Source organism: Xenopus laevis, chromosome 8L (genome assembly GCF_017654675.1).
Source record: "Xenopus laevis strain J_2021 chromosome 8L, Xenopus_laevis_v10.1, whole genome shotgun sequence".
In the NCBI taxonomy this organism is placed as follows: domain Eukaryota; kingdom Metazoa; phylum Chordata; class Amphibia; order Anura; family Pipidae; genus Xenopus; species Xenopus laevis.
Window position 1 is genome coordinate 111728514 of NC_054385.1, and position 140028 is coordinate 111868541.

At 44.8% G+C, this 140028-nt stretch overlaps 4 protein-coding genes, 1 long non-coding RNA gene, 38 other non-coding genes and 6 pseudogenes across 43 annotated transcripts in view; 2 read left to right on the forward strand and 47 right to left on the reverse strand.

The window, feature by feature from the left end:
• Window positions 1-2818: 2818 nt before the first annotated feature.
• On the reverse strand, window positions 2819-3009 carry LOC121397475. The gene has a single exon (XR_005963699.1). It is a non-coding gene; the product is annotated as a U2 spliceosomal RNA (small nuclear RNA).
• A 629-nt stretch (window positions 3010-3638) lies between these two features.
• On the reverse strand, window positions 3639-3829 carry LOC121397380. Its single transcript, XR_005963634.1, has one exon. It is a non-coding gene; the product is annotated as a U2 spliceosomal RNA (small nuclear RNA).
• Window positions 3830-9476: 5647 nt separating this feature from the next.
• LOC121397397 lies at window positions 9477-9662 on the reverse strand. The gene has a single exon (XR_005963646.1). It is a non-coding gene; the product is annotated as a U2 spliceosomal RNA (small nuclear RNA).
• A 5616-nt stretch (window positions 9663-15278) lies between these two features.
• LOC121397383 lies at window positions 15279-15458 on the reverse strand (annotated as a pseudogene).
• Window positions 15459-15552: 94 nt separating this feature from the next.
• Window positions 15553-17075, reverse strand: LOC121397173 (zinc finger CCHC domain-containing protein 3-like). Its single transcript, XM_041573411.1, has one exon. The coding sequence runs from the start codon at window positions 16739-16741 to the stop codon at window positions 15560-15562; it is 1182 nt and encodes a 393-aa protein (XP_041429345.1). The 5' UTR covers window positions 16742-17075; the 3' UTR covers window positions 15553-15559.
• Window positions 17076-17465: 390 nt separating this feature from the next.
• On the reverse strand, window positions 17466-17651 carry LOC121397399. Its single transcript, XR_005963648.1, has one exon. It is a non-coding gene; the product is annotated as a U2 spliceosomal RNA (small nuclear RNA).
• A 5599-nt stretch (window positions 17652-23250) lies between these two features.
• Window positions 23251-23441, reverse strand: LOC121397477. The gene has a single exon (XR_005963700.1). It is a non-coding gene; the product is annotated as a U2 spliceosomal RNA (small nuclear RNA).
• A 641-nt stretch (window positions 23442-24082) lies between these two features.
• LOC121397394 lies at window positions 24083-24262 on the reverse strand (annotated as a pseudogene).
• On the reverse strand, window positions 24236-25554 carry LOC108699563 (zinc finger CCHC domain-containing protein 3-like). The gene has a single exon (XM_018231649.1). The coding sequence runs from the start codon at window positions 25430-25432 to the stop codon at window positions 24356-24358; it is 1077 nt and encodes a 358-aa protein (XP_018087138.1). The 5' UTR covers window positions 25433-25554; the 3' UTR covers window positions 24236-24355.
• Window positions 25555-26215: 661 nt separating this feature from the next.
• Window positions 26216-26406, reverse strand: LOC121397478. Its single transcript, XR_005963701.1, has one exon. It is a non-coding gene; the product is annotated as a U2 spliceosomal RNA (small nuclear RNA).
• Window positions 26407-27059: 653 nt separating this feature from the next.
• On the reverse strand, window positions 27060-27250 carry LOC121397479. The gene has a single exon (XR_005963702.1). It is a non-coding gene; the product is annotated as a U2 spliceosomal RNA (small nuclear RNA).
• Window positions 27251-27903: 653 nt separating this feature from the next.
• Window positions 27904-28094, reverse strand: LOC121397480. The gene has a single exon (XR_005963703.1). It is a non-coding gene; the product is annotated as a U2 spliceosomal RNA (small nuclear RNA).
• Window positions 28095-28741: 647 nt separating this feature from the next.
• On the reverse strand, window positions 28742-28927 carry LOC121397382. The gene has a single exon (XR_005963636.1). It is a non-coding gene; the product is annotated as a U2 spliceosomal RNA (small nuclear RNA).
• Window positions 28928-34718: 5791 nt separating this feature from the next.
• LOC121397481 lies at window positions 34719-34909 on the reverse strand. The gene has a single exon (XR_005963704.1). It is a non-coding gene; the product is annotated as a U2 spliceosomal RNA (small nuclear RNA).
• A 637-nt stretch (window positions 34910-35546) lies between these two features.
• On the reverse strand, window positions 35547-35737 carry LOC121397482. Its single transcript, XR_005963705.1, has one exon. It is a non-coding gene; the product is annotated as a U2 spliceosomal RNA (small nuclear RNA).
• A 633-nt stretch (window positions 35738-36370) lies between these two features.
• Window positions 36371-36561, reverse strand: LOC121397483. Its single transcript, XR_005963706.1, has one exon. It is a non-coding gene; the product is annotated as a U2 spliceosomal RNA (small nuclear RNA).
• A 637-nt stretch (window positions 36562-37198) lies between these two features.
• On the reverse strand, window positions 37199-37389 carry LOC121397484. Its single transcript, XR_005963707.1, has one exon. It is a non-coding gene; the product is annotated as a U2 spliceosomal RNA (small nuclear RNA).
• Window positions 37390-38018: 629 nt separating this feature from the next.
• Window positions 38019-38211, reverse strand: LOC121397396. Its single transcript, XR_005963645.1, has one exon. It is a non-coding gene; the product is annotated as a U2 spliceosomal RNA (small nuclear RNA).
• Window positions 38212-39555: 1344 nt separating this feature from the next.
• Window positions 39556-39746, reverse strand: LOC121397485. The gene has a single exon (XR_005963708.1). It is a non-coding gene; the product is annotated as a U2 spliceosomal RNA (small nuclear RNA).
• A 641-nt stretch (window positions 39747-40387) lies between these two features.
• Window positions 40388-40578, reverse strand: LOC121397486. Its single transcript, XR_005963709.1, has one exon. It is a non-coding gene; the product is annotated as a U2 spliceosomal RNA (small nuclear RNA).
• A 641-nt stretch (window positions 40579-41219) lies between these two features.
• On the reverse strand, window positions 41220-41432 carry LOC121397403 (annotated as a pseudogene).
• Window positions 41433-46988: 5556 nt separating this feature from the next.
• LOC121397487 lies at window positions 46989-47179 on the reverse strand. The gene has a single exon (XR_005963710.1). It is a non-coding gene; the product is annotated as a U2 spliceosomal RNA (small nuclear RNA).
• A 649-nt stretch (window positions 47180-47828) lies between these two features.
• LOC121397488 lies at window positions 47829-48019 on the reverse strand. The gene has a single exon (XR_005963711.1). It is a non-coding gene; the product is annotated as a U2 spliceosomal RNA (small nuclear RNA).
• A 637-nt stretch (window positions 48020-48656) lies between these two features.
• Window positions 48657-48847, reverse strand: LOC121397489. The gene has a single exon (XR_005963712.1). It is a non-coding gene; the product is annotated as a U2 spliceosomal RNA (small nuclear RNA).
• Window positions 48848-49480: 633 nt separating this feature from the next.
• LOC121397490 lies at window positions 49481-49671 on the reverse strand. The gene has a single exon (XR_005963713.1). It is a non-coding gene; the product is annotated as a U2 spliceosomal RNA (small nuclear RNA).
• A 633-nt stretch (window positions 49672-50304) lies between these two features.
• LOC121397491 lies at window positions 50305-50495 on the reverse strand. Its single transcript, XR_005963714.1, has one exon. It is a non-coding gene; the product is annotated as a U2 spliceosomal RNA (small nuclear RNA).
• Window positions 50496-51120: 625 nt separating this feature from the next.
• LOC121397393 lies at window positions 51121-51323 on the reverse strand (annotated as a pseudogene).
• A 5555-nt stretch (window positions 51324-56878) lies between these two features.
• LOC121397389 lies at window positions 56879-57049 on the reverse strand (annotated as a pseudogene).
• Window positions 57050-59494: 2445 nt separating this feature from the next.
• On the reverse strand, window positions 59495-59619 carry LOC121397439 (annotated as a pseudogene).
• A 629-nt stretch (window positions 59620-60248) lies between these two features.
• LOC121397492 lies at window positions 60249-60439 on the reverse strand. Its single transcript, XR_005963715.1, has one exon. It is a non-coding gene; the product is annotated as a U2 spliceosomal RNA (small nuclear RNA).
• A 629-nt stretch (window positions 60440-61068) lies between these two features.
• On the reverse strand, window positions 61069-61259 carry LOC121397493. The gene has a single exon (XR_005963716.1). It is a non-coding gene; the product is annotated as a U2 spliceosomal RNA (small nuclear RNA).
• A 629-nt stretch (window positions 61260-61888) lies between these two features.
• On the reverse strand, window positions 61889-62079 carry LOC121397494. The gene has a single exon (XR_005963717.1). It is a non-coding gene; the product is annotated as a U2 spliceosomal RNA (small nuclear RNA).
• Window positions 62080-62712: 633 nt separating this feature from the next.
• Window positions 62713-62903, reverse strand: LOC121397495. The gene has a single exon (XR_005963718.1). It is a non-coding gene; the product is annotated as a U2 spliceosomal RNA (small nuclear RNA).
• Window positions 62904-63532: 629 nt separating this feature from the next.
• On the reverse strand, window positions 63533-63723 carry LOC121397496. The gene has a single exon (XR_005963719.1). It is a non-coding gene; the product is annotated as a U2 spliceosomal RNA (small nuclear RNA).
• Window positions 63724-64352: 629 nt separating this feature from the next.
• On the reverse strand, window positions 64353-64543 carry LOC121397497. Its single transcript, XR_005963720.1, has one exon. It is a non-coding gene; the product is annotated as a U2 spliceosomal RNA (small nuclear RNA).
• A 629-nt stretch (window positions 64544-65172) lies between these two features.
• On the reverse strand, window positions 65173-65363 carry LOC121397498. The gene has a single exon (XR_005963721.1). It is a non-coding gene; the product is annotated as a U2 spliceosomal RNA (small nuclear RNA).
• A 629-nt stretch (window positions 65364-65992) lies between these two features.
• LOC121397499 lies at window positions 65993-66183 on the reverse strand. Its single transcript, XR_005963722.1, has one exon. It is a non-coding gene; the product is annotated as a U2 spliceosomal RNA (small nuclear RNA).
• Window positions 66184-66812: 629 nt separating this feature from the next.
• On the reverse strand, window positions 66813-67003 carry LOC121397500. The gene has a single exon (XR_005963723.1). It is a non-coding gene; the product is annotated as a U2 spliceosomal RNA (small nuclear RNA).
• Window positions 67004-67632: 629 nt separating this feature from the next.
• Window positions 67633-67823, reverse strand: LOC121397501. Its single transcript, XR_005963724.1, has one exon. It is a non-coding gene; the product is annotated as a U2 spliceosomal RNA (small nuclear RNA).
• A 629-nt stretch (window positions 67824-68452) lies between these two features.
• On the reverse strand, window positions 68453-68643 carry LOC121397373. Its single transcript, XR_005963626.1, has one exon. It is a non-coding gene; the product is annotated as a U2 spliceosomal RNA (small nuclear RNA).
• Window positions 68644-69272: 629 nt separating this feature from the next.
• Window positions 69273-69463, reverse strand: LOC121397374. The gene has a single exon (XR_005963627.1). It is a non-coding gene; the product is annotated as a U2 spliceosomal RNA (small nuclear RNA).
• Window positions 69464-70092: 629 nt separating this feature from the next.
• Window positions 70093-70283, reverse strand: LOC121397375. The gene has a single exon (XR_005963628.1). It is a non-coding gene; the product is annotated as a U2 spliceosomal RNA (small nuclear RNA).
• Window positions 70284-70912: 629 nt separating this feature from the next.
• LOC121397376 lies at window positions 70913-71103 on the reverse strand. Its single transcript, XR_005963629.1, has one exon. It is a non-coding gene; the product is annotated as a U2 spliceosomal RNA (small nuclear RNA).
• Window positions 71104-71732: 629 nt separating this feature from the next.
• Window positions 71733-71923, reverse strand: LOC121397377. The gene has a single exon (XR_005963630.1). It is a non-coding gene; the product is annotated as a U2 spliceosomal RNA (small nuclear RNA).
• Window positions 71924-72552: 629 nt separating this feature from the next.
• LOC121397378 lies at window positions 72553-72743 on the reverse strand. Its single transcript, XR_005963631.1, has one exon. It is a non-coding gene; the product is annotated as a U2 spliceosomal RNA (small nuclear RNA).
• A 629-nt stretch (window positions 72744-73372) lies between these two features.
• Window positions 73373-73563, reverse strand: LOC121397379. Its single transcript, XR_005963632.1, has one exon. It is a non-coding gene; the product is annotated as a U2 spliceosomal RNA (small nuclear RNA).
• Window positions 73564-85953: 12390 nt separating this feature from the next.
• Window positions 85954-90642, reverse strand: LOC108699287. The gene is made up of 2 exons (XR_001932758.2): window positions 90387-90642; window positions 85954-86374 (listed from the first exon to the last, which is right to left on the reverse strand). It is a non-coding gene; the product is annotated as an uncharacterized LOC108699287 (long non-coding RNA).
• A 72-nt stretch (window positions 90643-90714) lies between these two features.
• Window positions 90715-112821, forward strand: cyp2c8.1.L (cytochrome P450, family 2, subfamily C, polypeptide 8, gene 1 L homeolog). Its single transcript, XM_041573412.1, has 10 exons — window positions 90715-90914; window positions 95585-95747; window positions 98535-98684; window positions 105715-105875; window positions 105999-106175; window positions 107137-107278; window positions 107608-107795; window positions 107967-108108; window positions 109366-109605; window positions 112419-112821. The coding sequence occupies exons 1-9, from the start codon at window positions 90747-90749 to the stop codon at window positions 109563-109565; spliced, it is 1491 nt and encodes a 496-aa protein (XP_041429346.1). The 5' UTR covers window positions 90715-90746; the 3' UTR covers window positions 109566-109605; window positions 112419-112821.
• An 8504-nt stretch (window positions 112822-121325) lies between these two features.
• LOC108699286 (cytochrome P450 2C20) overlaps window positions 121326-140028 on the forward strand; it is a 21499-nt gene continuing 2796 nt past the window's right edge. Inside the window, exons 1-7 of the mRNA XM_018231281.2 lie at window positions 121326-121583; window positions 122233-122395; window positions 127800-127949; window positions 134181-134341; window positions 136241-136417; window positions 139541-139682; window positions 139781-139968. Coding sequence (XP_018086770.1) covers window positions 121419-121583; window positions 122233-122395; window positions 127800-127949; window positions 134181-134341; window positions 136241-136417; window positions 139541-139682; window positions 139781-139968 — 1146 coding nt within the window. The 5' untranslated portion in view covers window positions 121326-121418. The remainder of the gene's footprint in view (window positions 121584-122232; window positions 122396-127799; window positions 127950-134180; window positions 134342-136240; window positions 136418-139540; window positions 139683-139780; window positions 139969-140028) is intronic.

A 140028-nucleotide genomic window follows, 5' to 3' on the forward strand; every position in this document is an offset into this window, starting at 1 on the left:
GGGGACTCTTCGTATCTTAGAACTCAAAATATCAAAGGATCTGGAAATAAAACAAAAATCAATTTTCGAGAATAAATTTCCTCTATCACTGTAATAGGAAAAACGGTTTGCATATTCACCTTTGCACTTATATGCATCCTGTAAACAAAATAAAGAAACCATATCTTTCAAAAATTTACCAGAACTATCTATGTTCCCCTTACTTACATCTCCTATACCACATCTATCTTCTTTATTCAAAATACAATTGAAGTCACCAATCAGGATGATATTCCCTCTACCTCCCAAAAATAATTTTATTTTTTCAAACAATTCTAATCTTTCTTTCTTTCCTGTTGGTGCATAAACATTAATTAATTTATACAGTAACCCCATAAATTCAAAAATAACCAAAAGTACTCTGCCTTGTACAATATGAATAACTTTCTTAATGCAAAACTGAAAACCTTTAAACAGAATTCCCACCCCACCACCTCTTTCTTTACTTGTAGACCAAACAGCTGGGCCGTAGTTCCATCTTATTTCTTTTGGATCTTCTTCTATGTTACACTCCTGTAAGCAGAAAATGTTAAGACTTAAAAGTGCCAAAAACTTAAAAATGGCTGCTCTCCTTGCATCAGATTTCAAGCTCCTAACATTTAAAGATCCCAAGTTTAAGATCATAAAGAAAAGAAAAGAAAAAAAAACATTTCAATATCAAGTCTCTTTACTTTTCTTTGGCCCACCCCTGGCCCGTGCTCTAGGTGAGAGAACCTCTTTTGTTTCCTTCTTTACTCCTCTCATCTTTGCTTTTTTCTTTTTTTCATCTTTATTTTCCTCTTCTGTCAGATCACCTGTTGCTATGTTTAAAGTCTTAGTCAGCCTTCTGACATCTCCTGGGTCCAAGAAAGCAGACGATACTGCTGAAGAGTCCGAGTCTATAGCAATTGAAGAATCATCTCCTTCTCCTTCTGGACTTGAAAATTCCGTAATGTTTTCACTCCATTCTTTTGTTTTCCTCTTTAAAGAGGCTTTCTCAACATTCATTTCCTCAAGTGGATCTGCCTCTAATTCCACCTCGTCCCCTTCTCCCTGTAATAGCTCCGGCACCTCTTCCACTAGGAGCTCTTTTGCAGACACAAAACCCAAATCACTTTCCACAGGTACACATACCTCCATTTCTGGAACAATGTCTATGGTTTTTTTCAACGCCTCTGCATAATTACGGTTCTCTGGGATTGGTTTTAGTACCTTTGGACATCTCCTTGCCAAATGTGTATCCAAACCACACAAATGACATTTTCTTGCCAGCTCACAGTCCATAGTTCTATGTCCTGTTTTGAAACAGTTACGGCACACTTGTTCTTTTTCACAATCTGTTTTTGTATGTCCGAAACAATAACAATTTCGACAGAATGTCGGTTGGCCAGGATAAAAAAGGAAGCCCTTATTACTCCCTATTGAAAAGGACTGGGGAGGGTGAGAAAAACCTCCAACACCATCTGGATCCTTCTTGAGTTCCACCCAGTACCTTCTCTGACCATTGAAAGTCCCGAAAACATTTCTTCTCCTATCCACAGGAGAAACATGCTTACAGTATCGCCCCAAAAAGATTCTTATTTCTTCATCCTGGACGAAAGGGTTGAACATATGTACGACAACCGGAATTCGGTTCCTTTCCTCATTCACCAAAAACGTAAGATCCTTTAGTAGATCGTGAGATTCTTTTTCTTTAATTCGCATGAAGCATGTCCTGAGTTCGCTCATACTGATGAAGGTAATGTCGTAGAAGCCCTGTTGCATAAATACTTGCACACAAAACAGGCTCGATCTTTCCATCCCAAGCAGATCCTCAATAATATCTTTCTGTATCAGTCGCAGCGGGAACTGTTCCTTCTTTTCCATCGAAAAATACACCCTTAAGGTGTTTGGAGCACTTGGCGGGACTTGCATCCTCCTAGCTCATTCGCAGATCGCCTCCTCTCAGCGGATAGTGCCTGATCCCCAATAGCAGCATCCCACACAACCCTTTCGGGAAGAGGGGAAGGCAGAGAGCCAGGGTTCCTCTGGTATTTTACGGGAACTGCCTACCATCCAAAAGCAGCAAGGCTCCAACCCTCGGGAAGGAAACCAAGGCCAAATGAAGGGGCCCGTAAATGCCTAAGGCAAGACCATATATGATCGTGCCAAAAGGCCGAGAAGCGATAACCCGAAAGGCGCGCGCGCAGACGGGCCCAAAGCCAGGCTAGACATGCCTCCATGGGGAGAGGGAGGGCTGGGCCCTGCCGGCAGCACACCTCCGGCCCGAGCCCACACCACATCCAGGCAACACCACATCCAGTCGGCCCGGACCCGGGGGCTCCCAGCCCCAGGCCCTCTCTGGCTCAGGCCCTGTTTCGGACCTTCATCGGCCTCGCCGGCCTGAGGCCCGCACACTCCCAGCACCTTCCCGACTGCCCCGGCACACCCTATTTGCATAGCCCCGCCTCTTTGTGACGGCCACAACCAGCTCGTTCATGCAATCGGCTCGTTCCTGCAACAACTCACAGCTGAACACAGCCGCCGGGATCACAAGACAACAAGACAACAACTACCAAATGTGCCTGCCTGCCTGCCTGCCTGCCTGCCTGCCTGCCTGCCTGCCTGCCTGCCTGCCTGCCTGCCTCTCTTGTGCTTCTGCTGGCCTGCCATGCTGCATTGTGCACCACCGTCGGCTTCCTCCTTGCTCCACGGCTCTCTGTCTCCTGCACTGCTTGTCCTCCCAAACTTTGCTTGCTGGGCTTTTCATTTCCCCACAGCTCGTTTGCTGCTTCTTTTTCTGCTTTTTCAAACTGAGTAAGAGAAGTGCACCGGTCCTGGAGGTACTGCAATACCAGGTCGATGCGTGGAGTGGACAGAGCAAGCTCTTCTTCCATCTCCCTGTTCCAAAAATCCATTTAATATATGGTCCCCAGATAGGGGACGTATCAGATATTAAACTGATAAGAACAGATACTACACTTGATCTTAGCCAAAAGGCCGAGAAGCGATAACCCGAAAGGCGCGCGCGCAGACGGGCCCAAAGCCAGGCTAGACATGCCTCCATGGGGAGAGGGAGGGCTGGGCCCTGCCGGCAGCACACCTCCGGCCCGAGCCCACACCACATCCAGGCAACACCACATCCAGTCGGCCCGGACCCGGGGGCTCCCAGCCCCAGGCCCTCTCTGGCTCAGGCCCTGTTTCGGACCTTCATCGGCCTCGCCGGCCTGAGGCCCGCACACTCCCAGCACCTTCCCGACTGCCCCGGCACACCCTATTTGCATAGCCCCGCCTCTTTGTGACGGCCACAACCAGCTCGTTCATGCAATCGGCTCGTTCCTGCAACAACTCACAGCTGAACACAGCCGCCGGGATCACAAGACAACAAGACAACAACTACCAAATGTGCCTGCCTGCCTGCCTGCCTGCCTGCCTGCCTGCCTGCCTGCCTGCCTGCCTGCCTGCCTCTCTTGTGCTTCTGCTGGCCTGCCATGCTGCATTGTGCACCACCGTCGGCTTCCTCCTTGCTCCACGGCTCTCTGTCTCCTGCACTGCTTGTCCTCCCAAACTTTGCTTGCTGGGCTTTTCATTTCCCCACAGCTCGTTTGCTGCTTCTTTTTCTGCTTTTTCAAACTGAGTAAGAGAAGTGCACCGGTCCTGGAGGTACTGCAATACCAGGTCGATGCGTGGAGTGGACAGAGCAAGCTCTTCTTCCATCTCCCTGTTCCAAAAATCCATTTAATATATGGTCCCCAGATAGGGGACGTATCAGATATTAAACTGATAAGAACAGATTTTTTTCATTTTTTATTATAAAAATTCAAGAAACATTAAAACAATATTTAAAATTTACAATTGACATTCATGATTTATCATAAACAAAACAAAAACAATTTTTATTTTCTTATAGATGAAAAGAACCAAAATTTCCATTTTCGGTATTTCCAAATTCCTTCAGCATCAGCGCCATATCTTTTACGATCACATAAGACATGGAAAAAAATTCGGCTGCGAATCAAAGCCACACATCCGTCTTCATCAATTACACTGTTCCTAAAAACATACATATTTCGCACATCCCACAAAACTTCTTTTATACAGTTAACAAGAATCCACAAAACTCTAGCTTTTTCCCCAGTCAACCCACACAATCCAAACAACATCATGTTATACGTTAATAATTCTACTTCCGTCAGACCCTTTATCAAATTCCCCATTCTCCCCCATATTACTTTTGCATAATTACACTCCCAAAAAACATGTGTGATATTTTCAAAAGCGTTGCAAAGTTCACGTGGACATTTTTCACTGTTGACCAATCTCCTTCTTCTTTGGAATACCCTTGTAGGCAAGCACCCCTGTGCACACATCCATGCTAAATCCTTCTGCCTATTCACTAAATCTTTATTACATACATTCTTCCACACTTCTCTACTTTCCTCCACATTTAAACCTCCCACCACTTCAATTTCCTCCCTTTTTTGAAAAATTCCCGTAATTTTCTTACTTTCACTCCATTCATTAACAGTCATATTTTCCAAATTATTCCTTCTTATAAACCGTCCCACTCTTACATAGAACCATGGTGGATTGAAACACATGGGTTTTCTCAAATCAACCATACATAATCCATACCTTCTTAACACACTTCCACCCGCATATCTAGTCATACATCCAGCCAAAGTTTCTTTTCCACTTACTTTCACACATAAACTTACATATTTTATCATCAGAAATTGCTCCACATTCACCATTCCTTTTCCCCCATTCTTCCTCATCTTCATTACTTTTTCCCTCTTTAATTTCTCCATCTTTGAGTTCCATAAAAAACAAAATATTAAACGAATAATTTTCCTTAAACATTTGTCAGATGGTGGAAAAATAACACTGATATACAGTAAGATAGGCAATATAACTGATTTTATTACTAATATCCTACCCTCCATTGTTAAAGATCTTAAACCCCAAAAATCCATTTTTTGTTTAATCCTTTTACTCACACATTCCCAGCTCTCACTACCTCTTATGTCATCATTATACATCACTCCCAAAACTTCAATTCCTTTTTCACATACTGGCCACCCACACATTTCAATTTCCTTCCATTCCCCAAAGACCTTACACTTACTTTTCTCAACATTTAATTTAAAACCACTCGTCAAACAAAAACATTCAATCAATAATTTCACTCTCCTCAAACTTGCTTGCGACTTACATATCACTGTAATATCATCCATATAGCCCATAACTTTTAATTCCCTTCCACCACTTCCAGGTACCTCCACACCACGTACAACTTTATCTCTCATAATACTTCGTATTAATGGTTCAATCACACATATAAAAAGTATTGGCGACAGAGGACAACCTTGTCTTACTCCTGAATTCATCCATACCTTTTCAGTCAAAAAACCATTCACTTGTACTCTACTAAAAATGTTCTCATACAAACATTTTATCCATCTTAACATCCGTTCAGGTACTCCCATTTTCTGCAACACATTTAACATAAACTCACGCACCACTCTGTCGTATGCCTTTTCAAAATCAACTGTCATTATCGCTACCATCTGTTTTCGCTCTTTTACATCCCACACAACATCTCGCAAAACTAATAAACTCTCACTAATCTGTCTTCCCGGAACTGCACAAACTTGTTCTTCTCCAACCATTCTTATTACAACATTCCTCAATCTATTTGCAATTACTTTCGCCACAATCTTATAATCAACATTCAACAAAGAGATAGGCCTCCAATTTTTTAAATCTTTTCTATCTCCTTTTTTATACAATAAAACAATTATACTTTCTCTCATACTATTTGTCATTCTCCCATCCTCTAGCACTTTCACACACACTTCAAAAACATATTTTCCAAAAATTCCCCAAAACTCACAATAAAATTCAACTGGCAAGCCATCGCTTCCAGGTACTTTTCCTTTTTTCATACTTTTAACACAATCATCCACTTCATCTTTCATCAAATCCTCACATAAACCCTCTTTATCCTCAAACTGCAGACCTTCATTTATCACTTCAAGACACTCACTCTCTAGACTACAGTCTCTCTGTTTTTCCGCATACAGATCTTTATAAAACCTCCATACAGTATCTACCACTTTATCCTTTCCAGACACCTCACACCCCTCACAATCAAATACATCAGTCATTTCCACTCTTTTTCCATATACTTTCTTAAAAAAGAAACTGGTACATTTCTCATCCTTCTCTTTTATTGTCATTCTTGTTTGTGCAATTATCTTTTTTCCCTGTGTCTCTAAACACCTCTTAACCTGTTCTTTTGCTTCAGCAATTTCTTCCCCAACACTTTCTCCTATTTTCTTTAACTCCCCCAAATATTCCAATCTTTTTTGCCATCTGTCATACATTTCCCATTCACTCCTTACTTTCTCACAACTTTTTTTAATAAAGAATCTCTTTGATTCCCCTTTCACCCACTCCCACCATTCACATACATCCCCAAATTCCCCTCTCCTTCTCTCCCACTTTTTAAACCATACTTTGTACTCATCCTTCACACACTCCTCTTCCAATAAAGATACATTCATTTTCCACATTCCTCTACCATATTCTCTTTCACCACATATACTTACTTGACAACTTACACAACCATGATCTGAAAAAAGCAGCCTTCTGATGCTGAAGTTCAAAATATCAAAGGATCTAGAAAAAAAACACATATCAATCCTTGATGATACATTTCCACTGTCACTACAGTATGTAAAGCGATCATCCTTGTCACCTTTAATATCATAAGCATCCTGTAATCTAAATAAGGAAACTAAATCTTTTAACAATTTTCCAGACTTATCTATCTCCCCACCACTACTTCTATCTTCTCTCTTAAGGATGCAGTTGAAGTCACCTACTAAAATAAAATTTCCTTTTCCCCCAAAAAATAACAAAAGTTTTTCAAAGAGATCTATTCTCTCTTTTTTCTTTGTAGGTGCATACACATTTACTATTTTACACATACATCCCATATGCTCAAAAATAACTAAAAGAGCCCTTCCTGGCACAATATGAATAACTTTTTTAACAACAAAATCATTACTTTTAAACAAAATTCCCACCCCCCCATTTCTTTCTCCGCTTACAGACCAAATAGCCGACCCATACTTCCATTCGCCACTCCCTGGCTCCTCCGAAATGTTACATTCCTGTAAACACAGAATGTTAAGATTAAGCAGAGACAAAATCCTAAATATAGATGTTCTTCTACTAGCAGATTTTATACTTCTGACGTTCATGGAGCCAACCTTAAATGGCATTTAGAAAAAAAGAAAAAAGAAGTCAAAAACAAAAACAACATTTTCAGTTATTTTCCGCTCTTCTTGGGCCCACCTCTGGCCCGCGCCCTAGGTGCAGAAGGGGGGCCATCTCCACTCTTTTTCACTCCTTTCATTTCTCCTTCCCCCTTCTTAGTTTTTTTAGTCTTAGAGTCCTCTTTTGAGTCCCCTTTTACAATGTTCATTGTCTCAGTCAATCTTACCACTTGTTCTGGGTCCAAAAAAGCGGAAGAAAGAGCCGAAGAGTCAGAGTCTATGATCACAGAAGATTCTCCTCCCTCCTCCCCATCAGAGCTTGAAATTTCACTCGCCATTTCACTCCATTGTTGCGATGTTACGATGTTTTTTCTCTTTAAAGAGGCTTTTTCCACCTCCATCTCCGTAGGGGGAATTACCTCTTGTGCAGAATCATCTCCTTCTCCACTTAGCAGATCTGGCACATTCTCTGTCACTAGTTCCTCCAAAGGGCCAGCCTGCACCGATCCTTCAGAGGGTGGAAGAGGCGGAAATGGATCCTCTACTGCCTCCGGTCTTTTTCCATCTTTAACAACAGCCGTAAATAGCCGCCTTGAAGAATCTGCTGTAACCGATGGACACTGTTTTGCCAGATGTTCCACTGAGTTGCACAGGTGGCATTTTCTTGCCATTACACAGTCCATTGTCTTATGACCTGGCTTAAAACAATTACGGCAACATACATCTTTGTCACAGCTCTCTTTTTTATGTCCAAACTGGAAACAATTGCGGCAGAATGTTGGTTGATCTGGGTAAAACAAGTAGCCTTTATTTGTCCCAATTGAAAAAGTCTGTGGTGGATGCACATACCCACCAATACCCTCTGGATCTCTCCGGAACTCGACCCAGAATCTCCGCTGACCGTTAAAGGTGCCAAACACATTTCTCCGTCTTTCTCCCGGGGACACATAATTGCAATATCGTCCCAGGAAAACCCTGACCTCATCATCTCGCACAAAGGGGTTGTACATGTGGACTACAACAGGAGTCCGGTTCCTGGACTCGTTCACAACAAAAGTCAAGTCTTTTAAAGCAGGATGCTCAGCCTTCTCCTGACTGCGCATATAACAAGTCCGTAGTTCGCTTGCGTTGGTGAAAGATATGTCGTAAAATCCAAGCTGCTGGAACACTTGTACGCAGAAAATACTTTCACGCTTCATCCCCAACAATTCCTCGATAACTTCCTTCTGAATCAGCCGAAGAACATACGTTTCCTTCTTCTCCTTTGGAAAGTACAGCCGAACTGTATTAGGTGCTTCTGGAGGCACAACCATGTCACCACCGTCGGGGATCGCCTTCTCTCAAGGGATAATGCCTGACTCCTAATAGCAGCATACCTCTGAACCGCAGAAAAGAGGAAGGCAAAGAGCCAAGGTATCCATTGGTATTCTGCGGGAACTGCCTAATACCCTATAGCAGCAAGGTTCCAACCCGCAGGAAGGAACACAAGGCCAAGTAAAGGGGCCCGCAGATGCCTAAGGCAAAACCATATGAGATCTTGCCAAAAGGCCGAGAAGCGATAACCCGAAAGGCGCGCGCGCAGACGGGCCCAAAGCCAGGCTAGACATGCCTCCATGGGGAGAGGGAGGGCTGGGCCCTGCCGGCAGCACACCTCCGGCCCGAGCCCACACCACATCCAGGCAACACCACATCCAGTCGGCCCGGACCCGGGGGCTCCCAGCCCCAGGCCCTCTCTGGCTCAGGCCCTGTTTCGGACCTTCATCGGCCTCGCCGGCCTGAGGCCCGCACACTCCCAGCACCTTCCCGACTGCCCCGGCACACCCTATTTGCATAGCCCCGCCTCTTTGTGACGGCCACAACCAGCTCGTTCATGCAATCGGCTCGTTCCTGCAACAACTCACAGCTGAACACAGCCGCCGGGATCACAAGACAACAAGACAACAACTACCAAATGTGCCTGCCTGCCTGCCTGCCTGCCTGCCTGCCTGCCTGCCTGCCTGCCTGCCTGCCTGCCTGCCTCTCTTGTGCTTCTGCTGGCCTGCCATGCTGCATTGTGCACCACCGTCGGCTTCCTCCTTGCTCCACGGCTCTCTGTCTCCTGCACTGCTTGTCCTCCCAAACTTTGCTTGCTGGGCTTTTCATTTCCCCACAGCTCGTTTGCTGCTTCTTTTTCTGCTTTTTCAAACTGAGTAAGAGAAGTGCACCGGTCCTGGAGGTACTGCAATACCAGGTCGATGCGTGGAGTGGACAGAGCAAGCTCTTCTTCCATCTCCCTGTTCCAAAAATCCATTTAATATATGGTCCCCAGATAGGGGACGTATCAGATATTAAACTGATAAGAACAGATTTTTTTTCATTTTTTTATTACAAAATTACAATACATTTAATCAAAAACATATCAACTTTGACATTACTTTACATTACATCAACTTTGACATTACTTTACATTACAAAGGATTAAACCCAAAATCTCCATTTTTTAAACTTCCAAATACCCTCTGCATCTTCATTCCCCATCTTCCTCCTGTCACACAAAACATATAAAAATAACCTACTTCTTACCAAACCAACACACCCCTCTTCATCAACACATTTATCCCCAAAAACACACATGTTTCTTGTATCCCATAAAGCTTCTTTAACACAGTTGATAATAAGCCACAAAATTCTCACTTTTGCCTGATCTCCCCCAAATAAACCATATAGCATCATTTTATAGGACAATATTTCTATTCCTACTAACCCCCTTATCATATTATCCATTCTCTTCCATACATTCCTAGCATAGACACATTCCCAAAAAACATGAGGAATGTTCTCCGAACCCCCACAACCCTCCCTCGGGCATACTTCGCTATCTACCAACCTTCTCCTTCTCTGAAAAACTCTAGTTGGCAAACAACCATGAGCACTCATCCAACACACTCATCCAACACAAATCTTTCTGTCTGTTAACCAAACTATTATCATTCACTTTTTTCCATACTTCCTTACTTTCAGCAACAGATAAACCTCCTATACTTTCCATTTGTTCTCTACTTTCAAAAGAAAGTATCATCTTTTTCCCTTCTTTCCACACCTCCACAGGTATCTCTGTTAACTCATATTTCTTAACATACCTATCAATCCTCATATAGAACCACGGTGCCACAAAACACACTGGCTTCTTAATATCTAGTTGACATATATTATACCTCCGTAAAATATGTCCCGCTGCATATCTTATCATGCAACCCATTACATTCTCTTTCGTACTCATAACCACGCATACACTCACATATCTAATAGACAAAAATCTTTCTATATTGACCATTGCTTTACCTCCATTCCTCTTTGTCTTCACCACCTTTTCCCTAGATAACTTCTCCATCTTTGAGTTCCAAATGAACACAAAAATGAGCCGAATGATTTTCCCCAACACTCTATATTGTGGTGGAAAAACAGTAGCAATATACAATAGAATCGGCAAAAATACTGCCTTACTTACTAATATTCTCCCCTCAATCGTTAAAGATCTTAACGCCCAAAAATCAATCTTTTTCTTAATCCTTTCATTCACTTCACCCCAACTTTCATTCCCACACATATCTAAATCAAACACTACCCCAAGTATTTTAATACCCTCCTTACATACTGGCCATCCACATGACTCCAAATCACTCAAAATCCCAAAACACTTACACACACTTTTATCAACATTCAACTTAAAACCACTCACCATGCAAAAACATTCAATTAACAACTTCATTCTCCTCAAACTTGCCACAGACTTACAAACTAATGTGACATCATCCATGTAGCCAAACACTCTCACATCTTTACCTCCACTACCCGGTACTTCCACACCTCTTACTACTTTATCCCTTCTTATTTCACACAACAAAGGTTCTATTGCACATATGAACAGAATTGGAGACAACGGACACCCCTGTCTCACTCCGGATTTTATTTTAATCTTTGATGACAAAAAACCATTAACCTGAAACTTACTAACAATATCTCCATACAAACACTTAATCCATGACAACATACGCTCAGGCACTCCCATTTTCTTCAAAACTATAAACATAAAATCATGATTCACACGATCATAGGCCTTCTCAAAATCAACCGTTACCACCGCCACAGTCTGACTCCTTTCTTTCGCATACCATAAGATATCTCTCAAACACATCAAACACTCACTTATCTGACGCCCAGGCACTGCACATATCTGTTCCTCACCTACCATTCTCACAACAACATCTCTCAAACGGTTAGCTACAATCTTAGCTATGATTTTATAATCTGCATTTAATAAAGATATAGGCCTCCAGTTTTTCAACTCTCTTTTATCACCCTTTTTATATAACAACACAACCACACTTTCTTTCATACTTTCTGTCAAACACCCTCTTTCAAATACATTCTTACCTACCTCACACACAACATCACCCAAAAGATCCCAAAACTCACAGTAAAACTCTATTGGGAGCCCATCACTCCCAGGCACTTTCCCTTTCCTCATTCCCCTCACACATTCCTCAAACTCAGTTTTTGACAAATCTTCTTTTAACATATCTACATCTTCATCATTCAAGCGATTTTCAATTACGTTCAAACACTCTTCCTCCATACTTTCATTTCTTACCTTCACAGAAAACAAGTCCTCATAGTACTCACACACTGTTTGTAAAACATCCGCACCTGCAAATTTTTCACATCCATCTTTATCAAACACACTCCACATCTCCGCTTTCTTCCTAAAAGCTTTTTTAAAGAAAAAATTTGTACATTTCTCATCAAATTCCTTAACTTCTACTTTAGCCAAAGCAATAATTGATTTTCCTTTTTTCTCCAAACATTTTTTAATTTTTTCTCTCGCTTCATCCATGTCCACACTCACATCTTCACCAATCTTTTTTAACTCCTCCAAATATAGTAGCCTTTTTTGCCACCTATCATACTCCTCTCTTTTTTCCCTTGCTTTCTGACAGCTTTTTTTAACAAAAAATCTTTTAGTTTCTTTTTTAAACCAATCCCACCACTCACCAATATTCCCAAAATCCCCCTTTCTTGTTACCCATTTTTAAACCATATTTCAAACTCCCTTTTAATCTCCTCATCTTGTAATAGAGAGACATTAAGTTTCCACAAACCCCTCCCACTTTCCCTTTCACCATTTATCTCTATCTTACACTTCACACACCCATGATCAGAAAAAAGTGTTCTATCCACACAATAATCCAAAAGATTCAAAGAATTTGAAAAAAAACAAAAGTCAATCCTAGACTTACTATCCCCTTTATCGCTAAAGAAAGTAAAAGGCTCAGCTGGATCTCCTTTAGCCTTATACGCATCTTTTAAATTAAACATTGCAATGACATCTCGCAAAATTACACCAGATTTATCCACTTTCCTTTTACTACCCCTTTGGTTAAAACTATCTTTATCACTTATAACACAATTAAAATCCCCAGCCAAAATAACATTATCTTTCCCACCCAAAAACACTTTAAGTTTTTCAAAAATTAAAATTCTTTCTTTCCTGCTTGTTGGAGCATACACATTAAATAATTTCAAAACTTGATTATTATACTCCACCATAACAAAAAGTACTCTCCCCCGAACAATATGTATAACTTGTTTTACAACAAAATTCGGGCTGTTAAACAAAATACCTACCCCGCCATTTCTCTCATGGCTGGTAGACCAAATGGCCGGACCCCGATTCCATTTAACTTTATTGGGTTCCTCCTTTATAGCACATTCCTGCAAAAAAAATATATCTAAAGCAAAAGACATCAGGATATCAAAAATCACCGCCCTTCTACTTGCAGAAGAAATGCTACGCACATTTATAGAACCTACATTGATAGGCATTTAAGAAGTAATAAGAAGAAAACAAACACAAATTTTTAACTCTTTTTTGTACTTCCCCTAGCCCTTGCCCTAGGAAGAGGCTCTTTGTCGGCATTACTGCTGCTGCCGACTCCCCTCATCTGTCTAGAGCTTCTGTCACTCTCATCTTTTTTGGTTTTCTTTTTCTTTGTCTTATAGTCCACAACGTTCATGGTCTGTTGCAACTTTTCAACCTCCTCCTGATCCAAAAAGGCTGCTGACAAGGAGGAGTCTGAGTCTATACAGACAGAAGAATCATCATCCTTTTTCTCCTCAGAGCTGTGAAAGTCCTCCACTCTTTCACTCCAAGGAATAGAGCTTGCACTACTGTCCTCTGGTTTTCTCTTTAGGGATGCTTTCCCAACATCCATCTCCTCTTGGGTCTCTGGGACAGGTGCAGCATCATCCCCTTCTGCTCTCAACAAATCCGGAGCCTCTTCTTCCTCCGAGTCCTCGACCAGATCATTCGGTGCCGTTTCCTCTGCAACCGGAGCCAGCGTGTTTGCACCACCAGGCTCTGCAGGTTTCACCCCTTTCACAATATCCGAATAAATTGCCTTTCCCTGAGTTGCATGGACCTTTGGACAGTTTTTAGCGAGATGCTCATTCGACCCGCAGAGATGACATGCACGGGCCGCCTCACAATCAACAGTCCTGTGTCCAGGTTTAAAACAGTTCTTACAAACAGGTCCTTTCTCACAGTCTGTTTTAACATGACCAAAACAAAAACAGTTCCTACAGAAGGAAGGCTGGCCTGGGTAGTATAGATAACCCTTGTTGTTCCCAATGGAAAAGGTCTGGGGTGGATGTAAACGGCCACCAATTCCATTCGGGTCCTGCTTGAACTCGGCCCAAAAGCGCCTTTGCCCGTTAAAAGTCCCAAAGACATTCATTTTCCTTTCTCCTGGGGACACATAGGAACTGTAGCGTCCCAGGAAAGCTCTTATCTCCTCGTCTTTGACGAAAGGGTTGTACATGTGTACAACCACTGGCACACGATTCCTTGTCTCGTTGACAACAAAACGAAGATCTTTCAGATCCGGATGGTCAGCCATCTCCTGACTCCTTAAATAGCAGGTCCTCAGCTCACTCAAATCGACAAAGGAGATATCGTAGAAGCCTTGCTGTGGAAAGGCCTGAACACAGAAAATACTTTTCCGATCCATTCCAAGACGTCCCTCCACGATGTCGATCTGGATCTTGCGCAGAACATATTCATTCCTTCGATCTTTCGGAAAGAACAGGCGCACCGTGTTCGGCGCTTCTGGTGCTGACGAAATATCCATCTTTTCAAAGGTAAGATCGCCTTCAGGTATGCCTCGGATAGCCCACAGCCCAAAAGCAGCAACTGGGTGAAGTCGCAATGACGATCCCAGAAAGGCCAAGCTACGGGGTTCCTACTGCAAACCTTAAGACCCAACCAAGCATTACACTTGATCGAGCCAAAAGGCCGAGAAGCGATAACCCGAAAGGCGCGCGCGCAGACGGGCCCAAAGCCAGGCTAGACATGCCTCCATGGGGAGAGGGAGGGCTGGGCCCTGCCGGCAGCACACCTCCGGCCCGAGCCCACACCACATCCAGGCAACACCACATCCAGTCGGCCCGGACCCGGGGGCTCCCAGCCCCAGGCCCTCTCTGGCTCAGGCCCTGTTTCGGACCTTCATCGGCCTCGCCGGCCTGAGGCCCGCACACTCCCAGCACCTTCCCGACTGCCCCGGCACACCCTATTTGCATAGCCCCGCCTCTTTGTGACGGCCACAACCAGCTCGTTCATGCAATCGGCTCGTTCCTGCAACAACTCACAGCTGAACACAGCCGCCGGGATCACAAGACAACAAGACAACAACTACCAAATGTGCCTGCCTGCCTGCCTGCCTGCCTGCCTGCCTGCCTGCCTGCCTGCCTGCCTGCCTGCCTGCCTGCCTGCCTGCCTGCCTGCCTCTCTTGTGCTTCTGCTGGCCTGCCATGCTGCATTGTGCACCACCGTCGGCTTCCTCCTTGCTCCACGGCTCTCTGTCTCCTGCACTGCTTGTCCTCCCAAACTTTGCTTGCTGGGCTTTTCATTTCCCCACAGCTCGTTTGCTGCTTCTTTTTCTGCTTTTTCAAACTGAGTAAGAGAAGTGCACCGGTCCTGGAGGTACTGCAATACCAGGTCGATGCGTGGAGTGGACAGAGCAAGCTCTTCTTCCATCTCCCTGTTCCAAAAATCCATTTAATATATGGTCCCCAGATAGGGGACGTATCAGATATTAAACTGATAAGAACAGATATGGTTTTAATCAGTAATAAAGCTACACATAGGATAATACCCAGGATAACTTTACAACATCATTATAAAACCGATTTAAAAGAATAACAAAGACTTTATTACAACAACAAGCAATAGCAATAACATTTCACTTTAAAGACTTTATATATTCTAACACTCTTTCCCTGTAATCTTGATTTTCTTTAGCGGCTTGAATGCATTTCTCCACCTCGTCGATTTCATCGTCATCCGACCAGGTTTCAATGAAATCTCGGATCTCTTGGTCGGTTCGATCTTTCCAATATCTGTACAACTTCTCACCTCTTGTACGAGATTTTTGCTTTTTTGGCACTTCTACCAAACTCACTGGCTTTGTACTTACTGGATTTGCACTTCCAGATACAATCACCTCTTCTTTTTTCTTTCTCTTCACCGACATTTTTTCTTCTTTAACTGAAGACTTTACTTGACTCTTTTTCCGTTGGGAATCAGCAGAATCCTCAGAAGGCAGCTCTCCAAGGTCCTGAGAGAGCAGTTCCCTTCTTACTTCTTCTTTCTTCTCTGCCTCCCCAACTCTCTGAGGACAGTTGGCATACAAATGGCCTACTTTAAAACACAAATTGCATTTCCTTGGATTCTTACAATTCTTGGAATCATGTGATGATTCTCCGCAGTTTCGACACAATTTACAGTCCTCTTCTTTGTGGCCATACCTACGACATTTCTTGCAAAACCCAGGCATGCCATTAAAGAAAACATCAAGGCTCCAGTTTCCCAATTGAAATCTTGCAGGTGGAAGTGTATCCTTTTTAAACTTGGCTTTAAACCTGAATTTCGAAGTCCAGATTCCTAGACTGTTCAGGATTTTGCCAACAAAAACGAGCTTATCACAGAACTTACCCAGCACTATCTCTATTTCGCCTATCTTCACATTGGGAGAGTACGATTTGATGACCAACATCACTTCTTCCTGACCGAAATGGGGGAAGATCTTGTACCCTGCTAACCGGGTGTCTTCCTTGTTCTCCTGCAGAATCCTCAGGAAACTCGACAACACCCCTTCTCCGATGAAGGTGATGTCGTATATCCCCCTCCTGGGGTAATCCTGGATGGCCAGGATTTCTTCCTTCCTGACGTGGCCAAGGTCCCCAAGGAGGGTATTCACCACGTAGATCATCTTCTCCTCTCCCACCGACGGCTCCGTCACCACCCGAATAGAGTTCTTAACTCGGGCAAACGCTGGGACTCCTTCTTCTTCTTGCAGCTCCATAGTGTTAAGCTCATCAGAAGCTCGTGTTAAGCTCGTGTTATGCTCTTGCACTCCCAGCATCCCCCTTTGGCTTAGGGTTCCTGCTGGAGTATTGATCGCTTCTCATAAGATCTTCTCACGATCTTAGCCAAAAGGCCGAGAAGCGATAACCCGAAAGGCGCGCGCGCAGACGGGCCCAAAGCCAGGCTAGACATGCCTCCATGGGGAGAGGGAGGGCTGGGCCCTGCCGGCAGCACACCTCCGGCCCGAGCCCACACCACATCCAGGCAACACCACATCCAGTCGGCCCGGACCCGGGGGCTCCCAGCCCCAGGCCCTCTCTGGCTCAGGCCCTGTTTCGGACCTTCATCGGCCTCGCCGGCCTGAGGCCCGCACACTCCCAGCACCTTCCCGACTGCCCCGGCACACCCTATTTGCATAGCCCCGCCTCTTTGTGACGGCCACAACCAGCTCGTTCATGCAATCGGCTCGTTCCTGCAACAACTCACAGCTGAACACAGCCGCCGGGATCACAAGACAACAAGACAACAACTACCAAATGTGCCTGCCTGCCTGCCTGCCTGCCTGCCTGCCTGCCTGCCTGCCTGCCTGCCTGCCTGCCTGCCTGCCTCTCTTGTGCTTCTGCTGGCCTGCCATGCTGCATTGTGCACCACCGTCGGCTTCCTCCTTGCTCCACGGCTCTCTGTCTCCTGCACTGCTTGTCCTCCCAAACTTTGCTTGCTGGGCTTTTCATTTCCCCACAGCTCGTTTGCTGCTTCTTTTTCTGCTTTTTCAAACTGAGTAAGAGAAGTGCACCGGTCCTGGAGGTACTGCAATACCAGGTCGATGCGTGGAGTGGACAGAGCAAGCTCTTCTTCCATCTCCCTGTTCCAAAAATCCATTTAATATATGGTCCCCAGATAGGGGACGTATCAGATATTAAACTGATAAGAACAGATTTTTTTTTTTTTTTTTTTTATTGTAAAATAATCTTTATTGATCTTTCCACATTTATAGAATCACTCAAATACAAAAAAAGACCATTGTTTTTGTTTCCATTTCAAAGATTTTTCCTGGTTACATTTTACATCAATTATATAATATAAATACATTTCAGAAAAAACCATCAATATTGCATCATTCACAGTTATTTCATCTCTTTGAAAAAGAACAATATTTCGAGTTTTCCATAGAACATTTTTACAACAATTAATTATTTTCCAAACCATTAAAAAATTTTCTTCAATTACTCCAATCATTTCACCATATAATACAGTTTCATAATTCAAATATTTCAATCCTCCAAGTTTTTTTAATAAAATACCCACTTTTCTCCAAAAATTTTGAGCAAAAAAACAGTTCCACAAAAAATGCATTATGGTTTCATCCTCCCCACATCCTTTCCTTGGACATGTAGCTCTAGCTACCAACCCCCTTCTATGTTGAAAATATCTGGTTGGTAAACACTCATGAACACAATACCAGGAAATGTCTTTATGGGAATTAAACAACTCTTTATGGGAGACTCTTAACCAAATGCTACAAGTTTTCTCTTCTGAAAACCTCTCAATTGGAACTAAAGTGGCAGTGCTTTCAAACTTACGTTTTAGAAATAATTTATTTAATAAATTATCTAAAATCACATTTTTTAAATCATAACTTATAATAACTTTTTTTAAACTTTCATAAAATACTGGAGGATTAAAACAAACAGGATTTTTTAAAGAAATTTTATACCATTTATATCTAGCAAGAATAAATCCTGCATAATATCTGATGAAAAAAGACCAATAATTAACTTTTCCACAATTTTTTACACATAAAACCAAATATTTTATCCACAAAAAACTTTTAATCTCTATAAACCCTTTCCCTCCTTTACACTTAGGTTTATATAAAATCTCTCTTTTACATTTCTCCATTTTCGACCCCCAGAAAAAAACAAAACATATTCTAGTTACTCGTTTTATATTAACCTCTGATGGAGGAAAAACCATTGCTAAATACAAAATAATTGGAAATATCACTGCTTTTATCACTAAAATCTTCCCTTCCATCGTCAAGGATCTAAGGGACCACATCATAACTTTTTTATTTATTTTTTGCAAAACTAAATCCCAACTATGTTCTCCATCATTTCTTTCAGAAAAAAAGACACCTAAAATTTTCACATTTTCAGAAGGTTTGATTTCAATATCTTGTAAAGAATCCCATTCACCGATTAAAAGTATATTACTTTTATCAAAATTTATCTTAAAACCACTAAAAGAACAAAACCATTTAACACATCGTATAGCTCTTTTAATTCCTACAATATCCTCACATAAAATAGCCACGTCATCCATGTAGGCTAAAGTTTTAACCTGCTCTCCACCTCCTCCTGGTAAAGGAACCCCTCTCACCATTTTCTCTTTTCTAAGACTGCACAGTAAAGGTTCTAAGGCGCATATAAACAATATAGGGGAAAGTGGACAGCCCTGCTTCACTCCACTACATAAGGAGAATGGATCTGTCTTAAAGCCGTTAACAAGAACTTGGCTTGAACAATCTGTGTACAAAAGTCTAATAGAATCCACAAATAACTTGGGAAAACCCATTCTTTCTAATACTGTAAATAAATAATCATGTGCAACTCTATCGAAAGCCTTTTCGAAATCTAAAGAGAGTACCGCTAATTTCTGCTTTCTCCCTTTATTATAACAAATGGCATCTCTCAAAAGATTCAGATTTTCCCACACAGAACGCCCGGGTACTCCACAAACTTGACTAGAATGCACAACCAAATCAATTACTGATTTCATTCTATTTGCTAAAAGTTTTGAAAAAATTTTATAATCAGTATTTAAAAGAGTTATTGGTCTCCAATTCCCAATTTGCCTTTTATCTCCCTTCTTATGAATTAAAGCAACAATACCTTTTTTCCAAAGTGCAGGAATCCGCTTTTCCTTAAAACAGGTATTAAAAACTTTAAATAAATCATTTTTTAAGAGATCCCAAAAGCAAACATAAAATTCTATTGGGATTCCATCAATACCGGGTACTTTATTTTTCTTAAAACTCTTAATAACTTGTAAAATTTCATCTTCAGTAATATCCCTCTGTAAAGAAAAACCATCTTCTTCCCCCAAAAAACCAGATAAATTATCTAAAGAATCTAACATTAAGTTTTTATCTACTTTCTTTTTTTCAAAGAGAATTTTATAAAAAAGAAGAACTTTATCCAAAATTTTATCTTTTTCTTTTTCACCTTCCATCTCATCAATAAAGTCTTTTTCTTCTGCAATTTTTTTAAAAAAATAGCGTGTGCATTTTTCATCTTCTTCTAAATGCTTAATCCTACTTTTAAAAATTATTTCCTTACTTTTCTTTTCCAAAATGGTTTTAATTTCTTTCTTACATTCTACTATTTCAGCCTCTACATCTATACCCATTTCTTGAAATTTAAACAAAGTTTGCAATTGAGTATTATATCTTTTATGTTTTAATCTTTCTCTCTTTGCATTAAATTTACCCTTTTTAATAAAAAATGTCTTAATCTTCCCTTTAATTTCATCCCACCAGTTAACAATATCTCTCTCATAATTTTCTTGACATTGCCACCGTTTATAGGAAAAAATAAAATCACTTACATTTTCCTCCTCCAATAAAGAAGTATTTAACTTCCAAAAACCCTTCCCAACTCCACCTCCTCCAGAGTTTTCAATTTTAAACACAACAACTTTATGGTCAGATAAAACATTTTCTTTTAAAACACATTCCAAAGGTTTTAATACATTTGAGGCAAAAATAAAATCAATCCTCGAACCTGATCCTTGTCTACTCCAAGTTACTGAATCTTGAAGGGATTTATCCTTATGAAGGCTCTTAAAAACATCAACAAATTTTAAATCACTAAACATATTTTTTAAAAAATTTGCAGATTTATCATTTTGAACTGAAACACAAGAACCTAAACGATTTTCCCCACTGAAAACACAATTAAAATCTCCAGCAACTATAAAAGCATCTAGACCAGTTAAAAAAGGATTAATATTTTCAAACAAAATTAACCTTTCTTTTTTATGCGGAGAAGCATAAATATTTAGAAATTTCCATCTCTGACCTGAAATTTCGGCTGAAACCAAAAGGGCTCTACCAGGAAAAATCTCCTGGACTTCAAAAACTTTAACAGGGCCTTTAAAAAGAATTGCAACTCCTGCAGATTTATTTTCGTTACTTCCAGACCACACCGAGGGTCCCAGGGACCAATCCTTTTGATACTCAGAGTAGTCTTGTCTGTGCGGGATAGCACATTCTTGTAAAAAAAGAACAGTAACATTAAAAACTGCTAAAAAATTAAAAACTGTAATTCTTTTTAACTTACTCTGAATGCCCCTTACATTAAAAGAAAGCCCATTTAGAAAAGCCATTAAAAGGAAAAAGTAGAAAAATTATCAGATCTTAAAATAATTTACGTATTGGGATCACCCGACATACCCATTATATCTAGCAAGCTGTGGACTCCCTCAACTTCCAAAAAGGGATCAGAGGGTGAGACTGGGCTCATTGATTGGAAACTGTCAATTATATTTGAACCCCCCCACTCCAAAGGCTCAGACCTTGTCTCAGGACTCTCAAGATTTTTCATTACTGCCCCTGCATAATCAGCTTTCTTTTCTGCACGCCCCCTTTTACTATCTCCCTCGATAGCTGGAGCACCTCTCTTTTTCTTCTTTGATTTTTTTGACTTTTTTGGTTTCCTTTCAGAGGTAGAAATGTCCGATCCAGAGACCTCCGCCTCTGTCTCGGCCATCTCCCCCCCCGATGCACCACGAAAAGAGAGGTCCATCACCTCCTCAATAGCAGAGGAAGAAGCAATACAAGAAGCAGACACATCAACTTGAGAAGCAATACAAGAAGCAGACACATCAACTTGAGACTGAGTTTGAGGAACCTCCGAGACTACCTTCTCAGCTGCTTCCGCAGCTCCAGCCGTCTCTTCTTTGGTCCCTCCATCTGTACCTGAAGGTTTGTCTGTACGGGGAAGTCTCTTAGAACAGTTTCCATACCTATGCCCAGCCACCCCACATAAGTTGCATATTATTGTTTTTGGACACTCTTTTGTACTATGTTCAGTGGATCTACAATTTTTGCAAAACCCAACTTTATCACAGTCCTCTGCAGAATGTCCATTAAGTCCACAAGCTTTACAGTAAACAGGCATTCCGGAATAAAAAATATCTCCGTTGACTCTTCCAATCGTAAACCTGGCAGGTGGATATATTGGATTCCCATCAGAGTCTCTTTTAAAAGTCACCAAAAATTTCCTTTTAACAGTCCAGATACCAAATTCATTACTCACATTACGCAAGTATTTAACTTTATCAAAATAGCGAGTTAGATGAAAAGCAATGTCTTGTTGAGGAATAAATGGAGAGTACATTTTAACAACAATAAAAGTACCTTCTTCCGAAATATGCTCACAAATCTTTAAGCCATCCAATTTAGCATTATTTGTTTCCTCTCGAATCTTTGCCAGCAATCTGTTGTAAGCCACTTTTCCAACCATCGTAACATCGTAAACGCCTCGTCTGGGGTAATCCTGGATCGCCAAGATGTTCAGCGTCGTCATTCCGAAAAGTCCCAAAAGCAGATCCTTCACGATGTACTCCAAACCACGACCATTCCGTCTCTCCTCCTCGAACTCCAAACGAAACGTATCCCGAAGCCGCGCATTCGCCGGCACAAAGGGGTAGCTCTTAAAAGCCATGATGCATATCTCCCTCTCCTAAAAGGATAAAGGAAAAACACAAGGGATCACTACTCTGCGTAAGAGATTGGCCCCCTCCCCAATAGCAGCATGGAACTTAAGCCCTAAAAGGGCGATGTCCCAGGGCCGAGAAGGGGGGGTCTCTAACACTCCTTAAAACAAAACACTTGGTCTTGCCAAAAGGCCGAGAAGCGATAACCCGAAAGGCGCGCGCGCAGACGGGCCCAAAGCCAGGCTAGACATGCCTCCATGGGGAGAGGGAGGGCTGGGCCCTGCCGGCAGCACACCTCCGGCCCGAGCCCACACCACATCCAGGCAACACCACATCCAGTCGGCCCGGACCCGGGGGCTCCCAGCCCCAGGCCCTCTCTGGCTCAGGCCCTGTTTCGGACCTTCATCGGCCTCGCCGGCCTGAGGCCCGCACACTCCCAGCACCTTCCCGACTGCCCCGGCACACCCTATTTGCATAGCCCCGCCTCTTTGTGACGGCCACAACCAGCTCGTTCATGCAATCGGCTCGTTCCTGCAACAACTCACAGCTGAACACAGCCGCCGGGATCACAAGACAACAAGACAACAACTACCAAATGTGCCTGCCTGCCTGCCTGCCTGCCTGCCTGCCTGCCTGCCTGCCTGCCTGCCTGCCTGCCTGCCTGCCTGCCTGCCTCTCTTGTGCTTCTGCTGGCCTGCCATGCTGCATTGTGCACCACCGTCGGCTTCCTCCTTGCTCCACGGCTCTCTGTCTCCTGCACTGCTTGTCCTCCCAAACTTTGCTTGCTGGGCTTTTCATTTCCCCACAGCTCGTTTGCTGCTTCTTTTTCTGCTTTTTCAAACTGAGTAAGAGAAGTGCACCGGTCCTGGAGGTACTGCAATACCAGGTCGATGCGTGGAGTGGACAGAGCAAGCTCTTCTTCCATCTCCCTGTTCCAAAAATCCATTTAATATATGGTCCCCAGATAGGGGACGTATCAGATATTAAACTGATAAGAACAGATACTACACTTGATCTTAGCCAAAAGGCCGAGAAGCGATAACCCGAAAGGCGCGCGCGCAGACGGGCCCAAAGCCAGGCTAGACATGCCTCCATGGGGAGAGGGAGGGCTGGGCCCTGCCGGCAGCACACCTCCGGCCCGAGCCCACACCACATCCAGGCAACACCACATCCAGTCGGCCCGGACCCGGGGGCTCCCAGCCCCAGGCCCTCTCTGGCTCAGGCCCTGTTTCGGACCTTCATCGGCCTCGCCGGCCTGAGGCCCGCACACTCCCAGCACCTTCCCGACTGCCCCGGCACACCCTATTTGCATAGCCCCGCCTCTTTGTGACGGCCACAACCAGCTCGTTCATGCAATCGGCTCGTTCCTGCAACAACTCACAGCTGAACACAGCCGCCGGGATCACAAGACAACAAGACAACAACTACCAAATGTGCCTGCCTGCCTGCCTGCCTGCCTGCCTGCCTGCCTGCCTGCCTGCCTGCCTGCCTGCCTGCCTGCCTGCCTCTCTTGTGCTTCTGCTGGCCTGCCATGCTGCATTGTGCACCACCGTCGGCTTCCTCCTTGCTCCACGGCTCTCTGTCTCCTGCACTGCTTGTCCTCCCAAACTTTGCTTGCTGGGCTTTTCATTTCCCCACAGCTCGTTTGCTGCTTCTTTTTCTGCTTTTTCAAACTGAGTAAGAGAAGTGCACCGGTCCTGGAGGTACTGCAATACCAGGTCGATGCGTGGAGTGGACAGAGCAAGCTCTTCTTCCATCTCCCTGTTCCAAAAATCCATTTAATATATGGTCCCCAGATAGGGGACGTATCAGATATTAAACTGATAAGAACAGATATGGTTTCTATCAGTAATAAAGTTACTTGTAGGATAAACCCACGATAACTTTACAACATCACTAAAACCGTATGACATAAAAGAGCTTTATTTGTACAACATAACACAACATAACACATTCATTTTAATTTTCTAATAAAGTCCAAAACTCTTTCTCTATAGTCACCTGTAACTCGTCCTTCTTGGATGCACTTATGTACTTCCTCAAACTCTTCATCATCTGACCAGCCTGCTATATATTCCCGAATTTCTTCATCGGTTTTGTCCTTCCAATGTCTATACAAGTTTTCACCTCTTGTACGCGGTTTCTTTTTCGCTGGTGTTTCAGGAACACTCACCAAACTGTCAGTTTTCACCAAGGTCTCCTCTCTTACCTTAGTTTTCCTCTTCACAAGGACTTCACTTTTGGCAGTAGATTTTTCTTCTTCTACCACCTTAGACTGTGGGATCTCTTCAAACAAATCTTCAAACAAATTTTCTTTTTTCCCAGCTTTTTTCTCTATCTTTCCATTTCTTTGCAGACAGTTAGCATACAGATGACCACTTTGAAAGCATAAGTTACACTTTTTGGGTTCCTTGCAATCTTTCGAATCGTGGGACGTCTCCCCACAATTCCGACACACCTTACAAGCTTCTTCTTTGTGCCCATATAATCGGCATTTCTTGCAAAAGCCCGGCATGCCGTTAAAAAAGCAATCCAGACTCCAGGTTCCAAGGCGAAATCTTGCGGGCGGTAGCTTGTCCTTCTTGAACTTTGCTTTGAACCTGTACTTAGAAGTCCAGATTCCCAGCCCGTTCAGTACCTTTCCCACGAAAACAAGTTTTTCGCAAAACTTGCTCAACACTAGCTGCACTTCCTCCAGCTTGACATTAGGAGAGTATGACTTGACAATCAAGATCACCTCTTCCTGTTCGAAATGCGGGAAAATCCGGTACCCAGCTAGACGAGAATCTTCCTGGTTCTCCGAAAGGAGCTTCAGGAAGCTGGAGAACACTCCCTCACCTATAAAGGTGACATCGTAGACTCCTCTTCGGGGATAATCCTGAATGGCCAGTATCTCCTCTCTGCGTACATGGCCGATCTCTCCCAGGATCCTGTCCACGATATGGATCAGTCTCTCCTCGCCAACCGCTGCCTCCGTCACGACTCGAACCGAGTTCTTGACTCTTGCAAACGCCGGAACTCCTTCTTCCATGATGCTGCAATCGTGTTAAGCTCTCGTATCACAGCTCTTTCTACTCCCAGTATCCCCCCTTGGCTTTGGGGTTCCAACTGGAGCAATGATCGCTTCTCGAAATCAGACCTGATCTGAGCCAAAAGGCCGAGAAGCGATAACCCGAAAGGCGCGCGCGCAGACGGGCCCAAAGCCAGGCTAGACATGCCTCCATGGGGAGAGGGAGGGCTGGGCCCTGCCGGCAGCACAACTCCGGCCCAAGCCCACACCACATCCAGGCAACACCACATCCAGTCGGCCCGGACCCGGGGGCTCCCAGCCCCAGGCCCTCTCTGGCTCAGGCCCTGTTTCGGACCTTCATCGGCCTCGCCGGCCTGAGGCCCGCACACTCCCAGCACCTTCCCGACTGCCCCGGCAAACCCTATTTGCATAGCCCCGCCTCTTTGTGACGGCCACAACCAGCTCGTTCATGCAATCGGCTCGTTCCTGCAACAACTCACAGCTGAACACAGCCGGCGGGATCACAAGACAACAAGACAACAACTACCAAATGTGCCTGCCTGCCTGCCTGCCTGCCTGCCTGCCTGCCTGCCTGCCTGCCTGCCTGCCTGCCTGCCTGCCTGCCTGCCTTTCTTGTGCTTCTGCTGGCCTGCCATGCTGCATTGTGCACCACCGTCGGCTTCCTCCTTGCTCCACGGCTCTCTGTCTCCTGCACTGCTTGTCCTCCCAAACTTTGCTTGCTGGCCTTTTCATTTCCCCACAGCTCGTTTGCTGCTTCTTTTTCTGCTTTTTCAAACTGAGTAAGAGAAGTGCACCGGTCCTGGAGGTACTGCAATACCAGGTCGATGCGTGGAGTGGACAGAGCAAGCTCTTCTTCCATCTCCCTGTTCCAAAAATCCATTTAATATATGGTCCCCAGATAGGGGACGTATCAGATATTAAACTGATAAGAACAGATACTACACTTGATCTTAGCCAAAAGGCCGAGAAGCGATAACCCGAAAGGCGCGCGCGCAGACGGGCCCAAAGCCAGGCTAGACATGCCTCCATGGGGAGAGGGAGGGCTGGGCCCTGCCGGCAGCACAACTCCGGCCCAAGCCCACACCACATCCAGGCAACACCACATCCAGTCGGCCCGGACCCGGGGGCTCCCAGCCCCAGGCCCTCTCTGGCTCAGGCCCTGTTTCGGACCTTCATCGGCCTCGCCGGCCTGAGGCCCGCACACTCCCAGCACCTTCCCGACTGCCCCGGCAAACCCTATTTGCATAGCCCCGCCTCTTTGTGACGGCCACAACCAGCTCGTTCATGCAATCGGCTCGTTCCTGCAACAACTCACAGCTGAACACAGCCGGCGGGATCACAAGACAACAAGACAACAACTACCAAATGTGCCTGCCTGCCTGCCTGCCTGCCTGCCTGCCTGCCTGCCTGCCTGCCTGCCTGCCTGCCTGCCTGCCTGCCTGCCTGCCTGCCTTTCTTGTGCTTCTGCTGGCCTGCCATGCTGCATTGTGCACCACCGTCGGCTTCCTCCTTGCTCCACGGCTCTCTGTCTCCTGCACTGCTTGTCCTCCCAAACTTTGCTTGCTGGCCTTTTCATTTCCCCACAGCTCGTTTGCTGCTTCTTTTTCTGCTTTTTCAAACTGAGTAAGAGAAGTGCACCGGTCCTGGAGGTACTGCAATACCAGGTCGATGCGTGGAGTGGACAGAGCAAGCTCTTCTTCCATCTCCCTGTTCCAAAAATCCATTTAATATATGGTCCCCAGATAGGGGACGTATCAGATATTAAACTGATAAGAACAGATACTACACTTGATCTTAGCCAAAAGGCCGAGAAGCGATAACCCGAAAGGCGCGCGCGCAGACGGGCCCAAAGCCAGGCTAGACATGCCTCCATGGGGAGAGGGAGGGCTGGGCCCTGCCGGCAGCACAACTCCGGCCCAAGCCCACACCACATCCAGGCAACACCACATCCAGTCGGCCCGGACCCGGGGGCTCCCAGCCCCAGGCCCTCTCTGGCTCAGGCCCTGTTTCGGACCTTCATCGGCCTCGCCGGCCTGAGGCCCGCACACTCCCAGCACCTTCCCGACTGCCCCGGCAAACCCTATTTGCATAGCCCCGCCTCTTTGTGACGGCCACAACCAGCTCGTTCATGCAATCGGCTCGTTCCTGCAACAACTCACAGCTGAACACAGCCGGCGGGATCACAAGACAACAAGACAACAACTACCAAATGTGCCTGCCTGCCTGCCTGCCTGCCTGCCTGCCTGCCTGCCTGCCTGCCTGCCTGCCTGCCTGCCTGCCTGCCTGCCTGCCTGCCTTTCTTGTGCTTCTGCTGGCCTGCCATGCTGCATTGTGCACCACCGTCGGCTTCCTCCTTGCTCCACGGCTCTCTGTCTCCTGCACTGCTTGTCCTCCCAAACTTTGCTTGCTGGCCTTTTCATTTCCCCACAGCTCGTTTGCTGCTTCTTTTTCTGCTTTTTCAAACTGAGTAAGAGAAGTGCACCGGTCCTGGAGGTACTGCAATACCAGGTCGATGCGTGGAGTGGACAGAGCAAGCTCTTCTTCCATCTCCCTGTTCCAAAAATCCATTTAATATATGGTCCCCAGATAGGGGACGTATCAGATATTAAACTGATAAGAACAGATACTACACTTGATCTTAGCCAAAAGGCCGAGAAGCGATAACCCGAAAGGCGCGCGCGCAGACGGGCCCAAAGCCAGGCTAGACATGCCTCCATGGGAGAGGGAGGGCTGGGCCCTGCCGGCAGCACAACTCCGGCCCAAGCCCACACCACATCCAGGCAACACCACATCCAGTCGGCCCGGACCCGGGGGCTCCAGCCCCAGGCCCTCTCTGGCTCAGGCCCTGTTTCGGACCTTCATCGGCCTCGCCGGCCTGAGGCCCGCACACTCCCAGCACCTTCCCGACTGCCCCGGCAAACCCTATTTGCATAGCCCCGCCTCTTTGTGACGGCCACAACCAGCTCGTTCATGCAATCGGCTCGTTCCTGCAACAACTCACAGCTGAACACAGCCGGCGGGATCACAAGACAACAAGACAACAACTACCAAATGTGCCTGCCTGCCTGCCTGCCTGCCTGCCTGCCTGCCTGCCTGCCTGCCTGCCTGCCTGCCTGCCTGCCTGCCTGCCTGCCTTTCTTGTGCTTCTGCTGGCCTGCCATGCTGCATTGTGCACCACCGTCGGCTTCCTCCTTGCTCCACGGCTCTCTGTCTCCTGCACTGCTTGTCCTCCCAAACTTTGCTTGCTGGCCTTTTCATTTCCCCACAGCTCGTTTGCTGCTTCTTTTTCTGCTTTTTCAAACTGAGTAAGAGAAGTGCACCGGTCCTGGAGGTACTGCAATACCAGGTCGATGCGTGGAGTGGACAGAGCAAGCTCTTCTTCCATCTCCCTGTTCCAAAAATCCATTTAATATATGGTCCCCAGATAGGGGACGTATCAGATATTAAACTGATAAGAACAGATTTTTTTTTTTAATTCTTTTATTAAAAAATTATTCAAAATAAAAACAATTAAAATTAAACATTTCACACAAAAAAAACACATTTCCATGTTTTCAAACACATTTCCATATTACATGACAAAAACTTTGCCAAAATTACATTTTTTTTTATCACACACAAAAAAAAACTTTTATTTCAGAAAAAGGAAAAAAAAACTTTTATTTCAGAAAAAAGAAAAAACAATTAAATAGACCATGCTCTCCATTTTTTGACCTTCCAAATGCCTTCAGCTTCATTTCCCAGATGTTTTCTATCGCTTAAAACATATAAAAACAGTTTACTACGGATCATGGCTGCACAGTTCTCAACATCAATCATTTGATTCTTAAATACACATACATTCCTAGTATCCCATAAAGCTTCTTTCACACAACACATAATATACCATAATACATTTGCCATTTCTTTATTGCATACTCCCAAACCAAACATCATCATATTATAAGTCAAAAATTCAATCCCAGTTATTCCTTTAATCAGCTTTCCCATCCTCCTCCACACCCCTTTTGCATACTCACATTCCCATAACAAATGAACAATCGTTTCAACTTTATCACATCCTTCACGTGGGCATTGCTCACTATTAACTAATCTTCTTCTTCTTTGAAATACTCTTGTAGGTACACAACCTTGCACACACATCCACGCCAGATCCTTTTGCCTATTTATCACTTCTTTCTTACATACATTCTCCCATGCAGTTTTACTCTCCTTAACAGTTAAACCCCCAATTTCTATCATCTCTTCTCTCATACTTAAAATTTCATTTACTTTTTTCTTTTCCATCCATTCCTTATCAGTCACACTTTCCAGACAATTCCTTCGAATGCACCTTTCAATTCTAATATAAAACCACGGTGCATTGAAGCATACAGGTTTAGTCCTATCAATTACACCTAATCCATACTTTCGTAACACATTACCTGCAGCATATCTTATCATACATCCATTCAGATTCTCTCTTTTACTTATTTTAACACATAAGCTCACATACTTTAAAGACAAAAACCTTTCCACATTTACCATACCTTTACCACCATTCTCTTTCATCATATTCACCTTGTCTCTCTGCAATTTCTCCATTTTAGAATTCCAAAAAAAACAAAAGATTAATCGTATAATTTTTCTTAATTTTTTATCAGGCGCAGGAAAAATATTACTAATATAAAGCAACATTGGCATTATAACAGCTTTTATGATCAGTATTCTGCCCTCCATACTTAAGGTTCTTAATGACCAAAAGTCAAACTTTTTCCTCATTTTACCAAACACTTTCTCCCAACTTTCATTCCCCCTCATATCATCATCTAAAACTATACCCAGAACTTCAATTCCACCTTTACATACAGGCCATCCACATAATTCTATCTCTCTCCATTCTCCAAAATTTTTACATACACTCTTTTCAATATTCAACAAAAAACCACTTACCAAACAAAAACACTCAATCAACAATTTCACCCTTCTTAAACTTGCCTGTGTTTGACACACTATAGTAACATCATCCATATAGCCAACCACTTTCAAATTTCTTCCACTACTTCCAGGCACTTCAATTCCTTGTACTACTTTATCACTCGCAATCATTCTCAACAATGGTTCGATAACACACACAAACAGAACTGGTGACAGTGGACACCCCTGTCTCACACCAGATTTAATACATATCTCCTCAGTCAAACATCCATTCACTTGCACTTTACTTATCATCCCCTTATATAGACATTTCACCCATTCAATCAAACTATCAGGTACTCCCATTTTTTTCAGAACAATCAACATAAAATCATGCTCCACTCTATCATACGCCTTTTCAAAATCTACTGTCAATAATGCAACTGATTGTTTTCTTTCTGCAGCATACCATAATACATCACGCACACCTATCAAACTTTCAGCAACTTGTCTCCCAGGCACAGCACATACTTGTTCTTCTCCCACCATTTTTTCAACCACTCTTCTCAATCTGTTAGCAATCACTTTTGCTAAAACTTTATAATCTACATTCAACAAAGAAATTGGTCTCCAATTCTTAAGGTCTTTCTTTTCACCTTTTTTATATAACAATACAATCACTCCTTCTTTCATACTTTGCACCGTATTCCCTTTCATTAACACATATTGACATACTTCATACACATACTTTCCCAATCTCATCCCAAAATTCTAAATAAAATTCAACAGGCAACCCGTCACTCCCAGGCACTTTCCCTTTTTTCATTCCTTTTATACATTCATCCACCTCACCTCTCAGCAATTCCTTACTCAGCATGTCTTTGTCATCTTGCATCAAATTGTCATTCAGCACCTCTAACACATCCTCACAACATTTTTCTCTTTTTTTTTCGGCATATAAATCATTATAAAACTTCCATACTGTCTCAAGTACATTCTTCTCTCCACCAACTTCATTTCCTTCCTTACTAAAGACACTTTCCATCTCCGTCCGTTTTCCATACACTTTCTTAAAAAAGAAATTTGAACACTTCTCATCTTCCTCTTTCACTAACATCCTTGCCTGTGCAATTATTTTCATACCTTCCTTCTCCAAACCTTTTCTCACTTGTTCTCTTGCATCCACAATCTCTTCTCTCACATCTTCTCCTAGTTTTCTTAATTCATTCAAATATTCTAATCTTTTTTGCCACCTCTCATACTCGTCACGTTCCTTTGACACTCTTTCACATCCTTTTTTAATAAAAAACCTTTTAGTTTCCTTTTTAACCCATTCCCACCACTCCCCCACATTCTCAAAACGAAACTTCTTTCTCACCCACCTCTCAAACCATACCTTATACTCATTCTTCACATTCATATCATCCAATAACGAAACATTCAATTTCCATACCCCCTTACCATGTTCTTTCTCACCATTTATACTTACACAACATTTTAAGCAGCCATGATCCGAGAACGGCACTTTCTGCACTTTGGAACTTAAAATTTCAAAAGATCTAGAAACAAAACAAAAATCAATTCTGGAAACAACATTACCTTTGTCACTATAATAAGTAAAACGTTCGGTATGTTCCCCTTTACATTTATACACATCTTGAAAACGAAATAACGAAATTATATCTTTTAATAACTTTCCCGAACTATCCACATTACCCACACCACCCACACCACACCTGTCTTCTTGATGCATAACACAATTAAAGTCTCCTACCATTATAATATTTCCTCTGCCTCCCAAAAAAAACTTTATTTTCTCAAAGAGATCTATTCTCTCTTTTCTTTCGGTAGGTGCATAAACATTAATTAACTTATATAAAAAACCCAAAAATTCAAAAATCACCAGAAGAACTCTTCCTTGCACCACATGTATAATTTTTTTAATTTCAAAATGAAAACCCTTAAATAGGATAGCCACCCCACCACCTCTTTCCTTACTTGTAGACCAAGCTGATGGGCCATGATTCCATTTAACCTCCTTGGGTTCTTCTTCAATATTACATTCCTGTAAGCAAATAATGTTAAGATTCAACAATGCTAAAAACTTGAAAATTGCAGCCCTTCTAGCATCTGATTTTACACTCCTAACATTAAATGAACCCAAATTCAAAACCATAAAAAAAGAAAAAAATTAGGAATCATACAAGATTTAAGCAAAAAACAAAAAACCATATCAAGTCTCTGGTTTTTTCTTTGGACCCCCTCTTGCCCTCCTAGGTGGAGTATTCACTTTTTCTTTTTGAACCCCTCTCATCTCTTCAATGTCTTTTTTCGGTTTCTTTTTTGCAGCTTTAAAGTCCACTTTAGAATCACTCTTTATACTTAAAGTCTCTGATAATTTCTCCACTTCTCCTGGATCCAGGAAAGCAGATGACATTGCTGAAGAATCTGAGTCTATATTTACAGAAGAATCATCTTCTTCTTCTTCTTTCCCCTCCTGACTGGAAAACTCCTCAATACTTTCACTCCATTCTTTGGATTCAGTCTTTCTTTTCAATGAGGTCTTATCGACCAGCATTCCCTCAGAAAGCTCTTCCTCCTGGTGAGTATCCTCCCCCTCAGCACACAGTAGATCAGGTACCTCCTCCACTGGGTTTTCTTTTTGGGGAGCCTCCTCCACTATGCTCTCCAGGGGTGCAGACGCCCCTGGGTCAAGAAAAGTCTTTGCGGCCACCTCTGCATAGAGGCGGCCTGTAGTAGCAGTTGCAGCCAAAGGACACTGTCTTGCCAAATGTTCTGTAGACTCACATAGGTGACACTTGCGAGCCACCTTACAGTCCATAGTTTTGTGTCCTGTTTTAAAACAATTTCTGCAGCATAGTTCTTTTTGGCAGTCTGTTTTTGCATGTCCAAAACAGTGGCAATTCCGGCAAAAGGTTGGTTGGCCAGGATAAAACAAATAACCTTTATTATTTCCTATGGAGAAGGTCTGTGGAGGATGTGAGAAGCCTCCCACACCATCTGGATCTCTTTTGAACTCCACCCAAAACCTCCTCTGGCCATTAAATGTCCCAAACACGTTCTTTCTCCTTTCCACAGGAGAAACATGGCTGCAATACCGTCCCAAAAAAATCTTTACCTCCTCATCTCGAACAAAAGGGTTGAACATATGAACAACCACCGGCGTTCTGTTCCTCACTTGGTTCACCATAAATGACAAATCTTTCAGCAAGGGGTGAGACGCTTTCTCTTGGCTCCTCAGGTAACAGGTCCTTAAATCGCTCAGATTGGTGAAGGTTATGTCATAAAAGCCTTGTTGTTGAAAGACTTGGACACAAAAAATGCTTGACCTCTCCATTCCCAGTAAATCTTCTATGATGTCTTTCTGTATCATCCGCAAAACAAAATGCTCCTTCTTCTCTCTCGGAAAAAACACCCTCACGGTGTTAGGTGCTTCTGGCGGGACTTGCATCCTTTCAGTGTTGTCAGCGTTGTCGTCGATCGCCTTCTCTCAAAGGATGATGCCTGGCCCCCAATTGCAGCATACCTCCCAACCGGACTGGAGGGGAGGAAGGCAGAGGGCAGGGTTCCTTCGGTAGTTTGTGGGAACTGCCTTCAGTCCAATAGCAGCATGGTTCAGACCCGAAGGAAAGAACACAAGGCCGATCAGAAGGGGCCCACAAATGCCTAAGGCTAAACCACACGTGATCTAGCCAAAAGGCCGAGAAGCGATAACCCGAAAGGCGCGCGCGCAGACGGGCCCAAAGCCAGGCTAGACATGCCTCCATGGGGAGAGGGAGGGCTGGGCCCTGCCGGCAGCACAACTCCGGCCCAAGCCCACACCACATCCAGGCAACACCACATCCAGTCGGCCCGGACCCGGGGGCTCCCAGCCCCAGGCCCTCTCTGGCTCAGGCCCTGTTTCGGACCTTCATCGGCCTCGCCGGCCTGAGGCCCGCACACTCCCAGCACCTTCCCGACTGCCCCGGCAAACCCTATTTGCATAGCCCCGCCTCTTTGTGACGGCCACAACCAGCTCGTTCATGCAATCGGCTCGTTCCTGCAACAACTCACAGCTGAACACAGCCGGCGGGATCACAAGACAACAAGACAACAACTACCAAATGTGCCTGCCTGCCTGCCTGCCTGCCTGCCTGCCTGCCTGCCTGCCTGCCTGCCTGCCTGCCTGCCTGCCTGCCTGCCTGCCTGCCTGCCTTTCTTGTGCTTCTGCTGGCCTGCCATGCTGCATTGTGCACCACCGTCGGCTTCCTCCTTGCTCCACGGCTCTCTGTCTCCTGCACTGCTTGTCCTCCCAAACTTTGCTTGCTGGCCTTTTCATTTCCCCACAGCTCGTTTGCTGCTTCTTTTTCTGCTTTTTCAAACTGAGTAAGAGAAGTGCACCGGTCCTGGAGGTACTGCAATACCAGGTCGATGCGTGGAGTGGACAGAGCAAGCTCTTCTTCCATCTCCCTGTTCCAAAAATCCATTTAATATATGGTCCCCAGATAGGGGACGTATCAGATATTAAACTGATAAGAACAGATACTACACTTGATCTTAGCCAAAAGGCCGAGAAGCGATAACCCGAAAGGCGCGCGCGCAGACGGGCCCAAAGCCAGGCTAGACATGCCTCCATGGGGAGAGGGAGGGCTGGGCCCTGCCGGCAGCACAACTCCGGCCCAAGCCCACACCACATCCAGGCAACACCACATCCAGTCGGCCCGGACCCGGGGGCTCCCAGCCCCAGGCCCTCTCTGGCTCAGGCCCTGTTTCGGACCTTCATCGGCCTCGCCGGCCTGAGGCCCGCACACTCCCAGCACCTTCCCGACTGCCCCGGCAAACCCTATTTGCATAGCCCCGCCTCTTTGTGACGGCCACAACCAGCTCGTTCATGCAATCGGCTCGTTCCTGCAACAACTCACAGCTGAACACAGCCGGCGGGATCACAAGACAACAAGACAACAACTACCAAATGTGCCTGCCTGCCTGCCTGCCTGCCTGCCTGCCTGCCTGCCTGCCTGCCTGCCTGCCTGCCTGCCTGCCTTTCTTGTGCTTCTGCTGGCCTGCCATGCTGCATTGTGCACCACCGTCGGCTTCCTCCTTGCTCCACGGCTCTCTGTCTCCTGCACTGCTTGTCCTCCCAAACTTTGCTTGCTGGCCTTTTCATTTCCCCACAGCTCGTTTGCTGCTTCTTTTTCTGCTTTTTCAAACTGAGTAAGAGAAGTGCACCGGTCCTGGAGGTACTGCAATACCAGGTCGATGCGTGGAGTGGACAGAGCAAGCTCTTCTTCCATCTCCCTGTTCCAAAAATCCATTTAATATATGGTCCCCAGATAGGGGACGTATCAGATATTAAACTGATAAGAACAGATACTACACTTGATCTTAGCCAAAAGGCCGAGAAGCGATAACCCGAAAGGCGCGCGCGCAGACGGGCCCAAAGCCAGGCTAGACATGCCTCCATGGGGAGAGGGAGGGCTGGGCCCTGCCGGCAGCACAACTCCGGCCCAAGCCCACACCACATCCAGGCAACACCACATCCAGTCGGCCCGGACCCGGGGGCTCCCAGCCCCAGGCCCTCTCTGGCTCAGGCCCTGTTTCGGACCTTCATCGGCCTCGCCGGCCTGAGGCCCGCACACTCCCAGCACCTTCCCGACTGCCCCGGCAAACCCTATTTGCATAGCCCCGCCTCTTTGTGACGGCCACAACCAGCTCGTTCATGCAATCGGCTCGTTCCTGCAACAACTCACAGCTGAACACAGCCGGCGGGATCACAAGACAACAAGACAACAACTACCAAATGTGCCTGCCTGCCTGCCTGCCTGCCTGCCTGCCTGCCTGCCTGCCTGCCTGCCTGCCTGCCTGCCTTTCTTGTGCTTCTGCTGGCCTGCCATGCTGCATTGTGCACCACCGTCGGCTTCCTCCTTGCTCCACGGCTCTCTGTCTCCTGCACTGCTTGTCCTCCCAAACTTTGCTTGCTGGCCTTTTCATTTCCCCACAGCTCGTTTGCTGCTTCTTTTTCTGCTTTTTCAAACTGAGTAAGAGAAGTGCACCGGTCCTGGAGGTACTGCAATACCAGGTCGATGCGTGGAGTGGACAGAGCAAGCTCTTCTTCCATCTCCCTGTTCCAAAAATCCATTTAATATATGGTCCCCAGATAGGGGACGTATCAGATATTAAACTGATAAGAACAGATACTACACTTGATCTTAGCCAAAAGGCCGAGAAGCGATAACCCGAAAGGCGCGCGCGCAGACGGGCCCAAAGCCAGGCTAGACATGCCTCCATGGGGAGAGGGAGGGCTGGGCCCTGCCGGCAGCACAACTCCGGCCCAAGCCCACACCACATCCAGGCAACACCACATCCAGTCGGCCCGGACCCGGGGGCTCCCAGCCCCAGGCCCTCTCTGGCTCAGGCCCTGTTTCGGACCTTCATCGGCCTCGCCGGCCTGAGGCCCGCACACTCCCAGCACCTTCCCGACTGCCCCGGCAAACCCTATTTGCATAGCCCCGCCTCTTTGTGACGGCCACAACCAGCTCGTTCATGCAATCGGCTCGTTCCTGCAACAACTCACAGCTGAACACAGCCGGCGGGATCACAAGACAACAAGACAACAACTACCAAATGTGCCTGCCTGCCTGCCTGCCTGCCTGCCTGCCTGCCTGCCTGCCTGCCTGCCTGCCTGCCTGCCTGCCTTTCTTGTGCTTCTGCTGGCCTGCCATGCTGCATTGTGCACCACCGTCGGCTTCCTCCTTGCTCCACGGCTCTCTGTCTCCTGCACTGCTTGTCCTCCCAAACTTTGCTTGCTGGCCTTTTCATTTCCCCACAGCTCGTTTGCTGCTTCTTTTTCTGCTTTTTCAAACTGAGTAAGAGAAGTGCACCGGTCCTGGAGGTACTGCAATACCAGGTCGATGCGTGGAGTGGACAGAGCAAGCTCTTCTTCCATCTCCCTGTTCCAAAAATCCATTTAATATATGGTCCCCAGATAGGGGACGTATCAGATATTAAACTGATAAGAACAGATACTACACTTGATCTTAGCCAAAAGGCCGAGAAGCGATAACCCGAAAGGCGCGCGCGCAGACGGGCCCAAAGCCAGGCTAGACATGCCTCCATGGGGAGAGGGAGGGCTGGGCCCTGCCGGCAGCACAACTCCGGCCCAAGCCCACACCACATCCAGGCAACACCACATCCAGTCGGCCCGGACCCGGGGGCTCCCAGCCCCAGGCCCTCTCTGGCTCAGGCCCTGTTTCGGACCTTCATCGGCCTCGCCGGCCTGAGGCCCGCACACTCCCAGCACCTTCCCGACTGCCCCGGCAAACCCTATTTGCATAGCCCCGCCTCTTTGTGACGGCCACAACCAGCTCGTTCATGCAATCGGCTCGTTCCTGCAACAACTCACAGCTGAACACAGCCGGCGGGATCACAAGACAACAAGACAACAACTACCAAATGTGCCTGCCTGCCTGCCTGCCTGCCTGCCTGCCTGCCTGCCTGCCTGCCTGCCTGCCTGCCTTTCTTGTGCTTCTGCTGGCCTGCCATGCTGCATTGTGCACCACCGTCGGCTTCCTCCTTGCTCCACGGCTCTCTGTCTCCTGCACTGCTTGTCCTCCCAAACTTTGCTTGCTGGCCTTTTCATTTCCCCACAGCTCGTTTGCTGCTTCTTTTTCTGCTTTTTCAAACTGAGTAAGAGAAGTGCACCGGTCCTGGAGGTACTGCAATACCAGGTCGATGCGTGGAGTGGACAGAGCAAGCTCTTCTTCCATCTCCCTGTTCCAAAAATCCATTTAATATATGGTCCCCAGATAGGGGACGTATCAGATATTAAACTGATAAGAACAGATTTTTTTTATTGAAAGCCGGAGTACGTGCTTTCAAGAGCCCCTTTGTGCCCAGTGCTCAAGTGCAGAGTGCAAGGTGCTCCCCGGGAGTCCTACCCAAAGGCATGGGCTCCCATTACCCAAGTGTCCCAGGCCAGGCCCAAAGACAACAAGGATCGTTGGGCTCACCTTCGCCGAAGCTAGGGTGAGCCCCGTCTTCCCCAGCCCCTCCGGCCAAAAGGCACCGACGAGGGGCTTAGGGTCTTTAGACTCCCCTTCACCTTGCGGCTAGGGGGAGTCCCTTTACCCTGGGTTCCGCCGAAGCTTCCCCCAGGGCACCAATACCTGGCCTGGGGTCGAGTCCAAAAGGACTATTGACACCCAAAGCCCGTGTAAGAATACATGCAAACAAAAAAAAGGACACACAAACACGCAAAAAATAAGTGCAAGGTGCAATAAGTGCTTGTGCCATATGTGCCAATGAAGGCTCCGGCTGGCGGCCGGTTAGAAAAAATTTTTCTTGCCTAGCCAAAGGCCGGAGCAAAGAAAAGTGTAAAGCAAAATGAAAAGCGTGAAGTGAAGTGCTAAGTGCGTGACCCCAGTGGTGAGTCAGGCACCCCCCGTAGGGGGCACTACAACTCCGGCTTTCATAGTGCTATGGCCTCTTGGCCAGAGGATCAAGTTTTTTCCCCTTTCCATCAGATGGGTCTGACCCCCCCATCTGACAAATCAGGTACTTCACTTGATCTTAGCCAAAAGGCCGAGAAGCGATAACCCGAAAGGCGCGCGCGCGCAGACGGGCCCAAAGCCAGGCTAGACATGCCTCCATGGGGAGAGGGAGGGCTGGGCCCTGCCGGCAGCACAACTCCGGCCCAAGCCCACACCACATCCAGGCAACACCACATCCAGTCGGCCCGGACCCGGGGGCTCCCAGCCCCAGGCCCTCTCTGGCTCAGGCCCTGTTTCGGACCTTCATCGGCCTCGCCGGCCTGAGGCCCGCACACTCCCAGCACCTTCCCGACTGCCCCGGCAAACCCTATTTGCATAGCCCCGCCTCTTTGTGACGGCCACAACCAGCTCGTTCATGCAATCGGCTCGTTCCTGCAACAACTCACAGCTGAACACAGCCGGCGGGATCACAAGACAACAAGACAACAACTACCAAATGTGCCTGCCTGCCTGCCTGCCTGCCTGCCTGCCTGCCTGCCTGCCTGCCTGCCTGCCTGCCTGCCTTTCTTGTGCTTCTGCTGGCCTGCCATGCTGCATTGTGCACCACCGTCGGCTTCCTCCTTGCTCCACGGCTCTCTGTCTCCTGCACTGCTTGTCCTCCCAAACTTTGCTTGCTGGCCTTTTCATTTCCCCACAGCTCGTTTGCTGCTTCTTTTTCTGCTTTTTCAAACTGAGTAAGAGAAGTGCACCGGTCCTGGAGGTACTGCAATACCAGGTCGATGCGTGGAGTGGACAGAGCAAGCTCTTCTTCCATCTCCCTGTTCCAAAAATCCATTTAATATATGGTCCCCAGATAGGGGACGTATCAGATATTAAACTGATAAGAACAGATACTACACTTGATCTTAGCCAAAAGGCCGAGAAGCGATAACCCGAAAGGCGCGCGCGCAGACGGGCCCAAAGCCAGGCTAGACATGCCTCCATGGGGAGAGGGAGGGCTGGGCCCTGCCGGCAGCACAACTCCGGCCCAAGCCCACACCACATCCAGGCAACACCACATCCAGTCGGCCCGGACCCGGGGGCTCCCAGCCCCAGGCCCTCTCTGGCTCAGGCCCTGTTTCGGACCTTCATCGGCCTCGCCGGCCTGAGGCCCGCACACTCCCAGCACCTTCCCGACTGCCCCGGCAAACCCTATTTGCATAGCCCCGCCTCTTTGTGACGGCCACAACCAGCTCGTTCATGCAATCGGCTCGTTCCTGCAACAACTCACAGCTGAACACAGCCGGCGGGATCACAAGACAACAAGACAACAACTACCAAATGTGCCTGCCTGCCTGCCTGCCTGCCTGCCTGCCTGCCTGCCTGCCTGCCTGCCTGCCTGCCTGCCTGCCTGCCTTTCTTGTGCTTCTGCTGGCCTGCCATGCTGCATTGTGCACCACCGTCGGCTTCCTCCTTGCTCCACGGCTCTCTGTCTCCTGCACTGCTTGTCCTCCCAAACTTTGCTTGCTGGCCTTTTCATTTCCCCACAGCTCGTTTGCTGCTTCTTTTTCTGCTTTTTCAAACTGAGTAAGAGAAGTGCACCGGTCCTGGAGGTACTGCAATACCAGGTCGATGCGTGGAGTGGACAGAGCAAGCTCTTCTTCCATCTCCCTGTTCCAAAAATCCATTTAATATATGGTCCCCAGATAGGGGACGTATCAGATATTAAACTGATAAGAACAGATACTACACTTGATCTTAGCCAAAAGGCCGAGAAGCGATAACCCGAAAGGCGCGCGCGCAGACGGGCCCAAAGCCAGGCTAGACATGCCTCCATGGGGAGAGGGAGGGCTGGGCCCTGCCGGCAGCACAACTCCGGCCCAAGCCCACACCACATCCAGGCAACACCACATCCAGTCGGCCCGGACCCGGGGGCTCCCAGCCCCAGGCCCTCTCTGGCTCAGGCCCTGTTTCGGACCTTCATCGGCCTCGCCGGCCTGAGGCCCGCACACTCCCAGCACCTTCCCGACTGCCCCGGCAAACCCTATTTGCATAGCCCCGCCTCTTTGTGACGGCCACAACCAGCTCGTTCATGCAATCGGCTCGTTCCTGCAACAACTCACAGCTGAACACAGCCGGCGGGATCACAAGACAACAAGACAACAACTACCAAATGTGCCTGCCTGCCTGCCTGCCTGCCTGCCTGCCTGCCTGCCTGCCTGCCTGCCTGCCTGCCTGCCTGCCTGCCTTTCTTGTGCTTCTGCTGGCCTGCCATGCTGCATTGTGCACCACCGTCGGCTTCCTCCTTGCTCCACGGCTCTCTGTCTCCTGCACTGCTTGTCCTCCCAAACTTTGCTTGCTGGCCTTTTCATTTCCCCACAGCTCGTTTGCTGCTTCTTTTTCTGCTTTTTCAAACTGAGTAAGAGAAGTGCACCGGTCCTGGAGGTACTGCAATACCAGGTCGATGCGTGGAGTGGACAGAGCAAGCTCTTCTTCCATCTCCCTGTTCCAAAAATCCATTTAATATATGGTCCCCAGATAGGGGACGTATCAGATATTAAACTGATAAGAACAGATTTTTTTTTTTTTTTCATTTTTTTATTACAAAATTACAATACATTTAATCAAAAACATATCAACTTTGACATTACTTTACATTACATCAACTTTGACATTACTTTACATTACAAAGGATTAAACCCAAAATCTCCATTTTTTAAACTTCCAAATACCCTCTGCATCTTCATTCCCCATCTTCCTCCTGTCACACAAAACATATAAAAATAACCTACTTCTTACCAAACCAACACACCCCTCTTCATCAACACATTTATCCCCAAAAACACACATGTTTCTTGTATCCCATAAAGCTTCTTTAACACAGTTGATAATAAGCCACAAAATTCTCACTTTTGCCTGATCTCCCCCAAATAAACCATATAGCATCATTTTATAGGACAATATTTCTATTCCTACTAACCCCCTTATCATATTATCCATTCTCTTCCATACATTCCTAGCATAGACACATTCCCAAAAAACATGAGGAATGTTCTCCGAACCCCCACAACCCTCCCTCGGGCATACTTCGCTATCTACCAACCTTCTCCTTCTCTGAAAAACTCTAGTTGGCAAACAACCATGAGCACTCATCCAACACAAATCTTTCTGTCTGTTAACCAAACTATTATCATTCACTTTTTTCCATACTTCCTTACTTTCAGCAACAGATAAACCTCCTATACTTTCCATTTGTTCTCTACTTTCAAAAGAAAGTATCATCTTTTTCCCTTCTTTCCACACCTCCACAGGTATCTCTGTTAACTCATATTTCTTAACATACCTATCAATCCTCATATAGAACCACGGTGCCACAAAACACACTGGCTTCTTAATATCTAGTTGACATATATTATACCTCCGTAAAATATGTCCCGCTGCATATCTTATCATGCAACCCATTACATTCTCTTTCGTACTCATAACCACGCATACACTCACATATCTAATAGACAAAAATCTTTCTATATTGACCATTGCTTTACCTCCATTCCTCTTTGTCTTCACCACCTTTTCCCTAGATAACTTCTCCATCTTTGAGTTCCAAATGAACACAAAAATGAGCCGAATGATTTTCCCCAACACTCTATATTGTGGTGGGAAAACAGTAGCAATATACAATAGAATCGGCAAAAATACTGCCTTACTTACTAATATTCTCCCCTCAATCGTTAAAGATCTTAACGCCCAAAAATCAATCTTTTTCTTAATCCTTTCATTCACTTCACCCCAACTTTCATTCCCACACATATCTAAATCAAACACTACCCCAAGTATTTTAATACCCTCCTTACATACTGGCCATCCACATGACTCCAAATCACTCAAAATCCCAAAACACTTACACACACTTTTATCAACATTCAACTTAAAACCACTCACCATGCAAAAACATTCAATTAACAACTTCATTCTCCTCAAACTTGCCACAGACTTACAAACTAATGTGACGTCATCCATGTAGCCAAACACTCTCACATCTTTACCTCCACTACCCGGTACTTCCACACCTCTTACTACTTTATCCCTTCTTATTTCACACAACAAAGGTTCTATTGCACATATGAACAGAATTGGGGACAACGGACACCCCTGTCTCACTCCGGATTTTATTTTAATCTTTGATGACAAAAAACCATTAACCTGAAACTTACTAACAATATCTCCATACAAACACTTAATCCATGACAACATACGCTCAGGCACTCCCATTTTCTTCAAAACTATAAACATAAAATCATGATTCACACGATCATAGGCCTTCTCAAAATCAACCGTTACCACCGCCACAGTCTGACTCCTTTCTTTCGCATACCATAAGATATCTCTCAAACACATCAAACACTCACTTATCTGACGCCCAGGCACTGCACATATCTGTTCCTCACCTACCATTCTCACAACAACATCTCTCAAACGGTTAGCTACAATCTTAGCTATGATTTTATAATCTGCATTTAATAAAGATATAGGCCTCCAGTTTTTCAACTCTCTTTTATCACCCTTTTTATATAACAACACAACCACACTTTCTTTCATACTTTCTGTCAAACACCCTCTTTCAAATACATTCTTACCTACCTCACACACAACATCACCCAAAAGATCCCAAAACTCACAGTAAAACTCTATTGGGAGCCCATCACTCCCAGGCACTTTCCCTTTCCTCATTCCCCTCACACATTCCTCAAACTCAGTTTTTGACAAATCTTCTTTTAACATATCTACATCTTCATCATTCAAGCGATTTTCAATTACGTTCAAACACTCTTCCTCCATACTTTCATTTCTTACCTTCACAGAAAACAAGTCCTCATAGTACTCACACACTGTTTGTAAAACATCCGCACCTGCAAATTTTTCACATCCATCTTTATCAAACACACTCCACATCTCCGCTTTCTTCCTAAAAGCTTTTTTAAAGAAAAAATTTGTACATTTCTCATCAAATTCCTTAACTTCTACTTTAGCCAAAGCAATAATTGATTTTCCTTTTTTCTCCAAACATTTTTTAATTTTTTCTCTCGCTTCATCCATGTCCACACTCACATCTTCACCAATCTTTTTTAACTCCTCCAAATATAGTAGCCTTTTTTGCCACCTATCATACTCCTCTCTTTTTTCCCTTGCTTTCTGACAGCTTTTTTTAACAAAAAATCTTTTAGTTTCTTTTTTAAACCAATCCCACCACTCACCAATATTCCCAAAATCCCCCTTTCTTGTTACCCATTTTTTAAACCATATTTCAAACTCCCTTTTAATCTCCTCATCTTGTAATAGAGAGACATTAAGTTTCCACAAACCCCTCCCACTTTCCCTTTCACCATTTATCTCTATCTTACACTTCACACACCCATGATCAGAAAAAAGTGTTCTATCCACACAATAATCCAAAAGATTCAAAGAATTTGAAAAAAAACAAAAGTCAATCCTAGACTTACTATCCCCTTTATCGCTAAAGAAAGTAAAAGGCTCAGCTGGATCTCCTTTAGCCTTATACGCATCTTTTAAATTAAACATTGCAATGACATCTCGCAAAATTACACCAGATTTATCCACTTTCCTTTTACTACCCCTTTGGTTAAAACTATCTTTATCACTTATAACACAATTAAAATCCCCAGCCAAAATAACATTATCTTTCCCACCCAAAAACACTTTAAGTTTTTCAAAAATTAAAATTCTTTCTTTCCTGCTTGTTGGAGCATACACATTAAATAATTTCAAAACTTGATTATTATACTCCACCATAACAAAAAGTACTCTCCCCCGAACAATATGTATAACTTGTTTTACAACAAAATTCGGGCTGTTAAACAAAATACCTACCCCGCCATTTCTCTCATGGCTGGTAGACCAAATGGCCGGACCCCGATTCCATTTAACTTTATTGGGTTCCTCCTTTATAGCACATTCCTGCAAAAAAAATATATCTAAAGCAAAAGACATCAGGATATCAAAAATCACCGCCCTTCTACTTGCAGAAGAAATGCTACGCACATTTATAGAACCTACATTGATAGGCATTTAAGAAGTAATAAGAAGAAAACAAACACAAATTTTTAACTCTTTTTTGTACTTCCCCTAGCCCTTGCCCTAGGAAGAGGCTCTTTGTCGGCATTACTGCTGCTGCCGACTCCCCTCATCTGTCTAGAGCTTCTGTCACTCTCATCTTTTTTGGTTTTCTTTTTCTTTGTCTTATAGTCCACAACGTTCATGGTCTGTTGCAACTTTTCAACCTCCTCCTGATCCAAAAAGGCTGCTGACAAGGAGGAGTCTGAGTCTATACAGACAGAAGAATCATCATCCTTTTTCTCCTCAGAGCTGTGAAAGTCCTCCACTCTTTCACTCCAAGGAATAGAGCTTGCACTACTGTCCTCTGGTTTTCTCTTTAGGGATGCTTTCCCAACATCCATCTCCTCTTGGGTCTCTGGGACAGGTGCAGCATCATCCCCTTCTGCTCTCAACAAATCCGGAGCCTCTTCTTCCTCCGAGTCCTCGACCAGATCATTCGGTGCCGTTTCCTCTGCAACCGGAGCCAGCGTGTTTGCACCACCAGGCTCTGCAGGTTTCACCCCTTTCACAATATCCGAATAAATTGCCTTTCCCTGAGTTGCATGGACCTTTGGACAGTTTTTAGCGAGATGCTCATTCGACCCGCAGAGATGACATGCACGGGCCGCCTCACAATCAACAGTCCTGTGTCCAGGTTTAAAACAGTTCTTACAAACAGGTCCTTTCTCACAGTCTGTTTTAACATGACCAAAACAAAAACAGTTCCTACAGAAGGAAGGCTGGCCTGGGTAGTATAGATAACCCTTGTTGTTCCCAATGGAAAAGGTCTGGGGTGGATGTAAACGGCCACCAATTCCATTCGGGTCCTGCTTGAACTCGGCCCAAAAGCGCCTTTGCCCGTTAAAAGTCCCAAAGACATTCATTTTCCTTTCTCCTGGGGACACATAGGAACTGTAGCGTCCCAGGAAAGCTCTTATCTCCTCGTCTTTGACGAAAGGGTTGTACATGTGTACAACCACTGGCACACGATTCCTTGTCTCGTTGACAACAAAACGAAGATCTTTCAGATCCGGATGGTCAGCCATCTCCTGACTCCTTAAATAGCAGGTCCTCAGCTCACTCAAATCGACAAAGGAGATATCGTAGAAGCCTTGCTGTGGAAAGGCCTGAACACAGAAAATACTTTTCCGATCCATTCCAAGACGTCCCTCCACGATGTCGATCTGGATCTTGCGCAGAACATATTCATTCCTTCGATCTTTCGGAAAGAACAGGCGCACCGTGTTCGGCGCTTCTGGTGCTGACGAAATATCCATCTTTTCAAAGGTAAGATCGCCTTCAGGTATGCCTCGGATAGCCCACAGCCCAAAAGCAGCAACTGGGTGAAGTCGCAATGACGATCCCAGAAAGGCCAAGCTACGGGGTTCCTACTGCAAACCTTAAGACCCAACCAAGCATTACACTTGATCGAGCCAAAAGGCCGAGAAGCGATAACCCGAAAGGCGCGCGCGCAGACGGGCCCAAAGCCAGGCTAGACATGCCTCCATGGGGAGAGGGAGGGCTGGGCCCTGCCGGCAGCACAACTCCGGCCCAAGCCCACACCACATCCAGGCAACACCACATCCAGTCGGCCCGGACCCGGGGGCTCCCAGCCCCAGGCCCTCTCTGGCTCAGGCCCTGTTTCGGACCTTCATCGGCCTCGCCGGCCTGAGGCCCGCACACTCCCAGCACCTTCCCGACTGCCCCGGCAAACCCTATTTGCATAGCCCCGCCTCTTTGTGACGGCCACAACCAGCTCGTTCATGCAATCGGCTCGTTCCTGCAACAACTCACAGCTGAACACAGCCGGCGGGATCACAAGACAACAAGACAACAACTACCAAATGTGCCTGCCTGCCTGCCTGCCTGCCTGCCTGCCTGCCTGCCTGCCTGCCTGCCTGCCTTTCTTGTGCTTCTGCTGGCCTGCCATGCTGCATTGTGCACCACCGTCGGCTTCCTCCTTGCTCCACGGCTCTCTGTCTCCTGCACTGCTTGTCCTCCCAAACTTTGCTTGCTGGCCTTTTCATTTCCCCACAGCTCGTTTGCTGCTTCTTTTTCTGCTTTTTCAAACTGAGTAAGAGAAGTGCACCGGTCCTGGAGGTACTGCAATACCAGGTCGATGCGTGGAGTGGACAGAGCAAGCTCTTCTTCCATCTCCCTGTTCCAAAAATCCATTTAATATATGGTCCCCAGATAGGGGACGTATCAGATATTAAACTGATAAGAACAGATACTACACTTGATCTTAGCCAAAAGGCCGAGAAGCGATAACCCGAAAGGCGCGCGCGCAGACGGGCCCAAAGCCAGGCTAGACATGCCTCCATGGGGAGAGGGAGGGCTGGGCCCTGCCGGCAGCACAACTCCGGCCCAAGCCCACACCACATCCAGGCAACACCACATCCAGTCGGCCCGGACCCGGGGGCTCCCAGCCCCAGGCCCTCTCTGGCTCAGGCCCTGTTTCGGACCTTCATCGGCCTCGCCGGCCTGAGGCCCGCACACTCCCAGCACCTTCCCGACTGCCCCGGCAAACCCTATTTGCATAGCCCCGCCTCTTTGTGACGGCCACAACCAGCTCGTTCATGCAATCGGCTCGTTCCTGCAACAACTCACAGCTGAACACAGCCGGCGGGATCACAAGACAACAAGACAACAACTACCAAATGTGCCTGCCTGCCTGCCTGCCTGCCTGCCTGCCTGCCTGCCTGCCTGCCTGCCTGCCTGCCTGCCTGCCTGCCTGCCTGCCTTTCTTGTGCTTCTGCTGGCCTGCCATGCTGCATTGTGCACCACCGTCGGCTTCCTCCTTGCTCCACGGCTCTCTGTCTCCTGCACTGCTTGTCCTCCCAAACTTTGCTTGCTGGCCTTTTCATTTCCCCACAGCTCGTTTGCTGCTTCTTTTTCTGCTTTTTCAAACTGAGTAAGAGAAGTGCACCGGTCCTGGAGGTACTGCAATACCAGGTCGATGCGTGGAGTGGACAGAGCAAGCTCTTCTTCCATCTCCCTGTTCCAAAAATCCATTTAATATATGGTCCCCAGATAGGGGACGTATCAGATATTAAACTGATAAGAACAGATACTACACTTGATCTTAGCCAAAAGGCCGAGAAGCGATAACCCGAAAGGCGCGCGCGCAGACGGGCCCAAAGCCAGGCTAGACATGCCTCCATGGGGAGAGGGAGGGCTGGGCCCTGCCGGCAGCACAACTCCGGCCCAAGCCCACACCACATCCAGGCAACACCACATCCAGTCGGCCCGGACCCGGGGGCTCCCAGCCCCAGGCCCTCTCTGGCTCAGGCCCTGTTTCGGACCTTCATCGGCCTCGCCGGCCTGAGGCCCGCACACTCCCAGCACCTTCCCGACTGCCCCGGCAAACCCTATTTGCATAGCCCCGCCTCTTTGTGACGGCCACAACCAGCTCGTTCATGCAATCGGCTCGTTCCTGCAACAACTCACAGCTGAACACAGCCGGCGGGATCACAAGACAACAAGACAACAACTACCAAATGTGCCTGCCTGCCTGCCTGCCTGCCTGCCTGCCTGCCTGCCTGCCTGCCTGCCTGCCTGCCTGCCTGCCTTTCTTGTGCTTCTGCTGGCCTGCCATGCTGCATTGTGCACCACCGTCGGCTTCCTCCTTGCTCCACGGCTCTCTGTCTCCTGCACTGCTTGTCCTCCCAAACTTTGCTTGCTGGCCTTTTCATTTCCCCACAGCTCGTTTGCTGCTTCTTTTTCTGCTTTTTCAAACTGAGTAAGAGAAGTGCACCGGTCCTGGAGGTACTGCAATACCAGGTCGATGCGTGGAGTGGACAGAGCAAGCTCTTCTTCCATCTCCCTGTTCCAAAAATCCATTTAATATATGGTCCCCAGATAGGGGACGTATCAGATATTAAACTGATAAGAACAGATACTACACTTGATCTTAGCCAAAAGGCCGAGAAGCGATAACCCGAAAGGCGCGCGCGCAGACGGGCCCAAAGCCAGGCTAGACATGCCTCCATGGGGAGAGGGAGGGCTGGGCCCTGCCGGCAGCACAACTCCGGCCCAAGCCCACACCACATCCAGGCAACACCACATCCAGTCGGCCCGGACCCGGGGGCTCCCAGCCCCAGGCCCTCTCTGGCTCAGGCCCTGTTTCGGACCTTCATCGGCCTCGCCGGCCTGAGGCCCGCACACTCCCAGCACCTTCCCGACTGCCCCGGCAAACCCTATTTGCATAGCCCCGCCTCTTTGTGACGGCCACAACCAGCTCGTTCATGCAATCGGCTCGTTCCTGCAACAACTCACAGCTGAACACAGCCGGCGGGATCACAAGACAACAAGACAACAACTACCAAATGTGCCTGCCTGCCTGCCTGCCTGCCTGCCTGCCTGCCTGCCTGCCTGCCTGCCTGCCTGCCTGCCTTTCTTGTGCTTCTGCTGGCCTGCCATGCTGCATTGTGCACCACCGTCGGCTTCCTCCTTGCTCCACGGCTCTCTGTCTCCTGCACTGCTTGTCCTCCCAAACTTTGCTTGCTGGCCTTTTCATTTCCCCACAGCTCGTTTGCTGCTTCTTTTTCTGCTTTTTCAAACTGAGTAAGAGAAGTGCACCGGTCCTGGAGGTACTGCAATACCAGGTCGATGCGTGGAGTGGACAGAGCAAGCTCTTCTTCCATCTCCCTGTTCCAAAAATCCATTTAATATATGGTCCCCAGATAGGGGACGTATCAGATATTAAACTGATAAGAACAGATACTACACTTGATCTTAGCCAAAAGGCCGAGAAGCGATAACCCGAAAGGCGCGCGCGCAGACGGGCCCAAAGCCAGGCTAGACATGCCTCCATGGGGAGAGGGAGGGCTGGGCCCTGCCGGCAGCACAACTCCGGCCCAAGCCCACACCACATCCAGGCAACACCACATCCAGTCGGCCCGGACCCGGGGGCTCCCAGCCCCAGGCCCTCTCTGGCTCAGGCCCTGTTTCGGACCTTCATCGGCCTCGCCGGCCTGAGGCCCGCACACTCCCAGCACCTTCCCGACTGCCCCGGCAAACCCTATTTGCATAGCCCCGCCTCTTTGTGACGGCCACAACCAGCTCGTTCATGCAATCGGCTCGTTCCTGCAACAACTCACAGCTGAACACAGCCGGCGGGATCACAAGACAACAAGACAACAACTACCAAATGTGCCTGCCTGCCTGCCTGCCTGCCTGCCTGCCTGCCTGCCTGCCTGCCTGCCTGCCTGCCTGCCTTTCTTGTGCTTCTGCTGGCCTGCCATGCTGCATTGTGCACCACCGTCGGCTTCCTCCTTGCTCCACGGCTCTCTGTCTCCTGCACTGCTTGTCCTCCCAAACTTTGCTTGCTGGCCTTTTCATTTCCCCACAGCTCGTTTGCTGCTTCTTTTTCTGCTTTTTCAAACTGAGTAAGAGAAGTGCACCGGTCCTGGAGGTACTGCAATACCAGGTCGATGCGTGGAGTGGACAGAGCAAGCTCTTCTTCCATCTCCCTGTTCCAAAAATCCATTTAATATATGGTCCCCAGATAGGGGACGTATCAGATATTAAACTGATAAGAACAGATACTACACTTGATCTTAGCCAAAAGGCCGAGAAGCGATAACCCGAAAGGCGCGCGCGCAGACGGGCCCAAAGCCAGGCTAGACATGCCTCCATGGGGAGAGGGAGGGCTGGGCCCTGCCGGCAGCACAACTCCGGCCCAAGCCCACACCACATCCAGGCAACACCACATCCAGTCGGCCCGGACCCGGGGGCTCCCAGCCCCAGGCCCTCTCTGGCTCAGGCCCTGTTTCGGACCTTCATCGGCCTCGCCGGCCTGAGGCCCGCACACTCCCAGCACCTTCCCGACTGCCCCGGCAAACCCTATTTGCATAGCCCCGCCTCTTTGTGACGGCCACAACCAGCTCGTTCATGCAATCGGCTCGTTCCTGCAACAACTCACAGCTGAACACAGCCGGCGGGATCACAAGACAACAAGACAACAACTACCAAATGTGCCTGCCTGCCTGCCTGCCTGCCTGCCTGCCTGCCTGCCTGCCTGCCTGCCTGCCTTTCTTGTGCTTCTGCTGGCCTGCCATGCTGCATTGTGCACCACCGTCGGCTTCCTCCTTGCTCCACGGCTCTCTGTCTCCTGCACTGCTTGTCCTCCCAAACTTTGCTTGCTGGCCTTTTCATTTCCCCACAGCTCGTTTGCTGCTTCTTTTTCTGCTTTTTCAAACTGAGTAAGAGAAGTGCACCGGTCCTGGAGGTACTGCAATACCAGGTCGATGCGTGGAGTGGACAGAGCAAGCTCTTCTTCCATCTCCCTGTTCCAAAAATCCATTTAATATATGGTCCCCAGATAGGGGACGTATCAGATATTAAACTGATAAGAACAGATTTTTTTTTTTTTTTTTAATTTTTTATTATGCTCACACACAAAAAACAATCAGAAATAAAACATTACACATTTAAATACATTTTCAAAACACCCAAAAGGAAAAGCAAAACATTTCAACCATTAATTTTTTATCCAAGATTTCCATTTTTTGGTTTTCCAAAAACCTTCTGCATCGATTTCTCCCAGCTTCCTTCGATCACTCAGGACATACAAAAATAATCTACTACGGACCAAATTAATACATCCCACTATATCAATTTCTTTATGATTAAAAATTAAAACATTCCTAACATCCCACATTGCCTCTTTTACACAATTCATTATTAACCATAACAATCTTACATTAACATCATTCACATCACATAAACCATACAACATCATGTTAAAAGTTAACATTTGAAACCCCGTTAACCCCTTTATTAAATTTCCCAAACCTTTCCACACTTTCCTTGCATATATACAATTCCAAAACACATGTACCACATTTTCTATTTGACCACAACCATCTCTAGGACATACCTCACTATTAATTAATCTTCGTCTCCTTTGAAACTCACGCGTAGGTAAACACCCATGCGCAGCCATCCAACTCAAATCTTTCTGCCTATTAATTATTTCTTTCCCATTAATCCCCTTCCATACTTTTTCACTTTCCACCTCTGTTAAACCTCCTATCACTTCTACCTCTTCCTTCATCTCTAAAGCTTTCAACATCTTTTTACTATCACCCCATTCTGTTATGGGTATATTTTCAAGACAATTTCTTCTTATGCACCGTTCTATACGAATATAAAACCACGGAGCATTAAAACATATAGGTCTTCTCAAATCCACAGTTAAAATTTTATATTTTCTTAAAACACTACCTGCCATATATCTCACCATACATCCTATTAAATTATCTTTTTTACAAACTTTTACACACATACTTACATATTTAATTGCTAAAAATCTTTCAATATTCATTAAACCTTTGCCCCCTTTTTCTTTTCTCTTTATAATTTTACTTCTCCCCAACTTTTCCATTTTTGAATTCCATAAAAATAAAAAAATAATTCTTAAAACTTTACGCAAACACTTATCTGGTGCTGGAAATACAAGACTTATATACAACAAGATTGGCACCAGAACTGCTTTTATTATTAACACTCTACCTTCAATTGATAATCTTCTCAGCGACCAAAAATCTATCTTCTTTTTAATTTTATTAAAAGTTTTCTCCCAACTCTCACTTCCTTTTAGCTCGTCTCCAAAAAAAACTCCCAATATCTCCACCCCTTTTCTTTCCACCGTCCATCCACCAATATCAGCTTCCTTCAACCAACCAAACAATTTACATACACTTTTCCCTTCATTTAATTTAAAACCACTAGCCATACAGAATAAATCAATTAGTAATTTTGCTCTTTTTAAACCCACCGAAGATTTACAAATAATAGTTACATCATCCATATAACAAATAGCTCTAAGATCTCTGCCCCCACTACCTGGTATCTCTACTCCTCTAACCAGCTTATCTTTCCGCAACATACATAATAATGGCTCTATAACACAAATAAAAAGTATAGGTGAAAGGGGGCAACCCTGTCTCACCCCGGAGTTTATTTTCACCTCCTCAGTAACAAAACCATTCACCTGCACTCGACTAATAATATTTTTATATAAACATTTAATCCATACCAACATTCTCTCAGGCACACCCATTCTTTTTAAAACATCAAACATAAAAGCATGACCTACCCTATCGTAAGCTTTTTCAAAGTCCACAGCCACAATTGCTACCGGTACCTTCCTCGCTTTACTGTCCCACACTGCATCCCTTAACACAATCAAACTTTCTGCAATTTGCCTCCCTGGAACAGCGCAAATCTGTTCTTCCCCCACCATTTTATGAATTACTCCCCTTAAACGATTCGCAATTAGTTTAGCAATTAATTTATAATCCGTATTAAGAAGTGTAATTGGTCTCCAGTTCCGGAGGTCATCCTTATCGCCTTTTTTATACAGTAAAACAATTATACCTTCACACATACTTTTAGATAAAATCCCCCTCTCCATCACTAACTTAAAAACCTGAAACACACTTCCACCAATATGATCCCAAAAGGTACAATAAAATTCTACGGGCAACCCGTCATTACCAGGTACCTTACCTTTACTCATTCTCCTCAAACATTCTTCAATCTCACATTTTCTTATATCCTTCTCTAATATTTCACCGTCCCGATGCTCTAAAACATTCTCTATTTCATTTACACATTCTTCCGTCATCCTTCTATCTTGTATTTTTTCTGTATATAAATTATTATAAAATTTCCAAACACTTTTTACAATCTCTTTTGCACCTTTCACAACCTCACCATCTTCATTCAATACACTTGACATACTAGTTTTATTATTAAAAACCTTCTTAAAAAAAAATTTTGTACATTTCTCGTTATTTTCTTTTACCACCAACCTTGCTTGCGCTATAATCTTTTTCCCTTTTATCTCCAAATACTGATTCACTTTCTCCTTAGCATCCTCAATTTCTTGAGACACCTCCTCCCCCATCTTCCTTAGTTCTCCCAAATAATTTAATCTTAACTGCCATCTTTCTAAATCTTCACTCTCACACTTTACTTTCTCACTACCTTTTTTAATGAAAAAAAACTTTGTTTTAAATTTTACCCATTCCCACCATTCAACCACATCTCCAAAAATCACTTTCTTGTTCTCCCACCTTTTAAAACATTCAACATACTCACTTTTAAATACTTCATCCTCTAATAAAGTAATATTCAATTTCCATACGCCTCTTCCATATTCACACTCACCATCCACACTGAAACTACACTCAATGCACGCATGGTCCGTAAAAGGAAAACGTCTCAAATGAAAACCCTCCACCTTTAAAGACTTGGATAAGAAACAAAAATCAATCCTGGATCGGACATTCCCTCTTTCACCAAAAAAGGAAAAACCTTTATCCTTGTACCCCATAGCCTTATGGGCATCCTGAAAACCAAAAACATTTATAATTTCTTTCAGTTCCTTCCCAGAACTATCAACACCACCACCCTCACCGCTCACTCCTTCCCTATCCCCCGCATAAATAATGCAATTGAAATCCCCAACAAAAATAATATTTTCTCTCCCATCCAAAAAAAATTTTACTTTTTCAAAAAGAAAAATCCTTTCTTTTTTCTCTGCATGTGCATAAACATTTAACAACTTAAAAACCTTATTTCTATATTCAAAAAAAACCATCAAAGCTCTACCCTGAACAATATGTATAACTTTACTTATTGAAAAAAAATGATTTTTAAATAAAACCCCCACTCCACCATTCCTTTCATCACTCACAGACCAAAAAACTGGTCCCACATTTAAACCCATAATACAAGGCTCCTCTTGTAAGCCACATTCCTGTAAACATAAAATGTCATACTTATAAGAAAACAAATCATTCAGTATAGTAGTTCTTCTATACCTTGACTTTATGCTCCTCACGTTGATCGAACCTATTTTAAGGAACATACTTTAATTAGGGAAAGAAAAACAATCAAATCATAACATAAATCATTTTTTCTTTGCAGATCCTCTTGCCCTTGTCTTTTTTGGACCAGCATTCTCAGCGCTATCAGTCTTAACCCCTTGCATCTCTTCCGTTCCTCTCTCCGCATCTTCCTTTCCATCCTGTTTGGATTTCTTCTTTGCTTTAGGGTCCTCCGCTTTCTGAAAATTAATAGTTCTAGTCAATTCCTCTACTTTCCCTTTATCCAAAAACGACTGCACCGAAGCAGAGGAATCGGAATCAAAAGCAGAAATGGAATCACCACCCTGAACATCTTCTGAGCTTGAAAATTCCTCAATCATCTCACTCCATTGTTCAGTGCTAGAACTCTCTCCTTCATTTTTCCGTTTAAGGGAGAGTTTATCCACCTCCATTCCTGCAGTTTGCAGCACTTCCAGAAGGGTAGCAGTGTCGATAACATCTACATCCTCCCCCTCTCCACTTAACAGGTCAGGAACCGCACCCAAATCCTCATTAGGCTCATCTGTGGTATTTTGCACAGCTTGTTCAGGAACAAACAAAACTTCAGGAGCAGCCAACAACTCAGCCTTTCCTTTAATAAGGGCACTCGCATATGTTGGCTTAACTTTCGGACATTCTTTTGCCAAATGCTCTGTGGAATTACACAAATGGCATTTACGCATGTCGGGACACTCAACAGTTCTGTGACCAGCTTTAAAACAATTGCGACAAACTTGATTACTGGCACAATTTTCTTTTAAATGGCCAAAAGAGAAACAGTTTCTGCAAAAAACAGGCATATCCGGATAGAATAAATATCCTCTATTACTCCCGATAGAGAACGCTTGTGGAGGGTGAAACACGCCCCCAATTCCATCATCAGCCTTTTTAAATTCTGCCCAGAACCTCCTTTGACCATTAAATGTCCCAAATACATTTCTTCTCCTCTCACATGGGGAAACATAACTGCAGAACTTCCCAAGAAAAATCCTGATTTCATTATCACACACAAAAGGATTATACATGTGCACCGTTATGGGGGTTCGGATTTTCGACTCCTTAATGAGCAAAGTCAAATCCAGCAAATCGGGATGTGATATCTTTTCCCGGAATCGCATATTAAAGGTTCTCAGTTCATTTGCATTTATGAAGGATATATCATAAAATCCTTGTTGCATGAATACCTGCACACAAAAGATGCTTGCACGATCCATCCCCAAAAGGTCTTCCACAATATCCTTTTGTATCTTTCTCAGGACATACGTCTCTTTCTTTTCACGAGGAAAAACCAGCCTTGCTGTATTTGGCGCCTCCGGAGGAACAGCCATCTCCAGAAGATCCTTAGATCGCCTTCTCACGACTCAATCGCTATGTTCCCATCGAACAAATTGCCTCTGACACGACCAAAGCTTACACTTGATCGTGCCAAAAGGCCGAGAAGCGATAACCCGAAAGGCGCGCGCGCAGACGGGCCCAAAGCCAGGCTAGACATGCCTCCATGGGGAGAGGGAGGGCTGGGCCCTGCCGGCAGCACAACTCCGGCCCAAGCCCACACCACATCCAGGCAACACCACATCCAGTCGGCCCGGACCCGGGGGCTCCCAGCCCCAGGCCCTCTCTGGCTCAGGCCCTGTTTCGGACCTTCATCGGCCTCGCCGGCCTGAGGCCCGCACACTCCCAGCACCTTCCCGACTGCCCCGGCAAACCCTATTTGCATAGCCCCGCCTCTTTGTGACGGCCACAACCAGCTCGTTCATGCAATCGGCTCGTTCCTGCAACAACTCACAGCTGAACACAGCCGGCGGGATCACAAGACAACAAGACAACAACTACCAAATGTGCCTGCCTGCCTGCCTGCCTGCCTGCCTGCCTGCCTGCCTGCCTGCCTGCCTGCCTGCCTGCCTGCCTGCCTTTCTTGTGCTTCTGCTGGCCTGCCATGCTGCATTGTGCACCACCGTCGGCTTCCTCCTTGCTCCACGGCTCTCTGTCTCCTGCACTGCTTGTCCTCCCAAACTTTGCTTGCTGGCCTTTTCATTTCCCCACAGCTCGTTTGCTGCTTCTTTTTCTGCTTTTTTCAAACTGAGTAAGAGAAGTGCACCGGTCCTGGAGGTACTGCAATACCAGGTCGATGCGTGGAGTGGACAGAGCAAGCTCTTCTTCCATCTCCCTGTTCCAAAAATCCATTTAATATATGGTCCCCAGATAGGGGACGTATCAGATATTAAACTGATAAGAACAGATTTTTTATTGAAAAATATACTTTATTATATATATAATATAAATATATAAAAACAAACGTGTACATTTTAAATTCTGTTTCGTGGTACAATACTGTATGTCAGATAAAGCAACGGGGGTGAGGGGGAGTGGGTGGGGGGTGGATTAGGGAGGGGATAGTGGAATTTGAATCTGCCCGAAGCTTTATTTTCCACTTAAACTGACAGTGAGGGGAGGGCAAGGGGGGAAGGAGAGGGAGTTTAGTCCTCTTCTTCCTCAAGGCTGTCGCGGATGTTGTAGTCACGCAGCAGACTGTGGATCAGCCTGCGGCAGTCTTGGATGCTTGTCCTCTCCCTCCGAAGGATGAGGCGATTCCTAGAAAACCACAAAACGTCCTTAATAGAGTTCATAAGGCGCCAGGCTTCCTGAATTGCCCCTTCCGTATGAGTGCCCTGAAACAGTCCGTACAACATCGCGTGATGTGTAAGGAAATTTCTTGGCACACAGTCTCTGAGCTCATGTTCCAGGGCATCAAGCAGGACCTGTGTAAATCTGCAATCCCAGAAGACGTGCATAGATGTTTCTTCATGAATGATGCACCTTGGGCAGTGGCGGTATCTACACAGGTTGCGGGCATGCATGAAGGTTCTGAGAGGCAAACCCCCCTGAATAGCCATCCATGCAATGTCCTTGTGCTTGTTGGTAAGTCTGTCTGAAGAAACATTCCCCCAAACAACCTTTGCGGTGTCCTCAGGGAGCCCTGGAATAGACTCCATTTCGTCTCTTGCTCTGATCAACTTGTGGATGGTTTTTGGTTTCCACAAGTCGGGCTTGACTCCCTCCAGATGGTGTTCCCTCACAAACTTTGTAACATCCAGGTAAAACCAAGGGGTGTTCCAGTTGAAAGGGTAGGAGCTGTCCCACTTGTCCCACCCTAGCACGCGCCAGAGTGGCAACAGGAAGAAGCGGGACATAGAGCTGCCAGCAGAGTCCTTGTCTTTGCAGGTGATTGTCTGGCGGATGCAGTTGCACACGAAGAAGCTTCTCAGCAGGGTGGGGATATCGAGGACACCTTTCCCACCTTTGCGGGGCTCCTTGTACATAACTGACCGCTTTACTCTGTCCATCTTGGAGCCCCAGATGAAGTGAAACACTGCCCTTGTGATGGCCCTGCAGACCGTGGCCAGTGGAGGCCAGGCCTGAGCCATGTACTGAAGAACAGGAAGAATCTCGTTCCGCAGCACCAGTGTCTTCCCTTCGATGGTGAGGTCTCTGAGGCTCCAGAGGCCAATCTTTTGTCGTACTTTCGCCATTCTTTCATCCCAGCACTTCAGGGCAGCGCCCTCGCCGCCAAACCAAACTCCAAGAATCTTGATGAAGTCCGACTTGATAGAGAAGGGGACAGCGTCCGAAGTCAGGTTCCATTCTCCGAAGAGCAGGGTCTCTGACTTTCCGCAGTTGACTTTAGCACCTGAAGCTTTGCCGAAGTCCTCGCAGGTCTGGACGAGAGCTCTCACCGACGGTTGGTCAGCGCAGAAGATGGTCACGTCGTCCATGTACAGCGAGCACTTGATCTGGGATCTGGAAGGTCCTGGTGCGGTGATCCCTCTGATCTCTGGATTCCGTCTGATGCACTCGGCGAAGAGCTCTGACAGGAACTTATCAGCCGATGTCTCGTCCGTCTCTTTCTCTGCATAGAGGGAGCTGTAGTAGTCGGTGACCACTCCCATCACTCCCTCCTTTCCTGACTGGAGGGTGCCGGTCTCATTGCGGAGTTCTGTCAGGGGTGTGTGGCCGGAGTGAAGCTTCCTGAAGAAGAAGGAGTTGCATTTTTTCCCCTTCTCTAGAGTCTCCACTTTTGAGCGGAAGATGATGCGCTTGGATTCTTCCTCAAAGTGCCTTTTCAGGCCCTCCTTGGTCTCCTCCAGATCCTGTCTAAGAACAGATGATATTGAATCATCCTTCCGAGTCCTACCCGAAGGCATGGGCTCCGTTGCCCAAGCTGTTCCCAGCTACCGCCAGCGAACAGCTCGAACGGGTGGGTCCCCCTTCGCCGAAGCTAGGGAGGGCCCACCACCCCGCCCCCCCGAAGGGGTTTGGGGACGTTTGGACTCCCCTTCGCCGAAGCTAGGGGGAGTCCCGTCTACCCTGGGTTCTGCCGAAGCTTCCCCCAGGGCGAATCATGGCCTGCGAGTCCAGCCAAAAGACCGTGACCCCATCCAGGGTGCTCAAACCAGACACAAAAAAGGTGCTGGAGTGGGCGGTGCAAGGCCATTGGTTGCCTTTTGCAAGGCTCTGGTTGGCAGCCAGAAAAAGAAAAGACTTCCCGCCCACCTAATGGCAAGGGCAAAGGAAGTGAAGCTTGATTAAGCATGGGTGCATGAGCATCTCCCCCGACTCAAAATGCAAGTCAGGGGCCACCCTCATGGGAGCACAGCGGCCCAGCTTTCATCAAGCTTCTGCTTCTCAGCCTAGTCCAGAGGACCAATGGTTTCTCCGTTCTTCAGATAGGATCATTAGAACAGATACTCCTCTTTGGTCTTGCCAGCCAGAGGACCAAGTGGTTCCAAAGGTACTACACTTGATCTTAGCCAAAAGGCCGAGAAGCGATAACCCGAAAGGCGCGCGCGCAGACGGGCCCAAAGCCAGGCTAGACATGCCTCCATGGGGAGAGGGAGGGCTGGGCCCTGCCGGCAGCACAACTCCGGCCCAAGCCCACACCACATCCAGGCAACACCACATCCAGTCGGCCCGGACCCGGGGGCTCCCAGCCCCAGGCCCTCTCTGGCTCAGGCCCTGTTTCGGACCTTCATCGGCCTCGCCGGCCTGAGGCCCGCACACTCCCAGCACCTTCCCGACTGCCCCGGCAAACCCTATTTGCATAGCCCCGCCTCTTTGTGACGGCCACAACCAGCTCGTTCATGCAATCGGCTCGTTCCTGCAACAACTCACAGCTGAACACAGCCGGCGGGATCACAAGACAACAAGACAACAACTACCAAATGTGCCTGCCTGCCTGCCTGCCTGCCTGCCTGCCTGCCTGCCTGCCTGCCTGCCTGCCTGCCTTTCTTGTGCTTCTGCTGGCCTGCCATGCTGCATTGTGCACCACCGTCGGCTTCCTCCTTGCTCCACGGCTCTCTGTCTCCTGCACTGCTTGTCCTCCCAAACTTTGCTTGCTGGCCTTTTCATTTCCCCACAGCTCGTTTGCTGCTTCTTTTTCTGCTTTTTCAAACTGAGTAAGAGAAGTGCACCGGTCCTGGAGGTACTGCAATACCAGGTCGATGCGTGGAGTGGACAGAGCAAGCTCTTCTTCCATCTCCCTGTTCCAAAAATCCATTTAATATATGGTCCCCAGATAGGGGACGTATCAGATATTAAACTGATAAGAACAGATACTACACTTGATCTTAGCCAAAAGGCCGAGAAGCGATAACCCGAAAGGCGCGCGCGCAGACGGGCCCAAAGCCAGGCTAGACATGCCTCCATGGGGAGAGGGAGGGCTGGGCCCTGCCGGCAGCACAACTCCGGCCCAAGCCCACACCACATCCAGGCAACACCACATCCAGTCGGCCCGGACCCGGGGGCTCCCAGCCCCAGGCCCTCTCTGGCTCAGGCCCTGTTTCGGACCTTCATCGGCCTCGCCGGCCTGAGGCCCGCACACTCCCAGCACCTTCCCGACTGCCCCGGCAAACCCTATTTGCATAGCCCCGCCTCTTTGTGACGGCCACAACCAGCTCGTTCATGCAATCGGCTCGTTCCTGCAACAACTCACAGCTGAACACAGCCGGCGGGATCACAAGACAACAAGACAACAACTACCAAATGTGCCTGCCTGCCTGCCTGCCTGCCTGCCTGCCTGCCTGCCTGCCTGCCTGCCTGCCTGCCTTTCTTGTGCTTCTGCTGGCCTGCCATGCTGCATTGTGCACCACCGTCGGCTTCCTCCTTGCTCCACGGCTCTCTGTCTCCTGCACTGCTTGTCCTCCCAAACTTTGCTTGCTGGCCTTTTCATTTCCCCACAGCTCGTTTGCTGCTTCTTTTTCTGCTTTTTCAAACTGAGTAAGAGAAGTGCACCGGTCCTGGAGGTACTGCAATACCAGGTCGATGCGTGGAGTGGACAGAGCAAGCTCTTCTTCCATCTCCCTGTTCCAAAAATCCATTTAATATATGGTCCCCAGATAGGGGACGTATCAGATATTAAACTGATAAGAACAGATACTACACTTGATCTTAGCCAAAAGGCCGAGAAGCGATAACCCGAAAGGCGCGCGCGCAGACGGGCCCAAAGCCAGGCTAGACATGCCTCCATGGGGAGAGGGAGGGCTGGGCCCTGCCGGCAGCACAACTCCGGCCCAAGCCCACACCACATCCAGGCAACACCACATCCAGTCGGCCCGGACCCGGGGGCTCCCAGCCCCAGGCCCTCTCTGGCTCAGGCCCTGTTTCGGACCTTCATCGGCCTCGCCGGCCTGAGGCCCGCACACTCCCAGCACCTTCCCGACTGCCCCGGCAAACCCTATTTGCATAGCCCCGCCTCTTTGTGACGGCCACAACCAGCTCGTTCATGCAATCGGCTCGTTCCTGCAACAACTCACAGCTGAACACAGCCGGCGGGATCACAAGACAACAAGACAACAACTACCAAATGTGCCTGCCTGCCTGCCTGCCTGCCTGCCTGCCTGCCTGCCTGCCTGCCTGCCTGCCTGCCTTTCTTGTGCTTCTGCTGGCCTGCCATGCTGCATTGTGCACCACCGTCGGCTTCCTCCTTGCTCCACGGCTCTCTGTCTCCTGCACTGCTTGTCCTCCCAAACTTTGCTTGCTGGCCTTTTCATTTCCCCACAGCTCGTTTGCTGCTTCTTTTTCTGCTTTTTCAAACTGAGTAAGAGAAGTGCACCGGTCCTGGAGGTACTGCAATACCAGGTCGATGCGTGGAGTGGACAGAGCAAGCTCTTCTTCCATCTCCCTGTTCCAAAAATCCATTTAATATATGGTCCCCAGATAGGGGACGTATCAGATATTAAACTGATAAGAACAGATACTACACTTGATCTTAGCCAAAAGGCCGAGAAGCGATAACCCGAAAGGCGCGCGCGCAGACGGGCCCAAAGCCAGGCTAGACATGCCTCCATGGGGAGAGGGAGGGCTGGGCCCTGCCGGCAGCACAACTCCGGCCCAAGCCCACACCACATCCAGGCAACACCACATCCAGTCGGCCCGGACCCGGGGGCTCCCAGCCCCAGGCCCTCTCTGGCTCAGGCCCTGTTTCGGACCTTCATCGGCCTCGCCGGCCTGAGGCCCGCACACTCCCAGCACCTTCCCGACTGCCCCGGCAAACCCTATTTGCATAGCCCCGCCTCTTTGTGACGGCCACAACCAGCTCGTTCATGCAATCGGCTCGTTCCTGCAACAACTCACAGCTGAACACAGCCGGCGGGATCACAAGACAACAAGACAACAACTACCAAATGTGCCTGCCTGCCTGCCTGCCTGCCTGCCTGCCTGCCTGCCTGCCTGCCTGCCTGCCTGCCTGCCTTTCTTGTGCTTCTGCTGGCCTGCCATGCTGCATTGTGCACCACCGTCGGCTTCCTCCTTGCTCCACGGCTCTCTGTCTCCTGCACTGCTTGTCCTCCCAAACTTTGCTTGCTGGCCTTTTCATTTCCCCACAGCTCGTTTGCTGCTTCTTTTTCTGCTTTTTCAAACTGAGTAAGAGAAGTGCACCGGTCCTGGAGGTACTGCAATACCAGGTCGATGCGTGGAGTGGACAGAGCAAGCTCTTCTTCCATCTCCCTGTTCCAAAAATCCATTTAATATATGGTCCCCAGATAGGGGACGTATCAGATATTAAACTGATAAGAACAGATACTACACTTGATCTTAGCCAAAAGGCCGAGAAGCGATAACCCGAAAGGCGCGCGCGCAGACGGGCCCAAAGCCAGGCTAGACATGCCTCCATGGGGAGAGGGAGGGCTGGGCCCTGCCGGCAGCACAACTCCGGCCCAAGCCCACACCACATCCAGGCAACACCACATCCAGTCGGCCCGGACCCGGGGGCTCCCAGCCCCAGGCCCTCTCTGGCTCAGGCCCTGTTTCGGACCTTCATCGGCCTCGCCGGCCTGAGGCCCGCACACTCCCAGCACCTTCCCGACTGCCCCGGCAAACCCTATTTGCATAGCCCCGCCTCTTTGTGACGGCCACAACCAGCTCGTTCATGCAATCGGCTCGTTCCTGCAACAACTCACAGCTGAACACAGCCGGCGGGATCACAAGACAACAAGACAACAACTACCAAATGTGCCTGCCTGCCTGCCTGCCTGCCTGCCTGCCTGCCTGCCTGCCTGCCTGCCTGCCTGCCTTTCTTGTGCTTCTGCTGGCCTGCCATGCTGCATTGTGCACCACCGTCGGCTTCCTCCTTGCTCCACGGCTCTCTGTCTCCTGCACTGCTTGTCCTCCCAAACTTTGCTTGCTGGCCTTTTCATTTCCCCACAGCTCGTTTGCTGCTTCTTTTTCTGCTTTTTCAAACTGAGTAAGAGAAGTGCACCGGTCCTGGAGGTACTGCAATACCAGGTCGATGCGTGGAGTGGACAGAGCAAGCTCTTCTTCCATCTCCCTGTTCCAAAAATCCATTTAATATATGGTCCCCAGATAGGGGACGTATCAGATATTAAACTGATAAGAACAGATACTACACTTGATCTTAGCCAAAAGGCCGAGAAGCGATAACCCGAAAGGCGCGCGCGCAGACGGGCCCAAAGCCAGGCTAGACATGCCTCCATGGGGAGAGGGAGGGCTGGGCCCTGCCGGCAGCACAACTCCGGCCCAAGCCCACACCACATCCAGGCAACACCACATCCAGTCGGCCCGGACCCGGGGGCTCCCAGCCCCAGGCCCTCTCTGGCTCAGGCCCTGTTTCGGACCTTCATCGGCCTCGCCGGCCTGAGGCCCGCACACTCCCAGCACCTTCCCGACTGCCCCGGCAAACCCTATTTGCATAGCCCCGCCTCTTTGTGACGGCCACAACCAGCTCGTTCATGCAATCGGCTCGTTCCTGCAACAACTCACAGCTGAACACAGCCGGCGGGATCACAAGACAACAAGACAACAACTACCAAATGTGCCTGCCTGCCTGCCTGCCTGCCTGCCTGCCTGCCTGCCTGCCTGCCTGCCTGCCTGCCTTTCTTGTGCTTCTGCTGGCCTGCCATGCTGCATTGTGCACCACCGTCGGCTTCCTCCTTGCTCCACGGCTCTCTGTCTCCTGCACTGCTTGTCCTCCCAAACTTTGCTTGCTGGCCTTTTCATTTCCCCACAGCTCGTTTGCTGCTTCTTTTTCTGCTTTTTCAAACTGAGTAAGAGAAGTGCACCGGTCCTGGAGGTACTGCAATACCAGGTCGATGCGTGGAGTGGACAGAGCAAGCTCTTCTTCCATCTCCCTGTTCCAAAAATCCATTTAATATATGGTCCCCAGATAGGGGACGTATCAGATATTAAACTGATAAGAACAGATACTACACTTGATCTTAGCCAAAAGGCCGAGAAGCGATAACCCGAAAGGCGCGCGCGCAGACGGGCCCAAAGCCAGGCTAGACATGCCTCCATGGGGAGAGGGAGGGCTGGGCCCTGCCGGCAGCACAACTCCGGCCCAAGCCCACACCACATCCAGGCAACACCACATCCAGTCGGCCCGGACCCGGGGGCTCCCAGCCCCAGGCCCTCTCTGGCTCAGGCCCTGTTTCGGACCTTCATCGGCCTCGCCGGCCTGAGGCCCGCACACTCCCAGCACCTTCCCGACTGCCCCGGCAAACCCTATTTGCATAGCCCCGCCTCTTTGTGACGGCCACAACCAGCTCGTTCATGCAATCGGCTCGTTCCTGCAACAACTCACAGCTGAACACAGCCGGCGGGATCACAAGACAACAAGACAACAACTACCAAATGTGCCTGCCTGCCTGCCTGCCTGCCTGCCTGCCTGCCTGCCTGCCTGCCTGCCTGCCTGCCTTTCTTGTGCTTCTGCTGGCCTGCCATGCTGCATTGTGCACCACCGTCGGCTTCCTCCTTGCTCCACGGCTCTCTGTCTCCTGCACTGCTTGTCCTCCCAAACTTTGCTTGCTGGCCTTTTCATTTCCCCACAGCTCGTTTGCTGCTTCTTTTTCTGCTTTTTCAAACTGAGTAAGAGAAGTGCACCGGTCCTGGAGGTACTGCAATACCAGGTCGATGCGTGGAGTGGACAGAGCAAGCTCTTCTTCCATCTCCCTGTTCCAAAAATCCATTTAATATATGGTCCCCAGATAGGGGACGTATCAGATATTAAACTGATAAGAACAGATACTACACTTGATCTTAGCCAAAAGGCCGAGAAGCGATAACCCGAAAGGCGCGCGCGCAGACGGGCCCAAAGCCAGGCTAGACATGCCTCCATGGGGAGAGGGAGGGCTGGGCCCTGCCGGCAGCACAACTCCGGCCCAAGCCCACACCACATCCAGGCAACACCACATCCAGTCGGCCCGGACCCGGGGGCTCCCAGCCCCAGGCCCTCTCTGGCTCAGGCCCTGTTTCGGACCTTCATCGGCCTCGCCGGCCTGAGGCCCGCACACTCCCAGCACCTTCCCGACTGCCCCGGCAAACCCTATTTGCATAGCCCCGCCTCTTTGTGACGGCCACAACCAGCTCGTTCATGCAATCGGCTCGTTCCTGCAACAACTCACAGCTGAACACAGCCGGCGGGATCACAAGACAACAAGACAACAACTACCAAATGTGCCTGCCTGCCTGCCTGCCTGCCTGCCTGCCTGCCTGCCTGCCTGCCTGCCTGCCTGCCTTTCTTGTGCTTCTGCTGGCCTGCCATGCTGCATTGTGCACCACCGTCGGCTTCCTCCTTGCTCCACGGCTCTCTGTCTCCTGCACTGCTTGTCCTCCCAAACTTTGCTTGCTGGCCTTTTCATTTCCCCACAGCTCGTTTGCTGCTTCTTTTTCTGCTTTTTCAAACTGAGTAAGAGAAGTGCACCGGTCCTGGAGGTACTGCAATACCAGGTCGATGCGTGGAGTGGACAGAGCAAGCTCTTCTTCCATCTCCCTGTTCCAAAAATCCATTTAATATATGGTCCCCAGATAGGGGACGTATCAGATATTAAACTGATAAGAACAGATACTACACTTGATCTTAGCCAAAAGGCCGAGAAGCGATAACCCGAAAGGCGCGCGCGCAGACGGGCCCAAAGCCAGGCTAGACATGCCTCCATGGGGAGAGGGAGGGCTGGGCCCTGCCGGCAGCACAACTCCGGCCCAAGCCCACACCACATCCAGGCAACACCACATCCAGTCGGCCCGGACCCGGGGGCTCCCAGCCCCAGGCCCTCTCTGGCTCAGGCCCTGTTTCGGACCTTCATCGGCCTCGCCGGCCTGAGGCCCGCACACTCCCAGCACCTTCCCGACTGCCCCGGCAAACCCTATTTGCATAGCCCCGCCTCTTTGTGACGGCCACAACCAGCTCGTTCATGCAATCGGCTCGTTCCTGCAACAACTCACAGCTGAACACAGCCGGCGGGATCACAAGACAACAAGACAACAACTACCAAATGTGCCTGCCTGCCTGCCTGCCTGCCTGCCTGCCTGCCTGCCTGCCTGCCTGCCTGCCTGCCTTTCTTGTGCTTCTGCTGGCCTGCCATGCTGCATTGTGCACCACCGTCGGCTTCCTCCTTGCTCCACGGCTCTCTGTCTCCTGCACTGCTTGTCCTCCCAAACTTTGCTTGCTGGCCTTTTCATTTCCCCACAGCTCGTTTGCTGCTTCTTTTTCTGCTTTTTCAAACTGAGTAAGAGAAGTGCACCGGTCCTGGAGGTACTGCAATACCAGGTCGATGCGTGGAGTGGACAGAGCAAGCTCTTCTTCCATCTCCCTGTTCCAAAAATCCATTTAATATATGGTCCCCAGATAGGGGACGTATCAGATATTAAACTGATAAGAACAGATACTACACTTGATCTTAGCCAAAAGGCCGAGAAGCGATAACCCGAAAGGCGCGCGCGCAGACGGGCCCAAAGCCAGGCTAGACATGCCTCCATGGGGAGAGGGAGGGCTGGGCCCTGCCGGCAGCACAACTCCGGCCCAAGCCCACACCACATCCAGGCAACACCACATCCAGTCGGCCCGGACCCGGGGGCTCCCAGCCCCAGGCCCTCTCTGGCTCAGGCCCTGTTTCGGACCTTCATCGGCCTCGCCGGCCTGAGGCCCGCACACTCCCAGCACCTTCCCGACTGCCCCGGCAAACCCTATTTGCATAGCCCCGCCTCTTTGTGACGGCCACAACCAGCTCGTTCATGCAATCGGCTCGTTCCTGCAACAACTCACAGCTGAACACAGCCGGCGGGATCACAAGACAACAAGACAACAACTACCAAATGTGCCTGCCTGCCTGCCTGCCTGCCTGCCTGCCTGCCTGCCTGCCTGCCTGCCTGCCTGCCTTTCTTGTGCTTCTGCTGGCCTGCCATGCTGCATTGTGCACCACCGTCGGCTTCCTCCTTGCTCCACGGCTCTCTGTCTCCTGCACTGCTTGTCCTCCCAAACTTTGCTTGCTGGCCTTTTCATTTCCCCACAGCTCGTTTGCTGCTTCTTTTTCTGCTTTTTCAAACTGAGTAAGAGAAGTGCACCGGTCCTGGAGGTACTGCAATACCAGGTCGATGCGTGGAGTGGACAGAGCAAGCTCTTCTTCCATCTCCCTGTTCCAAAAATCCATTTAATATATGGTCCCCAGATAGGGGACGTATCAGATATTAAACTGATAAGAACAGATACTACACTTGATCTTAGCCAAAAGGCCGAGAAGCGATAACCCGAAAGGCGCGCGCGCAGACGGGCCCAAAGCCAGGCTAGACATGCCTCCATGGGGAGAGGGAGGGCTGGGCCCTGCCGGCAGCACAACTCCGGCCCAAGCCCACACCACATCCAGGCAACACCACATCCAGTCGGCCCGGACCCGGGGGCTCCCAGCCCCAGGCCCTCTCTGGCTCAGGCCCTGTTTCGGACCTTCATCGGCCTCGCCGGCCTGAGGCCCGCACACTCCCAGCACCTTCCCGACTGCCCCGGCAAACCCTATTTGCATAGCCCCGCCTCTTTGTGACGGCCACAACCAGCTCGTTCATGCAATCGGCTCGTTCCTGCAACAACTCACAGCTGAACACAGCCGGCGGGATCACAAGACAACAAGACAACAACTACCAAATGTGCCTGCCTGCCTGCCTGCCTGCCTGCCTGCCTGCCTGCCTGCCTGCCTGCCTGCCTGCCTTTCTTGTGCTTCTGCTGGCCTGCCATGCTGCATTGTGCACCACCGTCGGCTTCCTCCTTGCTCCACGGCTCTCTGTCTCCTGCACTGCTTGTCCTCCCAAACTTTGCTTGCTGGCCTTTTCATTTCCCCACAGCTCGTTTGCTGCTTCTTTTTCTGCTTTTTCAAACTGAGTAAGAGAAGTGCACCGGTCCTGGAGGTACTGCAATACCAGGTCGATGCGTGGAGTGGACAGAGCAAGCTCTTCTTCCATCTCCCTGTTCCAAAAATCCATTTAATATATGGTCCCCAGATAGGGGACGTATCAGATATTAAACTGATAAGAACAGATACTACACTTGATCTTAGCCAAAAGGCCGAGAAGCGATAACCCGAAAGGCGCGCGCGCAGACGGGCCCAAAGCCAGGCTAGACATGCCTCCATGGGGAGAGGGAGGGCTGGGCCCTGCCGGCAGCACAACTCCGGCCCAAGCCCACACCACATCCAGGCAACACCACATCCAGTCGGCCCGGACCCGGGGGCTCCCAGCCCCAGGCCCTCTCTGGCTCAGGCCCTGTTTCGGACCTTCATCGGCCTCGCCGGCCTGAGGCCCGCACACTCCCAGCACCTTCCCGACTGCCCCGGCAAACCCTATTTGCATAGCCCCGCCTCTTTGTGACGGCCACAACCAGCTCGTTCATGCAATCGGCTCGTTCCTGCAACAACTCACAGCTGAACACAGCCGGCGGGATCACAAGACAACAAGACAACAACTACCAAATGTGCCTGCCTGCCTGCCTGCCTGCCTGCCTGCCTGCCTGCCTGCCTGCCTGCCTGCCTGCCTTTCTTGTGCTTCTGCTGGCCTGCCATGCTGCATTGTGCACCACCGTCGGCTTCCTCCTTGCTCCACGGCTCTCTGTCTCCTGCACTGCTTGTCCTCCCAAACTTTGCTTGCTGGCCTTTTCATTTCCCCACAGCTCGTTTGCTGCTTCTTTTTCTGCTTTTTCAAACTGAGTAAGAGAAGTGCACCGGTCCTGGAGGTACTGCAATACCAGGTCGATGCGTGGAGTGGACAGAGCAAGCTCTTCTTCCATCTCCCTGTTCCAAAAATCCATTTAATATATGGTCCCCAGATAGGGGACGTATCAGATATTAAACTGATAAGAACAGATACTACACTTGATCTTAGCCAAAAGGCCGAGAAGCGATAACCCGAAAGGCGCGCGCGCAGACGGGCCCAAAGCCAGGCTAGACATGCCTCCATGGGGAGAGGGAGGGCTGGGCCCTGCCGGCAGCACAACTCCGGCCCAAGCCCACACCACATCCAGGCAACACCACATCCAGTCGGCCCGGACCCGGGGGCTCCCAGCCCCAGGCCCTCTCTGGCTCAGGCCCTGTTTCGGACCTTCATCGGCCTCGCCGGCCTGAGGCCCGCACACTCCCAGCACCTTCCCGACTGCCCCGGCAAACCCTATTTGCATAGCCCCGCCTCTTTGTGACGGCCACAACCAGCTCGTTCATGCAATCGGCTCGTTCCTGCAACAACTCACAGCTGAACACAGCCGGCGGGATCACAAGACAACAAGACAACAACTACCAAATGTGCCTGCCTGCCTGCCTGCCTGCCTGCCTGCCTGCCTGCCTGCCTGCCTGCCTGCCTGCCTTTCTTGTGCTTCTGCTGGCCTGCCATGCTGCATTGTGCACCACCGTCGGCTTCCTCCTTGCTCCACGGCTCTCTGTCTCCTGCACTGCTTGTCCTCCCAAACTTTGCTTGCTGGCCTTTTCATTTCCCCACAGCTCGTTTGCTGCTTCTTTTTCTGCTTTTTCAAACTGAGTAAGAGAAGTGCACCGGTCCTGGAGGTACTGCAATACCAGGTCGATGCGTGGAGTGGACAGAGCAAGCTCTTCTTCCATCTCCCTGTTCCAAAAATCCATTTAATATATGGTCCCCAGATAGGGGACGTATCAGATATTAAACTGATAAGAACAGATACTACACTTGATCTTAGCCAAAAGGCCGAGAAGCGATAACCCGAAAGGCGCGCGCGCAGACGGGCCCAAAGCCAGGCTAGACATGCCTCCATGGGGAGAGGGAGGGCTGGGCCCTGCCGGCAGCACAACTCCGGCCCAAGCCCACACCACATCCAGGCAACACCACATCCAGTCGGCCCGGACCCGGGGGCTCCCAGCCCCAGGCCCTCTCTGGCTCAGGCCCTGTTTCGGACCTTCATCGGCCTCGCCGGCCTGAGGCCCGCACACTCCCAGCACCTTCCCGACTGCCCCGGCAAACCCTATTTGCATAGCCCCGCCTCTTTGTGACGGCCACAACCAGCTCGTTCATGCAATCGGCTCGTTCCTGCAACAACTCACAGCTGAACACAGCCGGCGGGATCACAAGACAACAAGACAACAACTACCAAATGTGCCTGCCTGCCTGCCTGCCTGCCTGCCTGCCTGCCTGCCTGCCTGCCTGCCTGCCTGCCTTTCTTGTGCTTCTGCTGGCCTGCCATGCTGCATTGTGCACCACCGTCGGCTTCCTCCTTGCTCCACGGCTCTCTGTCTCCTGCACTGCTTGTCCTCCCAAACTTTGCTTGCTGGCCTTTTCATTTCCCCACAGCTCGTTTGCTGCTTCTTTTTCTGCTTTTTCAAACTGAGTAAGAGAAGTGCACCGGTCCTGGAGGTACTGCAATACCAGGTCGATGCGTGGAGTGGACAGAGCAAGCTCTTCTTCCATCTCCCTGTTCCAAAAATCCATTTAATATATGGTCCCCAGATAGGGGACGTATCAGATATTAAACTGATAAGAACAGATACTACACTTGATCTTAGCCAAAAGGCCGAGAAGCGATAACCCGAAAGGCGCGCGCGCAGACGGGCCCAAAGCCAGGCTAGACATGCCTCCATGGGGAGAGGGAGGGCTGGGCCCTGCCGGCAGCACAACTCCGGCCCAAGCCCACACCACATCCAGGCAACACCACATCCAGTCGGCCCGGACCCGGGGGCTCCCAGCCCCAGGCCCTCTCTGGCTCAGGCCCTGTTTCGGACCTTCATCGGCCTCGCCGGCCTGAGGCCCGCACACTCCCAGCACCTTCCCGACTGCCCCGGCAAACCCTATTTGCATAGCCCCGCCTCTTTGTGACGGCCACAACCAGCTCGTTCATGCAATCGGCTCGTTCCTGCAACAACTCACAGCTGAACACAGCCGGCGGGATCACAAGACAACAAGACAACAACTACCAAATGTGCCTGCCTGCCTGCCTGCCTGCCTGCCTGCCTGCCTGCCTGCCTGCCTGCCTGCCTGCCTTTCTTGTGCTTCTGCTGGCCTGCCATGCTGCATTGTGCACCACCGTCGGCTTCCTCCTTGCTCCACGGCTCTCTGTCTCCTGCACTGCTTGTCCTCCCAAACTTTGCTTGCTGGCCTTTTCATTTCCCCACAGCTCGTTTGCTGCTTCTTTTTCTGCTTTTTCAAACTGAGTAAGAGAAGTGCACCGGTCCTGGAGGTACTGCAATACCAGGTCGATGCGTGGAGTGGACAGAGCAAGCTCTTCTTCCATCTCCCTGTTCCAAAAATCCATTTAATATATGGTCCCCAGATAGGGGACGTATCAGATATTAAACTGATAAGAACAGATACTACACTTGATCTTAGCCAAAAGGCCGAGAAGCGATAACCCGAAAGGCGCGCGCGCAGACGGGCCCAAAGCCAGGCTAGACATGCCTCCATGGGGAGAGGGAGGGCTGGGCCCTGCCGGCAGCACAACTCCGGCCCAAGCCCACACCACATCCAGGCAACACCACATCCAGTCGGCCCGGACCCGGGGGCTCCCAGCCCCAGGCCCTCTCTGGCTCAGGCCCTGTTTCGGACCTTCATCGGCCTCGCCGGCCTGAGGCCCGCACACTCCCAGCACCTTCCCGACTGCCCCGGCAAACCCTATTTGCATAGCCCCGCCTCTTTGTGACGGCCACAACCAGCTCGTTCATGCAATCGGCTCGTTCCTGCAACAACTCACAGCTGAACACAGCCGGCGGGATCACAAGACAACAAGACAACAACTACCAAATGTGCCTGCCTGCCTGCCTGCCTGCCTGCCTGCCTGCCTGCCTGCCTGCCTGCCTGCCTGCCTTTCTTGTGCTTCTGCTGGCCTGCCATGCTGCATTGTGCACCACCGTCGGCTTCCTCCTTGCTCCACGGCTCTCTGTCTCCTGCACTGCTTGTCCTCCCAAACTTTGCTTGCTGGCCTTTTCATTTCCCCACAGCTCGTTTGCTGCTTCTTTTTCTGCTTTTTCAAACTGAGTAAGAGAAGTGCACCGGTCCTGGAGGTACTGCAATACCAGGTCGATGCGTGGAGTGGACAGAGCAAGCTCTTCTTCCATCTCCCTGTTCCAAAAATCCATTTAATATATGGTCCCCAGATAGGGGACGTATCAGATATTAAACTGATAAGAACAGATACTACACTTGATCTTAGCCAAAAGGCCGAGAAGCGATAACCCGAAAGGCGCGCGCGCAGACGGGCCCAAAGCCAGGCTAGACATGCCTCCATGGGGAGAGGGAGGGCTGGGCCCTGCCGGCAGCACAACTCCGGCCCAAGCCCACACCACATCCAGGCAACACCACATCCAGTCGGCCCGGACCCGGGGGCTCCCAGCCCCAGGCCCTCTCTGGCTCAGGCCCTGTTTCGGACCTTCATCGGCCTCGCCGGCCTGAGGCCCGCACACTCCCAGCACCTTCCCGACTGCCCCGGCAAACCCTATTTGCATAGCCCCGCCTCTTTGTGACGGCCACAACCAGCTCGTTCATGCAATCGGCTCGTTCCTGCAACAACTCACAGCTGAACACAGCCGGCGGGATCACAAGACAACAAGACAACAACTACCAAATGTGCCTGCCTGCCTGCCTGCCTGCCTGCCTGCCTGCCTGCCTGCCTGCCTGCCTGCCTGCCTTTCTTGTGCTTCTGCTGGCCTGCCATGCTGCATTGTGCACCACCGTCGGCTTCCTCCTTGCTCCACGGCTCTCTGTCTCCTGCACTGCTTGTCCTCCCAAACTTTGCTTGCTGGCCTTTTCATTTCCCCACAGCTCGTTTGCTGCTTCTTTTTCTGCTTTTTCAAACTGAGTAAGAGAAGTGCACCGGTCCTGGAGGTACTGCAATACCAGGTCGATGCGTGGAGTGGACAGAGCAAGCTCTTCTTCCATCTCCCTGTTCCAAAAATCCATTTAATATATGGTCCCCAGATAGGGGACGTATCAGATATTAAACTGATAAGAACAGATACTACACTTGATCTTAGCCAAAAGGCCGAGAAGCGATAACCCGAAAGGCGCGCGCGCAGACGGGCCCAAAGCCAGGCTAGACATGCCTCCATGGGGAGAGGGAGGGCTGGGCCCTGCCGGCAGCACAACTCCGGCCCAAGCCCACACCACATCCAGGCAACACCACATCCAGTCGGCCCGGACCCGGGGGCTCCCAGCCCCAGGCCCTCTCTGGCTCAGGCCCTGTTTCGGACCTTCATCGGCCTCGCCGGCCTGAGGCCCGCACACTCCCAGCACCTTCCCGACTGCCCCGGCAAACCCTATTTGCATAATTTCTTTGCGGCGGCGACGACGACGCTTGCAAAAGAAAATGATCAGTTATAATAACAGCAAACATAATTAAATCTATTTTTTTACAAGGTAGTATAAATAAAAAAAAAAGTTTCCAAACTAACATGTCCCCTATAATGTTTCCCCTTTTTTCAGTTATGGAGAATCTTTTTAATCTACAATGAAAAAGTGTTTTAATATTCATAAAATTAATGTATGTATATAGCCATAGAAACATATGCTAGCTCTCCATTCTCCCTATCTTCACTGTTGCCCATGATGATAGACTTCTACTATAGCTGTGTATGAAAGAATATGTAAATGGAAAAGAAAATTAAACACCATGTCTTTAGGAATTTGGTAGAAATAATTTGAAATTTTTTTTTTTTATATTGGGCAATTAATTTATAACTTTATAATAACTTGTGTTATATTTCCATTTCAAGTAACAGTAACAATATATCTAGTAGTGCACGCAAATGTTTCAAATACAATAGACTTTATACTAAACAGGTAATCCTTACCAGCGCTTAAATTGGAGTGAAAAAAGTGGAGGGATGCTCTGTGTGAGGAGCGTAGTGCAGCGTGCTAAAACAAGCCCCTACCACAACCATAAGCCACACCCATAGTTATAAAAAGCCTTACGCACCAATACTTTCTGGTTATACCCACTTTAAAGCAAAGCCATTTTGCTATTTCTTTTTTGGGATTTCCATCTAATGCACAGTTTGATGCCCAGTATGCATAGATTTATGTATGTGACCTGTTGGGACCCCCCCACCCCACAATAAAAATTGTGCATATGACTTTTCTTGGCTGCCAATTCAGCTACTGCAAACACAGCACCTTTTTCTGTGTATTGTCATAACAGCACAACCACATCATATTCTATATTACCTGTCATGCCAGGGCCACCTTGCACTGGCATTTTAAAAGTTAATACTGTAATTACTCAGTCTCAGGCTCACACAGAGACCCTTTATTGTATATCTCACCAGGGGGCTGTAGAAAGGTGACATCCATATCTGTCATCTGTGACGGTCTGGAGCCACAACATTTGGGCAAGGAAGCTGGGTCAGTCTGTTCTTTGATCGGCTGATCAAAGAACAGAGCTGTGGACCTACAGCAGCAAGGGGGATGGCTAGTAGAAAATTATGGATTATAGGAAAGTATCCATATCTCCTGTGTCATAGGATTCACAACCTCATAACTTACATATTGGTTATGAGGAGGTCACATGCTTCCTAACAATACCAAACAGGACTAGCCTATACCCACCTGTTAGAGCTGGTTCCTGGGGGACTTGTTCTTCTTGCCCCCATATGGATCACAGCCTGCCCATGTTTTTATTATAGTATTGGGTACTAGCAAGTACCCATATTATATTAAGGGATATTGGGGAATATTGCTTGAGAGTAGTAAACCCCCTGCAGGGGGTCGTAAATGACATGTTCCTGGGCACTCCTACCTCATGCATAAGGTAATGAGTGGAGAGTCCCAGCAGGAAATAAAAAGGTGACATTCCCAATATCACATTGTCATACAAGGAGGCTCCATTTTTTCAGTGGATTGTATGTCCAGCTTCTAACTCGTGCCTCAGAGGAAATACACTAACAACTTCAAAACTTGGTAAAGTAAGGGTTTTCTTTGTGTTTTTACTCCCTTTTATTTTATTTACTGTTTTTACTCCCTTTTATTTTATTTACTGTATTTGCAACTATGTGTCACCTTTGTAATATCATTTTTATATATATACATATGCACTGTTTCTTTTAAACATTAAATATCATTTAATACGTTAGTCCCTCTGCTCTAAACAAACTCATTGCCCCTATGAATGCTTGTGCCTACGTGTATGAGCTCTTCGTATGTGTGGAAAGGGAAAGTTGCCTATTTGTATGTTGGAAAACTAGTACGGCTAGCAGGAAAGTGTGTTTGAATGTAGATTAACCCTTTGGCTGCTGGAGTGCTTGTTAGACTAGTAGGATCTTTCCCTGAGTAACTACCATAGGAGAGAGAGTGTTTGATGTATTGTGTAGTGCGAGTTATTACCTGTTATAGAGGGCAGGGGAATAGACACATTAGGTTTCTATCGCCTGTTAATGATAGATGGTGGCAGCGAATGAACTTTGTGGGTGTTGGTGTGTTTTTGGGGTGTCTGATGTTCGTCTAACCTGTGTGTAAGGTGATTGAGAGACTTATTGTAACCCCTTGTAGCCAAACCCAAGAGTTAAGCGTGGTTGAGTGAGTGAGTCGGTTTTGTGACATTACCCAAGATTATTTTATATATGATATTCTCTCACTATTCCTTAATCTGATGCTGTTTAATACCTTAATTTTCTCTCTCATTTTCTTCTTTTCTCTATAACCCTTTCTGATGCCTCCACCTTCTTTATCTGTTTAGCACTTCTCTATCTTTTCTACATCTCTCACAGCAACCTTTTCTCTCCTTTAACCTTCTATATACTGTATTTAACTATATTATATTTTACCTCTGCATTGTATTTGCATACAGAAGTGGAGAGGAGCAAAAGACAGTTCCGGAATTCAAAACACTTGCATCCCCACTGAGGGGGATGCTATTTCACAGAAATAAAGTGAAGGGATGGCATCCCTGCCCAATTCCAGCACTGATCCTAACATGTATTGTTCAAAAGCACCATTATAATTTCCACAAACCAACTTCTGTGTAGCCATAGCAGGTAACATGAATTCATTCTGGAAATAAGAGAAAAAACTACTCACTACTAATACTGCTTGATCTCTCAGCCGCATTTGACACTGTAGATCACCCTCTCCTCTTCCAGTCCCTCCAGTCGCTTGGCCTTCGTGACACAGCCCTGTCCTAGTTCTCTTCTTACATCACCAATCGTTCCTTCAGTGTCTCCTACAATGGAGTATCATCTACCTCTTTATGTTGGAGTTCCTCAAGGCTCTGTCCTGGGACCATTACTATTGTCCCTCTATACTTCCTCCCTTGGCAAATTAATTAATTCGTATGGTTTTCACTACCACCTCTATGCTGACGATACTCAGATCTATCGCTCATCTCCTGATCTCAACCCACAACTCCTGATTCGCGTCTCCTCCTGCCTGTCCGCTATCTCTACCTGGATGTCGCAACGCTACCTTAAACTAAACCTCTCTAAAACTGAAATGGTTCTCTTTCCTCCAACTAACACCAGTAGCATCCCCGAAGTATCCATCATAGTTAACAACTACACTATCACCCCCTCTCCCCAGGTCCGGTGCCTTGGGGGTTATCCTAGATTCTGCCGTCATTCACTCCTCATATCCAGTCACTTATTAAATCGTCACTAACACCTAAGGAACATATCCAAAATACGATGATTTATTTATCACCCAAGATACTGCCAAAATTCTTATTCACTCTCTCGTCATATCGCGTCTAGACTACTGTAACTCTCTTTTAATTGGCCTCCCCCTCCAGAGACTGTCACCTCTCCAGTCCATAATGAACACTGCTGCGAGGCTCATACACCTCAGCAACCGCTCCTACTCTGCCTCGCCATTCTATCAATCCCTGCACTGGCTTCCATTACCTTTCAGAATCAAATTCATATTAATGACACTGACTTTCAAAGCACTTCACAACTCTGCTCCACCCTACATCTCTAAACTCATCTCTATATACTCACCCACTCGCTTACTACGCTCCTCTACTGACCTGCTACTCAACTCTTCTCTCATTACCTCCTCACATGCTCGCATTCAAGACTTTGCAAGGGCTGCACCCCTTCTCTAGAACGCTCTTCCATGGTCTGTCCGACTTTCTCCCAACCTTTCTGCTTTCAAAATCTCTGAAAACGCACTTTTTTCGAGAAGCCTACCCTCACTCTGCTTAACTACCAAACGCAACACCACATACAATACCACATTTCTCACCCACTTAATTCGATCTTGCCCACTCCCACACCTTGTGTATTACTCTCTTCCCTTTAGACTGTATACCTATGCATAGGGCCTTCCTCACCTTTTTGTACCTGTATTGATTGTGATGTTTGTTACTCCATATATTCTATGTATGTAATTCATGTGATGTAGTTGTATAATCACATTTACTTTACAGTGCTACGCAATATGTTGGCGCTATATAAATACATGTTAATAGAATAATAATAAAAACAGAGTTTGAAACAGATTAAACACCAACTTATTAGACAGGGATTTCATGTTATGTGCCATGTAACCAAAGTCTCTTCTCCTTTTATTCAGATTCAATAGCCCATGCCTACAGAGCAGCTCAATTATATAAACTATAGCAGTCTTTATAGCGCAAACATGCAGCTGTTACCATGTGAATTTATTTCAACGGATGTGAAATTTTAATTGTACTGTTCCTTTTCAATGTTAGATTTTAAAAGAATACAGTGAAATATGTATACTATTAACTTTTTATACTTCTATATTGTTACTTGATGCTCAATGAATAGCACCTACTACATATTTCATTATATTCTGTAAACATAACTTTCATTTCTAATATCTTAGGGAAATTCCAATATGCTGACAAAATTTAAACACTTGCACAGGCTTACCATTCAGCAAGTTATGGTACTCTAAACACTTTCTGAATCAACAGATTATTCTTCTATATATAGTTTACACTATAATTTACATCCTAACACAACAAATAGTAAAAAAAACTTTATAAATAAACTTAATATACAAATATGACAGCAATAATACATATAATTACAAAGCTACACATTAGATATTTAATTTACACAGTCCCTTCCCTTTATATAGATACCAACTATAATTTCCAACATCGATAATAAAAACCCCAAAAAAAGACAAATTACTTTTTCTGCAACAAATTATTACTACACAGCTTCACACAAGATCATATATTGCATAATATTTACTGTTTTATATAAATATACAATCTTGAATACTTCTAGGCAGGATTTAAAGTCTCAGTGTTAATTAAACCTATTAAATGCTTTAAAAACAAAGTGCATTGAATTATTACTCTCCACATTAACAATCTCAAAAACAATAGAAAAGGGTCAATTTAACATTGCAAGACATAGATAGAGCAGTTCTTTGCCCTATACAACACATTACTTAGCCGCACATTACTTTAACATAGTTTAACCAGCAGCTAACACAACTACACATTTTTCTATCACAAACTGCTACAATATTTTATTAAACACAACAGGAAATTATTTATACATAATTTCTGTAACCTGGTCACTTCCATGGCAGCATTAACCAATGGGTTAAATCACCCTACAGGCTAGGGGACAGCACCTCCCTCCAATAGTTTGAGTTCTACTTCATCCCTTACCCACTAGTCTCGGTATTAAATGAGAATTCAACCTGTAATTAAAAACCCCCCCCCCGGGCAAATGCCCCTAAATTTTTCAGAAATTTTCGTGACTTTCGGAGCTGAAACTTGTTTTTATTACAGTTGAATTCTCCTTTAAAGGTCTAGTAGCATCAAAAAAAATTTTTTTAAAACAATTTGTTAGTATACATTGAAAATTTAAAACCCCAAAACTAAATCACAAAACCGTTTTTAATTAATAACTTAGCAAAACGACGCTTCCGCTCCTCTTCTAAAAAGGTAAGAGGGCAACGATACATTGTGTGGCACACGATTTCTCATCCCTGGCTATCTCCTATAAGGAAGGCAGGGAGGGAGGATAAATGGAGACGTTGCACGAAGGATCGTGATTGGCTTTCTGAAGGGGAGCGCCAGCTTTTAATGTTTCACAAACGTATTTAACAATCACCATCTTGCCCATTTACAGATACTTTCTGACGACTCCCTGGCTCGTGCCGACCAGGAACTTGCCAATGCCCTGGTAGAATGAGCCTTCAACCATTTTGGGACATTCCTTTCTGCCATATTATATGCTTTTGCAATAGCGGCCACGATCCAGGAGCTAATCATTCTCTTAGTTGGAGCTTTACTGGATCCATTTGGAATTATTAACAACATGTCTGACTTTCTCCATATCTTTGTTCTTTCCATGTAAATCTTAATGGCTCTCAAGGGTGTGCCATACTTCCAACTCCATATAAAACTTTGCTGATACTTGGCTGCTCAGTTTGTTAAAATGTAATTTTTTTCTTCTTCTTCTTCTTGTACCCAGAGAATACCAGAACAGGCCTCTTCTGATCTCCTGTGGTGGCACTATATTTTTCTTGTAAATGTGAGTCTGGTTTACCATTCTTAGAAGACTTTTTTTTGTCTCTTGAAATCTTTTATTAAGTCGATCACTTTACATTGTGTGTTTACTGGAAGACTGACCAAATTCAGCAGAGTTTGAAAGAGAGCCACCAAATATTGAAGTGACTGAGTGGGAAACAAATTGCTCTTTTTCTGGTTTACCACCCAACCATGGGTTACTAAAAACTTCTTTACAATAGTATGTTTCTGACTTTGAGTTTGCCTTCAAGATATGGTCCAGATAATGATACACTGCCAAACCCTCCTTTCTTAATTCCATGATGAGGGTCACTAACACTGTAGTAAATACTCTTGGGGACTGAGCTAAACCAACCGGCAGGCATCTGAAGTATACATGTATGTCATTCATCGCAAAGCTCAGATACTTCCTGTGTCCAATCGGTAAATGAAAGTAGGATTTCAAGTCTATGCTTGTCAACCAATCTCCTCCTGAGACTGCTTGCATAATGGAAGATAATGATTGGATCTAGAATTTTCCTGCTTGCAAACATTTGTTTAGTTTCCTCATGTCTAGCACTGGCCTTAATGCGCGCAATGGTTTTGTTTTTTTTCTTTAATCAGAAAAACTCCTTTAGTCTTTCCTGAGGAGTAACTATTTCTATTGCTCTTCATTTGAACAATTAATTCAAATATTCTTTTGCTAATTTCTTGTTCGACTCTGTTGCCTTCATGATAGACTATGAAAAATCTCTTTGGTACCATTTTTAATTCCAGGAAAAATCCTGATTCTACTACACTTTGTACCAATGCGTACTTGATAGTTGTGGACCAGACATGTGAAAATTTGGCTAAACTCGTTCTACCATGTTCTTGGCCTTGCCACCCTCATTGATGAATGGAGATAGATGGGGTGGAGGAAAAAAGCCCAGGTCTCTTCAATGCTTCTCTGGTACTTGGACATCCTGATCTCTAGGAAGACTGCATGGAGTACTCTCTACAAGACTTATACTGTCTAGAAGTTCGGAAGGACTTTTCCTTCGCCTTGTTGAAGCCAGACTCATAACGCAATTTCTTGTCTTGGTTTTCTTGAGGCAGGAACACACTTTTGCCTCCTGATATCTTCTATATACGGTATTAAACAAGAATAGGCACAATACACCACTAGATGTCACTGTACAACAACATATCGACTTCTATTAGAAAACACAACAAACATGGTCTGTAACAGATTTTACATATAGTAACTACATAATTAGCAATAACCCAAATCCAAAATAAAGTATACATAGTCTTACTCCTATATTCTGATTTACAATTCTTCGATAAACATAATCACATTGGAAAAACACTCACACGCACCTTAAATCATTACTAATTCAGGCAGATAAATAAATACTTTTTTCAAAAAAAATTTTTTAACCTAAGTGTTTAACGTTATGAAAATGTAATTTACAGTTGTGCTGCACTGATGTGCTCACTTCAGAAACTCTATTATATTTTATATAAAACAAGCTCATGTGTAGTAGCCATGGGAGCAGCCGTTCAAAGCTGAAAAAGAAGAAAAGGCACAAGTTACACAGCATATAACATAAGATGTGTAGTCTACAATGGGATTCTTAAAAAAAACATGTTATCTACAGTGTATTGTCTACTTGAATGGCTGCCCCCATGGCTACACAGCAGCTTCTTTATATAACCTACAGTAGTGTTTCTGAAGCAAACACACCAGTTGTACCAGTGCAGGGCAACACTACATTATATTGTCCTTTAAAACAGTTTGATTTTTTTTTTTGGTGTTATTGTTCCTTTAACTACTATTCATGCTTCTACATATAGCTGGTATGTTCTGCATCTTAACCTGCTCTAGATCATGTACATTTCAATTTGCTGTTAAACACAAGACATGCACCCAAAAAAACAAAGCACAAGCCTATCTGAAACACACACACAACTTATATTAACAGGCTAATTGCAGAAGAACCCAAAAATATCACAGCTCACCAACATTTCGTTCAGCAACCCAGTTGGCTAGTCTGACCCTGTAGAGTAAGCGTTTAATGGACAGATTTCTCAATATGTGGTCAAAGACATTTTACTTACATTGCACATACATAAACTATATACTTATCCATTCCAAGAAAATCATTTCATGATCATTTAATTTCAGCCTACATAGTTGATGCCAATCCAATTCTGGAAGTATATACCCATTAAAAGAATTTTAATTTAAGTAACTACAATAGACATTTAAAGTATAAAAAATGTGATATTAATCTTAATTGATTTCTTGTGATTTTCAATTTATTTAGCTTGTTCTCTCCAATTTCGTAAAGTTACCTGGTATAAGTGTAAGAGAGAGATTTCGTTTACCTGTCCTACAAATCGTCATTTTATATTTTTAATCACGACAAACCTTTAGGCTGCAACAAGTATATTTAAAAAAAAAAAATTAGAAATTACAAGACACTTGTTTACTTTACCTTTAATCTGTTTAAGTTTTTGTATAGATTGGCGCTGTAAATTATATATTAATTGAATGCACATAAATGACACATTAATTGAATGCACTTTATTGGGGGCACAAAAGCTTTCCAGCAGCAAAGGTGATCAATACAATGTTTCTCCTTTAAACATGGATGTTTTTGAAGTCCATATTCTAGATATTTATCATCATAAGTGTTAAATTTACCGGTGAACGTCCTCCCTCCTCAAAACTATTTGCTTTCAATTAGCCCCTCCGATTAAATAACTGCAAACTTCCCTGCCCAACATGCAAATACCAAAATAGCACCAAAATCCAGTTCACCTCTAACTGCACCATTGATAAATGTGACCAGACATAACAATTAGAATCTTTCCAAACTGCTTTGAAAGTTAAGGTGGCCATAGACACAAATATTGTATGTTCAATGCGTGTACAGCGGGAGACTAGCTAACAGTTATAGACAGAAGACTTGGATATTAACTCGACCAAGCAGGCCGGAAAATTTTGATGGGGTGCCTTTAAAGGGGTAGTTCACCTTCAAACAACTAGTTGTTTTCAGATAGATCACCAGAAATAACGACTTTTTCTGATGACCTAATTTTCTGTGTGACCGTTTTGTGTGAAGTGTCATTTTCACCTTCTGAAGCAGCTCTGGTAAGGGGGGTCGCCGACCCTGTAAACTGTTCTAAATGGATACATTTAGTTGATACATTTCCTATCTTTGTTCCTGCTGAGCAGAATCCCTGGGTTTCATTACAGGCAGCTGTTAGAATTGATACAATAGTTGCTAATACTCCAGAGATACTGCTGAGAAATGGATCAACTAAATGCTGCAAAATTGTAATAGTTTAGAGTCTGCACCTGAATTACTGAACTGCAGGACTCAAACACCAGAGACACGAACATTCAACTTTAAAGATTAAAAAGATTTTGGAAAAACGGTAAAAAATAAATAATGGAAAGTAAGAGAAAAAAGTCTATTTCTGGGGAACAATCTGAAAACAACTGAACAACTGAACTGAAAAGAGTGTTTGGAAGATGAACAACCCCTTTAAATGAAGGACTGAACATGGAACATTAAGAGCTCAATCATCTGATATATAGGTAGAAACAATAGAATTCAGCAGGAACAAAACCTTCAAGGTGCCCAAATCAACATTTTCCTGCCTGTCTGATTGCAGAGTCGACTGACATCAAAGACTTCTATAGATATTGGTCACCTCATCTTCTACTATACACACACACTGAATATTTGGTACAATATTATCTGTGCATCGTTGGTCACCTTAAAGGACACATAGAATAAATGAAAAAAAAAAAAACCTAATTTTGTTGGTAATTATAAGTAATTTATGGTGTTGCTTTTAAATGGTGCTAAAAATTAGTATCTTTAAAAAAAATAGCCCCTTTATTGGAGCTCCCTATGATGTTCTCTGGTCCCTGTCTGCTTTAAATGAGGGGTGGGCGTGTCCTAACGGTCCCTGCCAGAAGCACAGCAGAAGGGGAACAGCCAATCACCGTCCTGCAGTCACACAAGCACAGACAGGCTTCAGTTCCCTATCAGGTCCTTCTAACTGATGATTGGGTTCTGTCCTACAGTGCAGTGAGCTGAGAGCCGCCGGATCCCCTGCACAGCCTGGGAATTCAGGAAGTGGAAGGGAGGGATTATTAGGGTTTTTGCAGAAATACAGTAGAACCCCCATTTTACGTTTTTCAGGGGGACCAGAAAAAAAATGATGTTGTTAAATCCAGGATAATGTAAAATCAGGGAAATGTATTATGCAGAATATATAGAACCATAAAACAATAATGTAAAATGAGGGAAAACTTTAAATCAGGGGCTGTAAAATGGGGGTTCTACTGTATTAAATAAATCAGCCTGAAACAATACTTTAGGGCAGGCACACATAAAGCTACTGGGGGAGATAAGTCGCCCAGCAACAAATCGCTTCATCTTCAGGCGACTAATTTCCCCGAACTGCCTCCCCGCCAGCTGGAATGGAAACCGACCGCGGGATGGCACCATGAGTGCTTCGTTACCGAAGTTCCCTTGTTGAGGTGAGGCGACTTCAGAAAACAAAGCACTTAAAGGAATAGTTCAGTGTGAAAATAAAAACTGTGTAAATAGATAGATAGGTTGTGCAAAATAAAAAATGTTTCTAATATAGTTAGTTAGCCAAAAAATGTAATATAGTAATATATAAAGGCTGGAGTGAACAGATGTCTAATAAAACAGCCAGAATCCAACTTCCTGCTTTTCAGCTCTATAACTCTTGAGTTAAGGTGGCCATACACGGGCCGATAAAAGCTGCCGACAGACCAAGTCGGCAGCTTATTGGCCCGTGTATGGGGGCCCCCGACGGGCTTCCCCGATCGAGATCTGGCCGAGAGTCGGCCAGATCTCGATCGGATGGGGTTAAAAATCCCGTCGGATCGCAGCCGCATCTGTTCGTTGATGCGGTCCCGCGATCCGACCGCCCGTTTGGCGAACGCTAGGATCCGATCGTTGGGCCCTAGGGCCCACGATCGGATCAGCCCGATATTGCCCACCTCAAGGTGGGCATATCGGAGGGAGATCCGCTCGTTTGGCGACATCGCCAAACGAGCGGATCTATCCGTGTATGGCCACCTTTAGTCAGCGACTCGAAGGGGGGCCACATGGGACATTTCTGTTCAGTTTGTTTGTAATTGATCCTCAGCATTCAGCTCAGATTCAAAAGCAACAGTTATGACCCATGTGCCCCCCCCTCAAGTGTAAACCAAGAGAGCTGAAAAGCAGGAAGTTGGGTTTTGACTGAAGTTATACATCAAATCACTCCAGCCTTTATACATTACATTTTTGGCTAACTACATTTTTTTATTTTGGACAGCCTATTTACTCAGTTTTTATTTTTACACTGAACAATTCCTTTAAGAGCACCATCCCACGGGCGATTTAGATTCTAGCCAGCGGGGAGGGAGTTCGGGCAAATTAGTCGCATGAAGAAGAAGTGATTTGTTGCTGGGCAACTAATCTCCCCCAGTAGCTTCATGTGCCCCTGCCCTAAAAAGTATTGTTTCAGGCTGATTTATTTAATACGGGCAACTTCGGAAAACGAAGCACTCAGAGTGCCATCCCACTGACTATTTAGATTCTAGCTGGCGGGGAGGCAGTTCAGGGACATTAGTTGCCCGAAAAAGTGATTTGTCACTGGGCAACTTATCTCCCCCCAGTAGCTTTGTGTGCCCCTGCCCTTAAAGCACAATTCTTCTACATCTAAATGACTATAATGCACTGGTACTTTTTTTTTTTTTTTTTTTTTTAAACTTCCACAGCAGTTTGCAAATTCAGACTGGACTTTTTAACTTCCCTGTCGCCTACTACACAGCCCAACTCATTGCATCAAATACTAAAGACTGATTGGTAAATACTTTCAGGTGGTGTTTGCAAACAGGCACACATAAAAAATGGACAGCAGTAGCCTATAGCACTCATTGCAATGTTTATAATTTCTCCATTTCCGTGATACATGTTGAATTTAGACAACGCAATTCAAATTGTACTTACAATGTAGCTGAGGGTCGTAGTCCAACACAAGCACAGCTGCAATATTTGCATTCTCCAATCGTCACAGAATACATAGAGGTGCTGGTAGTTGTAATTCCACACTGTTAGAGCAGTCTTAATTGCGGTCTCTAACCACAAGGTACAGTTGAGAGCTGTAGTTTCACAAGATCACAGCAGTTATAGTTGCAGGCTTCATTCACCACAGAGTGACATTTCTATCGAGGGCAATAACAGATCATAAATCCTGGTGGATGGGCGACTCATCGTGATCCAGTAGTCATCTTCAATTTCTCATCTGCTTTTAAGAATTCATCCATCCAATTAATCTCAGATACACTTGCCTGTTTAAAAAAGGTGACATTATATTCAATAATTTCAAAACATAAATCCATAGTGAGATGGATATAGACAGTGCAAATGCTACTCATACATCTGTACTTACATTCTTGGTCATTTACACAACGTAATAAAATGGAGTTGGCAGCTATTAACAGCCTGTATGGGGGCAGCTTAGCTTGAAATTACATCAGACATCTCTGATATTGACTAGATCTTTATTTTGTTAAATTTTTAAATAGTATATTTATTTTTAATTTTATTATTTATTATTATTATTATTATTATTATTATTATTATTATTATTATTATTATTATTATTATTATTGACATGTATTTATATAGTGCCAACATATTACGTAGCACTGTAAAGTAAATGTGATTATACAACTAAATCACATAAATTATATACATAGAACATATGGAGTTACATACATCACAATCCATACAGGTACAAAAGGTGAAGAAGGCCCTATGCATAGGCATATACTCTAAAGGGAAGGGAATAATAGACAAGGTGTGGGAGTGGGCAAGATCGAATTAAGAAATGTGGTACTGTATGTGGTGTTGTAAGCAGAGTCAGGGTAGGCTTCTCGAAAGAAGTGCGTTTTAAGAGATTTCTTGAAAGCAGAAAGGTTGGGAAAAAGTTGGACAGACCGTGGGAGAGAGTTCCAGAGGAGGGGGGCAGCCCTTGCAAAGTCTTGAATGCGAGCAGGTAATGAGAGTAGAGTTGAGTAGCAGGTCAGTAGAGGAGCGTAGTAAGCAGTTGGGTGAGTACATAGAGATGAGTTCAGAGATGAAGGGTGGGGCAGAGTTATGAAGTGCTTTAAAAGTCAGGGTCATTAATTTAAATTTGATTCTGAAAGGTAACGGAAGCCAGTGCAGGGATTGACAGAATGGCAAGGCAGAAGAGGAGCGGTTGCTGAGGTGTATGAGCCTCGCAGCAGTGTTCATTATGGACTGGAGAGGTGACAGTCTCTGGAGGGGAAGGCCAATTAAAAGAGAGTTGCAGTAGTCTAGACGTAATATGACGAGAGAGTGAATAAGAATTTTGGCAGTATCTTGGGTGATAAATAAATCATCGTATTTTGGATATGTTCCTTAGGTGTTAGTGACGATTTAATAAGTGACTGGATATGAGGAGTGAATGACGGCAGAATCTAGGATAACCCCCAAGGCACCGGACCTGGGGAGAGGGGGTGATAGTGGAATTGTTAGCTATGATGGATACTTCTGGGATGTTACTGGTGTTAGTTGGAGGAAAGAGAACCATTTCAGAGAGGTTTAATTTAAGGTAGCATTGCGACATCCAAGTAGAGATAGCGGACAGGCAGGAGGAGACGCGAGTTAGGAGTTCTGGGTTGAGATCAGGAGATGAGCGATAGATCTGAGTATCGTCAGCATAGAGGTGGGTGGTAGTGGAAACCATATGAGTTGATTAATTTGCCGAGGGAGGAAGTATAGAGGGAGAATAGTAATGGCCCCAGGACAGAGCCTGAGAGATCAAGCAGTATTAGTAGTGAGAAAGGATTGGCTTTGCGATTAAAAGGTCATTAGTTAGTCGAGTCAGGGCAGTTTCCGTGGAGTGTTGTGGCTTAAAACCAGATTGTAGGGGGTCCAGCAGGTTATTCTCAGAGAGGAATGAGGTTAGTCGGTTGTAGACTAGGCGTTCAAGCAGTTTAGAGATGAAAGATAGCAGAGGGATAGGTCGGAGGTTGTCAAGATTGGAGGGATCAAGAGAGGTTTTTTCAGAATAGGGGTGACAAGAGCATGTTTTAGTTGAGAAGGAAACAGTCCAGTTGAGAGCGAAAGATTAAATAGGTGAGTTAAGACTTTGATTAGACAAGGATTGGTATTGCGGAGAAGTTTTGAGGGAAGTGGATCAAGCAGATAAGCTTGTAATTTTATAATATTATATATATATTTTTTTTACTTTACATTTTCAGAGAAACCTGTATCACTATATAATACACAAAAGCCATGAATATCTTGTAAATTATTATCCTTCGGCCTCGTGTTTATATATGGTCATGAAACTCCTCGGTAACTTATAATGTCCTTATATTTTACAAGAGGGAGTACTTTATTCACTATATATAATCCAATATGATAGCAGTGAGCACTGGTGTACTGGCCCCCCAGGAAACCCGACGGTGGGCCAAGGTGTCATTGGGCCCTCATGCTGCTAAACATTTGGCCTATTACATGGCCATTCCCTATTTCTATGAGAACAAAGAAGCTAAATAGATGGAATAATAGATTATAGCAGTGATCCCCAACCAGTGGCTCGTGAGCAACATGTTGCTCACCAACCCCTTGGATGTTGCTCTCAGTAGTCACAATGCAGGTGATTTTTATTTGAATTCCTGGCTTGGAGGCAAGTTTTAATTCCATAAAAACCAAGTGTACTGCCAGACAGAGTCTCTTATAGGCAGTTCAGACCGGGGCTATCAAATAGTCCATCATAGCCCTTATTTGACACCTCCGGAAACTATTTTCATGCTTATGTTGCAAAAGTAAAAAAAAAAAAAAGTTTGGGGATCCCTGGATTATAGTATGCAAAGAAAAGAGACTAGGCGAATACAGGTTGAGTGAGGACAGGACGAATAAGAGTACTGAGAATGGGCCCCATACCTAGGGTTTTTGGCTGGGCCCCTGGGCCTAGGGTTTTTTGGCTGGGCACCAGGTTTTTGGCTGGGCCCACTGGGCCTGAGGTTTTTTGGCTGGGCCCCTGGGCCTAGGGTTTTTGGATGGGCACAGGGTTTTTGGCTGGGCCCCTGGGCCTGAGGTTTTTGGCTGGGCCCCTGGGCCTAAGGTTTTTTGGATGGGCACAGGGTTTTTGGCTGGGCCCCTGGGCCTAAGGTTTTCTGGATGGGCCCCTGGGCCTAAGGTTTTCTGGATGGGCACAGGGTTTTTGGCTGGGCCCCTGAGCCTGAAGTTTTTGGCTGGGCCCCTGGGACTAGGGTTTTTGGCTGGGCCCCTGGGACTAGGGTTTTTGGCTGGGCCCCTGGGACTAGGGTTTTTGGCTGGGCCCCTGGGACTAGGGTTTTTGGCTGGGCCCCTGGGACTAGGGTTTTTGGCTGGGCCCCTGGGACTGAGGTTTATGGCTGGGCCCCTGGGCCTATGGTTTTTGGCTGGGTTAAGGCTGAAGGCGGTAATATTGGGGTGCGCATTTACAAACAACGGAATCGCTATAGCAAACAATAGCACCCACACTTACTACTTCAGTCACTGTTAGGATATACAGTTAAGGCACCTACTGTGTATTACCACGATTAAACCAACGGGCGCGACTCCTACAGATCACCGACGCAAAAGACACATGCGGACGCCTCATTCACTCGCTTCACATACAGGTGAGATCCCCCTCCGAGAGTGAAACCACGCCCCCTCCTGTACTTGCATCCTCCGCTCCCCGCTGCTTCCCTGGCCCAATCACTGAGGCCGATTGATGAATTGATCACAAACACCTGGAATGAATTTTATCAAACCGGTGCACGTGACACCGCACAGCGCTAACCAATCAGGGAACACTCGGGCTTGGATAGTCTCACTGGAGATCAGAAATGCAGACTGGCTACAATCACTCAACTACTCACAATCTTTATTTCGGAACAGTAACTTGTCGGTGCCCAGTAATGCTGAAGATATTGATACATATTTTTACAGTTTCGCGATAACTCGCTACAATATTCATATGTGTCTAAATTAAACAACGGACGTGAGTTTTTACATCCAAATAAATGAATAAAAATGGATCTTGTTTATATTTTTGTCGCGCATGTGTCGCGCCGCGTTAGTCGCACGGATAACAAAATCTGCTGAAGCAAAGTAAAGTAACCAAAGCTTCGACAGGCTGTGGCCCCTGCTCAGAAATACTGAGTCGGGACACTGGTGTGGAATACACATTAGACGCCATTAAACGCGCTCCCACAATTTACTGACGCGCAAATGCATCAGTCGCATTTTGTTCAAGTGCGATTATTTGGTGTGCATGAAACAAAATGTAAGACTTACAGTCGTCTGCATCTGCTCCGATCTACTCTCCGACCCTGTGTTTGGAGCAATTGTTGCGCCGCGCTCGGGCAGAGATAGCGGAATCGCTGGAGAAGCAAATGAAAGTATCCGCACTTGCAACTTCACTCCCTGTTCCCATCGATGCGCGCTCACTGCACTCTCTGTGTACAAAGACTATTGTCGCTCTCGTACTTTACTGGCGCAAGACCAACGTGCAGACGATTCAGCCGCTTCATGTTCAAGTGCGATCTCTCTGCGTGTAGCCACGCCCCCTGCACATCCAGCTCTCCTATTGGAGCGATAGACAGAGACACTCGCACCTTATTTCCTTATTTTATCACTCGCTGATCTATTTCAGACATGGAGGTTCTTACGCTTTTGCTCAGTCTCTTAATCCTTTTATCTATTGTTCTGATGAGTTGGAGGAGACACAAGAAACGACTTGATCTGCCCCCAGGACCCGTCCCGCTGCCGCTGCTGGGCAATGTACTACAGGGAAACACGAAGCTGTACGAATCACATCGCAAGGTACGAGACTTTTCTATAAACTGAGCGAGTAGCTATGGGCTAGAATTACATGAAACATAATACAGGTTCTTTTAATGGATCCTGCTATATTATTGCTCAATAAGTCTATGACATGCAATACACAGGTAACATGCAGTAACATGCAATACACAGGTAACATGCAGTAACATGCAATACACAGGTAACATGCAATACACTGGTAACATACCCTACAATACACAGGTAACATAACATGCAGGACCGCCATCAGAAATCGCAGGGCCCCATATGACAAAATTTCCTAGGCCCCCTGGGCTGGTGGTCAGGGCCCCCCATAAAAAAACATTTGTGGCCTGGGCCCCCCATATTGGTGGCTAGGACCCCACATGAGAAAAGAAAAATTTGTGGCCAGGGCCCCCCCCCCACATTATGAGAAAATTGGTGGCCAGGGCCCCTTAAAAGTCCATGCCTTCCCGAAGTCAGCAGCTCTAAGAAAGATGGGGGGGGGCGGCTAATCAAGTAAGTGTGGCATGGCCGGGCCCCCTTACCCTCGGGCCCCCTACAACTCTCCCGCCTGTCCCCCCCTGATGGCTGCCCTGATAACATGCAATACACAGGTAACATGCAATACACAGATAACATAACCTGCAATACACAGGTAACATTCAATACACAGATAACATAACCTGCAATACACAGATAACATAACATGCAATACAAAGGTAACATACAATGCAATACACAGGTAACATACAATGCAATACACACATAACATGCCATGCAATACACAGGTAACTAGTGATGGACGAATTTCTCCCATTTCGATTCACCAAAAATTCACAAATTTTTGCACAAAATTAGCAGAAAGTTCACGGAAAAATCGTGAAATTTAAACGTTTTCATGAAAAAAACGCGCAATACGAAAGTTTTCACGAAAGAAACAAGCAATTCTAACGTTTTCACTATAAAATCTAGCAATTTGAATGTTTTCACTACAAAATCGAGCAATTAGAAAGTTTTCATGAAAAAATCGGAAATTGACAACAGCAAATTTTTGAGGGAGATTCACGAATTTATTCGCCCAAAACAAGGAAATTCTCTGCAAATTTGTGCCAGGCAAATTTATTTGCCCATCACTACAGGTAACATGCCATGCAATACACAGGTAACATGCCACCAAGGCAGCCATCCTGACTTGCACTTTTATTTATTGAAGAAACTGTCAGCAGCACACTGAATGTTTGAAAAATTGTGAGGTTTATTGAACCCAAAACATACAGCAGAACGGCAACGTTTCTGGACCCTTATCAAGACTCTATCAAGCCTAGGCTTGATAAAGGGCCCGGGTGGCCCGAAATGTTGCCTTTCTGCTGTATGTTTTGGGTTCAATAAACCTCACATTTTTTCTGACATTCAGTGTGCTGCTGACAGTTTCTCCATTGGATTGTTTGACCCTTGAAACAGGCGTGGGTCCTTCAGCATAGCACCTATACAATAACGGGTATAAACTCTCAGCTTTTGTTATTGCACTTTTATTTATGTGCCCTTTCATCACCCAGTGCTCATAGTACTGCGTATGTTATTGGCATTTAAATATCTTTAAAAATACATGAAACCTGCTTTCACAGTAAGTTGCATTTTGCCTTAATGCTTTGAGCAGTTGTTGAACTACAACTCACGTAGCAGTACTCATTATGAGACATCATGTTGAGAGTTATAGTACAGACTGCCTTAAATACGGCTTTTATGCATTTTCTTTTTAATGTTGATTCCAAACCCCTGATTAGTATGATCCAGAGCAATGCTGTCCAACTGGTGGCCCAAGTGTCTCAGCACCAGTCTGGCTGTGTAACTACTAACCTTGGGTAAGAATTAGTGGTATCAGTAATGAGATTAACTGGTCCCTGTAATGGTCGTATCTGTATTGTTCATTCCTGTAAAGAGATTATATTGTTCACACCTGAGGCTCAGACTGTGAGCAGCCACATTGCCATTGTCTGCCCTATACTACGTGTGTGTGCGACAAAATCTGTCTGCCCTACTCTGCATGTGGGAGGTGAGCCTGATGGGGGTTTCTTCTGGAGGTTTCTTAGCATTTGGAAATAATTTATTATAGGGTGCTGATGGTTGCTGCTCAATCCACAGGGGAGGAGGAGGCGGCATATGGATTAAAGAGTGACTTAATATCACTTAATTTTTTTTTATCTATCCGTGATATCCCTGCAGTGAGCATGAACCATCTGTTTTTTTTTGGTGTGCTGCCACCATTAATGTGGACATGGTCTTAAAAGGTCTGGTGATAACAGGAGTTTGATTTCAAGTGGATGTGGTTTAAAGGGATACTGTAACGGGAAAACATGTTTTTTTTTTTTTTTTTTCAAAAGACATAAGTTAATAGTGCTGCTCCAGCAGACTTCTGTACTAAAATACAAAGCGCAAACTGATTTTTTTTATATTCAATTTTGAAATCTGACATGGTGCTAGGCATGATATAGATCGGGAAAGCCCGTCGGAGGGCCCCAAGCACGGACTGATAAGCTGCCAACTCAGTCTCTCTGTCTGTTTTATATGGTAGAGTGAATTATTTGCAGTGTAAACAGTGTAATTTAGAGATAGAAACTATAGCCTAAAAATCATGACAGAATCCCTTTAAAAACTGGAAGTGGTTAACACTCGCTTCCATTATTGGGAGTGGACAACACTTGCTTCCAATTTTTCTGGGCTACCAAGTAGCCACGAAAATTCCAGGCTTTGGTACCACAGAAGTTGAACAACACTGATCCATTGGTTAGGTGTATGTTTTTTGTTTAATTACAGATTCGAAATGTAACCTTTGTCCTGTTTCAGTTCCACGAAAGCAAGTAAATGTGTATATATTGCTACAGCACAAAGAAGTATTTTATCTCATTATCTACATAAGCAAATATCAGAGTGATCTGTTCCTGCCTGACCCTTGTTGTGTGCATGCTGAGAGGTGTTGTTGCCCTATCAGAATGTGCACACGTTAGATTTTTGTGCACAAATGCACATTTTGCATTTCCACACCTAAATCCACCACTTTTACTTGCTGATAGGATAATATCATGCCTGCCAGTGTACCCATAACAAAAGATTGTTAGGAGAAGATGACCACTATTACCACTGGCCTTACAGAATGAGACTGCAGCAGAACTGATAATCATTGATACCATATTAATGGCTATACACAGTTTGGGAAACATTCTTTATTTGTTTGCCCAACACAACCTGATTATTCAGGCTGTGACTTCTCTTAAGGGTAAGGGCACACTGGGCGATTCGGGGAGATTTAGTCGCCTGGCGACTAATCGCCTCGACTTAGCGGCGACCAATCCCCCCGAACGCCTTCCCTCACTCTGCACTGGCTTAAATGAAAAAGTTTCGAAACTTCGAGCGATTTCGGAAAACGTATCGCCACGTGCGATTAGCGCCGGCGATTTTTCATTTTAGCCAGCGCAGAGTGAGGGAAGGCATCCAGGGGGGATCGGTCGCCGCTAAGTCGAGGCGATTAGTCTGACTAAATCTCCCTGAATTGCCCAGTGTGCCCTTACCCTAAAGGAGAATTCAACCCTTCACCAAAAAAAACCCTAACCCCCACCCCACGTACACCCCCTCCCTCCTCCCACCCACGGGAAATGGCCCTAACTTTATACTTACCCCTCGGTGCAAATTCAGGCATCTGAAACCCCCAGCTGGTGCTCCTGTCAGCAGAAAACTGCTCCGGGCTGGGTTATTCCAGTGAGCACCACAGAACGATCCTCTTCTGGCTTCTTTTTTCTTCACGTGGCTGCGCATTACAGTGAAAAGCTGAACTTTAACTAAAATGCGCGTGCATGCATCTGCCCCAGGAAATTTGAAGAAAGAGGAGGCCGGAAGAGGGGCCACAAAAAAAAAATGTTTTAAAAAACAAAGATTGGTGGCAGGGGCCTATAGAATATTAAAATAATACATTGGTGGCCAGGGGATTAAAAAAAACACACACAAACTGGTGTTCAGTAGAATTGAACTCATGGCTTCAGTACTAAACTTCGCCTCCTTTTGTGACTTCGGGTCTTTGCACCGCTTCAGGACTTCAATTTCGGCTGTTTTTGTGACTTCGGGGCTTTGTGCTGCTTCAGGACTTCAGCTGTTTTCATGACTTCGGGTCTTTTCGGCGCATCGGCTTTTCGGCACTTCCGCATTCGGCAACGCAGAGGCAAGACGTACGGCTCGGCGCTATGGATGGGGGCCCGGTACGCTTGTCCCCCTGTCCCCCCCCCTGATGGCGGCCCTGCGTATTGAAGTCAACGGGTGTCAAAATAATTTTGACTCTTGACAATTTTGATGCGAGTGACAACTTTTATACGTGGAACTATTTTGGCCAAATGCATTAAAGTCATGGACGTTCAAACAATTTTCATATGCGGCAATATTTATGCGCGCACCGGTTTTTACACGCGACACTTTTTTTTGTTGCAACAAATTTTTGCAAAAGTTTTGCTAAAACATTCGCGTGTGGTGATGAAACGCAGAATCCATAACTGGAGAATTTATTCTCCCATCACTAGGTACAAATGGTCATCCTTGATTAATGTAATTTTTTTTGAATAGGCCCATTATTCCTGTATTGCCCCCCTCCCCCCATTGTCCTCAGCTAGCATTGAATCTAAATCTGTTTATTTCTCTTCTATCAGCTTTCTAAACAGTATGGTCCAGTGTTCACTATATGGATGGGTTCCACACCAGCAGTTGTACTCTGTGGTTATGAAGTACTCAAAGATGCTTTGATTATTCATTCACATCAGTTTGGTGCCCGTGGATCCATGCCAGTAACAGAAAGACTGTCAAAGGGATATGGTAAGATCACTATTACAAAATATTCAAATCTCACTGTTCTTCATGAACTGAATTTCAGCCAGTTAACGTGATAAAAGACAATACATTTCTACCTGGGTTAAAGGAACAGTAACACCAAAAAATGAAAGTGTTTTAAAGTAATGAGAATATAATGTAGTGTTGCCCTGCACTGGTAAAACTGATCTACTGAAACACTACTATAGTTCATATAAACAAGCTGCTGAGTAGCAATGGCGGAAATTGAAAAAAGGCTACATGGCACATGATAATTAGTGGATAACAGATAGCATTATGTTCTACAGAGCTTATCTGCTATATGCTGTGTAACTTGAGCTTTTCCTGCTTTGAATGGCTGCCCCCATGGCTATTCAGCAGCTTATTTATATAAACAATAGTAGTGTTTCTGAAGCAAACACAGCAGTTTTACTAGTACAGGGCAAAACTTCATTATTTTTTTATTAATTTAAAACATTTTAATTTTTTGATGTTACTGGCCCTTTAAGTAACCCATAACAACACATCAGAAAAACATTTACTTGTCACGTATCTGGTTGCTATGGGTTACTAGAACTGGGTGAAACTTTGTGCCTTTTATTCTATTACCCCCCCTGAATTTATATACAGTACTCTCTCTAGTGCCAGCCTAAATTCAACCATGAAGTTACATAAGTCTTCTCCTTTACACCTTTCATCTGTGATATAAAATATATTCTGAGCATCTTGCCTGGTGCCTGGAGTGATATAAGGCATGAATATAGTATTTGACGTTCTCTGTATAAGAGGGTTCCTACACCCGAAAAGTTTTTGCACAGTGAAAAAAATATAATTCTAACCAAAGTTGCATTATAAATCAGAATAAATATCTCTAGGTGCCCAAGAGATTTGGAGCACAAGACCCCACACATAAGTGCAGTGCTATATATGTACATTTTGTACAGTTACAAGGTCTACTCTGCTTCATATTTATTCTTTAACAGTTGACTTGGCATTTTTTCTTTAAAAATGTTTTCTGATATTTAGATGTATTTCTATACTGCTTTCCTTTTCTATTTATTTTTCTAAAGTATCCTTTTTCCACTATCCATCTGCTCATACCCCCCCTCTCCCCGGTAGGTAGGAGAATAGCTGGGAAGGGGGTATTTTTACCAACTATAGAGAAAGCAGATTGTGCATCCAGGACCCCCTGTGACTGCGGGAGTCCACTTCCTCTATAGTTGCACCACAGGACAGTTGTATTCTTTACACCAAGAGAGCAAAATGACAGTTTAAAAAAAGAAAATTAATCTCTTATTGTTATAATATAGGCTTGTAAGAGTTAATAAAGCAGGCTTTTTTTATTACTCGTCTTTATATTCAGACCCTCTCACATTCATATACCAGCCTCTTGTTCAAATCAATGCATGGTTGTTAGGGTAGTTTGTACTATAGCAACCAGATGACTGAAATTGCAAACTGTAGAGAGTTGAAATGAAAAATAAATAACTCAAAAATCAAATGTGAACAACCTCTTTAATTATAAATAAAGGGAAAGGTATTTTCATGAAATTTGCGCAGATTTCCCTCAGAGACAAATCTCACTGCAGAACATTGCCCTTTGAAGTCTACAGTAGATTCTTAGGTCAAGGGTGAGTGCCAGCCGTTCTTAAAAACACTGTATCCTGAATTGGCCACTAGGGAAGGGAGCACTAAAGAGCAGAACAGATGGGTCATAACTAGGGTTGCCACCTTTTGATCAAATTTCTACCGACCGGTGGTGGTGGTGGCTGGAACAAAAGGGTTGGGCTGTGATGTGAAAGGGCCGGGTCAGTGGCGTAACTACCAGGGGAGGTGCAACAGCACCAGGGCCCGCTCCCCCTTGGGGCCAGCTGGAGATAGTGCCGCAGCACGACGGTAAGGAAAAAAACATGCGTCTTGCAAATCCTTGCACATCAACCTACGGGTTTAATTCTCCTTTAAGGCTATATAGCCAGTAAATTTGTAATACCGGCCCCGGCCTTGGCTAGGCCGGTTAAATACCGGGAGGGTGGCAACCCTAGTCGTAACACCTAGCCAGAGTGCTTTGAAAATGTATCTAGGGATTGAGTTTTAGTAACCGTAATTAAACACTTCTTAAAGATATAAACTGCCCACAGATTAAGTCGGCAGCTAATTGAACAGTATATGAGACCCTCCGACTGGCTTCCATGATAGATTTCTGGCTGAAAATCCCTTTGGATCAAGGACAACATTGATTCTAGGGCCCAACGATCAGGTCAGCCCAATGTCTCCATTGGCAACATTGCCAGATGAGCAAATCTCCCTATGCATGGCCAGCTTTAGTTGCCTAACTATATACACTTTTCATACTAATTTTCTCGCCAGCCAAGATACTATGTCTATAGGCCTAAACTCTTGCTAGTTAGAAAGTGGCAAGAAATAATCCTCCTCATTTTTTCCTTTTGAAACCACAATACAGATGAAAAAGAGATTTAGATTTTAATCACATTTTTATGTGGACAAAAAATGACATAGGGAAACACCAGGGCAATTCATTTGGAATGCAGATGTTGCCTAAGATACAGAATGAAGTTCTCTATTACAAGTCTCAGCAGCTATTATTTTTAGTAAAAGTAATCCCTTGACATGTTCAGGGCAGGTCTTTACATGTCTCTCCAAGGAAATAATGATATAGTATTCATACTAGATTTTATATGTATTAGTAATTAGTAATTTTTTTTTCAATGAAGCTCAGTGCATTTGTAAGATGTTTTAATTCTGCCTCTGTCAGCACACTCTGTCTCATTAAAGGCATCATTGGAGTCAATGGTGAACGCTGGAAGCAGATGCGGCGCTTTGTACTGACAACACTGAGAAATTTTGGCATGGGGAAGAGGTCCATGGAAGAGAAAATACAAGAGGAAGTTCAGCACCTAGTACAAGCTGTAGAGCAGACAGGAGGTAATCAAAATTTGCACAACGATGTTGGCTACACAGGGGCCAAGCATAGCATATAGGGTATGACATTTGGCAGCACACTGAAGTTCTGCTAAACTAAATGAGGGTGAGTTTCTCTAATAAATGTGTTTTAAGAGGTGTTTTCAAGGAAGAAAGATGTTTTAGTCAGATAGGAAAGATTATTGTCTAAAAGGAACAGTGTCAGTTGGTAGTCAACTAAATGTTCAAATAGTTTAGAGATGAAAGGGAGCAGAGAGATTGGTTTGAGGTTACTAAGATAAAAGGGATCAAGAGAAGATCTTTTTCAGAATGAGAGTATCAGGCTCCGTAATGGGTCCGACGAAATAATAGCCTCCCCTATGCCTCTCACTGGAACTTAGAGCCTGGGTGGAAACAGGAATAAGCCCAGATGGAGAGTAACAGAGGTGCCGGTAATAGATGTTGGGTAGGCACTTGTAAAAAGTCTAGTCGAGGTAGCCAAACAGGGATAAGCGGAAACGTAGTCAAAGCCAGGCGTAGGTCAGGAACGGAATCAGCGGTACCAGGGGAAATCCAAGAGAAGAGTCAAAAACAGGCCAATAATCAGGAAACCAGTGGATCAGCAATGTGGAATTCAAAACGCTTAGTGTCAGAGGCAAGATCACTTCGCAGTGACTTGCAGGCCTCGGCGTCCTTTTACGCACCGTGCGCATGCGTCAAAAACGTGCGCGCGCGTCAAAAACGTGCGCGCGCGTCAAAACGTGCGCGTCAAAGACGTGCACGCGCCCGCGAACCTCCGTCCACGCACGCGCGCACAACTCGACGCAACCGCGCCGGTGCGCACACACGCCGCGATCTCTTGCCGGGGCGCAAGCCAGTACCAAGGGACTGACATTGCCCCCCCCCGAGGCGCGGCCTCTGGACGGGCCCAGGCTTAGCAGGATAGCGTTTGTGAAACATTTTAATAAACCGAGGAGAATGAACATTGTTTGCTGGTTCCCAAGACCTCTCTTCAGGAGAATAACCCTTCCAATGTATTAGATATTGTAACTGACCTCTGTGATACCTGGAATCCAAGATTGCACCTACTTCGAATTCTTCAACTCCTTGAATGGTTACTGGTATTGGAGGAGAAGAAGAACGACCAGGAAACGTGTTCTTGACAACCGGTTTGAGAAGAGATATATGAAATACTGGGTGGATCTTGAAAGATGCAGGTAACTTCAGCTTAAAAGCCACATTATTGATTTGTTGCATGATGGGGAACGGACCAAGAAATTTTTGCCCCAACTTCTTGGAAGGACAGTCTAATTTAATATGTTGGGTGGATAACCACACTTGTTCCCCCACTTTAAAACCCGGACTCCCTCTTCTCTTCTTGTCGGCAAAAAATTTATAATTTCTTTGTGACACAGTCATAGCTTGTCGGATCTTTTGAAGGTTACTGGACAAAAATGTAAGTCGGTCTTGAAGTACGGGCAATGTCACCTCTCTAGGAAGGTTAGGTAAAACTTGAGGATGAAAACCATAATTGGCGAAAAAAGGCGTCTCCTTAGTTGATGAGTGCACGGAGTTATTGTAAGAGAATTCGGCAAATGGGAGAAGTTGATACCAATCATCTTGTAGGAAGGAAGTGAAACAACGAAGATATTGTTCAAGGGTTTGATTCGTTCTTTCTGTTTGTCCGTTAGTTTCAGGGTGAAAGGCTGTGGAAAAAAGAAGTTTAATCTTCAGAGACTGGCAGAGTGCTTTCCAGAACTTGGACGTAAATTGTACCCCTCTGTCGGAAACAATCTCATCCGGAACCCCATGTAGTCTGATAACCTCTTTAATAAAGACCTCAGCAGTAGAAGCAGCCGAAGGAGTACCAATCATGGGAATGAAGTGTGCCATCTTGGATAGACGATCGACCACAACAAAGATTGTATTAAAGCCTTGAGAAGGAGGTAATTCCACAATAAAATCCACTGAAAGTGAACCCCAAAACCTGTCAGGGACTGGTAACGGATGAAGAAGCCCCATGGGTCGACAATGAGAAGATTTAAAACGAGCACACGTCTCACAAGAACTGACAAACAGCCTACAGTCCTTACTCATCCTGGGCCAGAAAAAAAGTCTTTTGGCTAAATTAATAGTCTTTTTTGTACCTAAATGTCCAGACAGAGGATGACTATGAACAAACTGAAGAACATCCACACGAAGTGTCTCAGGGACAAAAATTTTATTCTTGAAAAAAAGAAAACCATCCTTTGGTTCCAGATCTGGGGAGATATTAGTGGTAAAAGAAGCTTCTTTAACTCTGGACATAAGTTCAGACTGTAATAAAAGGAAGTTCTGAGGTTGGAGAATGGTATGGATCTGTTCAGGAATTTTATCATCTTCAGAAAATATACGGGAAAGAGCATCGGCTTTACCATTCTTTGCTCCTGGTCTATAGGTAATATGGAAGTTAAAACGGGAGAAGAATAAAGCCCACCTAGCCTGTCGAGGCTTGAGACGTTTAGCTGTACGTAGGTATTCTAAATTCTTATGATCAGAAAAAATTAAAATAGGATGTAAAGCCCCCTCCAACAAATGTCTCCATTCTTCAAATGCAGCTTTAATTGCAAGGAGTTCCCTGTCGGAAACGTCATAGTTCTTTTCTGAATATGAGAGCTTTTTAGAAAAAAAAGCTACAGGAAAAAGAGAACCTTGGGCTCCAAACCTTTGTGAAAGAATGGCGCCGACTGCAACCTCAGAGGCATCAACTTCAAGGACAAACGGCAAAGTTGGATTTGGGTGTTTAAGAATCTGTGCAGAGACGAATAACTCTTTAAGTTTCTGAAATGCAGATTGAGCCTGAGGAGTCCAGACAAAGGGTTTAGAAGAACTGGTCAAATCTGTGATGGGGGCGATGATCTTGGAAAAGTCTTTAATAAACTTCCTGTAGAAATTGGCGAAACCAACAAATCTCTGAACAGCTTTACGATTATCAGGAACTGGCCATTCAAGAATTGTAGAAACCTTCTTCTTATCCATGCATATCCCTTGATCGGAAATGATGAAACCCAAAAATTCGATGGAAGATTTATTAAACTCGCATTTCTCTAGCTTAGCAAAGAGACCATGAGTACGGAGCCTATTGAAAACTCTCTTCATGTGTGTAACATGTTCTTCATAGGATGTGGAGAAGATAAGTATGTCATCCAAATAAACGATAACGAATTGATCGAGGATGTCTCTAAAAATATCATTGACGAAATGCTGAAAAGTTGCGGGGGCGTTGCATAGGCCAAACGGCATGACTAAATATTCAAAATGTCCATAGCGGGATCTGAAAGCTGTCTTCCATTCATCGCCCTCTCGGATCCTCACCAAATTATAAGCACCTCGTAGGTCAAGTTTTGAAAATATTTTTGCCCCTCGAAGACTCTGGAAAAGTTCATGAATAAGAGGAAGAGGGTAACGATTCTTGACAGTTATATGATTCAATTGCCTATAATCAATACATGGTCGTAAAGAGTGGTCCTTCTTTTCGACAAAGAATATGCCTGCCCCAGCCGGTGAAGTAGAAGGACGAATAAAACCCTTCTTTAAATTATCGTCGATATAGTTCTTTAATACAGACAGTTCAGGTTCCGAAAGAGGGTAAATTCGCCCAAAAGGAATGGCTGCTCCAGGTAAAAGGTCGACAGGACAATCGTAAACACGGTGAGGGGGAAGTTTGTCAGCTCCCTTCTCATCAAAGACATCCAAAAATTCGTGTAAAAAGTATGGTATTTTTGTTAAACGATCGTCAGAGGAGGGACACAGAGCCATGGAAAACTCTTTATTTTCTGTAACTGAATGAGAAATACTGACTTTGGAGTCGAATTGCAGGGTACCAGTGCACCAATTTATTGAAGGATTGTGACGTTTTAACCAAGGTAAGCCAAAAATAACAGGGAAAAGGGGAGAAAAAATCACATTGAAAACAATAGACTCTGAATGGCAGGAGTTTATCATAACCTTCAAAGGGATCGTCTCATGCGTCACAGGCCCGGAAGAGAGCGATGAACCATCGGCTGTCCTTACAGAGAAGGGCTCTTGTTTGAGACGAATAGGGATAACGTAAGTCTTAACAAACTCAGAATCAATGAAGCAGTCACACGCCCCAGAGTCAACGATGGCCGATGCTTTAACTCTTCTTTCGAGCCACTGTAGAGAAATGGAAAGAGTTAAGGGTGAGAATCCTCTGGGCGAAGTACTAACAGATAAAAAAGACAGTCCAGCTTTACCAGAAGGGCGAGTGGGACAGTCCTTCAGAAAATGACCAGACAACCCGCAATACAGGCAGAGGTTCAGTTGGCGTCTGCGAAGTCTTTCTTCAGGAGAGATAGCAGACCTTAGAAGACCGATTTGCATAGGTTCACCCGACTCCACAAGATGAGAAGAGGCAGAAAGGCGAGGGAGCAGAGGAGCCTTGGGAAGAAGCCAGGAAGAAGACCTTTCAGCACGTCTTTCTCTCAGGCGTTGATCCATTTGGATTACTAGATCAATAAGGCCTTCCAAATCGGTGGGCATTGCGACACGAGACAGTTCATCTCTTAAGGCATCAGAGAGTCCAAGACGAAATTGATGTCTCAAAGCCTTGTCATTCCACTCTGTGTCTGCTGCATATCTGCGAAAATCAGAAATATAGTCCTCTACCGGCCGTCTTTCTTGGCGTAACACACGAATGGCGGCCTCAGCAGAAACGTCGCGTCTGGGGTCATCATAAATTTGACCTAAGGCCTGGAAGAAAGTATCAGAGTCATTCAGGAGTGGACTTTGGCTCTCCATCAGACGGTGTGCCCAAGCTTGTGGTTCCCCAGACAGTAAGGAAATAATTACTCCAACCTTGACTTGTTCGGAGGCATAGGTCTGTGGTTTCAGGGAGAATACTAGTCGACAACCATGGAAGAATGCACGAAAAAGTTGTCTATCTCCGGAAAACTTTTCTGGTAGCGCCACCTTGGGTTCGGAATACACAGGAGCGGAAGCGGTAGGTTGGGTTGGAGCTTGGGACACCGGAGGTGGAGGAGGATTAACAGGAGGAGTAAGATCATGAAGTTGAATCTGGATCTGTTGATAACCTCCTTGCAGGTCCCGTACTGCTTTAGTAAGAGATGTGATTTGCTGAACGAGGGCATCAAAAGGCTGAGAGGCTTGATCACCGCCAGACTCCATATTGGCGAAGTGATACTATCAGGCTCCGTAATGGGTCCGACGAAATAATAGCCTCCCCTATGCCTCTCACTGGAACTTAGAGCCTGGGTGGAAACAGGAATAAGCCCAGATGGAGAGTAACAGAGGTGCCGGTAATAGATGTTGGGTAGGCACTTGTAAAAAGTCTAGTCGAGGTAGCCAAACAGGGATAAGCGGAAACGTAGTCAAAGCCAGGCGTAGGTCAGGAACGGAATCAGCGGTACCAGGGGAAATCCAAGAGAAGAGTCAAAAACAGGCCAATAATCAGGAAACCAGTGGATCAGCAATGTGGAATTCAAAACGCTTAGTGTCAGAGGCAAGATCACTTCGCAGTGACTTGCAGGCCTCGGCGTCCTTTTACGCACCGTGCGCATGCGTCAAAAACGTGCGCGCGCGTCAAAAACGTGCGCGCGCGTCAAAACGTGCGCGTCAAAGACGTGCACGCGCCCGCGAACCTCCGTCCACGCACGCGCGCACAACTCGACGCAACCGCGCCGGTGCGCACACACGCCGCGATCTCTTGCCGGGGCGCAAGCCAGTACCAAGGGACTGACAGAGAGTGACAAATAAATGTTTTAATCAGGAGGGGAAAGATTTAAGCTGGCCATAGATGTTGAGATTTTTAAAAGATCAGATCCTCATCGTGAGACCACGATCTTCTCAGAACGATCGTACGAATTTACCTTCAACTAAAAAGACCAATTTGCCAGGAAAACAAAGGGGAGCTGCCTGCTTGTCCCTGCAAACATAGATAGATTGCACTGGGGCCGACAAAGATTTTTTGACCTGGCCGATCAATTTCCTGACAGATGTCGGCCGAAAAATCGTAAGATGTACGATCGTTAGAATCCCACTAACTGCACGATAATTTCGAAGGATTGGTCGGACTTCCCTAAAATCGGCAAGAAGAATCGTTGCGTCTATGGGGAGCTTTAGTTAAGTGGGAGAAATTAAATAGATGAGTTATGGCTTTCAATAGCCAGAGTTTGGCATTGGGAACAGTTTAGGACAGAGACACACGGGGAGATTCAGTCACCAGGCGACTAATCGCCTCTTCTTCGGGCGACTTATCTCCCCGAAAATCCTTCCCGCCGGATAGAATCTAAAGGTCCCCATAGGCGTAAAGATTTTTCTTGGTGAATGACCAATTTTAGCGAAATCCGTCAAATTATCGTGAAGTTAGTGGGAATTGAACGATCGTACATCTTAAAATTTTTTGTCTGACATCTATCAGAAAATTGATCGGCCAGGTTATAAAAAAATTTATCGGCCCCAGTGCAATCTATCTATGTTTGCGGGGCCAAGCAGGCAGCTACCTTCAGTTTTCCTGGCAATATCGGCTGAAATGTTATTTTTAGTTGATGGAAAATTGTACATTTTAACGATCGTTTAGAAATCATCGCGGTCTCACGATAACGAAAAGATCTATGGCCAGCTTAAATCGCCAGCTGGATAGCACTAGGAGGACTTTGTTTTCCTAAGTCACCCGAAGTTGCCTCACAAGGAAACTTTGGGCAACTTCGGAAAACGAAGCACTCCGAGTGCCATCCCACCGGCGATTTAGATTCTAGCCAGCGAAAAGGCTTTTCAGGGAGATTAGTTGCCCGAAGAAGAGGCAATTTGTCAGGCAATAAAATCTCCACAAATCTTCTCGTGTGCCCTTACCCTTAGGAGGAATAGGATCAAGTGGGCAGGTAGTAAAATGAAAGGAAGCCAAAAGTTTTGAGACTTCCTTATCAGTCACAGTGGAGGAGGAGCACTGAATATAGTAGTTAGTGTGGAGGCTAGGGGGATTTAGTTGTGTAATGTCACTAGAACTGCTGTTGGAATGACTTTGTCTTTTTATCAGGGGAACTATTAGATCCTTTGGATCTCCTTGAGCGTTCAGTAAACAACATTATCAACTTTACGGTGTTTGGCAGACGCTGGGATTATGAAGACAAGCAGTGCCTCAAATACCTTAACATCACCAACAGCTTGATTGGTTTTATCAGATCCCCATTAGGAGTGGTATGTTTATTATCCCTTTTGTAGCCTCTCATGGCTATTCTGAAGCAATGAGGATACAGGTGCTTCTCTTCCAAAGAGAATCTCTGGAAAATATTTATGTCATTCATATCGTAATTTTTACAGACATATGCTGCATTTCCCAGAATTATGCGGTACCTTCCTGGCCCACATCAGAAGATATTCCAAGACAGTGAAGTGCTGACATCATTTTTCCATGAGCAGATTCGTTTTCACTGGAACACACTTGATTCAGATTCCCCACGGGATTTAATTGACTGTTTTCTCATCAAGTCTAACGAGGTGATTTAACAAATATATACAGTATATATACAGTATATTATATATATATATATATATATATATATATATACCCCCGTGTGTGTGTGTGTGTGTATATATATATATATATATATATATATATATATATATATATATATATATATATATATATATGAAAATGCAAAAAAAAACCAAGCCAAGAAGTACCTGTACCAAAGGCAGGTTGCTGCTGCCCCTGACCACTCCTGCTTGTACCCCTACTTGCCCCCTCCTGCTCCCCTACCACTGTGGACCGTATAGGATCCGTTATCTGCCAGCCTGTTATCTTGAAAGCTCAGAATTATGGGAAGGTTGCCTCCCATAGACTCCATTATAAATTAAATAATTCAAAATGTTAAAACACATTTCATTGTTCTTTGTAGTAATAATAAAACACTACCTTGTACTTGATCCCAAATAATATATAATTAAGGGTGCAAAAACTAGGTATGGGGATGCAAATTACAGAAAGATCTCTTATCCAGAAAACCCAAGGTCCCAAGCATTCTGGATAACAGGTACCATAAGTGGGTGGGAGATATAAGTGGGTGGGACTTAGGTAGAGATGGAAAGACTCTTTCAACTCAGTTGTTTAGATGGTCAACTTGAAACATCTAAAAAAGGAGATTCTCCTTAATTTTGACTGTGGCAGCTCAGGTAATTTGAAATATTCCAATATATTGTTGTTGACAAGAGAAAATCATAGTATTATAGGCAATAATAAGTAATGGAAGGGAGTGCTACAATGTAGTCATATATTACAACATAGTCATATAAATATTAGACCATAATTGCTAGTATGGGGAAGAAACAATGAGTGGCAAGGAATTAATTAAAAAAATATTTATGTTTTTAGAGTATTAATTATTTCAGGTTTAAAAAACAAATGATGATAAATTAGACATCTTTCATATTGTTTTTGAAACACTGTTTTCTTACGTAGGAAAAGGACCTAAACGAAAGTGAATTCTGCACAGAAAATTTAGTACATTCAATCCAGAATTTATATGTAGCTGGGACAGAGACTACCACAAACACCCTTCAGTTTGGCTTGCTGGTCATGTTAAAATATCCCCACATTCAAGGTGAGATTCAAACCTCTTATTATTTATAAACACAGTGTTAGGAATACATAAAGATACAGAATAATGGTAGCCACTGCTCATCTATATCAGGAGTATCGGGTACAATACTCACCGATCTCCAGCTGCCAGTAATTGCATGCAAGTGCCAATTTTTAAAAACCATAATAACAAATCCTGCACAGGTTTCATCATGTTAATTTTCTTTAGCAAGTACAATTAGAATGGCATGTTGGGGGCAAATAAACTGTTTGAGAGTAAAGAAAACAAAAGAGCTTGATGCTTGCAACAATATAGTAAATGATTCTAGTGAGAGAGTCTTCTTTTCTCAGCCAAGGTGCAGATGGAGATAGACAAAATCGTTGGATCAGATCGATTGCCAGGATTGGCAGACCGGGCCCAAATGCATTACACTAATGCAGTTATTCATGAGATTCAGAGGTTTTTGGACCTTGTACCAATGGCCCTTCCTCACATGTTAACAGAGGACACAGTGTTCCGTGGATTCAATATCCCAAAGGTAAGAGTACATTTCACTTAGATTAAAAAATAAACTCTATATTTCTGCTACTGTTAAACTGGTCTGGTGGACTCATATCTTTGTACACAGTGCGTATTTGATCATTTACAACTGGTGTTTAGTGATATTGCATGACTGTCATGTTGTTTACTTATAAAAATTTTGGGATAGGGAACAACTGTTATACCTATTCTTGGCTCGGCACTATGGGACCCGGCCCTATGGAAAACACCGGAGGAATTCAATCCAGGACATTTCCTTGATGAGAAAGGACAGTTCTGTTCTCGGGCTGCATTCATACCATTCTCAGCAGGTAAAGTGCTTGTAAATAAAAACATAACATTGGACATGCTACCATATAAACATACATATTGCAATATGTAATTATATGTATATGTTTGAGAGAGAAAAAAGCATGTTTCAAAATATGGATGAATTACAAGGTTATAAGTACCTAACAGTTGCTTCATTACAGAATAGCAATGGATCGTTACCGTATATCAGTGTAAGTTTCCTCTGGTACTTTTGTTTCCAAAATATACAGGAGAATAAATTGGCTTTTAATGACATTGCATGTGTGTGTGTATATGTATGTATAACTTAATTATACATTGAGAAGACAAATGAAACAATGAATATATGCAGAACAAAGAGTTTAAGTGCTATGTGTTAAGAGATATACGGGGGAATGTAATAAAAATCACTAACGGAATAACTATTCGCAATGCGAAACGTTATGCCTTTGTGCGAACAAATTTTGCTTTGTGCGAATTTAATATAGCTTTCGCGAGCCCGGAAACTGTTAAGCGACCACTTCCGACCGTTTGCGAATTTTATAGTTTGCGCCAATGCGCAGTCAATGTAATAAAACTTCTTACTGAAAAAGTCGTTATGTTTGCTCCAAAAGATTACGACACCTTCAAGCTCTTCTTATGAGTGCGCAATTAAAATTCGCAATGCGCAATTAAAATTCGCAATGTAATAACAGTTTAAGGAACAATATTACATTGCGAGATGTGGATTTTTAGTCTTATTGGTACGAATTGTTTTGCTCTTTGCGACTTTTATTACATTCCCCTGATAGTGGGAAGGAGGTCCCTGCCCCGTAGAACTTACAGTCTAAGAGTTATATATATGAAAGAGCGAAGGTAGAAATCACCACAGTCCTCTATAGTAAAATTCCTCCAGTCTCCATTAATTCCTATGGGATTTTTAAAAGGGTATTTACTGTATCAATGGGTGAAAGTGAAAGTTCATCCTTTGATAAATACGCCATTCAAAATCCCATAGAAATGAATGGAGAGTGACGGAATTTTCCTCTAGAGGACTGTGGCGCCTTATAGCAGCCCCTTTGGCATTTGCCAGAACCCACAGATTGCCAGTCCTGGCCTGGTGGCGATCTCTAACTTCACTATTTGAAAAATATACCCCATGTGTCTACACTGTGTTATGTTAATGTGATAGGGAACTTAGACTATAAAGTTCACTATGGCTGGGACTAATGGTTGGAACTGCATACATGTTTTGTGCTATAACAATAAAGCATAATTATAATAATTTTATCTTATAGGAAAAAGAATCTGTCCAGGAGAGGGGCTGGCTCGTATGGAAATCTTCCTCTTCTTCACAACCCTGCTCCAGAAATTCGCAATCAGACCTGCAAGCCCCACTGATACATTTAACCTGGGTATCCTGAGACGAGCCTTCCGGAAAAAGGGACTCTTCTATCAAATGAGAGCCATCCCTAGAACCTGTACTGAGGAGAACTGAAATCGGCCCAAATTAAGGAGCAGTAGAAACGTAATCCATTGTAAGAGAAAATGTACTGTGCAAAATTGTCTATGACATCAGGAATTCATATTTTATTCTAGAGATATATACAGTCATATGAAAAAGTTTGGGAACCCCTCTTGATTCTTTGGAGTTTTGTTTATCATTGGCTGAGCTTTCAAAGTAGCAACTTCATTGTAATATATAACATGTCTTATGGAAACAGTAGTATTTTAGTAGTGACATAAAGTTAATTGGATTAACAGAAAATATGCAATATGCTTAATAACAAAATTAGACAGGTGTTGGACACCACAACAGAGATATTACATAAATACTTGGTTGAGCCTCCTTTTGTAAATGTAACAGCCTCTAGACGCCTCCTATAGCCTTTGATGAGTGTCTGGATTCTGGATGGGGGTATTTTTGTACATTCGTCCATACAAAATCTCTCCAGTTCAGTTATATTTGATGGCTGTTGAGCATGGACAACCTGCTTCAAATCAACCCATAGATTTTACATGATATTCAAGTCGGGCGACTGTGACGGCCATTCCAGAATATTGTACTTCTCAATCTGCATAAATGCCTTTGTAGATTTCAAAGTGTGTTTAGGGTCATTGTCTTGTTGGAATATCCAACCTCTGCTTAACTTCAACTGATGCTTGAACATTATCCTGAAGAATTTGTTGATATTGGGTTGAATTCATCCAACCCTCGACTTTAATAAGGGCCCCAGTTCCTGAACTAGCCACACAGCCCAACAGCATGATGGAACCTCCACCAAATAGTTATATAATTATAACCATATCATTTAGAGATAGGGTCCATAGCAAATCATTCTGAAATCATGAAACGGTGAGTAAGATTTCATAGATTTTCATTTGTCATAACTTGCTCTTCGTTCTGAGAGATTCACAAACGTACCCTTTGCTTGGCCTGTGAGTCTGGATACTACAACAAAATATCAACATATGTTCTTCCAGGAAATTGAGTGACCTGAATGCCCCATTGTTAGGAATAGGGACCATAGAAAATCATTCTGAAATCAGAAAAGGGTGAGTAAGATTTCATAAAACCAGGCAAGGCAGGATTTCCCATTGGAATGAATTGAAAATGATAGGTAACATGTAATAGCATTAGCAAGACTCTTCACATTAGTTCCTCAGATAGCAGTCATGTGCAAATCTCTCCCCCTCCCCCCCCCCTTTAATGGAAACGTTTGTATGCTGACATCCCATCAGCACGTACGCACAGATAGAATTTTGGCATAAAAACGCATAGATGCTTGTTTCCATGCCATTAGCCTAAATGTTAAAGGGATACTGTCATGGGAAAACAAGTATCAGTTAATAGAGCTGCTCCAGCAGAATTCTGAACTGAAATCCATTTTTCAAAAGATCAAACAGATTTTTTTATATTCAATTTTGAAATCTGACATGGGGCTAGACATATTCTCACTTTCCCAGCACCCACCAGTCATGTGATAAACTTCAATCATTCTTTACTGCTGTACTGCAAGCTAGAGTGATATCACCCCCCTCCCCCCCCCCCAGCAGCATAACAAAAGAACAATGGGAAGGTAACCAGATAGCAGCTCCCTAACACAAGATAACAGCTGCCTGGTAAGCAGCTAAAGCATTTGATACAGTGCCACACAAAAGGTTACTGGTTAAATTAAGGAATGTTGGCCTGGAACATAGTATTTGTACCTGGATTGAGAACTGGCTAAAAGATAGACTACAAAGAGTGGTGGTAAATGGAACGTTTTCTAATTGGACCAGTGTTGTTAGTGGAGTACCGCAGGGCTCTGTACTAGGTCCCTTGCTTTTCAACTTGTTTATTAATGACCTGGAGGTGGGCATTGAAAGTACTGTTTCTATTTTTGCAGATGATACTAAATTGTGCAGAACTATAGGTTCCATGCAGGATGCTGCCACTTGCAGAGTGATTTGTCTAAACTGGGAAACTGGGCAGCAAACTGGAAAATGAGGTTCAATGTTGATAAATGCAGGTTATGCACTTTGGCAAAAATAATATAAATGCAAGTTATACACTAAATGGCAGTGTGTTGGGAGTTTCCTTAAATGAGAAGGATCTAGGGGTCTTTGTAGATAACACGTTGTCTAATTCTGGGCAGTGTCTTTCTGTGGCAACTAAAGCAAATAAAGTTCTGCCTTGCATAAAAAAGGGCATTAACTCAAGGGATGAAAACATAATTATGCCTCTTTATAGGTCCCTGGTGAGGCCTCATCTGGAGTATGCAGTGCAGTTTTGGACTCCAGTCCTTAAGAGGGATATAAATGAGCTGGAGAGAGTGCAGAGACTAAGTGCAACTAAATTGGATAGAGGGACGGAAGACTTAAATTATGAGGGTAGACTGTCAAGGTTGGGGTTGTTTTCTCTGGAAAAAAGGCGCTTGCGAGGGGACATGATTACACTTTACAAGTACATTAGAGGACATTATAGACAAATGGCAGGGGACCTTTTTACCCATAAAGTAGATCACCGTACCAGAGGCCACCCCTTTAGACTAGAAGAAAAGAACTTTCGTTTGAAGCAACGTAGGGGGTTCTTCACAGTCAGGACAGTGAGGTTGTGGAATGCACTGCCGGGTGATGTTGTGATGGCTGATTCTGTTAATGACTTTAAAAATGGCTTGGATGATTTTTTGGACAGACATAATATCAAAGGCTATTGTGATACTAAGCTCTATAGTTAGTATAGGTATGGGTATATAGAATTTAATTAAAAGTAGGGATGGGTGTGTGTATGGATGCTGGGTTTTCATTTGGAGGGGTTGAACTTGATGGACTTTATAGTTTATTAATAAATTTTTCCTTTTTTTTCCAGATAAAAAGAATAAGAATACAAACAAGGAGAAAAGAAGATACATCAAGATACAATTACAGATACAAGACATCACAAAAACAACAACAAAACTCATTTGATGTCCAATGGAGGGCTACATATATATATTCATATCTGGCCTTATTCTCTTTTTTTTTCATTATCCTTAACCCCTCCTTTCTCTCGTCTATATATTCTGAAAATTGGTCGTATTTTATCTCCATTTTTAGCAATATTTCTTTATAAGTGTATATAAGCTTTTCACCCCTCATTTAAAGCCCACATATTCTTCAAGTCATATTGGCATATTAGCATCCGTCCTATCTTCAATGTATGATTCTTATGTGGAAGATGGGAAAGGAAAAGAAAAAAAAAAAAAAAACTTTCTTTTTTCAATCCAATTTAACTATGTAACTATGGTAGATCTAAGAACAACACTCAATAGTAAAAGCCAAGTCCCACTGAGATGATTCAGTTACATTAAGTAGGAGAAATATCAGCCTGCCAGAAAGTAGTTTCATCCTAAAGTGCAGGCACAAGTCACATGACTGGGGGCAGCTGGGAAACTCACAATATGTCTAGCCCCATGTCAGATTTCAAAATAGAATATAAAAAAATCTGTTTGAGAACTGGATTTCGGTGCAGAAGTCTGCTGGACTAGCACTATTAACTGATGCATTTTTAAAAAAAACATGTTTTCCCATGATGGTATCCCTTTAAGAGTGGGTTTTTTTCAACAAAGCACAAGCAACCCTTCAGATTGAATTTTACAACTGTTCCCATGAGCTCATCACAATGTAGAATTCTCCACAGTCACTGTTGTGTGTTTTTTTTTAATCTGGGTACTTGATAACTGCCTTTGTGCTTGGCCTCCACCTGGGAAAGGAGGTGGTGGAAGGCACTGTACATGTTATTGTGCTACCTACTAAACAAAATAAAAGAAGAATGTAATCCTCACCTTTTTGCTGTAGTGTCGGTGTCAAGTTTTTTCATTATATTCCTTAATAACTCATAACATTGGTGTAAGCTCAGATGCCCAGATTGGAGACCAGTTAGGGTGAGATTTGAGGTGGGTGGGTGCTCCCAGTGGGCCCATGTGTTAGTGGGCCCTCCTGCTTCTAAACATTTGGCATATTTCATGGCCATTCCCTATTTCTATGAGAGCAAAGGGGCTAATTAGATTATAGTCAGGCCCGGATTTGGGGAGAGGCCCCCTCGGCCCGGGCCTAGGGTGGCAAGATGTTAGGGGCAGCAAGCAGGCCCCCTACCATCTTCTCTATAACATAGTAAAGTGGAGCGGTCCGTGACCGTCACATTTCCAAACAGAGCAACCGCCCGCCCCCCACATTGACCCGGCGCAGCAGCTTGTGTGGACTCCTGCTGTGTGCCTGCCTCTACTCTACTCTACAGAGAGAGTAGATAGCAAGCGGTGTCGGTGCAGAGCTCCACCGGTCTGCGCTCTGTGACGTCGCCACGTTACCATGTAACTGCACATGCGCGCTTCATTGTGACATCATTTGGCGCACCGCACGGGCACGCACGGCGCCAAGCCGCGCCAGACTAATTAGAAATAGAGTCTAGAGGATTGGAAAGGGAGCTAGTTCAGGTAAGAGCTGCTGAGCGCTTGCGTGGCAGTGCAGGTGCAAGCAGCCAAAGATTTACTTCCAGAAAATACGGGGGGGGGGGGCGGCACAGTAGCTGGGCCTAGGGGGGCAGGAAGGGTAAATCCGGCCCTGATTATAGTATGTAAAGAAAGAGAATAGAGGTTGAGTGAGGAGAAGAAAAATAATACTGAGGGTGGGCCCCTGGTCTTTGTAAGGCATTTTTTTTTTTTGGCACAGGCAGATTCGGGGAGATTTAGTTGCCTGGGGGTGACAATCTCCCCGAACTGCCTTCCGCCTGCTATAATGCAGAAACGCCAGCGCCAATGCACGCGCGGCACTTAGATTTCTGAAGTCGTCCGAAGTTTCCTCATGAGGCAATTTCGGGCGACTTTGGAAATCGAAGTGATGAGAGTGCCATTGCGTTCATTATAGCAGGTGGAAGGCAGTTCGAGGAGATTGTTGCCCCCCCCCAGAAGAGGCGATTAGGCGCCAGGCGACTAAATCTCCCCGAATCTGCCCGTGTGCTTGAACCCTAAGGCTAATGCCACACCAGGACTGAAAAACAAAAACACAGGCAGAGAATCAGCTCCTACACTGGAATAAGCCCCTTACCTTGTTATACATTAGACAGCATTCAGCAGCTATCTAGTTGCTAGGGTCTTAGTTACTCTAGAAATCAGGCAGTGGTTTGAACGAGAGATGGGCATATGAATAGGAGAGTCCGGCATAGAAAGATAAGTAATAAAAAGCAACTAGAGTAAGCCAATAATATTTTATCTTCACAGAGTAATATTTTTGTGCTGATGGGGTCAGTGATCCCTATTTGAAATCTGGAAAGAGTCGGAGGACATAGGCAAATCATTTTAAAAAATGACTAAAAAAAATAACTGATAGCAAATTTGCCAGGAATCAGTGGCATAATTACCGGGGGAGCAGGGGGTGCGATTGGACCAGGGCCCGCACCCCCACAGGGCCCCCTGGCAGATCCTGCCCCGCTGTAATCGGCTGCAGCCGTGAAGAAAATCGTCACGGGGGGGGTGGGGCCAGGCTGCACGGCCCGCACCTGGGCCTGCCCCAGCCTACTTACGTTACTGCCAGGAATAGGCCCTTCTGTAACATACTTAAAGGTGAATAAACCCTTTACATAACAACAGCATAGTAGCAATTGTTAGGAACCCCCAATCAAAGTGAATCTTTAGAAATCGTTACTGCGAAATTGATCTCTAGGCCCAAAATATAATTACCATCTTCTTGCCACTAGATGTAGATTCTCCATCCTCTTTTCAGGACCCGTGTGTCGTACTGGAATATATATATACGTGTTACATTGGCAGTGAATGCAGAAGTACAGACAAAGAATAATTCAAATAAACATATTTATATGAATCCTCTGTAATACATTTTGTAATAATAAACAGTAAAAATGTGTATATTTTATATCATTACTTTGCATTCAGCATAGCATCGTACTGTCACAAGCTTGGGGCTCATTTCCCGCTACCAAAAGAGTTAGCAATAACAGCTCAACAGCAGAATAAACTATAAGCGCAAGGTAGAATAGCTATGCTTTCAGTGTCCTATAAGTGGTGCATGCATCAAGTAAATTCCAGGACACCTACCTATAATGATTTGAAAGGCATGAGTGAAAGAGGGATGTTTAATGGGCAATTTATACATGGTCCAATTTAAATCATGTTAGGGTACAGAGCTGCTATTCTGTTTACCATAGCCATTGAGTTACTTAAAGGAATACTGTCATGGGAAAAAATTTTTTTTCAAAATGAACCAGTTAAAAGTGCTACTCCAGCAGAATTCTGCACTGAAATCCATTTCTCAAAAGAGCAAACAGATTGTTTTATATTTAATTTTGAAATTTGACATGGGGCTAGACATTTTGTCAATTTCCCAGCTGCCCCTGGTCATGTGACTTGTGCCTGTACTTTAGGAGAGAAATGCTTTCTGGCAGGCTGCTGTTTTTCTTTCTCAATGTAACTGAATGTGTCTCAGTGAGACATGGGTTTTTACTATTGAGTGTTGTTCTTAGATCTACCAGGCAGCTGTTATCTTGTGTTAGGGAGCTGCTATCTGGTTACCTTCCCATTGTTCTTTTGTTGGCTGCTGGGGGGAAAAGGGAGGGGGTTGATATCACTCCAACTTGCAGTACAGTAGTAAAGAGTGATTGAAGTTTATCAGAGCACAAGTCACATGACTTGGGGCAGCTGGGAAATTGGCAATATGTCTAGCCCCGTGTCAGATTTCAAAATTGAATATAAAAAAATCTGTTTGCTCTTTTGAGAAATGGATTTCAGTGCAGAATTCTGCTGGAGCAGCACTATTAACGGATTCATATTGAAAAATTTTTTTTTCCCATGACAGTATCCCTTTAACTTCCATTGGGCCTCCAAATTTGATATGGCTTGCTTCTGGGGACTTGCACATGGATACTGTGCAACTACATTTAGAGGCATGGAGGGGTTTCTAACTGAAATGTGCACAGAGGTAAATAGTAAGGGCCACCATACATTGACGTGGTATGGTGGCTTATCAATTTTATGATCATAACTTTGTAACTAAAACCCCATTTTTGAAAATTCATGCTCTTGCATAGATACTAAGGGGCAGATTCACTAACCAGTGAATTTTCGCCAGCGTATGTTTCGCACCCATCGCAACACTTCGCCAGGTGCAAATGCGCTCAGATTACACCAATTCACTAATATGCAGAGTTTTGTCCTGGGTGCCGAACGCTGACGACTTTTTGCTAGCGTTACTAGCGTTTTCGCTAGAAACTTAGTGATTGCGCTGAGGAAGAATCGTACTTATAAATGTATATTTAGTGAGTTTATTAAGAAAAATTAATATAATGGGAAAATCACTTATTCCTGCTCGTACTTAATTGGCCATAAGCATATTTAAAGTGGACCTGTCACCCAGACATAAAAAGCTGTTTAATAAAAGTCCTTTTCAAATTAAACATGAAATCCAAATTCTTTTTTATTATTTAAGCATTCATAGCTGTTGTAAACTCATTTGAAAATCTGATCTGTCAGTCAAATATTGCCTGCCCCTCCTCTATGCACTCCACAATTACTTTCACTTTCCATTCAGCACTTCCTAGATGTCACTGCTCTCCCCACATTCCCCCCATTCTCTTTACCATTTAATTGTGTAACCAGTGCGGGGGGATGGACATCAGGTCCCCCATTCTATTTTTCAAGATTTTGAGATGATGCAAGGCTTGCCTTAATAACATTTGCTATAATTATGAATTCCCATACGGAAGGAAACAAGATTCAAATAATTTATACAGTGTAATTAAAGTTCATTTTGCTTGACTAACATGTTAAAGTAGCATTTGGAATAATTTTTTGGATGACGGCTTCCCTTTTATAATACATTATACACTGGTAATACCGTAAACTCTATTTTATATAAACTCATTCATATAAATATTTATTAGTGTGGCCATTGGCAGTGGTGCCCAAAAATGTGCAAGTTTTAAAGCAGTTTATGCAGTGAACCTAAATGAGCACCAAATTGCACTTATCGCTAGGCAAATTTGTCTCATCACACTTTAGTAAACATCCGAGCAGCGTTAATTTTGTCGCTATAATAGTCTCAGCGATAATTAGTGATGGGTTAGTAAACAGACCCCTATATAATTATGAAACAGTGGATCAGGGAATGTACATTAATCTATGCCCTCTCTTCTGTTTGTAGCTAATTTGGCCAGATCAGTTGCACTTCCATTGTATTTATATATTTTTACTTAGCCTTGGAGTGCCCCCAACAACCTCGATTTTTGTATGTTCAATTGTGGATGGAGCCTGCTGGGCATGAGAATAGGTACAACCTAAACCTTGATGTCCTAAAACTAAACAGCCTTATTCCCAAAAAAGTAGGGTGATGATTCAGTAAACTACATTTTAAATCCACCGTGGCATCCAAAGCAATGCTATTATTTCATTTCAAAGAAGCCTAAGCAACCCACAGGTTCCTAAAAATCACACTGAACTATGAAGTCTTGGGTTCAGGAATAAGGATTTTAAAGGGCTGGTTTAAGTGTTAAAATAAAATGAAGCAAAGTAATTTAATGGTTCCTTACAAAATCGATGAAAATCAATAAAATCAACATTGCCATGACACAAAAAAGACAAACAGTGCATTTGCAAAAACACAAACTTATGGAGGCACTCTGTGTTGTTATGGATGCAATTTGTCTGATGGCTTCTCGTAGTTTAATATTAACGTAAGTTTTATACTCAGAGCAGTATTTGTCAGGCAAAGCAAGTCACTGACCCACAGAGTCTGCAAATTTGGTGCCTAAAGTACAAAGATTTTAACTTGTTCAAAGCTAAACACAAAACATCTAGAATAGATGCAGATAAACCTAAGTACTCATGAAAAAAACATGAATAGTCACACTCTGTGACTATTCATGCCCAGCCCACCCCAGCCCCAGATCCCGCCCACACCATAATTAAAAGACCACACAGACTAAAAACGGTAAGCCCTCCACAAGTTATAAAAAGCAATTAATGGTGAGGGCCCCCAATAAGTTAAAAAAAACTGTGGCGCCAGGGCCCCCCATAAAAATTATATAAATAAACATTGGTGGTCAGGGCCCCCTACAGGTTAAAAAAATAATTGGTGACCAGGGCCCACTTTAAAAGTTAAAAAGAAAAACATTGGTGCCAGGCCCCCCCCATAAAAGTTTTTTTTTAAAAAACACATTGGCACCAGGGCCCCCCCTTAGAAGTGAAAAGAAACATTGGGGCCCCAGAGAATATTTTTAAAAAAAACATTGGTGGAAGGGGGCTATTGAGTATTAAAATAATACATTGGTGGCTAGGGGTTTAATAAAATTTTAAAAACACATTCATGTTCAGAAGAACTGAAATTGTGGCTTTAGGACTTCAGCATCAGCTCCTTTCGTGGCTTCGGGTCTTTTGGCGGCTTCGGGATTTAAGCTTCGGTTCCTTTTGTGGCTTCGGCTCCTTTCGTGGCTTCGGGACTTCGGCACGGCTTTGGCAATGTCAAGGGGGGCCTGACTATTTTGAAAAGTGCAGCATAGCCCCCCTTTTGGCCCGGGCCCAGTACAACAGTACCCCCTGTGCCCCCCTAATGGCGGCCCTGCTCACACTTTTGATCTGTCCGCCATCACTAGTTATGTCAATCGTCACCACTTATCTGTCCTACTGCGACCAATTATATCAAACTCAGCCCATGATCCTAGCAAGCCCCGTCCCTTTCATGGCCTGTAAATCAAGCTTTTCCACCTTTGGCCACGGTGCCTGCATGACACTGTCCCCTTTAACCCTTAACTATCCCCCAAGTGGGGGAAGTGAAAGTGGGAGAAACTTTATGTAAAGAGTATAACTGCACCATCCAACACAAAAAGAGCTGCATTATCTGATCACTTTTTCTTATTACTAAGAAATAAGTCACACCTGACTTTTTCTATGATTGTGGAAAAACACTGGACGAATGATTTTGGCTGTAAAATGCACACACGCGGCATATAAAGTATTTGCGTGTAACAATTGTATGTAAAAGAATCCAGGTCCTTTCATTGTATTCTTTACCTTATTCTTACCTAACTTGATTAGCAAGGCAGATTAAAACCTTTAGGTCCACTTATATTATTAGTTATTATGGCAGTTCTTTATTCTATATAAAATAGAAATAATCCCATGTATTGTTTAGCTAATATATGGAAAACTAAATTGCATATCAAACCAAGGAAACCATGCAGTCCCTTCTCCATGTGGTGTGGTTTATTTGGGAAAAGTAATGAAGGGTATAGAGAAGGTTACATAGTTACATAGTAGGTTAGGTTGAAAAAAGACACACGTCCATCAAGTTCAACCTTTGAACTCTATTTTAACCTGCCTAACTGCCAGTTGATCCAGAGGAAGGCAAAACCCCATTTGAAGTCTCTCCAATTTGCCTCAGAGGCAAACTAGTCCCTGGATCAACTTGTACTATGAGCTATCTTCCATAACCCCTCACTTGCTTAAAATGTGCATTTTTATAAGAAGGAAAAACTGGCAAATAATGATGAAAGAGTGGAATTTGTTCTCCATCAGGATTAATGTGTAACTAGGTGATTTACACTGTAATATAAATTCTTTAGTGTTAGGAAGAAGGTACAAGGAGCATTGGCTGTGCTGCTTTTTGCCTGCATTTTTTTCTGCAGGTTGAGAGTGAATTCACTCCCAGTCCCTTCCCCATCTCTGTTAATATGCATTGAAAAATACAGATTCTGCTTGAATGCAGGTACAAGGAGCGGCGGTTGGCCCAAAAATACCTGCTTTCACATTTTTGGGCTGACCTCCACTTCACTTTTCAGTGCAGATAAGCAGAGTTCCTCTCAGCCTACAGAAAAAAGCAAAGGCTGAAAGCAATGGAACCAATTCTCCGTCTACCCTCAGCCTTAAATAAAATAATGATTATACAATATACACTAGGGATGTAGCGAACTGTTCGCCGGCGAACTAGTTTGCGCGAACTTCGACTGTTCGCGTCCGCCGCAAGTTCGCGAACGTCGCGCGACGTTCGCGTCAAAATCGTTCGACCATTCGACCATTCGATCGCTAAAATCAAACGATTTTCGTTCGATTCGAACGAAAATCCTTCAATCGAACGATTAAAATCCTTCGATCGTTCGAATCGAACGATTTTCGGATGTTCGAAGTTCGCGAACAGTTCGCGAACTGTTCGCATTTTTTGCCGGTGTTCGCGAACGGCGTTCGCGAACACATACTCGGCGGTTCGCTACATCCCTAATATACACCAAGTTCAGAGGCTCATCATCTTATCTTTCACTCCCCTAAGAGTAAGATTCAGGGAGATTTAGTCGCACGGCGCATTAGCTCCACTGCTTGCAGCCTTTGTTTTTTTCTGCAGGCTGAGAGAAACTCCGCTTATCTGCACTGAAAAGTGGAGGTCAGCCCCAAAATGTGAAAGCAGGTATTTTTGGGCCAACTTCAGCTCCTTTTACCTTCGTTTTCCGAAGTCGCCTGAAGTTTCTTCATGAGGCAACTTCGGGCGACTTCGGAAAGTGAAGCTTTCCGAATGCCATCCGCTCCCCAGCATTTTAGGTTCTAGCCGGTGGGAAGGCTTTTCAGGGAGATTAGTCGCCCTAAGAAGAGGTGATTAGTCGCCGGGTGACTAAATTCCCCCTCCCCCTTGAATCTCCACGTCTGTCTCTGCCCTAAACTGGCTGTTTCCAGTCCCTTATGGCTGTGATGCCCCACCCCCTGCTGTGATTGACATTGAAATTGCTTATATGGAAGTAACTGCCTATAGCTTCTCATACCCAGGTGCATTCATATGACAACCTGTATTAGGAAACTGCTAGATTCCATTCTGTGCCTGCTCAGTACTCCTTCCCAACATGGAGCTGCTGACCATGTTCCTCTGCCTTTCTATTTTCTTACTTTTACTTTTGACATGGAAGATATACAAGAAACGAATTCAACTGCCCCCAGGACCTTTTCCACTTCCACTGCTGGGAAATGTGCTACAGGGGACCACTGTGCTCTACGACTCTTATCGCGAGGTAAGTTCACTTTGGGCATAGAAAAAACATAATTATAATTATTGTTATAGGGTATCAATCACACATGTAATCTTGTGCAATTATCCCCAGTCATTTTTTCCAAAAGGCTCCAAGCACTGTAACTGCAAAAAAATTATTCATTTTGCATTTGCAGACTTCCATATACACCCTATTGCTTTAAGGCTATCTTGCATTTTCAACATTCCTCCCATAGCTCTTAGAAGCAAGGTAGAAAGGGGCATGGTCAACTCAATAAAGGTGCACAACAAATGACAGCACTAGGCATATCAGCAAGAAAAATAATTTGCTTGTAAACTGTATAGAGAAATAGCTCCTAAATGTTTGTCATTTCACTGTAGTGAGCACAAATGAAATGCAATATTCTGGAATACACTGACCCTCTCTGTTTTTTGTTTGTTTCCCTGCCGAATATTGACAGTTGTTTGTGAGTCTATTATCTCTTGTTCCTTATTTTCCAACTAACTCCAGAAATCCAGCTTTAACCCACTCACAGCTCAATTTATTACAGAATCAGTCTTTAGATGGCCAGTTTTTGGACAGGGCAATAAAGGGTAATGTCCCTACACCCCCAGTATGAACCTCTCTTGAGGGGAAAAAAAGAAATCTCTGCTTATGTCTCTTTTTCCAGCTTTCTGAACAGTATGGCCCAGTGTTCACAGTTTGGCTGGGCTCCACGCCAATGGTGGTACTCTGTGGGTATGAGGTACTGAAAGATGCTTTGATCAACCATTCTCAAGAATTTGGTGCCCGTGGATCTTCTCCAGTTCCTGAGAGACTGACCAATGGATATGGTAAGCTCAGTTTAGACAATAAGAAGTGTAAAAGTGTGTCCCGATTCATCTCAGCAAAATAGTTTGCTAGCTAAAGTGGTGGGGTGTGGGCTTGCTTTAAGAGCCAGAAGATGAAGCCTTGTGCGAACAATGCACCTGATGTACTTGCATCTGGAATGTTAAAATCACCTTAGCTGTATGTGCGCTTAGATTGAAATCAGATTATATTACATTGAAAGTCTTTAGCATATGGATATTGCGATTTCCAATGTGACTCCTGTGCCCAATTCTTTAGACGCAAATTTGCTAGGAACTGCCACCTTTCAGCAGATTTGTCACTAACAGGAAATCTGTGGTAGCCGTGGGCAACAAATCTCCCAAAAATACCTGACCCTTCACTAAATCTAACTTCGAATTGTCCGACACGGTCTGTCTGCAGCTTTTATCGGCCTGTGTATGGCCACCTTTATGCAGGCATATGCAGATTGGTTGTGCCTTGATCATCTCCCCCTCCTGTCTCTGTCTATACAGGCATAATCAGACTGGTTGGTGGTTGTGTGACTGTCATCTCCCCCTCTTTGATGATTCTGCCTATTGTTCTTAAGCAGGCATTTGCAGACTGGTTTGAGGCTGTATTATTATTATTTACCCTTGATAACTTTGCCTATTTTCCTCCTGACTGCTTGGAGGGTGTTTGCTATAATGATGCCTAAATGTTCCATGGCCTTTTGCCTACCCCTTAAACTACCTTTGCCATATGATATACCTCTTTGAACAAAAAAGACTGACACATTTGTTTTTGAGAATTTGACGGGACCAGAGGTCACAGGTTTATTAACTGCAATTCAATCCCCTCAGTCACAAATGTGGCACCACACCAATTTTTCTCAAGAGTATCCACCAAGGAGGAGCCAGGATCCCCTGCTATGCTTTCCCTAGTTTCTTTCTTCTCTGCGCGCCCCATGGTGGCCTATACAACAGGTTTCCCTGCAAGCCTGATTGTACGATCACAGCCTGCTAGCCTGAGCATAGCCCATCCTCTGGCACGATAGGTGCACAGGAAACAAGCAATTGAGGAAACGGCACACAGAAATGAATGCAAAAGGGGATATACCCATATGGATTTATTGTGTCAAACAAGCACAACGTTTCGGGGGCAGGCCCCTTCGTCAGGTGATGTGGCAAGCTAATACAAACAGCCCTTAAGTAGCCTAAAAGGCCCTCCCACCAACAGGAAAAAAACGTAAAAAACTTTACCCAAAAAAAAATTTTGTTCTTGCAAAAAAAAATTTTGCTCAAAAAACATTTGAAAAAAATGTCCATTTAGATCAATAAGTCCATTCACATTAAGAATCCAAAAACTGGTAAATTAATAAAGTGAAAAAAACAAGTAAATTAATAAAGTGAAAAAAACAAATAGAGGTACAAGGCACAAAAAGGTTATACTTTCCCTAATAATGGAAATACCTTTCCCTTGGAGAATAATCATGCACAGAAGTTTATCTGAAAGGTAAAAAGATACATAGTCAGTTATCAATCTCCTGCAATATTGAGACATTTGTAACCAACATAGTGATTTGTTGCCAAAGTTTTAGGTAGCAATATTAGGACATTCTAAACAAACATAGTGGATTGTTGCCAAAGTTATAGGTAGCAGGATAAATTGAACTCTTCATTTAGTCCCCTTGGCATTTGTGTTTGTAACAACCAAATCCAATAGCTTTCACGTTGTAACAGTTTTTGTTTTAAATTTTGCCCACTGCTCACCTCCACCCTTTCCAAGATCTGCCAACGTAGTTGTGAAACTCCATGTTGTTTTTCACAAAAATGTAGGTGCACTCCATCATCCCTGTACAAACCTGGGCAATCAAATTCTATTTCAGTGTGGCTGACCAATGATCCACCACAGGAAAGAGCAAATTTAGACACTGCTTTGTCAACATTTTTTCCTTACCTTTTCAATGGCTACCATGAACGTGGCCCCCCTCCATGCCTGCCTGGGGGTGATCTGGGACCACAGGACTTTTACTGCCGGCCATTAGGCTAACCATATGCAAACGTCTGCTCTTATGTCAAATATTAGGTCCAGGGTCTTGCGTCTCGTGAGGTCATTCCCTCCTGCATGTACTACTATTACATCTGGCTTGGGTCATTTGGCTGCTGCTTCCTCCACCAGGGCCAGCAATCCTTGCCATCTTAACCCCTCTTACCCAACCAGTATACCTTCGCTCTCTCCCGTCGTAAACTCAGCTGGCCACCATCATTTCTTTGTCCTGCTCTCTTTTTAGCCCAGTGTATAAATGAGTGCCCAAGTATCCAGATGACCTTTCCTGGGTGTAAAATAACAGAGAAACAAAAATTTCACTTGCACTCGAAGGCTGATTAACGTAGGGATATACCCTTACACTTTATTGGCAGAAAGGTGCAACGTTTCGGGGATGTCCCCTTTGTCAAGCATAAAATATAGTGAAAGAATAAGCAATTTAACACATCCAAGATGTACACATAACAAGTCAATTAACATGATGGGTGGTTACAAATCAAACCCAATTAAATTCTAATGAGCCAAAATCGGTCACACAAAATTAACTTTCTTTGCATAAAGTCTATTAGTGAAAAATAGAAAAATTTTAGTAGAAAAATTTTTTTATAGAGAAAAATATTTTGTAGAAAAATAGTAGTGATATGTATAATTGTAGTAAAATAACAGGCCTGTTAAAATTTGGCATGTAAGATGGTAAAAACACCCCTCCCCTTTCAGCATTTTTTGTGGTCTTATGTACCTCACTATAAAATATAAAACTGTTACATGGATTTGCTCTACCATACAACTCTGCACAAAAGGAGATATCTGCCAACCAACTGCTCGTAGCGATTTTTGACAAACCCCCTTCTTTTTTTATTCAGAATAAATTGCACCACGGCCTTGTCTCCTTCTGGCCCTGATTCCTGCTCAAATGACACCCATTAATTCCAAGCCCTGTGGTATACTTTCCACATTTTTATGGCCACTGAACTCCTTACAAGCTGCAGTGCCCTTGGGTCCCCAACTGCAACAGGTGTGCTGGGAAATCGTGTAAAGTCAAATGTTGACAATGCATCAACAAGTATATTTTTTACTTCCGGTATATGTGTGGCTCAGAAATTGATGTTGTTTTCTAGACATCTCAATACTAGCTGTCTAAGCAAAGTAAAGACTGGACCAGATAATGCCGATAAATTATTGAGTACGTGAACTACACTCATGTTATCTGTCCAAAAAACGACTTTCTTATTCTTCAGCTCCTTACCCCACATCTCCACTGATGATATGATAGGAAACAGCTGCAGGAAAGTCAGGTTCTTTGTCAGCCCCTTGCTCTGCCATTCTGTTGGTCATTTACACCATTTACACACCATCTACCCTGAAAATAGGCTCCAAACCCTGTACTACCTGCTGCGTCTATGAATAGACAAAGGAGAAGTCAACCCTTTAAGAAAAATAACCCATACCCCCAACTCACAGAGACCCCCCTCCCTCCAGCCTAACTGCCCCACCCCTGGGAAAATGCCCCATACTTTATACTTATCCCTCTGCGCAGATTCCAGAGTTCCGCGCAGCCATCTTCCAGGTCTTCGTGTCTTCTTCCAGTGCTTCAGCAATTTTTGGCACATGCACAGTTGTCGCATACCGGCAAATTGCTCCAACTGCGCATGCGGCAACATTCTGATCTCCCACTCAGCTTGCCGAAGATCCAGAAGATGGCTGCGTGGAACTCCGATGCCAGAATCTGCGCCGAGGGATAAGTATATAGTATGGGGCATTTCCCTGGGGGAGCAGTTAGGTTGGGGGGAGGAGGAGGGAAGGGGGGTACATATCCTCACTCCACTGAATTGCTACAAAAATGTATCCCAAATGCGTAAATCCTCCCTAACTTCTTTAATTAACCATATTTTGTGATGTGGCTTTATTGCTTTTGCCAACAAGCCCTCCATCCTTCTGTTAAATACTCTCCCCATGGGAATTACCTTACAGGCAAAGTTGTGTCCAAAATTCCTTGAAGCGCCTTCAATGTTACCCCCCCCCCCCCCGCGTTAACCAGATTCCTAGTTTTCACAACTTTCTCAACTGGCAATCTGCAAACCCCCAACCTGGAGTTGATTTCTATACCTAGAAAACTTAGTTTTGTACAAGGCTCTACCGTATTCTTTTTAGCTATGGGTACCCCCATATCCCCTAGCAGTGCCTTTAGTTCATTCAGCAATTTTTTGCAGACTGTTGATCCACTTGAACCCACTACTAAAAAATCACCCAGGTAATGGGCTATGTCCTTTGCCCTGACTTTCTCTCCGAACACCAGTGTATAAACGAACTGAAACACTCAAAAAAGGCACATGACACTGCACAACCCATAGGAAGGCACCTGTCCACAAAATAATCTCCTTAGAAAAAACAACCTGTGTATTTAAAACTTTCTGTGTTTAAAGGGAGGAGCCAGAAAGCAGACTCTATGTCCAGCTTAGCCATTTTAGCATTTAACCCTTTGGCCTTCACTAAATCCAGGGCCTGGTCAAATGACTGATACTGTACTGAACATTGTTCCTTATCAATACCACCATTTACCAAACTATCTTTCAGGTATGAAAAACAAAATGTTATCTGACTGCCCGTTCTTACCTCACCCCTTCACACCTGCCCCCCGGCTAGGGGAGGGCGGGGGGCCCGCCACGCCTGAGAACAATTGGCCCCATATGCCTCTGTTTGATTCACTGCAGCCTCTTTTATCCCCCCACCTCGTTTCCTGGATCTGCAGGGCATGAGAAGTATCCATTTTTTACCCTTGAGAGGTGGCACCAAAAGGAGTTATGCAGTTAGGCAATGGCGTAATGGTTTGTGATTGGGACCCCATGTCCTATGCGGCTGAGGGGGTAGTCACAGACATTGAAAAAGCAAAAAGTGGACAAAGTGCCAAGAATAGTATCTATTAATGGGCAGATGCTCTGTCGGCCATATGGACTGCCCAATGAATATTCCATATGGATTTATGGGTTTGAAACACACAAAAAAAAAAAATTAAATGAATTGGCATAATAAATTATTAATCCACTTGAGTTTGTACTGTGTTTTTAAAGTTGATAAAATGGTGTTACTCTACATTTTTGTATTAAGCATTTATGAATTAAAATTGATACAAAATTAAGTGATTCCCACATAATCATAATCATATGGCAATAAGGACTAGAGTACCATTTTTGTTTGTGTTCTGCAAAAGGGTTTTTAGCAGCAGTCACTATCTGGATCACAAGCTGTTTACAAATGTCATGGCGCACCATGTCATTAGTAAGAATTGTGCAAATGTTACTTCAGAGCCAATTTAAATACTTAAGCCTTGTAAGCTTTATAAATGCAGGTGTAGGAATAATCCTTTTACTTTTTTAATCAAAGGTGTCATTTCAACCAATGGTCTACGTTGGCAGCAGTTGCGGCGTTTTTCAGCAACCACATTCAGGAACATTGGAATAGGGAAGAGGTCCATGGAGGAGAGAATGCAAGATGAGGTTCGGCACCTTATACAGGCTGTACAGGACACAGGAGGTAATGAGCAAATTGACAAACATGTAATGGGTTATTATGATCATTTGCATTCACAGATGTGTAGCATCCAACCATAGTAATTAATAATAGTAAATTGAACAATGGAAATGGAGAGAAACAAATGGGATCGAAAAGAACTGGAAAACAAATGATAGGAGAGGAGGGCACAGCATCAGAAAAAAGGAAAGATGGAGAGCATAATGGTAGAGGGAAATGGGGTGAGAAATGGAAAACTTAGTGAGAAAGAAAGAAGTGAAAAAAGATCTGCACTTGTCCTGTTATTGCAAAGTGAATGTTATGTTTGCCTATTTATTTCACAAGCAGAATATACTTTCCAGTCCTTTCTGCTATATTTGTTGCTTGGCTTATGTTCTCGGCTGAAGATAATTATTTCGTTTTGGGTCCAAGTGTATAAATATAGGTGTGTGAGCCAAATGTTGTATATGTACCTGCACTTTTTATGTTGCCAACCAATGTGACATGTAGTATTTACAAAGTCTTCCAAATTTCAAATGTCAATCCTGGGATTTGGTTCTCTAGTCAATAACAAAGTATTTCTATGCTCTTCTGCTCATCTGTGTATCCTGAATTGGAACACTGTCTCTGAAACCAACAACAACTCAGGAACTATTCATCCAGTGCCATAGGCCTATGATTAAGTACCAGAGGGTATGAAACTAGTGAGCTGGATTACCATGGAGTCTGTATGTTTATTCTTTTAAAATGATTTTTAAATAAAAAGTAGTTTTTATGGTAATACTCAGTTTATGGGATATTTTTTTCATATCCAATGTTTATTAATTTTTTTGTTTTTGTTAATTGCAAAAGAGATAAAACAAATAAAAAGATGTGAAGTATAACATATCTGTGTAGCTGTTCATTATACAATGTGTACAAATATTCTATTGGTCGATATATATACAGCATTTTTGTGTGCATCTCAGATTTTTTGTCCATATCTGCTATCAATAAGTCAGTACTATGAAGAGTAGGTCTACTGTGAAAAAAATAAATGTAGTAAAGGGAGGGTATAGATCAGGAGTGCCCAGACTTTACTAATGTGAGGTCTACTTTTAGTGATGTTGTCCTATTATGATCTACATCCATAATAGCATTGTTAGCATTCTGTTGCATGGAAAAAAATACTTAAATATGACGAGAGAATTGATTGTATATTGCTATATTTCAGAAAAAAATATTTCTTATGTAACTTTAACAGAATAAATAGGAGGATGATTTAGTCGTGCTGTTTATGGACAGTGTCTTGAGCTCTACTGATCACCAGCTAAGTAGATCCCAATCTACCTTTTGGGCACCCATGGTATAGATAGTGTTAGAACTGACATATTATAGGCTACTACCCTTATAGAAATGAGAAAAAAAGATAAAAAAGTTAACATTAACTGTAACTTTACCCTGGGCCTGATTGGTGAGACTGACCATGTTGTCAGCGTTTGAGTTTCGTTACATGCGGAGTCGGATGGGTGACCTGGAGACTCGGGGCACGCGCAACTGGAATCTTTATGGCATGAAGTGCGGTTTCTTGCGATTCGTCTGCTGTTATTTTTGTTCTTCCCTGTAAGGATGTGCACCCTTCCCCCCCCCCTTTGAACTGCATCGAGAAATTGATTTCCCTACTTAGAGGGCTTTCTCTAGGTTGGTTCTGCTTCCAATTATGGGGCAAATTCACTAAGATTCGTAGTTGCGCCAGGCGTAACTTCGCCGCACTTTGCCACACTTCGCCAGGCGTAGTTTCGCCAGCGCTTCGCAAATTCACTAAAATCCGAAGTTGCGCTCAGGGGTAGCGTAAGGTTGCGAAGTTGCGCTAGCGTTGATTCGCTAAGCGAAGCGAAGTTACGCTAGCGATGGTTAATTTGCATACGGCTCCAAATTCAAATTTCAATGGAGGAACACGTATCAGCACTACAAATGCCTAGAAAACCTTCAAAACATCAAATAAAAATTTTATTTTGCCCTACACATGTGCCCACTGTATAGGTAAGTTGCCATGAGTCAGGAAATGTAGGGGGGAAGGAGGGGAGCCCCAAAAAAATTTGCGATCTTTTTCAGCCTATCACCCATAATGTAGAAAACACGCCAGCGTTTTTTGGGACTTAGAAAAAATTTTGACTTTTTTTTAAGCAATCCCTATCTACTCTATTGCGCTTCGCCTGGTCTGAGGTGGCGAAGGAAGTCTAGCGTAAAAGGTAGCGTTCAGCACACTGTGCGCGTTAGTGAATTTGCGTAGTTATGTCCATAGCGATAATTCGCCAGGCGTAAGGGTGCAAAATAACACTAGCGAATCTACGCCAGCGTTCGTTAGTGAATTTGCGCAGTAACGAAAATGAAAAACGCTAGCGAAGTAACGCTAGCGTTCGGCGCTTAGTGAATTTGCCCCTATGAGTCTATATTTTGCTGCATCCAATAGGACAGGTATGAGAGATTTCTTTTATTTTTTGATTGGTAACTGTGTGCCATGTAATAGCAATTGAAATGGATCATTTGCAATGCCTATATCAGTCAGTCTCTTAATGACATCTCTAACTGTCTGCCAGTATCTATTTAATGCTGTACCCCCCCCCCCCCAATAGATGTGAGATAATATTCCCCCTTCAGTCTTACACCTCCAACAGGCGGTTGATATTGCTGGGAAGAATTTTTTTAACTTAGTTGGGGTTCTGCACCAATGGGAAAGGATTTTGTAGTTCTGTTCTTGAAATTTGCAGCATGGAGAGGAGTGTGAAAGAGATATTATTTTCCTCCATGTCTCTTCCATTAATTCATTATTCAACTCACTTTCCCATTTAGTTTTGAATGACATGCTTGGGTCTGTAGACATAGCAGAGAGGCTTTTGTGGTTTGGGTTGGTGGGCTGCTGGACTCCCAGAGTATCTCTATCTGTGTTGGAGGTTGGTTTGCAGTTGTTGTCAGCTTATGTGTATTCATACACATTGAGCATTCCGGAGGTGGTCTAGCAGTGTTGGTGTTCTATGCTGAAGTAAATCCTCCAACTTTTTTATAGAGTTACCTGTTAGAAAATAGCGAGCCCCATGGTGTAGTTCTATTCTCCAATCCTTAAAATTGCTTAGATTTCCCATAATGGGGGTCAAGTTTGTGGGATTGGAAATCCTTCTGCCAGTTGCTACTAATTTGTCCCAGATTTGTAGTGTGTATAATAGTTTTGTGTCACTTTTATCCCTGTATTCCCTTTAATTTTTTGGTATCCACTGTATTGCCCATAGTGGAGACTCCGCAGACTCCTGTTCTATCTGGATCCACAGTTTGTCCACTTTGTGAAACGCCCAATCGATACATCGGTTTACCATTGCAGCTTTTAGATACAGATCCCAGTTAGGGAGACCCAATCCTCCTTTTTGCTTATGTGCCGTTCATTTTGAGGTAACTAATTTGGGGTTCTTGTTATCCCATATGAAAGTTGTGGTAATACCTCTGAGTTTGTGGATCAATTTTCTTGGGGGTGGGTGTGGTATTGTCTGAAAGAGAGATAGGAAGCATAGTAACACATTCATCTTTAAGATATTTATTCTTCCCAGCCATTAGAAGGTTTTTTTTTGACCATTCTTTTAGGTCTTGTTGGACCTGTTGCAGTAGATTCTGGTAGTTAAGTTGGATTGTTTTAGCTATGTCTGAAGAAATTTTAAGGCCTAGATATGTTAAGGCCTAGATATGCTTAGTTATGTGAGTTTGTGCTATTTTGAATGGAAAATTGCTGCTCATTATGGAATTAAAATATGGTTGGGGAATTGAGATATTTAGGGCTTCAGATTTTGAGAAATTGATTTTAAAGTTGCTTAATTTCCCAAAACTGTTCAATTCTTTTAATAGATTTGGACCGGACCGGGGCTGATAGGGTGCTATTTAATTTTAATTTTGTTGGGGATTGCGTATATAAGGCCGTTATTCTTTGTATGATTTGTGGGCCTAAGCCTATAGTTTCTAGAGTGGACTTTATATTGTCCCATTGCACTCTATCGAATGCTTTTTTCTGCATCTGTTGATAAAAGCATTAGTGGTACCTTTTCTTTAATGCATCTATGTATAATACAGAAGAGTTTATTAGTATTTTCTCTTGCTTCACGATTTGGGGTAAAACCTACCTGTTCTTGAATAATTGCATGGGGGAGAATTGATTGTAGTCTCAGGGCCAATATTTTGGAGTATAATTTGGTGTCCATATTTAACAGGGATATTAGTCTGTATGCTCAGGGTTCCTGGGATCTTTCCCTTTTTTATGTATAATTGTAATGTGTGCCTTTAATGCTTCCTTTGGGATTGTGCCTCCTAGAGGAATGGTATTAACGGCCTTTGTATAATGTGGGGTTAAGTGGTTACCAAATTCTTTGTAATATGATATTGTGTACCCATTGGGGCCAGGGGCCTTTCCTGTTTTTGTGAGTTTGATTGCTTGATTAAATTCTTCTACTGTTATGGGCGTTTCCATTGTCTCTTTCATTTCATTGGAGATTGTTTTTAAGGTCGCTGTGTGGAGGTAGTCAAAGATTGTTTGCCGTCTAACTGCTATTGCTTGGTGATCTGTGGGTGTTTGTCATAGGTTATATAATTTATCATAGTATGTGCGGTATTGTAGGTTGTTTGTCCCCTTGTATTTCTGATTGAAGCTATGTGGTTTGGGTTATTTTTCTTTAGGGCTGAGGCTAACATTTTGCTGTATTTGTTGCCGTGTTCAAAGAACCATTTCTTTCTTCTATGGCTCTTTCCATATGTAGCATGTATGTATCTCGTAGTTCTTTTCAAGCTTGAGTGAGTTGAGTTAGTATCGATTCTAGTTTGTGGCGTTTATGTTGGGATTCTAATATTTTTATTTTTTCCAGTAACAAATGTAATTTTTTTAATTTTTTCTTCTGCACGGCTGAACCGAATTCTAATTCGCATATGCAAATTAGGGGCAGGGAGGGAAATTGTGTAACTTTTTTTTTGTCACAAAACAAGGAAGTAAAAAATGTTTTGCCCTTCTCACCCCTAATTTACAAATGCAAATTAGGGTTCGGATTCGGTTTGGTATTCAGCTGAATCTTTCACGAAGGATTCAGGGTTTCGCCAGAATCCAAAATAGTGGATTCGGTGCATCCCTATTTTTTGTGGCGCCGATTTTCATGAGTTCTCCCCGTACTACACATTTGTGTGCTAGCCATAATGTCCAAATTAAAAAAGAAATTACATCAACAATACAAAATTACTTTAAAGAAAATGACACAGGGGACATAAACCCTTATGTCCCCTGTGTCATTTTCTTTAAAGTAATTTTGTATTGTTGATGTAATTTCTTTTTTAATTTCTGGATCTCTAATGAAGTAGTCATTTAGTCTCCAGAAATTCTGCTTACACTGCGAATTGGGAAGCTGGATAGATGTTATGATTGGTGCGTGTTCTGTCATTGCATCTATTTTTGATCTAGTAATTAATGGGAGTTCGGAGTGTTAATGAAGTTATAGGATATTTTTTGATTTTTGAATATTGTGCCCTTGGATTTTGGGGCTACATCCCAGAGACTATGGCCCTTTGACTGGCCTTATATACATCCCAGTGTATAAATGTTTTTCAAACTCATACTGGTGCCCTGTTCAGTTTCTTCCACAGACCAGGGCAGCAGACGATCAATAGTGTAGATCAGTGAGTGCCCAAAAAGACACTGTCAACAAACAGCTCGACTAAATTACACTACTGTTTCATGATTTCAATTCAGATATTTAGTATGTTAAGGTTACATAAATAAATAGTTGTTTGTAAAATATAGCAATATCAATTTTCTCATACATTGATATAATATGTAAGTAATATTTTCTATGGAATAGAATTCTTACAATGCTTTTATGGATGAAGATCATAATGGGACAACATCACTTAAAGTAGAACTCACAGTATGTGCACTCCTGGTGTATCATATTTTATTGTGCTTTCCAGGCCTAAAAAAAAACTTCATGTCCATTTCAATGTGCTGACTGTGTAAAAGTTGTAGCCACTTGACTCTAAAGTTTGGTGGAGGAGAAAAAATGGTCTTGGAACTGTTTTTATTGCTAAATGCACTGCAATGTATGAAGCCACTAGGGCAGTATACACTACAGACTCCAGAGGTCTCACTATAAATAATTTTCCATGTGTTTAGAATGTAAGAAGTAATAAAGCTAAAAGGATTACTGAAGGGTGAACCATCTGAGTTATTTGTCACTGAATATGGGTCTTCATTTGCAGGGGAGGCATTTAATCCTCTCAATGTACTTGGCCGAGCAGTAAACAACATTATTAACCTTATGGTGTTTGGAAAACGCTGGGACTATAAGAATAAGACAATGCTGAGACTTTTCAATATCGTCAATGACATTTTACTCTTCCTCCGATCCCCATTAGGAGTGGTCAGTATACTTGCCTGTTCTTTGAATACTTTATCACGTCAGAAAAATAGTATGAAAATAAGATACTAGATTTTTTTTTGTATTGTAATTGTTAAAAGGAGATGTATACAGTAAGCAAGTCAAACAGTCTCAGCGGTCTCTTTAAAGGAGAAGGAAAGTCGTTTACCACTTGGGGGTGCCAAGTGTTAGGCACCCCCAAGTGAATGTATTTACTTACCTGAAACCCCGTGCCGGTGCTCCTATCAGCAGAAAACTGCACCGGCCGGGGTTATTCCAGTGAGCACCACATATCGCTTCTCTTCTGACCTTTTCTTTCTTCAAAGTTCCCGGGACAGACGCATGCACAGTAGAATGAAAAAGCCGACTTTTTAGTTAAAGTGCGGCTTTTCACACTAATGCGCAGCCACGAGAAGAAAGAAGAAGCCGGAAGAGGATCGCTCCTTAGTGTTCACTGGAATAACCCCGGGCCGGTGCAGTTTTCTGCTTATAGAAGCACTGGCCCGGTGTTTCAGGTAAGTAAATACATTCACTTGGGGGTGCCTAACAAGTGTGAAACGACTTTCCTTCTCCTTTAAAGAACCATTAACCCTTTGTTTTACTGGAAAAAAGTATTTATCATTTTATTTCAGGAGCTTTAATTGATTCTGTATTCTAGACGTTTACATATCTATTTTGCTTTGGCTCAGCCATAGCTTTTTTCCATTATTCTCTTCTTTTCATCTTTACTATATACAGCCAATTCCCCTATAAAAGGTACTGTATAGCTCTTTTCTGTTTTGGGGGTTTAACAACAGTGGACTGAGGTCTATATTAATTTCCAAAGTTACTAAATCCATTCCGTAATCCATTGCCATCATTTCTACCTTGAATTACCTTAACCAGTCATTACACTATTGCTTTTTTTTTTTAAAAAAAAAAATTTTTTTCAAAATTAATCAGTTAATAGTGCAGCTCCAGCAGAATTCTGCACTGAAATCCATTTCTCAAAAGAGCAAACAGATTTTTTTTATATTTAATTCCGAAATCTGACATGGGGCTAGATATTTTGTCAATTACCCAGCTGCCCCATGTCATGTGACTTGTGCCTGCACTTCAGGAGAGAAATGCTTTCTGGCAGGCTGCTGTTTTTCCTTCTCAATGTAACTGAATGTGTCTCAGTGGGACATGGGTTTTTACTATTGAGTGTTGTTCTTAGATCTACCAGGCAGCTGTTATCTTGTGTTAGGGAGCTGCTATCTGGTTACCTTCCCATTGTTCTTTTGTTTGGCTGCTGGGGGTTGAAAGGGAGGGGGGTGATATCACTCCAACTTGCAGTACAGCAGTAAAGAGTGATTGAAGTTTATCAGAGCACAAGTCACATGACTGGGGCAGCTGGGAAATTGACAAAATGTCTAGCCCCATGTCAGATTTCAAAATTGAATATAAAAAAATCTGTTTGCTCTTTTGAGAAATGGATTTCAGTGCAGAATTCTGCTGGAGCAGCACTATTAACTGATTCATTTAAAAAAATCTTTTTTCCCATAACAGTATCCCTTTAATAAAAGGTGTCTCCATTACCAGATGGTATGAAACGCATAAGGTGGGCTATATGGGGTCAGTATGTACCTTTTTAATATGATAGTGAATAAATATTTTTGATTTTTAATTGAGTCATAGGATTTATACTCTGTATATATGTTTAATTGTTGATGCCATGGGAACTGGAGCGAGTCCCGTTGACTCACTATTACTTATAGACTCCCCTATCATTTGATATACATTGTTAAGTAGATTTCAAATAAAAAAAATTTAAAATCTCCCTGACATTAAGTAGTTTATCTTATTGAAACCACAACTCTTTTCTAAAGCACTTTTGAAAAGAAACAGAACATCATTCTTTCTCTATCTTCCCTTCTGCAGACATATGCTGCATTAAACCAGATAATGAGGCACCTGCCTGGCCCACACCAGAAGGTATTCCGTGAAAGTGAAATTGCAAAATCTTTCATTAGAGAGCAGATTAATTCTCATAGGAACACACTGGATTCTGAATACCCACGGGACTATATTGACTGCTTCCTCATCAAAGCTGATCAGGTAAATCAATGTATTTGATGTAACACCCAGTTAAAAGATAAGATTCCTTTAAGTCTCTGCTTTCTAGTAAGATGCCCTGTTTCAGGACCTTGGGGGGAAAACTGTAACCTTTGCTACTAAATAGGTGGGTTACCTAGCATATTTTAGAAGTTAAGGCGTATAGTTCATATTGTATATTTTGTTGTAAATATTTAGCCCAGAAAAATTTAAATCTTCCACAGTTTCAGAATGGGCCCTTTGACCTTTCTGGAGCTAAAAAGCAACCTTTCCAGGTTCTGCTTGTACATTATATAATTTTTTCCCAGCAGTGAAAAAGATAGTCATATGAAAAAGTTTTGGAACCCCCATTAAGTCTTTGTTTATCATTGGCTGAGCTTTCAAAGTAGCAACTAATATATAACATGTCTTATGGAAACAGTAGTATTTCAGCAGTGACATAAAGTTTATTGGATTAACAGAAAATATGCAATATGTATCATAATAAATTTAGACAGGTGCATACATTTGGGCACCCAACAGAGATATTACATCAATACTTAGTTGAGGCTCATTTTGGAAATGTAACTAGACGACTCCTATAGCCTTTGATGAGTGTCTGGATTCTGGATGGCGGAATTTTCGACCATTCGTCCAAACAAAATCTCTCCAGTTCAGTTAAATTTGATGGCTGCCAAGAATGGACAGTCTGCTTCAAATCATCCCATAGATTTTCTATGATATTCAAGTTGGGGGACTGTGACGGCCATTCCAGAATATTGTACTTGTCCCTCTGCATAAATGCCTTTGTAGATTTCCAAGTGTGTTTAGGGTCATTGTCTTGTTATATCCAACCCCTGCGTATCTTCAACTTTGTGACTGATGCTTGAACATTATCCTGAAGAATTTGTTGATATTGGTTTGAATTCTTCTGACCCTCGACTTTAAGAAGGGCCCCAGTCCCTGAACTAGCTACACAGCCCCACAGCATGATGGAACCTCCACCCAATTTGACAATAGCCGGTGTTTTTTTTGGAATGTGGTTGTCAGGTATCAAGGCGAGTCTGTAGGTAGGAGCCTCCCCCACGCTTCCCACTGAGCTGCGCCCTGGAAGTTGGTACAGGACGGTCCCAGATAAGGAATAGCAGGAGTGCCAGCTGAGCCCGCAGAAATAACAGTTCGTAATAAGGACTCAGCACTTATCTGCAGTTGAAGAGACGAAGTCAGGGACAGGCCGGGTCATACACAGAGAACGATCAGGAAGCAGGTGCCAATTGAGGAAAATCCAGCAGAGTAGTCAGGGAAGCCGAAGTCGAGATCAGGAATAACAAACACAGGAATCCAGGGACAATCAGAAGAATAGTCAGGAACAAGCTGTAGTCGTAATCAGAAGAATATCAGTAGTAAATACGCTTAGTGTCAGTAGAGACGATCACCTCGCATTGAGCCTAGGTCTGAGTGACCTTTTAACCCCAGGGCGCCCATTTGCGTCAGAACACGTGCCTGCGTCTGGACGCGCGCCTGCGTCTGGACGCGCGCCTGCGCAAGAACACGCGCATGGGAACGCGCGCCCGCACTAAAACGCGCTAGTAACAGGCGCTGGCGTGGGGACGTTGGCTAGAGGGAACGTCGGTTCAACCCGAACCTGACCTGCTGGGACCTCACAGTGGTGTTCTTCTTCCGCCATCGCTTTTAGTTATGACCAAAGCGGTCATCGGTCCAAAGCACTTTGTTCCAAAATGACTGTGGCTTGTCTAAATGAGCTTTTGCATACAACAAGCGACTCCGTTTGTGGCATGAGTGCAGAAAGGGCTTCTTTCATATCACCCTGCCATACAGATGTTCTTTGAATTGTATAAAGATATACAGAAACACCATCGGCGCAAGATGTTCTTGCAGGTCTTTGGAGGTGATCTTTGGGATGTCTGTAACGATTCCCACAATCCTTCATATATGCCACTCCTGTATTTTTCTTGGCCTGCCAGACCTGGGTTTTACAACAACTGTGCCTGTGACCTTCCATTTCCTGATTACATTACTTACAATTGAAACTGACAGTTTAAAACTCTGAGATTGCTTTTTGTAGCCTTCCCCTAAACCATGATACTGAACAATCTTTGTTTTCATATCTTTTGAGATTTGCTTTGAGGATTCCATGCTGTCACTCTTCATTGATTGCACAACTTGCAGTTGGTCACCTTAAATACCTTTTCTCATGATTGGACACACCTGCCTATGAAGTTAAAGGCTTAACAAGCTAATTCAACCAATTTGGTGTTGCCAGTAATCAGTTTTGAGCAGTTACATGGTTTCAAATTAGAAAAAGTACAAGGGTACCCACATTTTTTAACAGCCATTTTTTCATATTTGATTTAATTTCATACAACTGAATACTGATTCACTAAAAATCTTTGTTTGGAACACACCCCAGTACTGAGATGTTCCTGAGAAATGAAAGACATACCACTGTTATCTTTTTTGTTGAGAGTGGAGTAAAAAATTACGCAGGCTGAGAGAGGTTCCCAAACTTTTTCATATGACTGTATATTAATTAAATGTTTCCCATAGACTTCAGTAAACTGACATCTAATGGGCAAAAAGCATTACTGGGCTGCAGTAATCAGTAAAATTTCCAACATGGGGAGACCAGGTATGGCCAGATTAAAATGAAGCAGTGTAGTGACTACTGATAATTTCAGCCTAATTCAGCATTTTTCTTACTAAGTAGAAAATGTTCTAGGGCTCTGGCTGGTGGGCCCTTGATAGCAAGTTCTCTGGTGGGCCAATAGTGCCCCAGTCTGACTCTGATTTTCCATGTGTGAGTAACTCTTCATGGAGGATGGTTATTGTTGCATAAGAGACTATATTCATTCTATTGTATTATTGTAAAGAAACACATTTGGTTTTACCAAACAGCTCCAGCACCCCTACCCCCTAGAATTGGCAGCACAGAAGGAGTTGAATCTCAACAACCCAACAATGTGCCACTGGTGTCTTAAATCACATCATTCTGATAATGAAGCCATCACAGTAAACCAGCATGAGAACATTTATCAGATATTTTCACTGTTTGAGGAAAAGTATTTCTGGAATAGGTTCCTTGCTAATATTTCCAACACATAGTGAAGAAGATATTTTCTTCTCTAGGAAAAGGACCTGCACTCAAGTGAATTCATCCAAGAGAATCTGGTGAACACCATTTTTGATTTCTTTGTAGGAGGGACAGAGACCACTACAAATACCATTCAGTTTAGCTTGCTGGTCATTATTACACACCCCTGTGTTCAAGGTGAGATTACTAATAATCTGATGGTAAAAATAGTTTTATGAGAATATTATGATGATACATGAAAGGCTTAAGATAATGGGAGAATGTTATATTTCCAGCTCGAGTTCAGAAGGAGATAGACAAAGTAGTTGGACCAGATCGACTGCCTGGCATAGCAGATCGAGTACATATGCCATACACTAATGCCGTTATACATGAGATCCAAAGGTTCTTGGACCTTGTCCCACTGTCGCTTCCACATATGGCAACGCAGGACACAGTATTTAGGGGATTCAAAATCCCTAAGGTGAGATACTTTATCCAAAACAACATGTTGTTTTTATGTTGTACAGAGAGATAAAGCTAA

Coding starts and splice junctions, on each gene's coding strand:
- LOC121397173 (XM_041573411.1), bottom strand. CDS start 16,741: ATGCTGGGAGTGCAAGAGCATAACACGAGCTTAACACGAGCTTCTGAT.
- LOC108699563 (XM_018231649.1), bottom strand. CDS start 25,432: ATGGAAGAAGGAGTTCCGGCGTTTGCAAGAGTCAAGAACTCGGTTCGA.
- cyp2c8.1.L (XM_041573412.1), top strand. CDS start 90,747: ATGGAGGTTCTTACGCTTTTGCTCAGTCTCTTAATCCTTTTATCTATT. Junction 95,748..98,534: donor AAGACTGTCAAAGGGATATG/GTAAGATCACTA, acceptor GTCTCATTAAAG/GCATCATTGGAGTCAATGGT. Junction 106,176..107,136: donor TTCTCATCAAGTCTAACGAG/GTGATTTAACAA, acceptor TTTCTTACGTAG/GAAAAGGACCTAAACGAAAG.